Source organism: Xenopus tropicalis, chromosome 4, assembly GCF_000004195.4.
Source record: "Xenopus tropicalis strain Nigerian chromosome 4, UCB_Xtro_10.0, whole genome shotgun sequence".
NCBI classification, from domain to species: domain Eukaryota; kingdom Metazoa; phylum Chordata; class Amphibia; order Anura; family Pipidae; genus Xenopus; species Xenopus tropicalis.
In genome coordinates, this window is record NC_030680.2 from 119,085,520 (window position 1) to 119,207,415 (window position 121,896).

Here is a 121,896-nt window from a genome sequence, read left to right on the forward strand (position 1 = left end):
AATACCATCACAATTAGTGCAATAATAAATACTTTATAGTTGTATTTATTTTCTGTACTGTTTCCTTTTCCCTCTTCCAAGTGACTGGCATTCACAGTAATTTGCTTGGGGGGTTCTGTTACATGCACTCTTTTTTTAGTTGCCGCTGCTAAAATAAACATGTATAAGTGAAAATCCGGTGCACATGTAGTCTAATAGCCTTAATCCAACTAATCCAACACTTGCCCCTTATCCCTATATTTAACCCTCCTCTGTTAGTTGCATTAAATCTAACTCGTATGTTCACTTTCATGCACTCATAATTACGCACATTTATGCACACAGACCCCGTGCAGCAAGCCACATTCATACCCGTTATGATACTCTTAGCAGTATCACCTTCATGTACCAAAAAAAATGAAAGTATACATGCAAAACACATTCATATTTATACACTGCAATATAATCACATTCGTGAATATAAACTACACTTATTGGGTCTCATTTTTGAATGATGGGCATATTTGTTTCTAGGCAGTAACCCATAGCATTTGTTTAGTAAAAAGCAATTGTAATGAGCTGCAGGTAAAGTAATAATATAAAAATGTGAATGATTACCATGGGTTACTGCCCAGGTGCAATTTTGCCAAATGTTGAGCCCCCTAATATGTTAGGATGAACTTTATTAATGACTATGCCCTTGAGTTTCATGCATGGTTTACTGTTCTTACTATGTGTACATTTTATTGGGTCCTATGGTCTTATCCCTGCTTGTCTATATGGTCTGTATATTCATAAAGGCTGAGCTCTGCAAGTCCTAGAGATTATGCTATATTATATTCCGATGTTATCCCTTCCCCCTTATACATCACAAATACATCAGATATACAATATCTGCACCCAAAATCAGATAAGTTGCCATTAACTGCAGTCGTCTACTTACCGAAAGCAGGTTGGATACACTGTACAATGAATCCTACAATAATCATGTACTTGATTAAATATATGTATAATATCTTCATTCTGTTAAGTATCATGTTGGATTTATAATCTTGTTTCTGCATAAAGTGAAATGGATAGAAAAATATTAGAAGAAAATACATATAAAGACATCCATAACCAGATAGAATCTGAGTTATCCTTAACCTCCTCCTAAATAATTGTCTGTTCTGCTTCTTGAGATGTAGGCTTCTTGCTTTTTAGTTTTAATTATATTCAATAATGTCTAACAAAAAACTCTCATTCAGGGCTACATTCTCTAATTTTTCTAAATTATGTGACAATACTTTACCTTAACTGTTATACTTCAAATTATTTTCTATACTACTGGAGTCATTATGTGTTTTTCTGCATTAGTTTGTGTTTGATATCTTTCAGCACCTTGGGCTAACAAGCACAAACTGAGCAGAGAGTGTAGGGTTTAACTATAACTATATGCCTGTGGGACATGTGTGACATCATTACATGATGCCATGGTCACCTACTTTCATCCTGAAAAGAATCTAAACATAAAACTTTGGCATCTACTGTCAAATATAAATTGTAGGCCTAAATATAAAGAATACTAATTGAACAGAAGACTTGGTTAAAAATACCTAAAATTCAACTCATCACCATCTTTCAATCTGCTGTTTATTTAAAGGGGATCTAAACCCAAGTATTAAATTGATGTAAATTCACTCATGGTGCTTCTCTGAGCACTTTTTTAGACTTCGAATACCTGGCTTTTGGCTCAATCAGAAATGCAAAGGGTTAACTGAATCCACAAAGTGCAATAAAATATATAGGGCCTGATTCACTAAAGGGCGATAAAAATTATCGCACGCTTTTTCGCGTTAAAAAACGCAAAATAACTTGCGCGCGATTCACCATAGTATTATCGCGTGCGAAAAATCGCCATTTTCGCATGGGGTATTTCTCACACTAGTTTTACCGTTTTGCGTTAATTTCCGCGCTGAAAAGAATACAATCGCATGATTCACTATAACTTTTGCGCGCTAAATATCGCATTCGGCTATACGAAAATTAACACCTACTACAGGCAGGCGAAAAATTATACAAAAGTACAGTAAATGATTTTTTGCAATAAAATATGGACTTACAGTGTTATTTATTCAAGTCTGTGTTTCCCCCAGAGTGACGCAGCCGCCAGTTTGCAGCGAAATGTTAATTTTTAATACAGTAATTTTCCGCAAGTATTGGCGTGTATGGCTAACATGGCGTGCGTTCATTTGCGCAACTATTTCTATTTGGCTACAAGTGATGAAATGTTTCGCCAGGCATGGATTCGCAGCGAATTTTTGGACGTGCGTTGAATTTTTTCGCGGCGGATTTTTTCATGCGTTTTGCAAAACAATCCGCCAATGGCAAAACGCATGAAAAAATTCGCCACGCAAAAATTCACCGCACATCCAAAAATTGATACAAGTGTCAAAAAATAATAGTCACGGGCAACAATTTTTTTGCCCGCACAACATTTTTGCCGTTTCGTGGATCTTTCGAAAGATTTGCTAATTTTTCACTAAAGAAACCAGAACACATTTGCTCATCACTAGTGGCTACTATTTATAAGCATCTACTATTTATATGTGGCTAATATTTATATACACCATTTATATGCTTCGACAATTTTTATACACTATTTCTATGCTACCATTCATATTCGGCGATTATTCGCGTAATTTAGCTCATGTACAGGCAAATACCGCATTGAAATAGTCTTTCGCGAGTTAAATAACGCTTGCAATATCGCGCGTAAAATAGCGCTAGTATGCGTATAGTGAATCGTGCGAAAAATCACCAAAATTAAGTGGCGGTAAAAATTTTAGCGCACAATAAGAATAGCGCACGTTTTATCGCCCTTTAGTGAATCGGGCCCATAGACAGTTAGGGTGATTGAAATTCTAGGCCTTTAATAAAATCTGCAGAGCTGAAGCCTGCCTAGCAGTATGCAATGGTCTAAAACTACCAATTCCTTAGAACCCCCCGTATTCATGTAACACCAGAAGAGCTGAGAGACTCTCTCTGATTGGTTTACATCAGTTTATTTTCATGAGGTTTAGATCCCTTTTAAGATTTTCTGTTCTGTAGGATACTGACCATGGTAAAAGGCCATTTGAATGTAAGAATAAGGGTGAATAAGAGAGGCCTGAACTGAAATAAGTAAAATATGTAGTTAATGTGTAGCGGAAAATTACTTAGAATTGCATTTTTTTATTATTCAAAAACACTTTTTGATGGAAAATTAAGTTAATATGACATATCATCGGTAAAATAAATGTGTGTATGTATAAATATATATATGGGTGTGCGTATGTATATAAATAAATTATAAAAAGTACAAAGCCATTAATAGTATTACCCAACTTTGTGTTTATAAACCTATATCCATATTAAATATAGACCATAGATAAGAGCAAATAAAAAACAAATCTCTTTGGAATATAGAGAAGACTCTCACCTTTTGTTTGTTGAAAAATAAGTTGAAAAATAAGTTGAAATAAATAGTTTTTCTTCTTAAATGCGTGTTTGTAGCTGAAGAGCGTATAGCACCTTCAACTAAAAAACACGCACTGAGCAGAAAGTTCTGGGTTAGTTTACAACTAGATAGCTGTTATGTCACAATGTGTTACTATAGCAACCTCTCATTGTGATACCGTTGCTGACCTGCTTTGAGACTGAGTGATAGAGACCCTGGCAGTGATGTCATTATGGTAACCTGACACCACTACTGTTAGCAAATACTGGAAAAGAATCTACATCCTGTGTATCAAAGCATCTACATCCTGCTGCACTTCTGGGTTTGGGAGCGGAGGAGCGGCTTGAACTCAGCCCCTAGGCAACGAGCACAGGGGGATAACGAGTGGCCCCTGGGGCACGATAGCCCAGGGGCCCTATAGAACATACCTGCCATCCACGTGGCTTTCCCTGCAGTGCCTCTGCCTTCTCCAGCCTGTGCCTGCTCGTGTCTCTTATGCAGATCCTCAGCTTCTAGACCCCAGCTAAGTGCCAAATACACAAACAATCACACACTTATTACACTAATACACACTTATACTTACACTTACAGCACTTACAGCACTCACACACACACATGCACACAACACATTTTACCTAGTTTACACACTCACTTACACACATGTAATTTTGTTATTTTTTTTATTGCATCGTTTTTATTCTTGCCTGAAAAAAATGTTTTATTGCCATTGCGGATAGTGTATTTGCTAACCGCACTGCGCAATACCTTTTGTGTATTATTTTGGTGTTTCTACTACATTTTCTGTGATTTTGGTGCATTTTTAGGTATTTTATTGCATTTTTAGCCATTTTATTGCATTTTCAGTTATGCATAGTTGTTGTTCGCTTGACTTTGCCAAAATACTCAAACTGTTATTCTGACCACAGATATTATTAGGCAAAAAATAAAAAATAATTTCAATAAAAATGTTTTCATTTTTATCAATTTTATTGCATTTCACATTGTTCTTTGTTACTTGTCTTTGCACATGGACATTTTGTCTGCTGTATTTCAATTTGGCATCCTGTGTACCCCACATAGTTTGGTAAATCTATGCATATTGGGCATCAAACTGTTCAGTAGACCCCTGGTGTTCATACTTAGGGGCCGATTTACTAATCCACGAACGGATCGATATGTGTTTTGTTCGTAATGATTGGTATTTTGCGATTTTTTTGTCGCCGTCGCGACTTTTTCGTAAATTGTCACGACTTTTTCGTAGCGGTTACAACTTGCACAAATTGTCGCGACTTTTTCGTCGCCATCGCGAAAAAATCGGAAACGTTTGCCCGCAGTTAACAAGTGCTCAGTACGATAGTCGCGAAAATTTGCGCAATTTATAACGACTACGAAAAAGGTGCGACAATTCGCGCAATTCATAACGCCTGCGAAAAAGTTGCGACGGCATCAAAAAAATCAGAAAAAGTCGCAAAATGTTCGTTTCCAAACCGGTTTTTTCCCATTCGGGATTCGGATTCGTGGATTAGTAAATCAGCCCCTTAGAGTGTTTTATGTTGGTACGTTACTAAATGTGGGGGTACATGATGGGGCAACATGCAAGCTTTGCGACAATTTTCAGAAATGTCACATAAACCGTTCTGTTTAGCATAGCTTTGTACTTTGGTAGTTTGCAGTAGAAAGATGTATTTACCCATTTTTGTTTTGTCAGAATGTGTACTTTCAGAAAATGTATGGTTTTCTAGGATCTCCGTACTGTTAGGGGGTCGTATGGCACATAATACACATACCGGGTGCAAAAACTGCATGAGCCGAAGCATCTTACGTGAAAATTCATATGCACTATTTTTACTTGGGTGCCCCTGTACCCCACATAGTTGGGTAAATCTATGCACAATGGGCATCACACTGTTCAGTGGACCCTTGGCTTTCATATTTAAGATGTATTTTCTTGGTACCTAATATTATGTGGGAGATATGATGCTTGAAAGTGGAAGATTTGAGGCGATTTTTTAGAATTTTTTTAAATTTTTCATAGAAAATGCTAAATTCAGTAAAGCATTGCCGTTTGGTACTTAGGAGTCGGAAGACATGGTTACCCATTACGGATTTGTCAGAATGTGTAGTTTTCAAAAATATATGGTTTCCTGGGGTAAACCTAATGTTCCAGGATTTTTGGCTTTGAAATCTAAAGTATGCCGTATTCTGCTGTAATGCTTTGAAAATTTAGTAATTTACTGCTGGGAGTTTTTGATCTATAGAAGTCAGAAATCTCAATAAAACTATACATATCAGGTATTGGCACATTGGCACATGAAATAAAATATGTTTCTGGTATAAATCCCTATATCATGAAAAATAGCACTTTTTCTTTTTTTTGGGGATTTTAAGCTCTTGTTCCAGAAGTGGAAATACACAAAAACTCAGGTTTGGAAAGCTCAGGTTCTCCTGAAAAAAACAATATATAGTTTGCCTACCTAAACTTAATTCTTCCCCCAGTAAAAGCCCCTAAATTGAGAGAGCACAAAACATCAGGCACTGAGGGGAACCGAAATGTCAAATTCTGCTGGCACTTAAAGGGTTAAATAGGTTTATCCCCATATGTCATAAAAGCCAGGATCAGTCACCCATAGCAATCAATAGCTTCCAAATAAACAGTAACTAGTGATGAGCGAATCTGTCCTAATTCACTACACCACAAAATTTGCGAAACAACAAAAAAATTCTCGAAACCTGTTTGTCATGTCACTTTTTTGTCACCCGCAGATTTTTTCGCGCAGCCACACCCAGTTTGGCGAGACCGCCTATTTTTACACAACTGTGCCTTTTTTTGCACGTGACAAATTTTTCTGCAGCAAATTTTTACGGTTTCGCAAAACAATTTGCCAATGGCGAAATGCAGAAATTCATTGCGAATCTATGCCTGGTGAAAAAATGTGCTCATCACTACAGGTAACAAGTAGTAATGAGCGAATTTTTTCGCCAGACATGGATTCGCAGCGAATTTCCACATTTCGCCATTGGTAAATTGTTTCGCGAAACTTCCATGAAAATTCACCCGTGGAAAAATGCATTGCACAGAAATGTTTTTTTGTTGTGCGAAAAATTGGGCGCGGTCGCGTAAAAAAGGGTGTGGACGTGTAAAAAAAGGGCACGGTCGCATCAAAAACAAATAGACAAAAAAATCTAGCGACATGCGTTTTGCAAATTTTTCGCTGTTTTGCTAATTTTCTTGCCATTTTGCGAATTTTATGGCGAAGCGAAGCAGGACAGATTCGCTTATCACTAGTAACAAGTGAATGCTACCTGCTGATTTGTTACTATATGTATTAAACACGTTTAACAAACTTTGCTCCTGAAATGACATAACCCCATTAATATTTATATATTAGATGGAACAGGTGTTGGATGTGGGTCCTACAATGGCGGTTAAAGGTTCTGTGGATTAGGGCCTGGTACAGGTCGAGTCTTACCTGACCAGCACATCACTAATGTAGGCATTCACACTCCTGCCCTCTAATTTGCTTGTCATTTAGGGGCATATTTATTTATTATAATGTGTAAACCAACATTAGCGCTGTAGAAATTGCAACCTTGAGGAAATATAAATCATCCTTTTTATGCTTGTAAAGTGTTTTTAGCATGGTTGGGTTTAGACCAACAAAAGTAAAATATGATTTGCTAGGGTGATTTCTACTGAGACCAATATGATGTTTCATTAGAATGTCCGGCGGGCCTGTGGTGCTGCCCTAGAGACATTCTCAGCTGTATAGATTCTGGTTCTGTGCTATTAAATCACTGTGTGCCAAGAGAGATCCTCTTAAACCACAACCAACAGCATAACTTATCTGGGGATACACTGGCCCTTTGCTGGTGCATTTGACTTTGAATCATTTCACTCGGCAAAACAATAAACTCAATTTCTAAGGGTGTCTGTACTGTACAAATCAAATTAATGATTGTGACATGAATACACATTGTTCTGAAAATATCAACTTATTACTACGCTGTGAAATGTAGTGATTTTTAATAAATCAGGCCAGTAGCACCTAAGGACAATGTCACCCATCATAAGTGCCATTTATAATACTCAGAAAAGACAGCCTGGCCCTTACTAAGGACAAAACCCTTCCTATAGGTTAGGACTGAGTGCAACCCCATTTCGTCCCACTATTCAGACTAAAGGAGGGACACCCTTCAAGCTAAGGACCCCCTTGTTTACACCAGACTTAGCAACAGCATCAGCACTTGAAACCCGGCTGATGAATGAGCGTATCGTTCAAACAGTAACTGCACTCACTCAATAGGTCACACATATAAAGCTATGCTCTGTGTACAGAATAAGCCAAGTATGTATTTCACATCTAAGGGCAAATAAATGCCATATAAACCTTACACATCAACAAAGTACACTTCCCCTTTGATAGCAGCACCTGTCATGTGATAAGAGTTGACTTTATACCTAGGAAATGTGACAGTTGGTTCAGCCCGTTGGTTGTCGTTGCTGTGAGAAGTGCACTTCCCCTCTGAGAGATTTTCTTGCCAATTAACCTTTATTTTAGATTAAAAAAAAGGGATATAGCTGGGTGAGACCCCCCCAGACTAGAAGATGTTGCCCCTCTCACTGATTTTAGTGAATCTGGAGAATTTTTCCCTAAAATGGGCTTTGGAGATGCTGGTTGGGAGACACAGGCACAGGATTTGGCACTTATGCAGGGCTGCCAGCGAATATACACTTTTATTCCACTGGGGAGTAACATTTAGGGGGACCCATATGCCACACCATAAAATACTTCATTTTTGTTCAGTATTGACAGCCTCCTTGGAGCTTTACCCCTCTGCCCCTGGATATTTGCCCTGCTCTTATGTACCAACCTTAACATGTAAAGGAATAAATACCAAAACCTTTCCTGTTAAAGAGTAACATTTATTAGTTGTGGGGGGGCAATAGGGTACATGGTAGGTGCAGTGTTGAATAAAACAATGTTTATTTGTTACTCCTAACAATTACCCAATAATAGAGCCCTATGGCCTAGTTGCCCCTTTAGCACCTACCTTATGCTACCAGCCCCTTAACTAATTTGTTTTTAGGGTTTAGGCTGTTTATATAACCTCCTGTCCTGCATTAAAATGTTCTTATGGCTGGTGGAAATTAGCAACACTAAGCAATCTGCACCAGGGCAGTAATCCATGCTAACCAATCAAATATCAGCTTTCATAGTTCTACCTGCAGCTGGCTGAATAAAACTACCGTATATACTCGAGTATAAGCCGAGTTTTTCAGCACTAAAAATGTGCTGAAAAAGTAACCCTCGGCTTATACTCGAGTATATCGATGTGCAGTCTCTCACTCGCTGTGCAGATGGTTTTACCTCCTTGCTCGCACCCCTTGTGGACGGCCGGGCGGCGTGCATTGATGTGCAGTCTCTCACTTGCTCTGAAGATGGTTTTATCTCCTTGCGGGCAACCCCCCCCATGGACGGCCGGGCGGCGTGCATCGATTTAGACTTTCACTTTCTTTGAAGATGATGGCTTTACCTCCTTGCGCGCACCCCCACCGGGCGGCGTGCATCTATGTGCAGACTTGCTCGCTGTGCAGATGGTTTTATCTCCACCACGCGCACAGGTACACATGGACGCACAACGCATGTCCATTCACAGGGGGGGCCGCGCAAGGAGATAACACCGTCCGTCTGGCGGTGAAAGGGTTACCTGACAAAGCGCGGCAGTTTAGAATCCAGACTGTTTCAGGCCAAGATACTGAGTTATAAGACTCCTCTCTGCTTCCCACTGAGCAGGATATAGAGCCGCCGTGACCTTGGCTGGGCAGCCGGTAAGTTGCTTGCTGCTTATTTCCCAGCAGTTGTGCGACTGTGATTTCTGCCTGCTGTCATTTACAGCTATTTTATCTTTATACTCTTGGGGCTGCAAGTAAAGCAAGGGGCTGGGGGGGGCAAGGGACAGCAAGGGGCTGGGGGGGGGGCAGAGAAGGGACAGCGAGGGGCTGGGGGGGGCAGAGAAGGGACAGAGGGGTGGGGGGGCAGAGAAGGGATAGCGAGGTTGCATGCAAGGAGGTAAAACCATGGTGTTAATACAGATGTAATTTGGACCCCTACTTAGTATTACACACCACTATAGAAAATAACAAAAAAAACAGTACTAATGCTATATAGGGTGTGTTAAATGCCTACAGTGTATCTGCACAACGAGCCAGTCAGTAAGTGGTAAAATAACTTGTTATTTAAAAAAATAAAATTGTTCTAAGTCCAGCATCAAGAATTATTTTGCCCTAGTAACAACCCCTCACGTGAACTGTGTCAAGTACTTGATAATTAGTATGGCAGCTTCCTTAGCCTTCCCAAACTTGCTTTTGTCTGCTGCTGTAGCATTTTTGTTTCCCTAAAGTTATCTATTATTTATTTATCTGTTATTTATTTGATTATTGAAACTTAGCAGTAGCGGCTGCATTTTCCCACCCTAGGGTAGGCTTATATTCGAGTCAATACGTTTTTCCAGTTTTCTTAGGTAAAATTAAGTACCTCGGCTTATATTCGGATCGGCTTATACTCGAGTATATACGGTAATCACTGACTGGTCGCTATGGGTTACTGCCCAGGTGTAGTCTTACCAAGGGTTGAGCCCAACTGTGTTTTCCCTTTCTGCCTCTAATGTGGACTTTTACTTACTCTGGACACAGGGCCTGATTCCTTACTACTGGAGGCAGTAAATCTAAATCAGTGGTTCTGAAATGATGGTGCTTAGAAAAAGTAATTGCTGATTGGTTGCTATTTGCAACTGTGTTTTTGCATTTAGGCACCTATGTTAGTAAATAAGCCCTAATTCCAATTTAATCTACTAGAGATAACTCATGGATTCCCAGCTGGAACATCAGTCAGTCTGGAATGGGGGCCCTGATCTAATGTTCACCTTAAAGGGGTCATTTGGACTGAAAAACTCTAAACGTTATCGCTAACAGGGACATTTCATACAAGCACCTCTGTGGTTAAAAAATGTTTCCAGTATAGGAGGAGTTAACCCTAGTGGCTGTGTCTTTGGTAACAGGTAAAGTCATCCATTAATTAAATATAATATGAGCAACATTTTAGTTAGTTTTATTTTTTTATGTCAGTGTGAATTATTTATATTTTTTCTGCATATACATCAAATACCAACTGGTTGCTAGGGCAAGCAGCCACGGCAACTGGAAAAAAAGCCAACTGTTTGTCAAAATTATTATTTTGCTTGTGCTTTTCTAAGCGATCCTGCCCCCCGTCTTTTTGTGGCGCCGCTCCGAACACCCCAATTTTCCCATTGACTTTGACAGGGAAGATTTTCAAACTGCTGCCACACTTACAGCTTTGAAGCTACACCCCCCAAACTTAAATAACATAATAATGAGGTCACCCCATATGAAACAGTGACATTTGTTGGATGACCCCAAAGTGGGAGGGGCCAACAACAGGCAATCAAATTTCACCCATTGACTTTTATGGGGAAATTAAAACTGCTGCCAATCTTACAGCTTTGAGGCTACATTCAGGCTACATGGGGTCAGCCTGAATGAAAATATGATGATTGTTGGATGCCCACTATATAACTGTGGTCCAAGGTTAGAAAAAGTGGGCAGAGCCAACAACAGATCAGATTTCATTCATTGACTTCACGTTTTTCAACCCAACATGAAGTTTGTTCTCAAACTTCCCTTTCAAGTTGATAGAATTGTTCCATGATGATGTTTCTATTCAAACCATCTCCTATTCATACTGCATTCTGAGATTTATGCAAATGCCTAGTTGTAATAGTCAGAAAGCTTAGCAACCAGATGTTAAATGATATTATTATTTTCACAGATGAATTTGCTGCATTCCTGCCATGAATAGTATAATTGAATTCTAAAAAGCAGATAAAAATCATAGAAACAGAATTGTAGTCATTAACTTGCTGTAGACTGAAAACTATTTGCTATGTGCAGTTTCAAATGGCACCAATGTGCCATAGGCAATGAGGGTTTGCTTTCTCATACATTTTATCTTTCTAATGGCACACGTCAGGGTTGCCCTCTTTTTCCACCAATTTTTGATCTGACAATGGAAATTCCATCCCAAACAATTAGAGACATGAACTGTCTGGTTTTCACATTGGACTCAAAGATCACTGTATTGGTTTATATACGGAGTAAAGGTAAACTAAAGTCCAGGACCGGATGGTATCCATCCCAGGGTATATAATGAGCTTAAAAGAACTTGCCAGACTAATATAATTGCCTTTTATGAGGAGGGGAGCAGGAAGCTTGGTGCTGGAATGGCAGTTGATGTCATCTACTTAGATTTGGCCTAGAACATAATATTTGTTCATGGATAGAGAACTGGCTGAAGGATAGATTACAAAGAGTGGTAGTGAATGGAACATTTTCTAATTGGGCCAGTGTTTTTAGTGGAGTACCGCAGGGGTCAGTCCTTTGTCCTTTTTAACTTGTTTATTAATGACCTGGAGGTGGGCATAGGAAATACTGTTTTTATTTTTGCTGATGACACTAAATTGTGCAAAACTATGCGTTCCATGCAGGATGCTGCCACTTTGCAGAGCGATTTGATTACATTGGAAAACTGGGCAGCAAACTGGAAAATTAGGTTCAATGAGGTTGATGAGGTTCAAAGTTATGCACTTTGATAGAAAAAAATATAAATGCAAATTATACATTAAATGGTAGTGTTTTGGGGTATCCTTACTGGAGAAGGATCTGGGTGTTTTTGTAGTTAATAAGTTGTCTAATTCCAGGCACTGTCATTCTGTGGCTACTAAAGCAAATAAAGTGCTGTCTTCTAAAAAAAAAAAAAAAAAAGACTCAAGAGATGAAAATTATTATATTTTTGCCTCCTCATAGGCCTCTGGTAATGCCTCACCTTGAGTATGCAGTGCAGTTTTGGGCTCCAGTCCTTAAGAAGGATATTAATGAGCTGGAGAGAGTGCAGAGACTGCAACTAAACTGGTAAAGGGTTGGGTTTGTTTTCTCTATTAAAAAAAAAATATGAACATGATTACTGTGTACAAGTACATAAAAGTGGATTATAGAGAGACAGTAGGGTGTTCTTTTGTCCCCATAAAAACAATGGAGCTGTGCTGACTAAACCACCTACACTGCTTCAAAAGAAAGATCTGTTTCTCTAATCTTTAGGGGTGGCCTCTGGTGTTCTCTTGATATATATTGTTTGTGTATATGACTATATAAGTATATCAGTATATAAGTATGTGAGTATATAAGTATATGTCCGAATTAGTCTATGTTTGTGGGATGTGGTTCACTTGAAAGGACTTAACATGATGGTCTTTTTTAAACCCAATTAAAATATGTAACACAATCTCCCCCAACATCCCAGAAGATTTACCCACTAAGGTAAGTGAAAAAAAAATTAAATTGCGGCAAGAGGACAGAAGATTAACCCACTAAGGTAAGTGACCGAAAATGTAAATTGCAACAAGAGGACAGAAGATTTACCCACTAAGGTAAGTGACCGAAAATGTAAATTGCGGCAAGAGGACAGAAGATTTACCCACTAAGGTAAGTGAAAAAAATTAACTTGCAGCAAGAGGACAGAAGATTTGCCCACTAAGGTAAGTGAAAAAAATTAACTTGCGGCAAGAGGACAGAAGATTTGCACACTAAGGTAAGTGACCGAAAATGTAAATTGCGGCAAGAGGACAGAAGATTTACCCACTAAGGTAAGTGACTGAAAATGTATATTGTGGCAAGAGGACAGAAGATTTACCCACTAAGGTAAGTGACCGAAAATGTAAAGTGCGGCAAGAAGATTTACCCACTAAGGTAAGTGACCGAAAATGTAAATTGCGGCAAGAGGACAGAAGATTTACCCACTAAGGTAAGTGACCGAAAATGTAAAGTGCGGCAAGAAGATTTACCCACTAAGGTAAGTGACCGAAAATGTAAATTGTGGCAAGAGGACAGAAGATTTACCCACTAAGGTAAGTGACTGAAAATGTAAATTGCGGCAAGAGGACAGAAGATTTACCCACTAAGGTAAGTGACCAAAAATGTAAATTGCGGCAAGAGGACAGAAGATTTACCCAGTAAGGAAGTATCTTTTGAAATCTGAAGCAAGAAAACAAAACACTCAGTATGGCATTAGCTTTAAAGAGGCAGTTGACCTTTAAGTTAACAATTATTTAATCTGGTTTTGGGGGTTACTGACCTCAGCAGACAAAAAGCCTGGAGTCTGTTCCTTGCGTCCCTTGCACATGCTTGGTGTGATTGGAGAGAGCATGGGTTGAAAAGCTGGATTTACAGCAGACCAGAGAGCAAATGTTTCCTTATTAAAGAAAAAGAACAAATGAGCATATGAAAATATATATTCTTGATATAAAATATTAGATTATTTAGTCATATAGGAGTCCCATATAAAAGTGTGAACTGATTTCATACAGTTCACAGAACTCTTTAAGTTGCCTCCTTCTATCCTTATATTTCATAGTAGGGGGTACAGGTATTGTTAGTACTTTGTTTGATTGGGCCATTGAAGCGCTGTAACGGCATGAATAAAGGAATCCACTGATCAAATGCTAAAGCACTGCTAATATAGGGAGTTCTATTATTTTGACACTTTTCAATGTGCCCTCCTGTGAGCAGACGTGTGTGGGGTCTCTGGGCTGTACCATTCCTCAGTTACATCTTGGTCATCCCATTTAACTAGACATGCTGGCCTCAGCATCCTTCATTACAGCTGAGAAATATGTGCTGAATAAGGCCAGCAAGTCAGCCTGGTTCTTCTGATAAGATTTAACTGACATGAAAAGTGATACATATACATTGAATAAAAGTTTTGTAGCAGTAGAGTGCGCCTATGATTTATATTACTTTACAAGTTCTAGGCGCAAAAGATGTAGATAATAACCTAAACCCAACATCCCAAATCCCTTGCTTAGTCCTGTCAAGGTCTCCACACTGTGTTTTTCCAAACAAAATACATTGATCAATAGATCAATGAAAACTGTGTCAATTTTATTATGCACATTTAAAATTCCAGACATCAAACGTTTGCAGCACGACTGTGTCCTACAGCTTTGTGTCTGAGCAAGTGACAAAATGAAACTATGCACACTACACTGGCACTAGTAAATAAGCCTGCACTCTGCAGAACCTTTAGTTGCAACGGGTGATTTAATTAGACTCCATTTAAAGGAGAAGGAAAGGCTAAGTCACTTGGGGGTGCCAAAATGTTAGACACCCCCAAGTGACTTTAATCGCTTACCTTTTACCTGTAGCGAGCGCTTCCTCCTTCCGGCTTCGTTTTGCCGGCAAATTCCCGGGACTGGCGCATGCGCGGTAGAGTGAAAAGCCGACTTGTCTTTTAACGTTCCACTTTTTAACTCTACTGCGCATGCGCACAAGGGAAGCAGGAAGCGCTACAGGTATTTGATTTTTATATTTGATTTTTATATTTCTGAAATCTGAACAGCTAGGTACAGATTAATTAGAGAAATTTTTCTCCATCAACATGTATCAAAAGTTGAAATTAGTTAGTGCCATGAAATATAATAAGTTAGAAAACGAAAAAAAACCTCTTTTTTTGAAAACAAAATCACTTTTATTGTTTCAGGAGGCTTTGAAAAAGCATGGCCCTTTTAGTTTTGCAAACATAAAAATTATTTTAAAAAACACAAGGGAAATGATTTTTAAAAGGTACTACAATAATACAAAGTCCATATTGAGCCATATTACATTTAAAAATGATTACCCTCTCTTCCTTAGTTAAGCTGTTCCATGCCTCCGAGTCAGTGCCATGCCTTTCAGAAACCGTTCACAATGAAGTTCTTTAAAGTTAAATATGAAAATTATATAATAAAAAAAATTTCATAAAATGGTTATTTCGACTTTACATATAAAGCACTTACTAAGCAATAACTTTTTAATTAAGCCTGTGAATCATTTTCAGGCATAAGTATATATAGGTATGGAACCCGTTATCCAGAATGCGCAGGACATGGGGTTTTCCAGATAAGGGGTCTTTCCATAATTTGGATGTACTAACAAGTCTACTAAAAAAAATTATTTAAACAGTAATTAAACATAAAAGGATTGTTTTGGCTTCAATAAGGATAAATACTATCTTAGTTGGGATCAAGTACAATGTACTGTTTTATTATTAGAGAAAAAGGAAACAATTTTTAAAAATATGATTTATTTGATTAAATTGGAATCTATGGGAAATGGCCTTTATGTTATTCTGAACTGTGTGGATAACGGGTTTCTGCATAAGGTGTCCAATATCTGTACTAGTATTATTGCTATAACGACATTTGAAATTTTTAGTGTAACTAACATGACCAGGAACTACGTTTGCCCCCCCTCCAGCTCCCTCCAAGTGGCATCCCCAGTATCCTCCAGCTCCCCCCTTAGCATCATTCAGCTCCACCCTTGCATCATCCAGCTCCCTCTCAGCATCCTCCCCAGTATCCACCAGCTCCACCCTTGCATGATCCAGCTCCCCCCTTGCCCTCTCCAGCTCCCTCTCAGCATCCTCCCCAGTATCCCCCAGCTCCTCCCTTGCCCCCTTCCAGCATCCTCCCCAGTATGCCCCAGCTCCCCCCTTGCATGATCCAGCTCCTTCCCAGCTCCCCCCTTAGAATCATCCAGCTCCTTCCCAGCTCCCCCCTCGCATCATTCAGCCCCCCCCTCGCATCATTCAGCCCCCCCTCGCATCATTCAGCCCCCCCGCATCATTCAGCCCCCCTCGCATCATTCAGCCCCCCCTCGCATCATTCAGCCCCCCCCCCTCGCATCATTCAGCCCCCCCCTCGCATCATTCAGCCCCCCCTCGCATGACCCAGCTCCCTTCCAGCGTCCCTGTCTGTGTGTAGAGGGACAGGGCCGACTTCCGGGTTAGTTGTCCGTGACTTTGTGTCTTTCAGTAGGCATTCGTTGCCGAGCAACCTTGGAAAATCAAAGCCGCCCTCCGATTGGTGCAGGGGGAGGGCGTCTGGAAAGTCCGGAACCAGCCAATCTCTAACTACGAACTTCCCTTAGTCCCTGCCTTAGTTGCTGAGTGTGCATGTGCGGGTTACGTGTAAGACAGTTCAGTGACTCCCCATGTAGGTGACACGCTGAATTTCCTGCTATAAATGGGGGATTTCTGTGTAGAAGCTGGGATTGAGAATAGAAGGTTCAGAAGGTGCAGTGGTGTAACTGTAGAGATGGGAGGCTCAGTGTCTTTCGTTGGCAATGGTTGGGTTCAGGGTAGGGCGGATACTGCATTTGCTAAGGGACCCAGTACCTTATGGGTCTTATAATGGGAAACATGTCTACTTGGCTAACAATCATACAGATCAGGAATATGATTTCTGTTATTGATTAGCAGCAGCCCACTGATATCTGCATGTTGGCAGAGGAGGTGAGAGTTGCAGTTCCAGATTCTTTGACAGAAGTATGTCTGCTTTGCGCACATGATATAGTGAGTTATCAGGGACACTGCTGGTGCTTCTATACTCCAGGGACCCCTAGTAGACTTTAGTGAGTCTCTAATACTTAAATGGCAGAACTGCACAGCACTGCCTTAATGAGCAGACATGCCAACTAACTCTGTGTCATTAAGAGCATAATGTTCCACTGTGGGCATAATGAGAGTTATTTTATAAAAAATAAACAGGAATCTTAAAGGAAAAAAGAATCTGGAATATTGCCACCCTAAAGGCATGGATTTAGCTGCCTCTCTGGTGCTGGGGAACTGGTTAGCCTTCCCATTCTTTCTTTTATTGACCCTGATTTCCAGTTTGTTTCAGGGTTCTGTCTCTGCCATTGGTGGTTCAGCCTTATGCCGAGGGCATTTCATTGTTCACCAGATGGAAAATAAATCAATAGAAAAAGGTTTGGAGCTGTTTGTTGGGGCAAATGTGCCAATAGGGGAGTGCCATTCAGCCAGGCAGTGCCATTCTTATAGAGCAGGTACTACAGCAGGTAATATGGAAGAAGAATGCGGGTTCAGAAGAAGACTGTTTTACTATGAAGGCTTTGTTTGAGAAAACTGGAGATGGCAATTTTGAAGGTTGCCATGCCAGACGGAAATATAAAAAATTTACCTGGGGATCAACAGAAATGATTTTTATATCAGAACATCATACAGCATATGCCTTCCATATTTCTATTGCCTTAATATAGGGCACCCGTATGCAGATATCATCTTAGCTTTCCTCTGAACGATATATAGCATAGATCAGCGCTGAAGGCTACAAGAGAATAAGAATAACAGCCATCTAGTGTAATAAAGTTAATATAAATATACACCCATGTGTAGTGAACAATAAAACCACAAATATAAACGGTTCCACTTCCAGTGTTTTTATCACAGTGTGTGCTTGTGCTGTATAATACTTTATATAAAGATGGCTTTTATTCTTATTCCCTTGTAGCCTTCAGCACTGATCTATGCTATATGTTGATTTGAGGAACTGTGAATTGGATCGGCAAAGGGAATAAGTTTGGCTCACATGCAAAGGCCTAATCAGCCAATGTGCCACCTGCATGGTTGAGGTACTCCCTGGTATTCATCTATTGCACCACATTCATTTATCTGTAGAGTGCCAATATTTTGTGTACTATGTTATACATACAATACAGAGAGAAGAAAGTTCCCAAGGGCCTACCTACTTATACCTACTGACACCAGAACCATTATTGCTGCAGAATTGCGCATCCTCCATCCTTACAAAGTAAATTGTCTACTGATGCATCACAGAAAGGCCTTGGGGCAGTCCTTCAAAAAACAAATGGCTTTTGGTTACCAGTGGCTTATGTTTCCAGAGCACTGACTTCAACAGAACTTTCATATGCACAAATAGAACAGGAAACCCTTGCACTGGTATTTGGCTGTGACAATTTTCATGAATATTTGTATGGTCATGGATTTCAAGCAGAGACTGATTACAAGTAGTGATGAGCAAAATTTTTTTTTACCAGACATGGATTTGCAGTGAAATTCACTATTTTGAAAAAATGTGGTGAGGAAAAAGTTTCAGTCATGTCAAAAAAGTTGCAGTGGCATCAAAAAAGTTACATGCATAAAAAAAGTTGTATGGGACAGATTTGCTCATCACTAATCACAACCCTCTTATTACTGTTGTGCAAAAGGGCATAGGTGAAGCCCCACCTAGAATTCAAAGACTATTACTACAGCTTTAGCGACAACTTTGTTTTGCACTATAAGGTAAGAACTTTGGGGTAGCAGACACACTTTACATGTTTATTTGACTAAAATCACTTCAGAAAATACATTCACTGATTACATTTCTGCACATGTGTATTTAGTTAAGACCACTTCCAGAGTTAAGGTGGCCATACACAAGCAGATTTCATCTGCTGATTCAGGTCCTTTAAACTGATTTGGGAGCTTATCTGCCTGTGTATGGCCACACCCAACAGACCTACCCATCCAGTATTTGGCCTAAAATTGGGCAGGTTTGATTTTTCCGTTGGATCGTGGACAGCACCGGCTCATTGATTAGGACCCTGATCTGAAGGCTTCTGTGCTCTAGGGCCACGCAATCGAATTAGCCAGATATCACCCACCTTTAAGTGGGCATATCGGGAGAAGACCTGCTCGCTTGGCAACCTCACCAAATGAGTGAATCTTCCCAAGTATGGCCACCTTGAGTCATGTTCTGTGGTCTCAAATAGCCAAGACTACACAATAAGATAAAATACTGATAAAAGTCAAACTTGCCATTGTGGACAATAACGCAGGGTCAGGGTGTCTTGTTGCATATTTATAATATCTTCAATAATTCTCTGAATTTGATGGTGTCCTGCTCAGGGGCTTTAGTATTTTCATCCCCTCCTCAATGATCAAACTGATTTTATCAATGCTTCATGAGGGGCATGTAGGAATGAATGAAGATACTGAACACTTTGATACTCAGCTTTTTGCCACCCTGGTCTCAACTCATCTCATGGCATCAGCGCCCCTGCACAGAACTTCCACCTTTGTCAAAGAATAGAATTCAAACTTTCAAATCTTCGGAAGTGTCTGCCAATGCAATTCATACAGGGCAGACTTTATAGAAATCGCAAACATCTTCTACAGATTCCAGAACAAATACAATCTGCCCAGGTCAGTGATATGGTAGCACAACAGGTGCAACACAACAGCCCCGTCATTCTGAGGCAATGCCTGCAACAGGTAGTCTGTCAAACAACAGCCAGGAGCGAGACAGCCGTGAAGTAACGTCTTTGCGAGTTATTCGCAAACCATTTTGTCTCAGTTAGCAATGCTAAAGTCCTACTTTAATAACTTGCATGTTCAAAGTGGTACTCTAAAGAGCCACAATTTCAATGTTACAATGTTGCTTTATTTTGATGTGGTGATTTTTACGTCCAACCACTAGAGGGCTTTATTTGACATTGTTTTCTTTTTTTTTAATTGTTGTTTTGAGGAACTAAAAAGCATCCATTAAGGCACAACTGCTCAGTATTACAAACTCACTGAATAAAGCCTGACGTTTAGATGAGTGTGAGTTTACAGATGTAAATTTATCTAATCTTGGCACAGAGTTTATAAGGGTGTGGGATCTGCACTATATAAACAATAGGATCATCCCGTGGGCAAGGCTCACCATCAGGGATCTGAAACGAGAAGCGCTGCAGGAGAGACGTGAAGAAGAGAAAAAGTTCCATCCTGGCCAACCTCTCCCCTAGGCAAGCTCGGCGACCTGAAATCAGGAAACACTTTTATAATTTTATAACATAGTATGCATGCAGTATCCACAAGCTATGTGCCAGCTTTATCTACAAGTGTCTTGCTGCAGCCTGAATTGGTGGCACGTGGCTACTGTAGGCATGACCTGGGTGGTTTGGGAATCTCTGTTAGGTATGGCAGGTAGTTTCCCTTAGTAAATAAAGGAAGGGGAGAAGCCATGTAAGGCCTCTTTATACTTTGCTCAAGGAAAGGGGTACATGGTACCAGGAGCCTAAGGAAAGTGTGTCTCGGTGAAGGGAAGACCCTGGAGTCGGAAAGATAACTCATTGGAAGTTGGGGTGGAGGACTTAATGGGGACTCAAGTTTCCTTTATATCTAAGGGAGAAATTTAAATACCTAGGAAGTTCTTACCCCTATTGCTATCTCTATTGGCAACAGAGATTTGTTAAAGGAGAAGGAAAGGTAAAAACTAAGTAAGCTTTATCAGAAAGGTCTATGTAAATACAGCCATACGCAGTCACAGAAGAGTCCTCTATCAAAAGAAACACAGGATTTCTTGTCTCCTTTTTTGTAAATATGTTGTTTTGGTATCTGACTTAAGAAAAATCCTTAATTCCTGTGGCCAGAGTTTGCACAGTTCTCTCCTCTCTCCTGCTCCCCCCTCCCATAAGATGCTAAGAGCTCCCTTAGGAATGTGTGATCTGAGCTATAACGGCTAGACTGAAAACAGGAAGCTATTTAAAATAGCAGATGCTGTTTTAAGCAAACAGAGAAAGTTTCTAAAGCTGTTTACACAGGTATGATAAAGCTTTCTGCAGAATAAATATATTGTTCTAGGTGGCACTAATATGACAAAAGTATTGGTAGTAAAATTCCAAAATGACTTCCTTCTCCTTTAAAAGAAAACTTAAACTCCTTTTGCTTTTTTTTAGATAAAGACAAATATGCCTGATACAAGGATTAGGTGCATCTAGGAGCAGTTAGGGTAACACCAGTTCTACTTCTGTGTTCTTCTACCTCATTAACATAGTATTAATTATATACCAATATGGGACCTATTATACTGAAAGCTCTGGACCTGGGGTTTTACAGATAAGAGATATTTACGTAATTTGGATCTCCATTACTTAAGTCTACTAAAAAAATCATTTTAACATTAAATATTTATCATAAATTATATCATAGTTAGGATCAAGTACAGGTACTGTTTTATTATTACAGAGAAAAGGGAATCATTTAACCATTAAATAAACCCAATAGGGCTGTTCTGCCCCCAATAAGGGGTAATTATATCTTAGTTGGGATCAAGTACAGGTACTGTTTTATTATTACAGAGAAAAGGGAATCATTTAACCATTAAATAAACCCAATAGGGCTGTTCTGCCCCCAATAAGGGGTAATTATATCTTAGTTGGGATCAAGTACAGGTACTGTTTTATTATTACAGAGAAAAGGGAATCATTTAACCATTAAATAAACCCAATAGGGCTGTTCTGCCCCCAATAAGGGGTAATTATATCTTAGTTGGGATCAAGTACAGGTACTGTTTTATTATTACAGAGAAAAGGGAATCATTTAACCATTAAATAAACCCAATAGGGCTGTTCTGCCCCCAATAAGGGGTAATTATATCTTAGTTGGGATCAAGTACAGGTACTGTTTTATTATTACAGAGAAAAGGGAATCATTTAACCATTAAATAAACCCAATAGGGCTGTTCTGCCCCCAATAAGGGGTAATTATATCTTAGTTGGGATCAAGTACAAGGTGGTGTTTTATTATTACAGAGAAAAGGGAATCATTTAACCATTAAATAAACCCAATAGGACTGTTCTGCCCCCAATAAGGGGTAATTATATCTTAGTTGGGATCAAGTACAAGGTACTGTTTTATTATTACAGAGAAAAGGGAATCATTTAACCATTAAATAAACCCAATAGGATTGTTCTGCCCCCAATAAGGGGTAATTATATCTTAGTTGGGATCAAGTACAAGGTGGTGTTTTATTATTACAGAGAAAAGGGAAATTATTTTTACAGAATTATTTGCTTATAATGGAGCCTGTGGAAGATGGCCTTCCTGTAATTCCGAATCCCATACCTGCACTGGCTGGCAATACGATTAATAATACACAAAGGAGAAAGTAAGAGACGGGGTATAAGCAACAGCAGCACTCAAGCCCACAATGCCCTGGTTCTATCTGGATGATCCACTACCCATCTCTGCATTAATGTAGTGTTGACTTCTCCTCTTCCAGTGTGACATGGAAGTTCCTTGGATCGGGTAGGCATTATCTTAGAGAAATGCAATGAAAGGAGCACATTTTTTTAAGTCCCTACTGCAAAAAAAAACAAAAAAAAAACATCATGGGGAGATCACGAAATGTGAATGACAACTTAATCCAAAAATAATATCTGGAATTGTGTTCCTAAAGCTGCAAAGAAGAAAGCTGTCTTATATGAGTTATAGTCCAAGGTAATGCCGCTTTTACATCCTTGCCATTATATGTTACATTTCCCATGTTGTTTTCCTTCTTTACCTGTAGAAAATGGTAAAAATGCTTCTTGTTTTACAAACTTGCCATCCGCATCCAGGAAGTGCTCTGGATAGAACTGGAATGGTTTCTCCCAGACCTTTTCATCTTTAAGCACTGAGGACAGGTTGGGGCAGACAGCAACACCCTGTAAAGATCATTCAGTTGCTTTACCAGCAGAAGAATTCTGTCTGATCTGAAGTCAGTGTCACAGTGAACATTGTTATTTCTTCATCATCTCTTCTAGAATCACAACAGTCAGCAGAATATAATATATGTTTCAGTAACAGCATTTACTCAGGGATATGCTCAGCCCGTACATATAGCTATATATAATGCCAATACAAAATGTAGTTTAGTAAACTTTTCCTCCATAGGCATCCTCTCTGTAACTAAATTACTGTAAATGTATCATATAGTGATGAGTGAAACTGGCCCGTTTTCAAACTGGAAAAAATCTGTGAAATGGCAAAATTTTCCAAATGCATTGGAGTCAATTAAGTCAAGCAATATATTATTCAGTGCTGGCAAAAAAAATGTGAATTGTGCAATAAATCTGTACCAGGCGTAAAAGCTCACCGATTGATTCCTATGTTGTATCCTAATATGCTATAACAGTGCTATCCAACTGACCCCCCTCTGTGTGGCCCCCCACCTCTCTGGCTGCTTTGATGGCTTACCTTTGTGTAAGCTTTAAATGGTATCAGTACTGAGATTAACTGGCCCCCTGCATGGTTAACACCTCAGATTTAGGCTGTAAACCCCCTGTATTGTTTAAAAATGTAGTCCCCTGTGTTGTTCACACTTTTTAATCCCTACATTGTTCACCCCCTGCAGTGTTCACACCTCAGGCTCAGGCTGTAATCACCCACAAATAAACCCTGCACACTATAAAAAGAAGATATACTGTGGTGGTACTGAAATTAAAAAAAGTTTTTTAATATAGCTATAGTGCAGACTGTAGGAGCAGTGCCAGCATTGTTTCACTGTATGCTGCCAGTGTGTGCCATACTCTGCCTGCCCTATGCTGCCTGTGTGTGCCATACACACAGGCAGCATAGGACAGGCAGAGTATGGCACACACAGGCAGGGTAGGGAAGGCAGAGTATGGCACACACAGGCAGGGTATGGCACACACAGGCAGGGTATAGCACACACAGGCAGGGTAGGGCAGGCAGAGTATGGCACACACAGGCAGGGTAGGGCAGGTAGAGTATGGCACACACAGGCAGGGTAGGGCAGGCAGAGTATGGCACACACAGGCAGGATAGAGAAGGCAGAGTATGGCAGGTTTTTGCTGTACTACCACCATTAATATGGCTATGGTCATGCGATAACATGGGTGTGGTTTCAAGTTGGTGTGGTATTAAAAAGGGGAGTGGTCAAAAAGCTTCCATTTTCGGCCCTCCGCCACGGAGGCCGGAAAAATTCCGGCCCTCAATACCACAGAAGTTGGACAGCACTGTCCTATAAAATGGTTATATTGCCCACCTTTGGTATGGAAAAGCCTTGGACTTCCGTGTCTCTGTATGTCATATGAGTTACAGACAGAGGGACAAGGTCTGCGCAGCGTTGGATTTCATGGATTACTGCATTCGTGTACGACATTTGCAAAACATCTGCCATTGCAGCCTTCCTGCTTTTTCCAATTACTTGGTCTATTTCCTCTTGAACCTTTCCTGAATTAGTAGAAACACATGGGAAGGAAAAGGACTGACATTTAGGAGATCTCCTGCTAAAGGACTTCATTTACTTTTGTGCACAATAGCAAAACTGCACCATGTACTAATCTGTCAAGATGATCATGGGAGTAGATGCTTATAGACCTCTAAAACTATTGTAATGTATGCTGCAATTGCCAAAGCCTGTGCTTTAGACAGTGATCAGCAAAGAGAAGGCTTATATTAAAAGGGAAGGAAAGGTAAAATCTAAGTAAGCTTTATCAGAAAGGTCTATGTAAATACAGCCATAAGCACTCACAGAAAAGCTGCATTGAGTCCTCTATCAAAAGAAACACAGGATTTCTTGTCTTATTTTTTGTACACATATTCTTTGGGATCAGACTTCCTGCTCTCAGAAAAATCCTATAGGGCATGGGCACAAGTCTGCTCAGCTCTCTTCTCTCTGCCTCTCCCCCTCCCTTCTCATGCTCACCCTCCAATAAGTATTTGCTCGCCCTCCCAACTCTGTGTAATGTGAGCTACCAGCAGCTAGAGCTGCAGCATGGAAGCTACTAAGAGCAAGCTAAAATGGCAGCTACTATCTTAAACAAACAGAAAGCTGTTTACTTCTGCAGAATAAATATAGCATTCTAGGTGGCATAATGTGGCTAATCTATTGGTAGTAAAATGCCAAAATTCCTTTCCTTCTCCTTTTAAGAGTGACATTTAGCCCAGAATTGTGATGAGTGAATCTGTCCTATTTCACTTCACGGAAAATTCACAAAATGGCAAAAATTTGCTAAACACATTGAAGTCAATGGGTCTTTTTTTTTACCATGCGACTTTTTTTTTGATGGTCGTTGGAGTCTATGGGTGTTTTTTTGTGGCAAAACCTGATGAAAAATTTTGCTCATCACTAACCCGGAACACCGCACTGTATCCATAGCCCTAGTAGAGGCAGGACCCAGGGCAAAACAAACTTTTTCCCCAGGACAATCCATGCTATTCTTACTCTGGACATCTGGGTATAGCAACATGTACAGCAGCCCCCATCTCAGGGTGGTACTTGACGTTTCTGATCCAGCTGTAAACAAGTCAAATGCAGTAAACAACAGATTCTTCTCATTAAAATAATTCTCTTTGTCTCCTTTTACCTATAAAATAGAACATAACACACTTTGTCAGTCCTATTCCTAATTTATGACTATTCAGTAAACTGCATTGAGTACTATAAGTTAATTTATTATTTGCAATTAGGGTTGGCACATATACATATAGAACAAACATTTAGGATTATGCTCATAAGTTATTAAATATATATATTATCTCACCGAAAGTATAAATGGGCCTGGGTGCTCATGCCCCAGACCTTCAGCTTGAGGTAGTAGTAAATCCAAAAATTGAAAATGGCAGGCACTCCAGGACTTGAAGAAAAAGGTATCAGGCAGTAGACTCCAAAAATTGAAATAAAATCATAAATTTATTTAATTAACACTAGATGCTACATGGCCTTACGCGTTTCGTACCGTATGGTACTTAATCATAGGCATTTCCTAATTAGGGTTGGCACCTTTGTTGAGTTATAAACCCAGACAAAGGGATGTCGGCGCAGTGCACCACAGATGTAATCACGCAAACTTGCTGATGTTATCACTTGATGATGTTATCACTTGATGATGTTATCTGCCCATGTTATAACGTCGGATCAGATCATACTGCGGGGTAAAATTGGCTATTAGTTGAGGACACAATCAAGACACCAAATCGGCCATTGCCCACCAGACCTGCCGGATTTTCAACAGACAGTTCTTGGGAGGCCTTATACGCAGGCAAATAAGCTGCTAACTCAGTCTTGAAGGGTCCAGTCGTCAGCTTTTATCAGCCCATCTATGTGTCTGTCATCAGCTTAAAAGAACATACTCAGGGGACAGAAAGGCATCATTCTGATGCTGAAAATTTAAGAGGAATACAAATAAATAGACCTTACCTTTTCCATTTCAAGCGTAAAGGCATCTATGAGATCCCTTGTGCATGCAGGATTCCATGTTTTCTGATGATCAGAGATAATTTTCTGTAGATATTCAAGCACATCTACATGAGGCCGATAAATCATCTTTGCCAGACCTGGAAGTTTTGCTAGCCAGGGAATTGCGGTAGCAATCTAAACACACAGCATACAAACCATTTATTTCTCAGCCAATAATGCAGCCATTCTAGCAGTGTATATTGGGGGGGGAAAACTTTCTACAGGGTCAGTATGTCTGACTATCAAGTAAATACCTGAATCTACATTTTACTTTATACAACAGAGGGAGGAAATTATGTTTATTGTACTGGGCCATCAAATTGTTAAAAAGTAACAGGAGATTAGGCATTCTCTTCTGAGACATAATTTACTTATCATCCAGTGATTTTGCTGGGGTGGTTCTATACCAAATTTGGCCAAGCGGACTTTTATTTTTTTCCAGATGATGCCTTAGCCCATAAAGTGTCAATTTTAGAATGTACTATTAAGTTCTATATATACGTTTTTTTAACACTCCCTGTATGTACTATAAAGGCTGAAAAAAACACCTTTTTCATTATTTAATCAATGAATATTGCTTGTGCTAAGCATACTTTTGGTCTAATGTTTTAATTAAGAAATATCTCATTTTTCTTTGTTTTGCTATACCTTGTACTAAACAATGTTTAATGTTTAGACTGAAATTAAGTCTCAGTACTTTCCCTACTGTAAACACCCATATGCAAGCATTCATTTATGAACAAATGGGCAAAATTAGGCTCAAGGCACACAGCCACACCTCTTGCTGCTCCCATTGATTTCAATGAGTAATGTGAACGCAAAGCTCTTTCTGACTGAAAAGCACTCTCAAGTTTGCAAGTTCCCCATAGTCTTATATGTCATGGGCCTCCCACTAGGGTATGGGCCAGAATGGTTATGGTCTTTATATGATGAAAATCTGAACTTGAAATTTACCTGATAATTCTATTAACTATCTATATCTTAGATTGGTAATAAAGGCATAGTCAGTGCTACTCTTTTCTGAAAAGAATCTACTAACTGCTTTATAGGCCTCTTCATTTTTTGCCTTCCACATACAATAAGCAATATACCCGTTGGCCAGTTTCTTAAACTTAAATATATGTAACCTGTTTTTGAGAAAAGAGTATTCTATATCATCTCTCTATAGAACTTTTAGTGGGCTCTTTAAAGCTCCTGCCAGACCCATTTTGGAAAAATATAGAGCCCATAAAAATGCCATGTCTAGCCTATGCCCTAGTGTTAGGCCCATGAAACATGAGGGTATTCTGCCTTCTTCTGTGGTCTGTACCTGTATTATCACTTTCAGTTCACAGTTATGTCAGATTAAATATATCATACAGAAGAATTTGATTATGCTACAGTGTGGGCTGAATATTGCACATTGATTGAAGGTTTATTTCACGGAAATCTAAAACTTTGGGGTACTTGCTATCCCCTTCAAATTATTTAAATGACTCTTATTCTGCTCTAGGGCTCCATAGACTTCATTGTATGACACCATCATTTTGCTATAATCAGGCCCTCAAACAAGTTGGACAACACTGGCCTAGCTAACTGAGGAGTGACGACAAGGTTGAAAATACATGGATAACTTGTTTAGACATGGAGCAAGATTTTGCATTACTTTTTTATGTATCCTCTGTTCAGATCCTCAGTTTTTAAAGATAGAAAGAGTACAGTTAGGACCTAAAGGACATATCTTAACTATTATCGCAAAAATCCCACAGATTTATTTACTTACGCACTAGATTTGCACGAATAAGAACTCAGTGTTCAACGTGTTTTCATTAATGTTAAACTGGTATTTGAGTTTGTAGCTGTTTGGGTTTTTTTTATTCATTAGTTAATCTATTTTGTTCTCCCATATATTGCTTTGCCTTTATATAACTTATGTTTATCATTTTGTTTTATGTTGTGTCATTTTGTTCAGCCTATAATTAAAAGCCCTGAGCCATGTCACACAAGGCCTTTTTTGTGAACATGTTATGTGAATAAAATATTGTTACTTGTTATACCTTGACCACTGCAAAAGGAGGTTTTGCAAAAAAAGTCAATTTTTTTGTCTCAGTAGGGAATATTAACTCAAAATGCTAAATATAGATTTACAGGGTGTACATTTATGCTACTATTAATAAGTAAAATTAAGTTTTGAGCCAGTTAAAGGGAATCAAGTTGCTTTCTCTTATTACCTGGGCCATAGTTCCGAATTCAACTTCAAACATTTCTTGATTCAGATTTAACAATTTTTGGAACTTGTAATCATCGTAGTCAAACCGATCACCAAAAACAATGGAGTTCATTATGTTGGCAACTGCAGTATTCAGTTTATAATGTGGGTCAAATAACTGCCCTGTGAAACACCAACGTAAGATCACAAAAAAGACACAAATAAACTGAACAAAACATAGGTGAAGATCCCAGCACTTGCCAATCATTATTTCTTTGGTATCTCTTACAACATAGTATTAGACCAGCTCTGGATGACAGAAGTGATAAATAATGTAAGCTGTGCTAGAACTATAAACAGTAAGAAAGCAAAAAGTATCGGCACACTCAAAACCAATAAATGAAAATAGAAATGTATTCAATACAAAAAACACATCATAACAAGCATAGCCCAGTGCGTTTCAAACCATACAGGGGAAAAAATGTAAAAAAGGGCAGAAACATTGCCATTGCAACGCTGTATAAAATGTTTTGAAATAGGACTATTATTACTTTTAGACACGATTTGTCCAATGTGTTCACACATTCTGCAAAATCTGATTGAAATCCGATCCCACCAGTACTTTTACTACAATCCTTACCAAATTGGTGTGTGAGGCACATGCTAATGGTTTGGTTAGTAGTAGGGTTAGGGATTATTTGGTTCCAACTGCCTTCACCACCTGCCTAAGGTGCATAAAGCTCAACTCCCTCCAGTTGGTAGACCGATAGTGTTGGGTATTTCATCTCTTAATGAAAGATTGTCTGAGTTTATGGATTTGCTTTTACAACCTTTGATTTTATGTTTATTTTCTTACACACGAGATACAAAACACATCTTGCAGATTGTTAAGAATTTCAGGTGGCCAAACACCTATTCTTGGGGTACAGTGGATGTCACGTCCCTGTATTCGCGCATCCCTCATGATCAAGATTTACGGGCCGTATCTTATCATCTTGATAAATATGGTCTATATGATGAGGTAATGAAGTCTTTTATTTTGGAGTCTGTTATGTATTTACTTTCACTTAATTTTTTTAAAGTTTGATAATACATTCTATCTCTAGAGGTGTGGGACTTCAATGGGTGCGAAATTTGCAGCCACCTATGCCAACCTTTAGGGCGAATACACACGGGTCAATTAGACCATTTACCACGCATAGGGGCTGATTTACTAACCCACGAATCCGACCCGAATTGGAAAAGTTCCGACTTGAAAACGAACATTTTGCGACTTTTTCGTATGTTTTGCGATTTTTTCTGATTCTGTACGAATTTTTCGTTACCAATACGATTTTTGCGTAAAAACGCGAGTTTTTCGTATCCATTACGAAAGTTGCGTAAAAAGTTGCGCATTTTGCGTAGCGTTCAAACTTACGCGAAAAGTTGCGCATTTTTCGTAGCGTTAAAACTTAACGCTACGAAAAATGCGCAACTTTTCGCGTAAGTTTTAACGCTACGCAAAATGCGCAACTTTTTACGCAACTTTCGTAATGGATAGGAAAACTCGCGTTTTTACGCAAAAATCGTATTGGATCCGAAAAATTTGTAAAGAATCCGAAAAAATCGCAAAGTACCGATCATTACGAAAAAAACGCAAACGGACTCCATTCGACCCGTTCGTGGGTAAGTAAATCAGCCCCATAGAGTACAATCGTGTCGCCGCAACAAATCACACACGCAATTTCGTCCCCCAGATTAGTCACCACGACTTTTTGAAAAGTTGCGGTGACTAATCGCCTCCTGTGTCTTTGCTCTTACATGGGTTGGTGGGAGGAGTTTTATTCAGTGATCTGCAATTTTCATTGATTTTGCAAAACGGTTGTAACTTTGTGTCTCGTAAGGCTCCCACTTTAGCTAGTTTTCTTTCTCTGAGTCTTCTAATATCCCGACCGATTGGGACCTCTTGGCTTACAACAAAAAGTACCTACCCGTGTGGTGCACGGAGGTGTTCTCATATCAAAATGAGCTAATTAAATTGGATTTTAACTGACTCCGGTGGATGGTCCTGGTGTATGAGTATAGATGTTTTTTCTCATGTATGGTTGCTTACCCTTTCAAGCTAGGGGGTTCGGGGCTTCTGCACCTGAAACACTTGTTGACAGCAGTGAGTTCCTTGCTTTGCAAGATGTTCTTTTGACTTCAACTGAATTTCGTTTGAATCTTGTGACGGACCCGGGGTTATACACACTCCCGGGTCATTACTTTCCCTCGGTATGCTTACTCTAGGTTGATTTATTGACTTTAGGTTTCAAGCGGTTAATAGTTATCATTTATTGCTTCAATTTATTACTTTGGATTGTTTGTTTCTTTTAGCTTACTGTATTGAGTCACACTAATAGCAGCTGAGGCAATATCAATGCGTATGTCTCCTAGCTGTACTTTTATTTGTTTATAAATGAAACACAGGCACAGACCAGGGTGTTGCTGTCTTTCCTGTCTGTGTTACTGCCATTTGAATGAACCCTGACATATGATGTTTAGAAAGTAGGCACCTGCTTAAAGAGATATTGTTATTAAAGAAACAAGACACCTGTTTAAGCACCTATTCATAAACAGCAGTCATGGAGATAATACTAGTGCTCAGGTTAGGGTAATATTATGCCACAGAGGTATGAATAAGACATGGTTATGCAACAATAAAATATCCAGAAAGCTCTCAGAACACAAACTCAAAAATATATTTTATTTATGTGCTCTCCAGTGGGAAAGTGACTGCCTAGACTGTCCCTTGGACAGACAATTTCCGCAGTTCATCTTTTGATCATATTGGATCACTGATGGCCTGTTCTAATGGAAAAAGTCATCTACCAGTGTTTTGGTGGGTAGAAGAGGTATTAGCAGATCAGTAAATGAGAGGAACTGCAGTTCTTTCTGATCTGCTTTAATTTGGGCCATAGACCTGAACTAACAAAACAGTAATATTTGGCCATCCATATAGGAAAGCTGGAAACACTGATGATATCTTTATAACGTTGGGGTTGTTTTCTCTGGAAAAAAGGAGCTTGCAAGGGGACATGATTACTCTGTACAAGTACATTAGAGGGGATTATAGGCAGATAGGGGGTGTTCTTTTTTCCCCATAAAAATGATCAGCGCACCAGAGGCCCCAGAGACCATTTGAAGCAGTGTAGGTGGTTTTTCACAGTGAGGGCAGTGAGGTTGGGGAATGCCCTTCCTAGTGATGTTGTGATGGCAGATTCTGTTAATGCCTTTAAGAGGGGCCTGGATGAGTTCTTGAACAATCAGAATATCCAAGGCTATTGTGATACTAATATCTACAGTTAACATTAATGTTTGTATATATAGTTTGTGTATGTGAGTGTATAGATAGGTTAGTATGTGCTGGGTTTACTTGGGAGGGTTGAACTTGAAGGACTTTTTTCAACCCTATGTAACTATGTAAATGTTTTATAAATTCTGTAACTATGCCTACAATATTTTTATGAAGCCACATAATGGATTAGTTGCTGTATTAAGATCTTTTATATCCAGGGACTGAGAAAAACGGTGTATATCAGTGCTGTCCAACTTCTGTTGTACTGAGGGCCGGACCTACGTGGTGGAGGGCCGATAATGGAAGCCAGTTTTGACCACTCCCCTTTTTGAAACCGCACCCACTTGAAACCACACCCATGTTATCACATGACCATACCCATATTAATGGTTGTAGTACAGCAAAAACCTGCCATACTCTGCCTGCCCTACCCTGCCTGCGTGTGCCAGACTCTGCCTTCCCTACCCTGCCTGTGTGTGCCATACTCTGCCTTCCCTACCCTGCCTGTGTGCCATACTTGGCCTGTGTGTGCCATACTCTGCCTGCCCTACCCTGCCTGTGTGTACCATACTCTGCCTGCCCTACCCTGCCTGTGTGTGCCATACTCTGCCTGCCCTACCCTGCCTGTGTGTGCCATACTCTGCCTTCCCTACCCTGCGTGCGTGTGCCATACTTTCACTGTGTTTGCCATTCTTGGCTGGTTTGTGCCATACTTGGCCTGTGTGTGCCATACTCTGCCTTCCCTACCCTGCCTGTGTGTGCCATACTCTGCTTGCCCTATGATGCCTGTGTGTATGGCACACACAGGCAGCCTACAGTGACACAATGCTGGCTCTGCTCCTACAGTCTGCACAATAACTATATATTAAAAAACTTTTTAATTGCAGTACCACCTCAGTATATGTTCTTTTTGTAGTGTGCAGGGATTATTTGTGGGTTTCTACTGCTCCTGAAGTGTGAACAGGGGAACAATGTGGGTGATTACAGCCTGAGCCTGAGGTGTGAACACTGCAGGGGGCGAACAATGCAGAGATTAAAAGATGTGAACAACACAGGGAATTACATATTTAAACAATACAGCCTGATTACAGCCTGAATCTGAGGTGAGAACCATGCAGGGGGGGCAGTTAATCACAGTACTGATACCATTTAAAGCTTACACAAGAGTAAGCCATCAAAGCAGCCAGACAGGTGGGGGGGCCACACAGAGGGGGGTCGCGGGCCGCCAGTTGGACAGCACTGGTGTATATTATTAGCAAACACAGCACCCTAGTTGGGAATATCCATTGCTGACCTTGTTCAGACTGGAAGGCATCACACAGGTACCCAGCTTCTTCTCTCACTTTTTCCTCCAAGGATTTTTTTCCCATCCCGAAATCCCTCAGTGTAGACAAAGTAAATCTTCTTAGGTCCTTCCAAGATTGGCTGTAATTTGCCAGCACTACCCCTGGATAAAGGACACATTGGATAAATATCTGCTTTGGTTCCATTTAATATGCAGTTCATAACAAACATTTTAAACATACATTAAGGACCTTTTTAAAGGTGGGCAATTGAAAACCTTTGGCCACATGAGGGAGGAATGCAGCATAACAAATATCTCAATATCTCAATTTCAAGCACACAATTAATGGCCCATGGAAAATATATTAGACAATTGTAGCGCGTAACTTGGATTTATCCCTCCTTGCTTTCCTTGCTTAAAAGCCAAAATCAAAACCAAAGTATAGAATAAAATGTGACCTATATATACCAGATAGAAGCACCCGATGCAGTATCTTTCAGAGTTAAGAACTGATTCTCCCAAACATTTATTTTAACCAAGCTTATAATACATTAAGCCAAATTGCACCTTAATGATTGTTTGCAAAGGGGAAGAAGCACTCCAGTCTGTCGGCAATGCCTTTAAATAATTTATTTGCAGAAATAGACAAACAGCACAAGCTTAGTGCTGGAGTTCAGGACCTGTTGCTCTCTCCTACAGAATGTTACTTGGCTGTTCTAAAACATCATGCTTTTCTAATGGCACCCAGTGTTATTTGTTATTATATTATATTACTAGTGAGGACATTCCACAATAGGCAAAACACCCTAATTTCACTGTGTACCATTACTCTTGCCAAATCATTCCCTTTAATGCAAATCATGCAAGGAACCAACCATGGAAGCAATCATGGAAATCTAGCCAGCAGGAGCTGCATTATAGTTTCTGCATGAGGTTACATCTTCGCTGGAATTAATTCTATTTATAAATGGGGGGGGGTTATATTTACATTATTCTACCTTTGTTATTTCCAGTGAACCCGATGCCTTCATACAGTTCAAATGGGGGCCGATCAGCAAAATCCTCAGACTTCTGGAGCAGAGCTTCCTTAATCGCCTCATACCCATTCAGCACCACCACATTTTGCCAACCCAACTGCAGGCTGAATACATCTCCATATTGTTTCCTTAACTGTAAAGAGAAATTTTGTTGGCAAAAAGAAATTTCAATAAAATAATTATGGTACATTGTTGGGCTACGTAGTTATCAATTAATTCCCTTATCTGTAGAAGAAACACTTGTGTTCTATAAATCACACCCCCTGCATGCAGGACTGCTGAGAAGGCAATATTGATTTCTAAGCACCTAAGCCCTATGACAGCAAGGTTTATAAGCCAAGAGATATCATTAGCTGGAAGGTTTCTATACACATTCCAAGGTGACCATGGTGTTATGGAGAGTAGCTCTTCAACGTCCCTGCTGAGCCACCTGCTACAGGGTTTGCTTAAATTGAGCAACACAATACGGCCTGTCATGTTGGGCTGATGTATTGTAGCAGTGTATCTGTAGCGCATACAAACATACAACGCTAAGTACAGTACACGGGTGTATATTCCTTTGAGGCTGATATTAGTGGGGCTTTTTAACAATCTTTTGTAATTAGAAAAACACAGAAATAAAACACAAAGAATGTTTTTCATTATATATAATAGGAGCCATAAGGGCCAATTCACTAAAGGTCGATAACGCTTGCGTTTTTGCGTTAAAAAGCATGCAATAATTTAGTCCCGATTCATCAAAGTCATTTCGCATGCGTTAAGACGCATATCACATGCACAAAAAAAGCAATATGGCAATGCGTTATTTACCTCACATTGCGTTAATTAGCGAATAGAAATAATACTAACGCGTGATTCACAAACACATATGAAGCGTTAAACGCACTAAATATCGCATTAGTCTGTGTGAATATTAACACCTACTTGGGGTAGGCGGTACTTAAAGAAAATTGTGGTTTGTGAGCTTTTGGCAACACAACATGGAGTTTGCAGTGGGATTTATTCAAGTCTGTGTTGGCCCTAGAGCAGGGGGCTCAAACTCAATTTACCTGGGGGCCGCAGGAGGCAAAGTCAGGATGAGGCTGGGCCGCATAAGGGATTTCACAAAAAATTGGCTTTCAAGGGATAATGCAAGGCACGGCGGGCGGGAGCTGCTGATTGCGGAAATGACGTTATGCCATCATAACAGTTATTATGGGAAGACGTTTGTGCACTGTTAACTGTTATGATGGCATAACGTCATTTCCGCAATCAGCAGCTCCCGCCCGCCGTGCCTTGCATTATCCCTTGAATCGCAATAAAAATCGCGATCCATTCATTGCTTTTGAGAAGGCGTTGGTGCGGGCCACAAAATATTGTACCGAGGGCCGCAAATGGCCTGCGGGCCGCGAGTTTGAGACCCCTGCCCTAGAGTGATGTAGCCTCCAGTGTTCAGGGAAATGGTCATTTTCAGAACAGTAGTTTTCCGAAAGTCATGGTTACGTGCGTAAAATCATGCACTAATATAGCACGCGGCGAAATATATCACCCTATTTAATAAGTGATTTCAATATATATTGGTAGGATAGGTTAATGCAAAGGTAATACAGGTCATGGTGTCTGCCAAAGCAAAAAATCACTCCCTGAGAAAGGAGTTTTTCCAAGACATTGGAGTGTCTTACCTTTTTGCACAATGTATCTGGGTTAGGGTTAGGGTCATTTGCTAATTATCACTGTAAACACTGGCGGTATGTATATGCAATTGTTTGTAATGCAGATGTAATGTTGTATACTTATTTTATATATATTTATAGCATAAAGCATATCAGCATTTTTTTGCTCTTGTACATACCACAGTGCATTCAATTTGCTGAGGTGGGCATTGGGCTATTTTAAAGGTTGCATTATTTTCTGTTTTGGTCATAGTTGACTTAAGGAAAGGGCATGTAATAATATATGTATATGTTTCTAATATAAAATATGAAAAAGTAATATTAGGTATAAGAGTGCCCCCCTAACTTTAGATTTTACCAAATGAGAATAAGGCAACTTTCCAATGTTTTGGGGCCCTATGTTGAACGCTGTGGGGCCCAATACTATCTAGTTATGCCACTGACTTGGATGTTTTGATCACTGCTAAAAGTATATTCTGGGTACAGTGTAAATTAAATAAGTAATGGTGTGTTACATAATTTGTACACAAGCCTTTGGTTCATAATTGGTCCAATTATTTATAGACCTTAGTTTAAAAAGTTTAAAGTAGACTACATCTATTGCAACTGAATGCGGTCTTCTTGCATTTGGTTGAATCCTCTACAAAAGATTCAGCAAAACACGGACCCAAAATTTAACTCTAATTTAAAAATTTAAATCTGAGCAGAATTTAAAAAAAAAAAAAAAAAAAAAAAAACCTGCAAACAAAGCATCACTGCCTTTAGTAGTCACCATCTTTACACACAGTAGACATACTGTACCTAACTGCAGGTAACTACCAGGAAAACATTGCTTGCAATACTATTTCAGCACTTTCACAATTTACATTACAACCCCGTTTCCAAAAAAGTTGGGACACTGTGTAAATAAAAATTGAATGGGATGATTTGCAAATAATTAATACCCTATATTTAATAGCAGAAAGTAGAAAGGCAACATATCAAATGTTGAAACTAAAAAAATATCTACTCATTTTGGAGGTTGTGGCAGTAACACTGTTCAAAAAAGTTGGACAAAGGGGGATGTTTCCCACTGAATTGCATCACCTTTTCTTTTAACAACACTTTGTAACCATTTAGGAACTGAGGAGACCAACTGTAGTCCTTAAAGTGAAATGTTGCCCCATCCTTGCCTGATATATGTATAGAAAAATCATCCCAGGACATAAGCTGGGTGCAGATTTGTAGCCCAATGCAATCAGACAGACCGAATCTAATGGTAACTGGTTTCTAATTGTGGATGCTGTAGTGCCAGTTTTGCTCAGTTGTGCCGTCTGTAGCAATTCCTGCAGAAGAATCAACACAATGGGGCTGATTCATCAAAGTAAGAGTTCGAATCCCGAAATGGGTAAAATTCGGATTAGATACAATAATTTCTGATGATCGCAAATATCACGAAAATGCTTACGAAAAAATTGTATTAGTCACGATAATATCGTATTGGTGATCCGAAAGTCACAAACTTTTCATATCGGAACGATTGTAAATGGCAGGAAAAATTTTCTGACTTTGATCCTTCTGTGCATGTTTTTGGAAGCCTCCCATAGTACTCAATGGCACTCTGCAGCTCCAACCTGGCCCAAGGCAAGTCACAATACCGAAGCTTGAATGAATCCAAAACGTTCGTACTCAACGCGACAAATACGACTTTGTTGCACTAATTGTCGCGCTTTTTGATGCAAAGTATAAAAAAGTCATGAAAAATACACACAGTGTAAAAAACATAAAAAAAAGATGATTTTTTTTGTATTCGGAAGCGATCGCACTTAATACAAACCCCCTGTTTGTATTAATGTATTCTACTGTACACCACTGCGTACATAAGTAGCGCTTTATAAATAAAGATATACATACATACATACATAAATGAGCCCCAATGGGTGCATTTACCTGTCTGAAGCTGAGGCTTGAAAAGTCCATCTGCAGCAGGTTCCCCACAAAGGGCCAGGAGGGGGGGCTGGGAGGGAAGTCTGTGCAGGGTTTCCTGCGCTTCATGAAGTCCAACAGCAGAAGCAGAAGCAGAAGGGTGAAGATGATGCCCAGTGTGAAGACATTACACCCCAAGGCAAATGGGCAGAACTGGGATAGAAGGCTCATGAAGGCTGTTCTGCTTCTTTACAATAAGCACTTTATATTTCTTCCAGTTGCTGTTCCTCTTCCTATGCCTTTCCTTATTGTCCTTAATTATTATTAATTGTTTTTGTGTATTGTCTCTGTTCTAATCCCTTTTTTGTCACTTACGTGCTACTTTGCTGGCTGCTTACTATTGTGAGTTTGCCTTGCTGATTTCCAGTTTATACTTTACTCTGGCAACAACGCCCACATTCCTGGGGAAGCTGATGCCAAACATGAATTGCGCAGCTGCCTTTCCCTTAATGGTAATATTTTGTACATATTTATTAGACTCATTTCTTTCACTGTACAGTTGGGTCCTTAATGATGCAGTTATGCAATTGTGCATTAAAGCAAATATTTCTATATTGATATGCAGGGATATATTGGATCCAGAAGAATGGTCAGCTGGCCCATAAGAAGATTCTAGAACAGACTGTTGTGACACTGCCTAGCAGCTGAGGGCTTTGCTGCCAACCAAGCAGCTCCAACATTCCCACGGAGTCACACATGAATTTCACAGGGTGCAGATAAAGTTGCATTTTCCCTAAATATTAATTGTCAAAATACCAATATATATGTCACAAAAGACTCTGCTCAGTTAGAGATATATTATATAATAATATAATAATATATAGGGATATATTGGAGAGCTTATACAGTATATATATTACAATGCACATATAATATTAACTATGAATTAAACGTTTAAGTGATAATTCAAATAAAATACTATACCATACTAATATGGTAGTAAACTTGGCATTTGCACTGCATTAAATATTCAGCATAACAAAAGTTAATATCCACATAGAGTAAAAACAAAGTGTCTTTTGAAGAAATGTTGCTAAGCAAACAGCACTTAATCCAGCAAAGCAAGGGTTAACCATCCACATGGGAACATTGTAATCTCTTGGGGAGTGTTGAAAGGCAAGAGTTAAAGTTCTACGTTAAATGTCCAGCAAAACGAGCTAAATAGTTAAGTGTTGAATATTTTTTCAGCATAGAAGCAAAAAATCCTCATGATTTAAACACAAGGAGCAGCAGGTTCCTCCATCCAGGGAACAAACCAGCCACATAAGGGTGCAATCCATGTGCAGAGAAACATTAGGTTCTAAGGCAGAAAGCAATGACTTGATCCTATATTGTGTAGCCACAAACAAGGCAGTTGCTATATAATACTGACCCACACACTGGACTCCTATGGCAGGGAAAGTATTAATCTCTGTGACTACACAACTGTACCAGCAATCATTTTCTCCACTCTATTACTTGTGCTTGGGAGACTTCTCCAGCTTATGCTATAAGGTCAGTGTCTCTCTGTGATGTTGTTAGGAGACTGGAATCCCCAGAGCTCAGCCAAACAGTCATGTGAAAGTTGCATCAAGTAGTGTTCCACCTGCATTCAAAGCTTGTCTGCTCCTCAGTGAGCACAGAGTTATTGGAAACAATAGGTTCTGTTTCTCCTTGCATTCCCCTGCGCTTGAACGCATGAAAGATCCTTTACAGGGAAATGAGGCAAGAACATCTGTGTGTAAGAGCCCTAATAGTGTGGCACTATGGCCACTTGCACATAACAGGGGAGCGACTGACAAAGCAAATAGTCAGAAACCATCAGGCCCAGCAGCAGCTGCTCAGGACTTACAGAACAAAATTCAATTGTGAGTTTGCACAAACCCCTGTGATTGGCCAAATAACTTCTTACCTGCCTCTCCTTTATTCCCACTAACAAATATGGCTAGATAATTGAAAAAGACAAATCGCCATACAAACCCATTAAATAGCTTTTTTGCATTAATATTTGCCATATATGCATTAAACTCCATTTCACTATTTTACAATGACATCCTTACGGATTCAGCAAACATTTCTGTTTGGTTATACAGGGCTATTTTGAAACCAGTGGGGTAGCTATCATGGGGGTACAAGTGGTACTGCAGTCAGGGGTTCTGTGGCAGAGAAGGGGTTGGAAAGGTGTAAGGCTTGTGGGGTTGTGGGTGGAGTTTGGGTGGAGTTATGGCTTAAATGGGGTGTAGCCAAGGCAGATCAGGGTCCTGGTTAAGTGTCCAGGACAGAACCCACCACCCAGAAGGCTGAAGTGACTAACTTGGTAGTATGGCAGTAGTAGTCGGGCAGCCCTGCATCCATGTAGCCCTCTCCCAATCTTTACAGGGGTATATACAGAGCTGTATTCCCATTCACCTGTTTCCCTGCATGTGGACTTAAAACTGCAAAGTTACCCATGAGGATAGGAAGACAGAGAAAGATGAAACCTGTGAGCTCTGCACCACTCTGCAGTATTGTGGCAGGGAAACATTTGAATGGAATAGATGTTGTAGGGAGGGAGCTTGGAACCCAGCATTGCAATTTGCACATAGGCGAGTTCCAGTTTGGCATAATATTTTCAAGCCCTGCATTACAGAAGTATTTTGGTTGTGGAAATACCATATTCATTCGTATGCAAGACAAGTAATTTTGGGAAAGAAGCACAGGATCTCGCCTAAAACTTCCACTTTCATGGAATACCCTGAAGCTCATCCACTTGATTTAAAAGTATGCCCATGGCAGTAAATAGGAAATTTAAGAGTGATCCTGGCCTGTTTGCCTGAAGTCCTCTGCTCTGCCCTGCACTATTCTAAATTTGTTCTTATGCTTAAGTGTACTTAGCCCCTAGGATAAAGGGTTTTTCAGCTCTTGGCATAGGAGGTTATAAAATATAAGGTGCACAGTTTCCTTCAGTTCTTATTACCTAGATCAACCAATTATCAAGTAGCACTATCACCTGTTTCAAAACTAACCTTTTAATGGTTGCTATGGGTTAGTGCACCTGAGCAACCATTGTGCTTTTTTATTCCATGTAGAGGAGTGATGGTGTGCATTTTGTCCATGAATATTTCCTTCATGGAGGAAATCACGGAGGCTCTGCATTATTTTATAACTTTCCTCTTGCGCCACGAATATGATCGCATTTGGCTAGTTGGCGTAGGTGAGCGTAAATTGAGCAGAAGGCTTGAAAGGTGATTTAACCTCGATTTGTCTATAAGGCAAACCCAAAGGATCTGGTTGGATTTAAAGAGAAGGCAGCCTGGCCTTATTCATGATGTTGCACAAGAGCTTGCTGGTAAGCAGTGTTCGTACGAAAAGTTGTGACGCCAAAACATAACACTGATTTTGTCACTAAGACTGTTTGTTTGTCCTGTAATGAAAAGATTCTCTGCACTCACTTGATCTCTTTTCCTGGTTGTACAAATGGCGTGTTCACAGCAATAGCAGGGCCACCCCCTAAACCTGACACCCTCGGCATGGGTGCCTCTATAACTTATAAGTATGGCCCATATATATTGAAAATGAAAAACCCAGCCCATCACGGGACACTTGTTGCTTACTCCGGTGGTGGATAACTGTGACCCTGTGTTCTTTCTATCAGCAGGTTATAAAGGGAGGGAATAAGTCTCCACAGTCACAAGTTAGAAAACGAAAGCAAAGATCTGATTGGTTGCTATGGGCAACAATACCGGTGAGGAAGCACACAATTAGTGCAATATGTAGAAGCATTCAGCATTAACTTTTTACAAATTAATTTTCTGTTTTTTGTTATTAAATAGTTTTATTTTGACACCTGTTTGTGTTTCATAAATAAACTGAATACAGGTACATGTACCAAATACACTATATATGTATATACTGTGTTTATAGAGAGAGATGTATATAAGTATGTATTTATATTAGTATTCATGATGCATGTTTCTTTATTCACACAGAGTACAAGAGCTGTGAGTGTTTGTTTAATATAGGTGTATATATACATACATACAGTGCAGCTCAGGTATATCTGACTGGTTGTATACTTCCACCTTGCAAGTGTACCTATGGTAACTGGGCTATAGGGCAACACAGAACTTTTTTATTTCACAAATTCAATATGAGGAAGCAAGAATGGTGCAAAAACCATAACAAAACAGAGCAGCAAAGCTACATTTCAACTAAAAAAAAAATTATTGTCACCAGTCCACCAAATGTTGTAATGTTGGTTGTTCCAGTGATTTGATCCACTATGCAATTTCCAAAATGTTTAAATGGGCAACTTAATCTTGTTTTCTAATTTGAAATATAGAATAAATGGATAAGCATTTGAGGATGCACAGTTACAAGTATAGGGCAGTTACAGCAGCCTTAATGGGATCAGTGGGATGTACTGAGGTTATTTGCAGTGTGAACAAGTTGTACATATTTTGGTTACATTTATATGTGGCTATAAAATTTTTCTCAACAGGGTTTTTTTTATAAAAATGAATTTCAAAAGGCCACTGTATTATGAGCTTTTAAGGTACACTGGGGAGGTCTTTTGGATAAATTTGGAATTGCACATTGATATATGAAGTTTTAATGTGCTATTTATGACTATATTACAGACTACCACTTTTTAAAGCATTTTTATTAAGCCAGTTGTGATTATTATTGAGTTACATGGAAGTTTCACAGTTGTGAATATGGAACATAAGTTAAAGCGGTAAAAAAGGATCAACACGTTTAAATTCACTCAAAGTCACTGATTGGATGAACACATGATTGGGATTGATGTGTATGGATTGTTAATGGCATTTAAAGTCTGTTGAAATGACATTGTACTATTTTTGAGAAAGGTCCTAATAAGGACCGACACGTTGGACTCTTTGTACAATGCGTTTAAAATAAAAGTTACATTTTTTTAAAAGGGCGTGCTGGACTAAAAACTCATTGTAATGTATCTAATTTGACTGTGCTCACCATGTATATATCAGCTATTGCCCTGCAGCAGTGTTCCGGCAACACACAATTCCTTGTTATTTTTTGGTGCTTTTTGTTAGTGTGTGGAAGCTACAGGATCCATGTAATAACTGCTGGATATATATGCATGTATTATGGACATACGTTCAGCACTACTGAGAATCAGTACATATACTGTACAAAAACCCATTTTAAGCTAATGGCACATGGGGTGTTTTATCCAATGGTGTATTTTAGCTGGCGGGAAACATTCCTGCTGGCATCAGTGGGAACTACCTGAATTGTTTTGGGTGTTGTACCCCTAAAACTGTAGGAGGAGCAGCGTAGAAAATGGAGGGCGCTAAGAAACGAAGATTAAACAGAAGAATCAGCTGAAGGGGAAGAACAGTAGGTTGGGTTTTTCAAACCAACATAAGGGTGTCCTGCTCTGTCAGGGGGCCTAAGGGCTGTGACACATGGGGGGAGATTAGTCTCCAAGCGACAAATCTTCTTTGTCGTGGGCTACAAATCTCCCGGCGCGGCGCAGCGATTTGCCAAAGTCACCGAAGTTTCCTCTCAAGGCAACTTCAGCGACTTCCGCAAATTGCTTCGCCGGGTATGCCATCTCACCAGCGATTTACATTCTAGCCAGTGGGATGGCATTTCTGAGAGATTAGTCACCCGCGATAAGGAAGATTTGTCGTGTGTCACGGCCCTAAAGAAGCTCTTGATTCCTCTCTGCCATTGTCTAAATGGAGAGCTGCTTAGATTAAGTACTGGATTCAACATTTTAGTAATTCTGTTTTTATGCCCCCCTAACCCCCATAGCGCCCCCTGCTCGACATCCTCCCCTGAATGCGTGTAAGTGAAATGTGTCAGGAGAGGACACCGGTGGCCGGGGGGCGGTAAAAGAGATCAGGTCTGGGCCCAGTCTGACCCTGCCTGTTTACAGTAGGTGCGTGTGTGTATACTGTAATATATATATATATATTAAAAATGGAGCTTAGGGATATAATGCTAAACATGTCCAATATACAAATATTGTACCCCCTTTTATGAAATATAAGGATATTAATAGTCACTTTGAAGTTTAATGACCTATATAAGGTAATGGAACTTCTAAGTTCTACACAACAGCAGCATTTATGTAACACTATGGGACAGCATTTGCAAGACCACTGTCAGGTCACAACCAAAGGACAGTGACACACAACGTTTCTCAGCCTGGAGAAGTGGAGAAAGGTCAATGCTCTCCCATCTGCTCCTTCTTACACGTGCTCTAAAAGTGATTTCACACTGAGGGGCCTATTTACTAAGGTTTTCTGAGAAAACCTCAGAACAAGGTTAGTTTCAAGCTTTTAGGGCTTAAGAGCTAAACTCCACAGGAGCTTTTGCCTAATGGTGTCACATTGACAAATTGCACCCTACAAGTCGGATGTAGTTGCATGGATCAAAATGGGACTCCTATTATAATCTGATGTGTAAACTACATGAAAGGCCATCTGACAGTCTGACATTGAAATACATTGGCTGTCGGATGCAGATGCAGGAACAAAACACACCATCCAACTTTATCTCATCTGACTTTATATTACAGGCTATGCAGCGCCGGATTTTTTATCCAGGCACCCCCAGGCCGCCCACATTCATGGGGAGAGGTCCCCTTTTCTCCGTATGGGAGCACAATTTCAACATTTTGGTGTGGAGGGGCGGAATGCTGCCCCTAAATTCATGTTGCTCTAGACCTTGGCTTTGTGGCCTGGCCACAAATTCGTACCTGAGGCTACGGAGATCAGATTTTGTAGGATCCTACAAAATCTTGTGCTGCTGCGTGGCGTTGCATGCTGTTGCAGGACAAGAACAGGTAAAATCTGACCTACAAAACCTGATCAAATTCTTCCGTGGAGTTTAGCCCTGGAATGAAAATTGATTGCAATGTGTTTGTGCAAACTGGGCTTAAGGTGTCATTTATGACTGCAAGTGCATTGAGCAAAGTGCAATTTTAATTGCAATCACTATTTTTTCCCCATAATGTAGTGGTTTGTTTCAAAAAATTAACTCAATTACTAGTTGTCAGGTTGATAATTTATGGTGTTCACCATGCGGGTGATGGGTGTGCCCATTTCTTAAGATGCAAGTGTGCTGCACCCATTGATGTGGGGCTCTTAGATAACCCTGGCGCTAACTCAATGTCAATAGTTGCAACTGCACTTGGTTTGGAATAGGCAGCAGGAACGACTGAGCGGTACCGAATGCAACTATAGGGAAGAACTAGGAGTGCATGTTGATACAAGGGCCTTTGATAATTGGGGTTTAACTTGTAACTGACTGTGGGTAAATTTGCAGGACCACTACTGCGCTTGTGCCCTTAAATTACCCCCGATAGTGTTTTTGAAGCTGCTTTTTTGTGACATCATCTCTTATGTCAGGTAAAGGGTGGGGCAGTTTTAGTTTCTAAAGTCCCTTCTTAACATCAGGCCGGGTTGGGCCCGGGTTGAGAAAGGGCAGGTTAGGATGGGTACATTGTGTAAAATTTCCGACATGCACATCACTAATACAGAAGTAGTATTATAGATATCTAATTACCAGCTAGAGAATGCTAGCCAGGTAACTTTTTCTGCTATACTGAGTCTGTCCTCTTACAGGAATAAGCAACAAACACTTGGAATATGATTCAAGCAATGTCAACAAATTAGTGGTGTTTTCCATTAACATGTATAATCATTAATGTGTTGTACAGAAAAAAAGCTATGTATTTCTAACTATGGGTAATGTTTTTATGTGATTATATAAATGAATCAGTTTCAGTAGGGGTTACACTGTTCCCTGTAACACATATTGTTAACAACAAAGAAACAGATGATGCAGTATTATATTAAGTGTTTGTGTTTCTTGTTCCACTGTCTCATGTCCTCACATAGGTCATGGGAATTGCCTTTAATCAGGAATGCTGTGATGTCTGTTCTCATAGGGACCTGTCATTCGGCACTATTTGGCTGGCTAATTGTTGGAAAATAATGTTTTTATCAACCAGTTGGGCTATGCGCATATACTTTAACATCTTTTTGTTACACAATCTTTTCAGTCTCAAAGTGCAATGTAGTTAATCCCTGGTTTAGAGTACAGTTTGTGCATGGGGCACAGTGGGGCTAGGAATGGGAACATTTAATGTTGTTTTGGCTGATCTGAGCCTCAGTACATATATTAAATGAGCCCCATGACTCAAAGCTTTTCTTGTGTACCTCTAGAAAGTGTATATTAAAGGAAAACTAAAGTCTAACTCAAGAAGTAGAGAAAAATGCTGCACATTATATTTTGGGGTTCTGTACCAGCCCAAGGCAACCACAGCCCTTTAGCAGGGAAGATATGTGCCCCCAAGGATGCCCCAGTAGCTCCCCATCTTCTTTTCTGCTGATTCCCTGCATGTACTCTGTGCTGCTGGCACTTACCTGAGCTTAGGGGCCCACTCACACTATACTGGTAGATGTGTGGCGCTGGAAATACCCTACCGCCCAAGAATACTCTTGTTACTCGGCCACCCATCAAACCTTCTCTAGAATAGATTTAGCTTTACTTTCTCCAGAACTTCTCCCTAAAGTTAGGGAGGTGAAATTTCTACCCAGAGCCATCTCAGATCATGCTCCCCTTCTCCTTACTCTAGAGTTATTGCCTGAGTCTGCATGAAGGCAATGGAGACTGAGTTCATTCTGGTTAAAAGTCCCTGATATCACTGCTGACTCAGCAGAAGCTATCAAATTATACTGGCAGAACAACCAGTACACAGCATGTCCATTAATAGTATGGGATGCCTTTAAAGCAGTTATGAGAGGTGCCTTGAAGGCAACTATTGCAAAAACCAGAATGCACTCTAAAGATATTCTCCAGAATTTGGAGACTGCCGTGAGCTCCTGTGAAATAACTTATACCGCTGATCCCACACCAAATAATCACGCCAACTTTGTAGACACACTTAGACGTCTCAATCTACATAGAATAAAACTCAACAAAAAACAACTCCTACGTGCTACTACGACTATGTTCGCCTATGGCGACAAAAATGGGAAACCACTGGCATTCCTAGCCAAACCACTAGAGAGCATCACAGCTATCCCTAAAATACTATCCGCAAATGGGGAAACGCTACTTAACCCCAGAGACATAGCCGCAGAATTTGGCAAATTCTACTCCCTGCTTTACACGTCCACCGCCCACTACTCCAATGCAGATCTGCACAGGTATCTCAACAATATTTCCCTACCCAAACTTTCACGGGAACAGACCAAGTATATGGACTCTCCCATTACCCAATTTGAATTGGCAGAAGCCATTATAGTTACATAGTTACATAGGGTTGAAAAAAGACCAATGTCCATCAAGTTCAACCCATCCAAGTAAACCCAGCACACCTAACCCACACCTACCAATCTATACACTCACATACATAAACTATATATCCTTTCCCTCAGGCAAATCCCCAGGCCCTGATGGTTTTATCATAGAGTGGTACCGAACCCATATACGCGAAATAATTCCAAAATTACATGAAACACTGCTGTATGCCTTTGAGAATTTCTCCCTCCCTGAGACATTCTCGGAAGCGACAATAGTAGTTATTCCTAAACCCGGGAAAGATGAAACCCTGTGCGCGTCATACCAATTTTTCTACTCAACATGGAGATTAAAATTCTTGCAAAAGTCTTAGCAAAGCATTTAGCTAAAGTTGTTTCCACTTTAATTGAACCAGACCAAACTGGATTCATGCCAGCAAAATCGACAAATTTTAATCTTAGGAGATTATTTCTTAATTTACAATTACCACATGAAAACAAGGGCTCTAGAATAATAGTATCTCTCGACACAGCCAAAGCATTTGATTCCATTGAAAGGCCTTATCTTTGGGAGGTAATTACCAGAATGGGCTTTGGCCCCTCCTTTGTTAAATGGCTTAAACTGATGTATAGTACACCCAAAGCAGCTGTTAAGGTAAATGGAATTCTATCCGCCCCATTCCACCTCACTAGAGGCACTCGCCAAGGATGCCCTCTTTCCCCACTACTGTTCGCCCTAGCAATTGAACCCATGGCAAACCAAATTAGACACTCCCAACAAATCAAAGGGCTTATATACAAGAACATTGAGGAGAAAATTTCTCTGTATGCTGATGATACATTATTATACCTTGCAGACCCCTATAACTCATTTATTATTATTATTTTATTATTAACATTTATTTATAAAGCGCCAACATATTCCGCAGCGCTGTACAATAAGTGGGTTTCATACATTAGACATACAGAGTAACATATAAAGCAATCAATAACCGATACAAGAGGTGAAGAAGGCCCTGCCCAAAAGAGCTTACAATCTACAAGGAGAAAGGGTTGAGACACAAGGTGTGGGAATGGGCATGACCAGAGTTGTGAGAGGTGTGACACAGGGTATTGCTAAACTAGATTAGGGTAAGCTTCTCTAAATAAATGTGTTTTTAGAGATCTCTTGAAGGCAGAGAGATTGGGAGAAAGTCTGATAGCATTTGAGACAGTTTTAGGAATAATTAAGTCCTTTGGCACATTTTCCGGCCTACAGATAAATTGGGAAAAATCTATTGTCTTCCCTTTAGACGGCCAGATCCCGGTAATGGCAAACCCAGAATGTACTCTGAAAATAGCCAATACTTTCAAATACTTAGGAATAACAATCCATAAAGAACCAGCACAATTCCTTGCAAATAACTTACACCCGCTCCACAATAAATTTATGGATACCCTTAAATTCTGGACAAAGCTCCCACTTACGCTAATAGGTAGAATAAACATATGTAAAATGATTTTCCTCCCCAAATTTCTGTACCAATTCAGTAACACTCCTTGTCACATTCCAAAAAAAACCCTGTTAGAAATTGATCGCACTCAATACACGTTTATTTGGGGAAACAAATCTCCAACACTTTCTAGAAACACCTAGTGCTCCGCAAGACCAATTAGGGCTAGCATCTCCTAACTATGAACTATACTATTTAGCCTCTCAAAGTATACACATCGCAAACTGGAAAGTGTTTGACCCTGAGAACTCAGCTTCAATCTTAGAAGCCCTCTATTTCACATCGGTAGAAAGTCTACACAATGCTCTATACAGAACAAGGAAAGATATCAGTCCCTTATCACCAGTCATAGACGCCACAAAAAAAGCCTGGGACTCCATGACACAGTTAATCAACAAAGCAGAAGTAATCTCCCCCGACACCCCGTTATGGGGAAATAGTAATCTACCGCACTTTGCATCTTTCCCGGAGGCAGGATTATGGGCCAGATTAGGAATAAAATGTATGGATCACCTCTACTCTAGTGGTGTATTACACACACTACCTCAGTTACAACAAACAGCTTCCCGGCCCGGCCTGTTAGACCTCCGATATGCGCAGATTATACGCCTCTGTGGAATACAGTTCCAACAACCACCACAAACACAGTACTCAGACCTAGAACATCTGATAATGCAACCAAGCAAAATTAAACTGCTCTCAAACGCTTACAAACTCTTAATTGCCAAGCGATATGACCCGCGGCCTAGGGTAAAGCTTAAGTGGGAGACTTCAGGGATACAATTGATGACTGGGAAGAAGTCATAGACAACCTGTACCAGCCCCTGATAAGCACAAGAGACAGACTCATACAGTTTAAAATAATCCATCAGACCTATCTCACCCCACAAAAACTACACAATATGGAGAAAACTGACTCCTCTGTCTGAGATACAAAGCCCACATGGCTAATTTTATGCACCTAATGTGGGACTGCCCTGTAGTAGAAACATTCTGGAGAAAGATCACAGAATTCATGGGAACAGAATTGGAATTACCACAAGTCCTCAACCCGGCCACCTGTATACTGGGCACCTTAGACACCCTGGTACCCAGGAAAAATACAAAACTACTAATGAGACTGTTAAGGTGGCCACACACGTGGCGATCTGACGATATTTCGTGCGAGAAACATCGTCAGATCCGCCACACACCGTCAGGGCTGAAACAGGCAGATAAGAGATAGAAACAATAGGATTTCTACCTCCTTCTGCCGATTCAGCCCTGACGGCAGATTTTGGTCAGGCGCCTTCTATGGCGCCCAATCAAAATTTTTTAACCGGTCCGATCTGCGAGTCGACCAATATCAGCAGCTTCCTGCGATATTGGTCGACTCGCCAACATGCCATACACGCACTGAATATAGTATCGGTGCGTGTATGGCCAGCTTTATTCTTCTATGGTAAAAAAACCATCGCCTTACACTGGATGGGCCCGACACCTCCATCCCTTTGCAAATGGATTATCTTGGTCAACTCGCAACTGGAACTGTACAAATTTCAACCTCGCCAGATTGATAAGCTTAGATTGTAAGCTCTATGGGGCAGGGACCTCCTTCCTACTGTGTCTCATACCACATGGCACTTATATATATATATATTTATTGTATTTATTTATTATATCACTTGTCCTCCCTGTGTGTAATTTTGGATTCTGTAAGATTGTACAGCGCTGCGTACCCTTGTGGCGCTTTATAAATAAAGTTATACATACATACATACATACAGAGGCTGTCCGGCAAGATTTGAATCTATTTGGTGCCCTTGGATAGACTCGCCAGCTACAACAGCACAATGGCTGTTTACTCTCCAATCCCTCTTTTACTTTCCCTTTCTCTTCCTTTTCCTTCTATTCTTTCATTGTTATAAAACTAATAAAAATAATCTTAAAAAATAAAAAAGTTGGCCACACACGTTAAGAGATCACCAAACAAGCAGAGCTTCTGCCAGTATGGACGATATTAGGCTAATTCAATCATTTCACCCCAGGACCAAATGACTGAATTACAGCAGCAGGTATAACAGCCATTAATGAGCTGCAATTATATAAGAAGCTTATCCAAGCTGTGGTAATTTCATTACATGCCTCACAAACACCAGATATTGGGCCCGATTCACTAAAGTCCGAAATAAGGAGTGCTATTTATAGCATGCGTTAAAAATCTTATCACTTCTTATTTTTCGCTCAATTCACTAAAAGGACACTTGTGATAACTAAGAAGCGATGTTCTTGGCGTTATTTATCTTACGATGACATATTTTAATGAAAAATACTATGAGATAAGCGTTATAGGGGCCGATTCACTAAAGGTCAATAACGCTGATCGCATAGTTTTTTTCATTAAAAAGCATGCGATAATTAAGTACCGATTCATCAAAGTCATTTCGCATGTGTTAATCCGCATATCGCATGCACAAAAAAAACGCATTGCGTTAATTAGCGAATAGAAATAGTACTAACGCATGATTCACAAACACATATGAAGCGTTAAACGTGCAAAATATCGTGTTAATCTGTGTGAATATTAACCCTACTTGGGGCAGGCGGTACTTAAAGAAAATTGCGGTTCGTGAGCTATTGGCAACACAACATGGAGTTTGCAGTCGTATTTTTTCAAGTATATGTTGGCCCTAGAGTGATGCATCCTCCAGTTTTCAGGGAAATGGTGGTTTTCAGAAAGTAATGGTTACGTGCGTAATATATTGCGCTCTGCGTAATATCTTGTGCGCTGCGTAATATATTGCTTGAAAATATGGCATCGTAAGATAAATAACGACAAGAACATCGCTTCTTAATTATGACAAGTGTCCTTTTAGTGAATCGAGTGAAAAATAAGAAGTGATAAGATTTTTAACGCATGCTATAAATAGCACTCCTTGGGCCTGATTCACTAAAGGGCGATAAAACGTGCGCTATTTTTATTGTGCGCTAAAATTTTTACCGCGTCTTAATTTTGGTGATTTTTCGCACGATTCACTATAAGCATACTTGCGCTTTTTTACGCGCGATATTGCATGCGTTATTTAACTCGCGAAAAGACTATTTCAATGCGGTATTTGCCGGTACATGCGCTAAATTACGCAAATAATCGGCGCATATGAATGGTAGCATAGAAATAGTGTATAAAAATTGTTGCCGCATATAAATGGTGTATATAAATATTAGCCACATATAAATGGTAGCATATAAATAGTAGATGCTTATAAATAGTAGCCACTAGTGATGAGCAAATGTGTTCTGGTTTCTTTAGTGAAAAATTAGCAAATCTTTCGAAAGATCCACGAAACGGCAAAAATGTTGTGCGGGCAAAAAAATTGTTGCTGTGACTATTATTTTTTGACGCTTGTATAAATTTTTGTATGTGCGGTGAATTTTTGCGTGGCAAATTTTTTCATGCGTTTTGCCATTGGCGGAATGTTTTGAGAAACGCATGAAAAAATCCGCCGCGAAAAAAATTCAACGCACGTCCAAAAATTCGCTGAGAATCCATGCCTGGCGAAACATTTCATCACTTGTAGCCAAATATAAATAGTCGCGCAAATGAACGCACGCCATGTTAGCCATACTCGCCAATACTTGCGGAAAATTACTGTATTAAAAATGAACATTTCTCTGCAAACTGGCGGCTGCGTCACTCTGGGGGAAACACAGACTTGAATAAATAACACTGTAAGTCCATATTTTATTGCAAAAAATCATTTACTGTATTTTTCTATAATTTTTCGCCTGCCTGTAGTAGGTGTTAATTTTCGCATAGCCAAATGCGATATTTAGCGCGCAAAAGTTATAGTGAATCATGCGATCGTATTCTTTTCAGCGCGGAAATTAACGCAAAACGGTAAAACTAGTGCGAGAAATAACCCATGCGAAAATGGCGATTTTTCGCACGCGATAATACTATGGTGAATCGCGCGCAAATTAATTTGCGTTTTTTAACGCGAAAAAGCGTGCGATAATTTTTATCGCCCTTTAGTGAATCAGGCCCCTTATTTCGGACTTTAGTGAATCGGGCCCATTGAGTGGTTTTAACTCAGATTTTTTGTAAATACTGACGAGCGAATCCTGACTTTTGATGCAACTGCAATTTTTTTTATAGCGACTGCGCCTTTTTGTGACACCACCGCATATTTTCCGCGCCGATATTTTGCGCCCGGTTCGCAAAAAAATACCGCTGCTTTAATGCAGGGGCCCATTTAACTCATCACTCACATAACAAGTACCCCTCACACATGCTTCTACATCCACTAGGCCTAGAAGGTCACACTTGTACGGATTCAGCGCAACGTCAACTCACGCTGCTCTTGGCCACGCCCATAGTCTGATTCTCTCCTCATTTTGTTATCATGGATTCGCAATAGGCCACGCCCTCTTGCCTGGCCCACTCATTTGGTACAGTAACGCTGCGGCTTAAGGCACCTAAGTCTTGTCATTTTATCTGCGCTCTTTGTGCTTACGTATAGTAAGTTGCGCTATCTGTCGCTTCTTGCATTTATAGACAATTCACATAAAGCCGCGCGTTAGAGGCCTATGTAACCATGGTGACACGTCACAAGGCGTCCCCGTATGCTTCCGCCCTCCCTGCCCTGCCGTACCATGCCCCGCCCTGTAGAACGGCCCCCTCACTAGTACCACAGGTTGGTAGGCGGTAGTTGGAATTTGGAGTCATTCAGTAAGCGGCTGTCAGGATGATGAGGAAGGTAGTGGTCGTCACAGGCGCTAACAGGTTAGTAATATCTGAAGGGCACATGAAGTGAAGTACTGTGTGTGACTCAAGTGGTAGTTTGCTCATTAAGTGTAGGCGCACCAGCCGGGTGGCAATTCAGTCGCCTAATTGCACTTTAATCATTGGGGGGGTTCCTGGATGCTGCACACAGTTACACATATCTGGGGGTTCCTGGATGCTGCACACAGTTACACATATCTGGGGGTTCCTGGATGCTGCACACAGTTACACATATCTGGGGGTTCCTGGATGCTGCACACAGTTACACATATCTGGGGGTTCCTGGATGCTGCACACAGTTACACATATCTGGGGGTTCCTGGATGCTGCACACAGTTACACATATCTGGGGGCTCCTGGATGCTGCACACAGTTACACATATCTGGGGGTTCCTGGATGCTGCACACAGTTACACATATCTGGGGGTTCCTGGATGCTGCACACAGTTACACATATCTGGGGGTTCCTGGATGCTGCACACAGTTACACATATCTGGGGGTTCCTGGATGCTGCACACAGTTACACATATCTGGGGGTTCCTGGATACTGAACACAATTTACAGCTATTCCCCTCCAGTCCTTAAACTGGTTTTCAGCAACATATCTTTTTCTAGGTGTTGTAGTATGTCCCCTACATGATTTTCTTGTTAGGACCCCTTTGGTGTCTAATTTATGGTTAGCTGCCCATCACTCTTTAGTACGTTTTCAGACATGTTTTACCCAGAAAGATAGAAATGACTTCTATGGTACAAGTAGTCTCTTAGGTCTAAAAATATTTTAGCATCTGCAAGTCACAGCTACTAATCTCATTATCTATACTTATTTTATTTCATGGCCAATGGACATTTTGTTGCAAATGTTTTATTCTTGTTTACATTAAATGTTGGTACCACAATAAGAGTCAAATAAGCTTGTGTTTATTTTTTTGTGCCAAAATTGCATATTATCTCAAAATGTTCTTTATTTCTAAATCATTGATACTTTTCATTGTTTTTTTCCCTAAAGTGGTATTGGCTTGGCACTCTGTGAGCGTCTTCTTTCCTATGATGACCAAATCCGTTTGTGCTTAGGATGCAGGAACCTGCAGAGGGCAGAGGCAGCCCGTACTGCCCTCTTATCTTCTCACCCAACGGCTGATGTCAGTGTCCTGCTCGTAGATGTTGGTAAAGTTACGTCTGTTGTACGAGCCGCGAAAGAGCTAAAGGAAAGGTGATTGCAATCTTTTGGGTGTGCTCTTGATGCTAAATGGGTACTGAACAAAGGGTTTTGAAGAAGAACGTTGTGTCTCTTTTTATGATAAACTGTCTCTGACATTCATATTCTGTAAAAAGGAACAAAATAATTAGTACTACTAGGAATACTAATGTGCAAAGGGCTGTATTGTGTTCCTTTAGTATTTCAAGTAGTAAGGTAGCTCTCACAAAAATTATCTAGGCACACACACCAGACCTATAGTTTATCTCTGTACATATTATAAGAGAAGTCAGGAAGTTGTCCCTGCTTAGTCAGACTTTCTGCAATGACTTCATATCACATATGACCTATTTTGTTCTTTTTTTTTATACAGGATAGGAATAGGATGATAGTGTGTTTGGGGCCAGCCTGTTACTGCTGGGTGATACCGTTGTGCATATGCCCCTCTGCCTAAATAAATTACAGTGCACAAAGCATCCTCTTATATCTGATTAGAGTCTACCTTGTAACATATGGGACTAGATTTTATGTGGTTTCATTGAGTGATTCTGTAGGTGTAGGGTAGATGTTTTCCTATAAAAATCAATACTAAAATCTCTTACATAACTCTTTCTTTTTCCATGAAATGCTTGGCTTATCTCATGTTTTCTATTGGCCTACCACTTAGTACTTTGGATGCATTTATGTAGGCTAGTAAGGACAAATGCAGTACAGAGGGACAAATACATAGCACAACACACTTCCCTAATATCTGTGAAATAATATTTTTGCCTTAGGTATAAGAAAGTGGACTATTTATACTTGAATGCTGGGATAATGCCAAATCCTCAACTTAGCTTCAGGGCCTTCATCAAAGGTTTGTTTTCCAGGTAAGAAATCTGTCTTGTAACGTAATTAAGGGCCAGTGCACCTATTAAGAAACAAAATACATCAGTCACAGGAAAAAATAAACATAGCATTTAGTAGTTCTGGTTTACTGTACATTTGGGCTTCATGTTTGTCTTCTTCTGTAATCTTCTTGACCTATAGTCAGCTGACAAGTAAATACTGAAAACTGTAGATCTGCAACCATAGTTTAGCCAAACATTGATTATGTTAAAGTTTGTCCCATAGTGTAATGCAAGATTTAGCCAGCTAAAATGTTGTCTCTTTGCAGGAACGTCATCAATATGTTTGCAACCGCTGAGGGAATTCTGACCCAGAAGGACAGGATTACAGAAGATGGTTTGCAGGAAGTTTTTGAGACCAATGTTTTTGGCCATTTCATGCTGGTACTAAAACTGTTTTTACATTTTTTTCTCTAAGGGTGGCACACGGGGGGGGCAATTGCGCTGCCAGAAATCAAGATAACATCTGAAAATACCTTTTCCTTGCCCCATTGCAGAGTCCAAAACACTTGAGCTGAGTGGTCATGCAGAACAGCAAGGTGTGTAATTCATGTGGTTTGGAAAAGGTATTTTCAATTGGTTTGTCTCCTGAGTGCCCCATAGGCCACTGCTAGTGATGAGCAAATTTTTTTGCCAAGCATTTCACCATCAGCAGATTTTTTTCGCAAATCAGCTGCAAAATTTAGCTGCGGACGTGTCAAAAATTGTTGTGCTCATAAAAAAATGGCGTTTTTCACTGTTTCACAAATTTTTCTGAGGTTTTGCAATTTTTTTCTGCAAAACGAAACAGGACAGATTAGCTTACTACCCACTGCCCTAATGCCTTTACCGGGTGCCAGCATTATCCTGACATACATTTAAGCACACTTAATTTTTTTTTTTTGCCTGGATTTTAGATATAGTGTTCTTAGAAGAGATCAGTATCTCAGAACCTTTTATCTTAGTGTTCATAACATCTCCATTCTGTTTCAGCATCAGCTGGTAGCTTATGTTTTTGTGTATCATACATGCAAGTATATATGTATGTTGGCCACAAAGTATTATTTTTATATATAAGTGTAATGATGAATAGTTAGGTTAGGTTGGCAATGAACACACAGTTATACATTTCTCACATTATATACTGTAGCGTTTTCTAAGTGTTATATGCTGGTGCTTATTGGGTATATTCAACTCATACAATCAACTCTTCATTCTAATTCTAGATTAGAGAAATTGAACCTCTTCTGTGCCATGCGGACAGCACATCGCAGCTCATATGGACATCATCAAGTAATGCAAGAAAATCTGCATTTAGTCTTTCAGATTACCAGCACAGTCAGGGTCAGGAACCCTACAGCTCCTCAAAATATGCGACAGACTTGCTAAGCGTGGCTCTGAACAAGCAGTACAACAAACAAGTCAGTAGCTTACTGCTTAACAGCAGTGTTTGTGTAACTGTTCTGTATCTTTCTGCACAGGGTATGGTCAGATTTAGTAGGTCCATTCCTGTTAATGCTACACATAGGGGCACATTCATTAAAGTACAAATCCGAATCACGAAATCCGATAATTTCTGATGATTGCAAAAATTACAAAAATTCTTTTTGTTTGAATATGAAGGTTTCATACTTACGATCCGAAAGTTCCGAACTTTTCGTATTGAAACAATCGTTTATGATTGGCGATCCGTAAGTCACGAAATTATCATATCCCAACAATCGTAATAGGCGCAAAACTCTTCCTGACTTTGATCCTTCTGTGCATGATTTTGGAAGCCTCCCATAGGACTCAATGGCACTCTGCAGCTCCAACCTGGCCCAAGGAAAGTCTCCCATAGGGCTCAATGGCACTCTGCAGCTCCAACCTGGCCCAAGGAAGTCTCCCATAGGGCTCAATGGCACTCTGCAGCTCCAACCTGGCCCAAGGAAAGTCTCCCATAGGGCTCAATGGCACTCTGCAGCTCCAACCTGGCCCAAGGAAAGTCACCATACCGAAGCTTGAATGAATTCTTAAACTTTCATACTCATTGCGACAAATACGGTTTTGTTGCGCAAATTGTCGCAAATTACAAAAAAGTCTTGCAAATTAACGAAAATATAGTCGAAAATACGCAAAAGTTGTAAACTTTCGAAAAAATTATTTTTTTTTGTAATCGGACCTGTCATACTTTAATGAATGTCCCATGGTGTTAACTTTTACTGGCCATCATGCCTCTGCTGATGTCAGAATGCTTTCCTCTAGGTACTGTGATATTTAAATGAACAGTGGCCCTGCTTGCAGATCTCTTCAGAATGTCTGTGATGTTCCAGATATTGATACCTTGTTAGTTTTTTACTGTCTTTGTACTAGTAGGATTTTGCCAGTCCTACTAAAAGGGGCAGTTAACTTAAACTTTATTATGTTATAGACTTTAGTATTTTAAGATAGTTTGAAAATGGTCTTCAATTTTTTTTATAGTTTTTGAAATACATTTTTGTTGTGCAGCTCTAAGCCTAGGACTTTTGGCCATAATTACCTTAGCAAAAAAGGCAGCAGTTTGTGTCAGAATGGCATATGAATAGGGGAGGGCCAGAATAAAAAAACATAAGGAGGTAGTATAATATAGTATACCTTAAGTTCAGTTAATAGGGCTTTTGCTGACTATACTTTAAGCTTAACAGGGTAAAGAGGTGATTGAAGTTAATCGATGTTTGGTCTTTGCAAGGTATATAATTATATTACCAATACACAACCACCTATCTTCACCCTTTGTCGTAACTGTTTTGTGAGTAGACTTTCATTATGCATGTGAATTATCTGTGTACTGGTAATCTATTGATATACTTTACTACTACCAAACATGGAGTAGCTGTTTTTTTTTTGTTTTTTTTTATTGTAAATGGTTATATTTACATAGTCATTGTTTTCACTGAATATTTATATTCAAATGAATTGAAAATTTTACAAATGACAGATTAAGAGCAAGCACAAAATAACAATGCATATTTCTTCCAGGGCTTGTACTCCAGTGTGGTATGCCCAGGCCTTGTGATGACAAATCTAACATACGGCATCATGCCTTCTTTCTTTTGGACACTAATCATGCCTATAATGTGGCTGGTAAGTAATTATCTTTATTATAAACTTGAACAACCCATCATCTAAGCTTAGGTGCACAACATAATCATCACAATATTTGATTTTGAAATCAAGTATACAGTCATACTTGCAACAGCTATCAGCAAATATCTCCACAAAAATTAAGAACTATGTGCCCATCTTGCCATGATATCTTATATTAAGTCAGGCAACTGGGCACATAATGGGGAACAGCAGAAGTTACTTGGCTTATTCCTATTTGAGCAACGTAGTTCCATTAAAGAGCAGTGCATCTCTTGCTGTTGATGAGTAGAGATTGCCTCTGAATATTGTGTCCTGACAGTACTAAGTGCAAAAGGCTGCAATGCGACTAATTCTTTAGCTGAGGAATCCTTCTCTATAGGATTCACTAACAAGTGTTTAAATGACTCAGGCTCTTGTGGCTGCAAGCTAGATATGGTCCAAGTAATCAATGTGCTGCATATTTGGAGATATTCATACTCAAATGCTACAAGTCTTCCATTTGGCTCTGCTCTTAACGTTAGTTAATTGTATATACAATATGATAAGTTAGGATGTTCTTTAATCATAGGTTTGCATGTAGAACCAGTTGATTTGCTGCTTAAAATACATTATTTTAAATTACGAATTTGTTTAAACACCCAATTTGTTCCATTTCTTAATTTTGCAGATCCGCGTTTTTACAAATTCATTTACCATCTCACCATTCAATGGAGCAGAGGCATTGGTATGTAGATTAGAATTGTCGATCTCATTTCTTATTCTCTCTCTTATTATTTTCTTTCAACACTTTGTTATATGCTGCAAAGGATTGATGACAATGAGAAGTTCATATACAAAACTTATGTAATGTAACTGTCAGTGTAGGAAGTTGGCAACTTGGGGTGGGGTGCATAGACTCCTGTCTCAGCAGTGGTTTTTGCTTTTATAGTTTCTGTATGTAAATAAATGTAATTTAGGCTAAATATAAAAATATTAGGTTGTAGGTCTGCAAAGCATCAGATGAAATGGTATAGAAAATAACCTCCAGTTTCTATTTATGAACTATGTATTCTAATCAAAAATGTTAATTGCTGCGATTTATAAAAACTAAGTCTGGATAGATTAGATGCCAGTTTACCACTTTTATATTTTACAGATGTGGCTGTTCAATCAAAAGGCAGAATCACTTGACCCCCTGTCAAAATATCACAGCTGCACGTCAGGACTGGGGAATAATTATGTTTGTTTATCAAAGGTTGGTGCTTTAACATTTTTATTACGAAAAGTCACTGTATGTTGCCATATTAGTAAGATAATGTAATAAAATGTAAAGTTTGCAACAGGTGTAATAACCAATTTTAACCAATATTCAGGTAGCAGTTTCTGGCCAAGTCATTGGTTGCTATTGGTTACTATACCCAGACAAACTTTTATTCCATTAACTCAAAGGTTACTTTAGCAGTTACAAATTTTAAAAGGTGTATATCCATTTAGTTTCAGGGTAACTATAGGTCAGTGATCCCCAACCAGTGGTTTGTGAGCAACATGTTGTACTACAGGTGTATTGCCAAACAAAGCCTCATGTAGACTGTCAGTCCATATAGGAGCTACCAAATAGCCAATTACATTTAGACTGTCAGTCCATATAGTGGCTACCAAATAGCCAATTACAGCCCTTATTTGGCACCCCAGAAACATTTTTCATGCTTGTGTTGCTCCCCAACTCTTTTTTACATTTGAGTGTTGCTCACAGGTAAAAAAGGTTGGGGATCCCTGCTATAGGTCCACAGAGAATAAGTGCCTTGTCTACATGAATTTAGACACATGGCTGCTGTTCTACTGCCCATATAAAATTAACTTTGGCTGCGGTTATGTGACTTAGACACAACCAGTTTTGGGCCATACCTTCTGACTGACCCAGGGGCTAACTGGTCAGTGAGGTTAAATAGCTGACATTAAAGGAGTAGGAAAGGTGCAATCACTTGGGGGGTTATAAATGTTAGGCACCAGTGATTGTAATCACCTACCTTATAGCCGGGGCCAGTTTTCATGTTAGCAGAGCGAACAATCCTCTTCCTTTCTTATTTCTTTGAAATCCTGGGGCAGACACATGCTCAGTAAAGTGAAAAAGACTACTTTTTTGCTAAAGTTCTGCTTTTCTCTGCACTGTGGTGCATGCACACTCGTGCATGGAAAGCAGAAGGAAGAGGATTGCTTGTTTAGGTGTAACCCAACCAAGATGTACCCCAAGGTAAGTGATCACAATCACTAGGGGGCCAAATATTTGGATCCCCCAGTGATTGCAATTTTCCTTCTCCTTTAAACTTTACATTAAAGCTTCAGATTAAGCACTGCAATGAATCATTAGGCTATGTCAGGGAAATAATTATCTGTAGCAAGTGTTCAGTATGTACTGCTATATAACAATGCTTTAAAGCAGGGGGCTCAAACTCAATTTACCTGGGGGCCACAGGAGGCAAAGTCAGGATGAGGCTGGGCCGCATAAGGGATTTCACAAAAAATTGGCTTTCAAGGGATAATGCAAGGCACGGCGGGCGGGAGCTGCTGATTGCGGAAATGATGTTATGCCATCATAACAGTTATTATGGGAAGACGTTCTGTGTGCACAATTAGCTCCTTAGCAGCTAATTGTGCACACAGAACGTCTTCCCATAATAACTGTTATGATGGCATAACGTCATTTCCGCAATCAGCAGCTCCCGCCCGCCGTGCCTTGCATTATCCCTTGAATCGCAATACAAATCGCGATCCATTCATTGCTTTTGAGAAGGCGTTGCGGGCCACAAAATATTGTACCGAGGGCCGCAAATGGCCCACGGGCCGCGAGTTTGAGACCCCTGCTTTAAAGAATTAGTGAACCTTTTTTTTTTCTATCAGTAAAATTACTCTTAACGGCCTCCAGAATTACCTACCTTTGTCTCAGAATTCTCTCTGACCTGGTTCCTCAGTTAGAAGTTTTTCTTTGCTTCCTTATGCAGAGTGAAGCCCTGCCCCCACTTCCTGTTCAGTTCTCTCTTCAATTCGACTACCTGTAGTCTACCTGGAGAGCCTTCTGGGCATGCCTGGAGGCAGCAGGAGCCAGTCTGTGCATTAGCAGGGGTTTTTTTTGATGAGAGACCTGAACAGGAAGTGGGGGCAGGGCTTCACTCTGCACAAGGAAGCAAAGAAAAACTTCTAACTGAGGAACCAGGTCAGAGAGAATGCTGGGAAAAAGGTAGGTAATTCTGGAGGCTGCTTAGAGTAATTTTACTGATAGAAAAAAAAAAAAGTTTACTTATTCTTTAACATGCCACGTAACAATGCTGTAACATGCAGTTTCTTTTTTTATATTTTCATTCAGATGGATGTTGACGAGAAAAGTGGTGACTTGTTACTTCAGAAGATGCTGGAATTAGAAAAGGAGATTTGTAAAAAATCTATCCCTGATTATAGGAATTCATAGATTTCTCCAGGCATTGAATCATCCTTTCACAGAGATGTTATGTCCTCCCATTGTTCGGGTGAATTCCAGAAAACTTTCAAAAGCTTTATGTGGGGATATTTGAAGTTATTTATCAACATCAGTTAGTAGATCCCTGGATACATACCTCTTTCTATGGGGTAGAAACTAAAAGATGGTCTCTTTCTCTGTACTGTAATTTGCTAAGAAGGGTTATATCATTGTACAAGTATGGGATCTAATATCTGGAATGCTTGATATCTGGGGCTTGTCAGATAGAAGGCCTTTCTGTAATTTAGAGCACTGTGCCTTAAATTAAAAAATAAATATATATAGGATTGCTTTGGCATTAATATGTATATATTCCAAATTAATTGTTTTTAAGGCCATTCTGTCATGGAAAAGTTTCCCTGGTGCCCTCAGCCATGTGACTTGTGCTCTGATAAACTTCAGTCACTCTTTACTGCTGCACCGCATATTGGAATTATATCACCCCCCCCCCCCCCCAATATTTCCCCCAGCAGCCAACGGACAGAAGAATGGGTAGGTAACAATATAGCAGCTTCTTGACACCTGCATTGCTAAAAATGTTCCTATGCCCCACGTAGTGGTAGATGTGAGAGTAACACTCAGTAATAAAGTCCCCATTACTCCTCCAATTATATAAAGTAGGAGAAACAGTGGCTTATCTGAAAGCTCAGAATCAGGCACAATGCACTGAGATGGCTGCCTACACACCAGAAATTAATAAAATACATTTATTGGTTCAAGAATAACATTTTAAATAGTATAATTAATTATATGCAATGTACACAGAGTAATTTAGTAATAAAAATGCACAATAAAATCGTGACAGAATCTCTCTAAATACTGTCTGATTGTTACAGAATAAAAGCAAGTCTGTAGAAATGAAAGTTTCCCACTGTGGGAAATGCCAGTGCTGTATTCTGGAGCTTTCTGGATAGATCCCATACTTGTAGTTTGTTTTGGTACAACAAAGCTGACCTACATAAATACAAGTCTTTTTCACATGTATTGAACCATATGTTTTTAATCAAAGATTTCTCTCCTACTTTGCTTCCAATGGGCAAGTAGTAATAATTATTGTAGACAAAAATGACATGTTCGTGGGCCATAAGTCTAAGCATCATCTCTGCACTGGTTACCCATTTCCCCTGCAGGGTGTTTTGGAGTCGGTTTTTAATTAATTTATATAATTAAAATGTATAAGAGTATGCAAACTGTGTTTCTGATTCAATATTGGATGTATGTGACTGCAAATTCTAGTTCAGTCTAGTTATCTTTGTGCTTACTTCATAATAATAGTAATCAGTCATATGTTTTTAATATTCCTTTCAATGCTTGACCAACAAAAGCTATTGGTTCCTATAAACTATTGGACCAGAACAAAAATATGACGACATAGCCCCACTTAGTCACATTCCTAGTGCATAGTGAGCAATCATATTTGTCCTACCTCAGGTCCAAGGTACCATTTTACTGTACTGATTTTAACCCCTTTATATACTAAGGTTACATTTATACCAAGGTTACATCTGCACTAAAAATCACTTGAATATTGTTTTCATCCTTTCTCACTGTGAATTACAATTTCTTTTTAATTTCCAGCTTTTTCAGGCTTAATTTTACTATAACACAGTAAAATAATGGGAATTCAGCCTAGAATCCCAGGACTTTAATAGGATAATCTTGGGGCTGGCAGAAAATAATTCCACTTCAGAGTATAGTTACCCTCTATTTTATACCTACACTTACCTCATCTCATAAACACCTGCTATAGGTGATATTCTGTGATTTTTTTAAATAAAAGGACATTTTCAGTACACTGGTGTCATTAGTTTTGCTGTATATATGTACAATATTATAGGTTCAGTGCAATAACACAGAAGCAGAGAGCATAATGATCAAGAGGAAATCGGCCATTTAACACACAACTAAGACTGATGTTGGCGAGGTTGCCAGCAATCTGATTGTTGCCCAGGGGCTAACAATCACATCATGCTGCATTCCTATGGGTTAGGTGAGGATAACAATGCCTTGATACCCCATATACGAGCTAATAGGCTTCCAGATCTGTCTGGAGGGGCTTTCTGGAATCAGCCCTTGTATGAGCAGATTAACACACATCATTATTATAGGATATAAGTATATACAATTATACGTGTTATGAACTGCACTGTAGTGAGTAATGCTAGAAATGAAAAGAATAGACTTTTTAAAATTAAAATAGCTGGAAGAATCATATTTCTTTGTGTGTGTTTCCTTATTAAAGAGCGCCTGAAAAATAGCTTTCCCTTCAAAGAAGGCATAGGCCACAATACTGGGCAGGTGGAAGCCATCTCTGAACTGATGATTTTGTTCCCCCATCCAAAATGCAGGTTGTGTCAGTCCACAGCTGCCTTAGTGCGGTGTAATAAGTGCCCTTTAAGTCCTCTAAGTTTAATTCTTCATTTGACATAAAAAAGACTATAATTATAATATAAATAGAATTTATTACTTAAAGAGACCTTAAGGGCTCTTTCATTAGGCTAAAATAATGAGTGGAAATTAAGAATCCATATCAGCTATGGATAAGAACTGAGATTCAAGAATGGATTAACTGGTTAAGCTATGCCATACATTTGTTGATGATCATGGTAGTAGCTTGTTTTGGGTTGGAAGACAACTGTGAAGTTAATGATTGTGAAGAGTTGTTGCAATGACAATAACTATTGTGAGGATAATTGCCAACCAGCAGATCACAGACATGGCATAGTAGTGGCCAAATACTTTTGTTGGGGGACATGTGCAGGCAAAACATCGGAGGCAGTCCTCGCATGTAGGCAGGAAGGATTTGGTATGTTTATTTGCACTCAGCAGTTGGCTTTGATCCCACGTGCTTGCCATCGGTGGGTTCGGCTCAATTCCTCTTTCTGGGACTGCTGTATTATTGTGTGCAGCTGGGAAAACTTGCACCGTCCGTTGGTTGCATGATGGGCAAAGAGGGATTGCAACATTCTTCTTTTCAGGCTAAGAGAAAAGGATGGTATATATTTAAATATAAGTGATTTAACAGTTATAGAGACTTTAGGGAGTTCAATTGAATATGGGTGCAAAGTGCAATAAAACTGGTGCAAATACTCATGATTTGCCACATCCACCTTCCTCCCCAGCCCTTTATAGGGCATTGTCAGATGCAACTCTTTGTGCTGCTTTTCACCCATGATGGAAGGAAACATATGGGCATCACATCCCATTATCCTTTTGCTCATTATTTAGGAGGTGCGAGGGACAAAAGGCACTCTGGAGCGAAGGGCAGGAGATAATAACTGTGCTTCCATGGGGTGCTCCGCTTTACATATTGTTCAGGATGTTTAGGTGGCCATGCACGGAACTCTAAAAGCTGCCAACTCTCTTCCTCCAGACCGAGTTGGACATTTATTGGCACATGTATGGGGCCGCCAATGGATCTAACAACCGATTTCTGTCTAAAAATCTAAAAGATGTCAATTAGCTACCTTTGGTGAAAGATGTTGGGTATGCCTGTCAGGGGTGCCTATACACGGGCAGATAGGCTGCCAAATCGGGCCTTTTGTTCTTATGTTTCTATTTTTGTATCACATTTTTCCCCAGAGACAATAGCATAAAGGGCCTATAGGGGTCCTCCATAACATATACACATGGTTTGTGTGTAACAGATAATCTTGCCAAAGGTTGGGGGGAGGGGGGGCTATAAAAGATTTTGCAGTTGGACCCAACCTGATTTTCTGACTATCCCACAAAACAATGATAATTAGTGATAATGCTAATATTCATATACACATATATATATACTTCAGGATAAAATGTTGTTGCAGGGCACTTAGTATTGCTGTGGGCTTAGCCTTGTCACTACAGATGACCCAGACAATGTAGCTTATGAAATGCATATTCAGGATCTTTAATGTGGTATTCTTGGGACCAAGGGTTTTCTGTAACGTGCAGCATTATGGCTTTATTACAGACTACTAAAAACACTTTTATAAAATGAAAAGAAGACTATAATTGTTTTGCCACAACAACACCTTGGGCTTATGCTAGTTTAGAAAAGGAAATCATTAGGGCCATTGCATCGTTTGGAGTTTCTGCATAATAGGTTTCTGGATAATAGATTCTGTATTAAGATTAATTCCCATAACAGTATAGAGCATGTATTCAGAACTTTACCTTTGCATGGAATCCTTCTGTTTCCTTTGGTGGATCTGTTCGGCTCCAATGCTCACCTCAAATAGAAATGGTCTGTGTTAAAATTGGTGTTATCCCATACAAATATGTATAATAAGTAAGTTAATGGTTACATAAGTTGGTTTTTCCACAACAGCTTGGTGGCTCATTGGTTAGTACTTGCAGCGTTTGAGTCCTGAGTTCAATCCCAGACAGGGCACTATATGCTGAGTTTGTGGGGCATAAAATTTGGCCCTACTGTATGTGATAGGGACCATAGACTATAAACTCCAATGGGACAGGCACTGATGTGAATTATATCATCTCTGTACAGTGCTAGGGAATACGTTGACACTATACAAATACCAGGAAATAAATAATAATACAACTGTTCTTATCATCAGAAAGCATTTGTTCCTTTATTCATTGGGTAAGATATACTTTTGACGAAGTTTTTTTTGTACCATATAGACATAACTGTAGTACGGTGCTATGTTTCCCCATGAAGTGGAATGATTGTTCAAATTCCCAGAATAGCTAAATTATTTTAAAGTAATTATTTCATAAAAATACATTTCTAGCATTTTAGTGGGCTGGGTTGTAAAATAATCCTGTATACAACCTTACTGTAAGTTATTCTTTGCTGGAAGGTTATTGGTATTAAGTTGAGTAAAAAGTGCCATAATGCATTTCTTTGTCAATAAGTATATTATCATCCATGGCCTCCAATAAAATGTACCTTTTGGTCCAATTGAAACCAGATTTCCCTTTTTACTCAGCAAAGCAACCTTGATAATTTGTGACAGTATAGCCACCAAAAAGGAGTTTTCCCTTTTCTACTATATGTACACCCTCCTTTGCCTGGACCATGGGGAGGCCTGAACATCTAGAAAGTTATATTATGGGCATATATATATATATATATATATATATATATATACACATATATAACTAAAAAATTATGTATTATGGGCAAAAACGTTGCTATTTTTGCACTTTACATTAGTATAACAAACAATAATGAAAATGGAAAAAAAAAATAACATTTATTTGTGAAAAAAGAAATAATCAGCATCCAGTTTAGTGGACAGAGACTTCTATAGCTCCATGCTTTATTAACTAATTTATTAATGAAATATTTACTTTTGTCAGTGTTTGAGCAATCAAAACTAGATGCCTATGGGCTGAACTCAATAGTCCAAAAGGATTTTATGGCCCCCAGATTGCTCCATAGAGATCATTATATGACATAATGGTTTCAACATAATCAAATTTAGAACCCCAGATTATCAAAAGCTCATTAACAAAGAACCAGTGTCAGACTGTGCCATCTAGGGCTCACTAGAGAACCTAGTACTCAAGATGTAAATAGATGGAATGCTACAGTTGAAATAAGAAATGGTTTCAGAGAGATGTCCTTGGCTGGGGCCTAATAGTGAGGATCCCACCCTGCCAACCTCTGGTACTCTGGCAGGTCAAACTGACCCTGCACATAAAAGCTTTTTTTCTTTGAAAAGATTTCAAGCAATGGGGTTTGCCAAATTAAGGTGCTGTGGGTATTTTGGATGTAACCAACCCTGTGTCTCACTTTAAAGGGCATGTTGGAAATATGTATTGCCCAAAGTTGGGCATAACTTGGGGCACTAAGGTAAGTGGATGGACAAACATTACTTCTAAACAGACCCAGTAGAAGTAATCAGTTGTTGCATGTAGAGATATTATTTGAATTAGTTGGGACAGCCCTATACTAGTGTAGTGAGTCAGGTCCAGTCCCATCTACCTTTAGGTTTGTACAGGATGGTCCTACCCACTCAAAGTACTTTATGTTCTCAGACAGATCTGGTTATTATAGATTTGTATAGCCTGAGAAGGATAATTGAATTGGGAGAGCATAATATTTTGTTCAGAAAGGTCAGTTTGATTTAATGCAAGCATCTTATTCAGGATTGTCACTCCACCACTCAAGAAGGTTTATAGGTGGGAGAATAATTTAATTAGTTTGTGGAGTCAAGAAGGAGATACAATAGTGTCACCAACAGAACTCAAATTTAATCAGAGCCATTTTACAGTATCACAATAGAAGGAAATATATAGGACATCCTTTTTCTTAAAGGAACAGTAACACCAAAAAAATCAAAGTGTATAAAAGGAACTACAGTATAATGTACTGTTGCCCTGCACTGGTGCAACTGGTGTATTTGCTTTAGAAACATTACTATAGTTTAGTAAATGAAGCTGCTGTGTAGCTATGGGGGCAGCCATTTAAAAGAGAAAAGGCACAGGTTACATAGCAGATAACAGATAAGTTCTGTACAATACAATGGTGTTTTATCTGTTATCTGCTATGTAACCTGTGCCTTTTCTCCTTTTTCCAGCTTGAATGGCTGCCCCCGTGGCTACACAGCAGCTTATTATATAAACTATAGAAGTGTTTCTGAAGCAAATGTGCAAATTTTACCAGTGCAGGGCAACAGTGCATTGTATTATGATTACTTAAAAACATTTTTATTTTTTGGTGTTACTGTTCCTTTAAGCTTTATCTGAACACCAGATAGGGTACCAAGTTACCCAAGCACTTGATAAAAGAAATAAGAGGCTTTCTAATGATGACCTTCATCCAATGATAAAGGTCAGGTTGTCTACATACAGGTGTATTATATGGTGCACAGCTTCTTCTTCTATATTGAAAATACAGGGGTTGGATCTGATTGGCATTACTACATGTTTGATGGCAAAATGTCACCCGTGCTGGGTACATAACTAATGGGAAAAGCTTTTTTTTTTTCAATAGGGGTGCATTATTCCTTGTATAATAAATTGTACAAGTTGGGGGGGGTTGACTATAAGAGAGGAGAAAAGGCAAACATAATCCTCACAATGAAATCTAAGCACTACACAGTAATACAGTACAATTTGTAAATCTAAACCAAAATTGTCTCTTACCTTTTAGATGGAGTGGAAACAGGTGGTGTGGATAACGTGGAAGACCATTTTGTACAGAAGAAATGCCAACAGTGGAAAATGGGTTTGCTTCTAACAACCTGAATTCCGATCTAAAAGCATTCACACTCCCATTAGGTAAATGATTCTGGAGTCCAGAAAGCTGTATACTTGGTTTGTGCACTTCAGCTGATGTGAGTATAACGCAACTGTTATTTGAACCAGTATTTTGGCCAGCAAGAGAGCTTTCTCTCGCCTTAATCGTTCCATTCCTTTGCTGACATCTTATGGCTGTACCTTGGCAGTAACGCTGTTCCTTTAGGACGCCTTGAAATAAGTTGCCGCTGACCTGTTTTCCTTCCAAAGATGCATTTTGAGCAGACAGGAGATCAGTGGCTGTGTGCGCTGGCAGTGGAGTGATTTTGTTGTTTCGTGGAAACATTACTTACACACAGGTTACATTTTGTGTTCCACATCCGTTTGCCATTTGGAATGGTATCTCCTAGGCAGGAGAGTATTCTCTGTTTGTTGTGCAGTTTCTGCTTCCTGCTGTCTGTGCGTAAGTGTAACTCATTCATGTTTAATTAGCTCTTCTCAGTTAACTCCTTACCCCACATAACATCAGTTTGGCTGCCACACTATATCCCTATGAAGCTGAACAAAATACAAACTGAAATAGTTCCATACTTCCTAGAAGCCAGACAGTATATAAATGATTACTGTTGGCCCAGAGGGCTTTTTGTATTAAAGGGATAAGGTGAAAAGCATCTGGTTTTATGGTTCCTACCCTTTTAAAATAGAGGTATTTTTTCTAATAGTATTATAAAATATAACTGATTTTAATAATCAGACAAAAAAACTCCAGCGGTTCAATCACATCATCGCAGGGCTGGAAGCAGGGCGGGACTGGTTATAGGTGGATTCTGGCAAATGCCAAAGGGGCTGCTGTAAGATGCCATAGACACCCACTATTTATTAGTCATGTGGGGGGCTGTTTGGGTCTCTGTGATCGTGATCCTAAGATGCCAGGGCCCATTTTGAATCCCAGTCCAGATTTGACTAGAAGTAGGGGTAGGCAGAAAAGACATGTTTAGGGCGCAGAGGTGGCAGGGGCACTAGCCAATTTCCTCTTCTGTTTCCACCTAGTTCAGGCCCTGGTTGACCAGGAGAACCAGCAGAAGACTGTGAAAGTTAGTGGCAGTTATTTAGCAGATGTGGTCTTGAGTGAAGGGTGTTTGTGTCTGCAAAATAGCTTGCTCTGACAGGCAGTGGTGAAGCAGTGTGATCAAGGGTCTTTGGCCCAGCAATGAATCATCAAGATCTTCCTCAGGGAATCTTTTACATAAATATCTATATATATGTTGCCTGTAGGTATTATGACTGTACGAGGACTTTAGGACAAGCTGCTCTCAATAATATTATAAATATGAAACAAATTGTCTGAGGGTACATGTATGACACCACTGGTCAGCCTGAAAGTGGCAAGAGTTTAGTCCCTGCATGCCCTTTTGAAATCCACGATTTCAGGTTGACGATGGCATCCCGCACACCCCCTTCAAGATAAATAATCAGTCAGACAGTCAGTGACAAAAGACTGGGATTTAATAGGGGTCCAAGAAAGTCTGTTAAAACAGAGTGATCATCAATTTAAAATGGCCAAATACTCCCATCATATTGTTCTGTGCAGTGCAAGTTTTATCCTTACATATGTTAAAGCTGAGTCGTCTTACATGACGTCTTGTGGAGGATTCAGCATTATAGCTCAATGGGCACTAACTATACTAGTTTGTTATTAAATGTAACTTTTTCCTAGAAAGTCATTGCCTATTTCTTTATTTCAGTATCCTGCCTTTTTTCTATTAGGCTAGTTTTCTTGGCATTTTTTCTATTCCTAAATCATTAAGCTCTGTGTCTCTTGGATGAGCATCTCTACCCCTTCCATATTGGCACCTGATCATTTGTTTACAAGGCAGAAACAGATTATCATATAACACAGCCTACTTGACAACAATTTCTGTGGATGTGTGGCCACCCTTAATTTGCCTTGGATCTGACCCTGATTTGCATCCCACATGCTAGGGAAATCATGTTAATTGGACTACGGAGACCAATCCAACAAGGACCACATCAACGAGCCAATGCACTAAAAATTTTAAACCTGCCGAATTGATATATGTCTAATTTTCAACCAGATATCTTTAGGGAGGACTTGTCGTGGGCCCTGTAAACAGGCCAGGTTTCCTTTATTCATATGGTTTGGCTCAAAATAGTGCCGCTCATTTAAATTCCTCCTAGTTGTTTACAGGGAAGTTAGGTTAAAGATTAAGGATAGAGCCTTTAGAGCACCTTTACTTATGCTGTTGAAATAAATGACTGCTGTTTTACTTGCCACATAGTCTTGCTTTCTCACAAGTTTTACAATGGCACCAGTCTCCTTCAATACTAGTCTTTGCTACGTGCGATCAGCCCAAGCTGTTCCTGCTCCTTTCCTTCATTACGGGGGATTCACACTCACAATGTTGCTTTTCCATGCATCACTCTGACTGACACATGTTTCTCTTTGGCTACTTTATCCAGGTCCTTAGGGTTTTGTTTTATATGCATAAGATGTTCCTGACCTTCACTAATATTATGGTGTGAGTGTGACCCCAGGTGCTACGCCACTTGGTGATTAGCTTTTAGAGGATTTTTATTGTAATGCATATTAGAAAGTTGTATAAGGTGCTGGGACATTGGGCCCGATTCACTAAAGTCCGAAATAAGGAGTGCTATTTATAGCATGCGTTAAAAATCTTATCACTTCTTATTTTTCGCTCGATTCACTAAAAGGACACTTGTCATAATTAAGAAGCGATGTTCTTGGCGTTATTTATCTTGCATCGACATATTTTCAAGCAATATATTACGCAGCGCACAACATATTACGCAGCACGCGATATTTTACGCAGAGCGCAAAATTTTCAGAACGGTAGTCTTCAGAAAGTAATGGTTACGTGGGTAATATATTGCGCTCTGCGTAAAATATTGCACGCTGCGTAATATGTTGTGCGCTGTGTAATATATTGCTTGAAAATATGTCGTCGCAAGATAAATAACGCCAAGAACATCGCTTCTTAATGTCCTTTTAGTGAATCGAGCGAAAAATAAGAAGTGATAAGATTTTTAACGCATGCTATAAATAGCACTCCTTATTTCGGACTTTAGTGAATCGGGCCCATTGTTTGCACAAATAAAACTACTTTTTCTATATTTGTGTTCCACCAAATCTTTCTGTCTTCTTGTTTTTTATTTCCTTTCTCAACATGTAGGACATCATCAGTGTAATATGATCAGCCCTTGAACGTTTGGAATGACAAATAATAGGCTTGCTGTATGTAGGAATTTAAACAGCACTTATCTAGACAATTTCTTAGCAGGCCCTCACAACTCAGGACTCTGTAACTAGACACTTATTTTCTGCTAGAAAAGGAATCAAAAACTGTTTAATTTGAGAAACAGAAGCATTTACTAATGAAGTTTAAAGGTGTTTGTATAAGGCTATCAGATGTCAACTCAAATAACCAACTAGAGTTACTGGTAGAGTAGGCTTTGGTGGCTACTTTTGCTTTACGTTGCTGTGCATGGCGCTGACTATCATGATTACAAGCAGAAGGGCTGACAAATATTCTCCCTCTGTTACAACTGCTTCCAAATTTCAGTATAACTAAACTAAAGCAACAGTTTTACAACAATATCTGTAAATCAGGTGAAGTATACAGTACCTAACCATTCATTCCACATGACAGGCATCAGAAAAAAAATCTAATTTTTATTTTATATACCTATAAAGTTGCAGTGTGCATTTTATTTTCGTCACACACAAAAATAAAATGCAGTCTTCAGAAGTACAGACTAATAAATAAGTCAGAATAACATGAGATATATGAGATATAATTATAAGATTATATAAGTGCTAAACACACTGCCTTATTTGCATTTCCATTCACAGACTGAAATATGCTGCAACAATGCAAATGTAAAACCTACTATCCATGCTTGTACCTCTGTGTATGGTTACAGTATTCACATGCTCTGCTAATAATATTGTGTGTGCTTTATTTTCCCCTTGGGATTCTCATTGACAAGGAACTCATCTTTGGTACAGTAAAAAGGTTTTACACAACAACATGCACAATTTGCTCTAGCCCCATTAGCAACAAAATGTCATTTTCTGGTTGCCAATGGCAGTTAGAATGATAAATGTAATAATCTGCCCTACAGGAGGTTTATAAAACTAGGGACGCTATGTCCATGTTAGTTCATTGCCCTGTAACTTTCCTGGTGACTTCAAAAGTAGCAAACACTGGGGGGGCATAGGGGCAAGAGCATGCCCATTTGTTCCTGCATGGTGCACTTTTTTCTTATTAAAACACACCAGAGGCCACCCCTTTAGGTTAGAGGAATGGAGCTTCCATTTGAAGCAGTGTAGGTGGTTTTTCATGGTGAGGGCAGTGAGGTTGGGGAATGCCCTTCCTAGTGATGTGGTAATGGCAGATTCTGTTAATGCTTTTAAGAGGGGCCTGGATGAGTTCTTTAACAAGCATAGTATCCAAGGCTATTGTGTAACTATAACAATAATTAGGGGAATAGCTTTGTTCTGAACCTTGTTCTTGATCCAGTAAAAAGCCAATAAGGAGCTCCTCAACTGCGGCAACTTCATACTTCATCTTTTACTCTGGTCTGTTCTATGGAAGCCCCTACATGAGCTGTTTGTGGTGTAACAAAGTAAGTGTTTCATACCTGCCTCCATGTGAATTCTGTGACATAATTATACAGTCACAATACAAGTAATATGCAAGTAAAATATGCATATAATATATAAATACAATAGTGATCAGCATCTTTATTTAATCTAAAATATAGGGTTATAATATATATTCACTGTTGTCTTAAGAGTGCTAAATTAGATTACTTATATTTTTGTTTTATTGTCAGAGAGTTTTATTTAATTCTCCAAAAATAACAGTAAATATTTCTACATAAATAAGTGGGGCCCTTAGTGTCCTTGTAATTGCATGCAATTACAGAATTAAAGGAACAGTAACACCAAAAAATAAATGTGTATAAAAGTAACTAAAATATAATGTGCTGCTGCCCTGCACTGGTAAAAGTTGTGTGTTTACTTCAGAAAGTCTACTATAATTTATATAAATAAGCTGCTGTGTAGCCATGGGGGCAGCCATTCAAAGGAGAAAAGGCACAGGCACGTAGCAGATAACAGATAAAACACTATTGTATTCTACAGAACTTATCTGTTATCTGCTATGTAACCTGTGCCTTTTCTCCTTTTTTCCAGCTTGAATGGCTGCCCCCAGGGCTTATTATATAAATTATAGTAGTGTTACTGTAGCAAACACACCAGTTTAACCAGTGCAGGGCAACAGTGCATTATAGTTTTATTACTTTAAAGCTCTTTCATTTTTTGGTGTTACTGTTCCTTTAATGTATGCAGAGGGGGTCCAAATGGACTATGTTACAGACTCCACTCTGGCCTTCCAGCCGTTGCTTCAACCACCTGATCAGTTATATAAATCCATACACTGGATGACCATTGAAAGCTATTGATGTTCCATATCCATATTAATTCACCAATACCCTATTCAGTCCTATGATGATTTGGCATTTCTGCTCAAGGAGACAAACTTAAATCATTTTTTTTATAATATTAGGGAATCATCAACATTTAGAGGGTGCAGCTCCAGCCAATAGAAACATAACATCACTGCTGCGCAAAAACAACACTAAAATGTGATAATAAATTAGCATTTGTTTATCATAAATGGTAAAAAAAAGTTGAACATTTAGGTACCTTTTAGAAATTATACAAATGGAAGATGAACCCCATTTATGTTATAGCAATTTTTAGGAACTTATTGCCTGTCTGCATACTATTCATTCAAATGTTTACAACGTCAATCTATTATTATATTTGAAATTACTACTAAAGGGTCTTGTCAGGTATATGTGTGGTATTGTAATGAATTTTATTTCAACTCATTAAAATTCCACCATTATCCTTCATTAGACCCCATGATTAGGAATTTGTGTACAAAAATTCAAAAGAATGGAGACAGTTAGTAAATCCAAAATTATTACTGCTGACCCTTTTCCCTGAAACATAACACATATCCGATAAATACATGTGGGTCCATGGACAAATAAGAGAGACTCTGGCCATCACACTCTTGATAGGTTCCATGTAGAATAGAAGTCATTCTTTTGACCATTGGAATTGGTAAAACATTATTTTTTCCTAACATAATTGCCAGCATTTCCTTTAGATGAGTTGGCATGAGGGTTTCCACCTTGATCCTTTTGGAATATTTCTTGTACACTCAGCTCTTTCTCAAAGTCAGGCCTGTGTCTGTGCCGAATATATCTGGCTTTTCTAGCTTCTTCCAGGGATTGCATGAGGTCAGGCATTGTATGTACAGTGCGGAGACTTCCATCAGGGGCATAAACCTCCTCATCAAAAACTAGATTTTCTTTTAAGAGAGAACCCCTCCTTTGTCTAAGAGATTGAGCATTGGTATGCCCCGGTCTTTGAGGGGCAACATCTGTAGGAGATTTGCAAACAGTTCCTACTGCATTTTCAGATGAGCCTTGCTCCTCATTGCTGGAGACTGATTTATCCATCATGTTGGGATTGTCAGAGATACTCAGTTTCTCAGCAATAATATTATTAACTGCACTCAGGTTATCCTCAAAAGAGCTTGACTCAGACTCCGGTCTAGAGACAGAGGGAGACCCCATCTTTGCCCCCTTGCTGTTAACACCATCCATGAAGTCATTAATACGCATCTGTAGAGTCATAGATGAGCCAGATGCCATCACTGGTCCTACTGTCATAGCCTCTGCCTTTTTCCCTGTGCTAAAAAAACAGAAAAGGAATTTTTTATACTTCCATTAGGTAATTAGAGTTATAGCACCATAACAAGAACTGCAGTCTATTAACTAGTTGTATTTCACCTTGCTCTAGGTCAGTGCTGTCCAACTTCTGGCCTACATAGTGGAGGGACAATAATTGAAGACAGTTTTGACCACTCCCCTTTTTTAAACCGCACCCACTTCAAACAAGCCATGTTATTAGAAGAGCTTTTAAGACCATACCCACATTAATTCGGATATTCTTTGGGTCTCACCGCCGGCACGGTATCCCACTTGAGCATGCACAGTTGGGGCTAGCCGGAAGTCAGCTTTAACTGCTCATGCTCAAACGGCGTCCATGTCGGTGATGAGACCTGAAGCATAGGTTGGGCTTTTCGATAGGGACAGTTTTTAAAGTTATATACTATGCGACAAGTGAGAGTGGAGGGGGCTCTATGCAGGCCAGATAAGGGGGCTTTTCAGCCTGGGGGGTGTTATTCTCCTTTAAATTCATTATTATAAGTTATTTCTAGCCTGAAGTTGGCCAAAACTGGTCTAAAACTTGGCTTGATTAACCTCTGTTCAGATATAGTTTTACTTATTTTCCCAATCATAGATGGAAGTGAATTACCCCTCCCATATTCATCTGTTCATCTGAACCAGAAGGATCATCTGCAACTTATTATAGTTTATAACTATTCTTTGTAATATGTCTAACTGTGCATTGTGAGCTACTATGTATATTTGTATTTCCCTTTGTATTATGGGTATATAATCTGTAATGCAGAATGCATGGAACACAGGGTTTCACAGACAGGGACACACCATTCCTTAAGTCTATTTAAAATATTGAAACATTAAAAATTGTTTTGCCATAAACATTTAACGCCAACTTACTTTAGATACTGTATCATTATTTCAGAGATATAAAAAGCCAGTCAAAGTTATGATTGTTTTGCTCAAAAAGGACACTATGGGAATTGCTGTATCTGAATAATGGGTTTCTGGATAATAGATCTAAGAGCTGCACTTACATAAAACAACTGCCTAGTGCTTCCAGCACAAGCAGCATAAGCATTGGTAATCTGCCATCCATTATAACTTACCTTCTGCCACCTATTCCAGGGGCAGGATTTTGGCTCCTCCCACCCATGCTGGATGGATGTTGTAATAATCTACCCGTACCATAGTCAGGGACTTTGCCTCTAGGACTGCCAGAAGTCTTCTTGGATGCTGGAAACAAAGGTAAAAGTTATAAAGAAGGTACTTTACTAAATATATAAATATCTGTTGTACAGGCATATAAATACTGCATTGTGACACATTAGAGGGGCAGGTCACCTTAAAATGATCTTTTAAGGTGAAGTAGACAGTTGTATCAGAAGACAATTTTCAACTGGAATTCTATGTTTTTTGTTTATTTTGGTATTTCAGCTGCTATGGATGTATTAGTGTCTATGACCCTAACAACCAGATAGTTGGTTGGAATTGAAAAAATTCAAGACGAAGACAAGAGGGCAACAAAAATTAGAGTTTGACCAAAATCTAGCCTTGTAATCAAGCTGTCGTATTATTGCCAGGGTCTCATGTTAGACAGCCATCCTCCAGTGCCCTGGCCCCTTAACCCCTAACCACAGCCTTGGTTACCCTTCTGCCAACCTTGAGTTCTGCTGATCTGTTAGGCAAGAATTACCTTCTTTGATTTTCATGAGATCCTTTTGGATGCGTTTCTGCTCCTTTATCATATTGTTAACTTGGTAGAGTTGGGCTTCTTCGATTTCGTGAATGCCATTGGTAAGCCTGGCTTCTGCCCGTCTTGCACCCCGTCTCTCCGCCTCCCACTGCTTGTCTGCATTACTAGCAAGACGTTTTGAGCGCTGCATTGCTTCAGGTGCCTATAAGGAAGACAGCGCACAGTGAGGTTATTTATAATATATAGCACACATAATGATAAATACCAATTACCAAGATGAGAATAGAGGACTGTTTTGTTCCACACAGGACTCAAATATAAATTATAGACTGAACACCTTAGTGACTAAGTGAAAGCAAGCTTTGCTTGTACATTTTGGTATAAAGCTGTTTTGTATGCTGCGTATCCCAATTGTGGACTGAATAGGCCATAGTGGGCCATAACTTCCTAACCCCTTACCATTTATACAGCCCCTTCCAGCCAGGTTGAAATCTCATTGCCAAAAAAATATCTCCACCATCTGTATTTTTCCAATTTCCATACTTAGGTTTTTATCAAGATGGTTTATACCTTTTTATCAATATTATTTATTTATTCACCTGTTTGGCTATTGTGGTTAAGAGGGATTGTTGTTTGAATTTATGCACTGGTTACTTTAGTGATATGGCACTTTCCTTTCGTTGAAGTGAATACACTGATGAATTGTGCAATGATTTTTTGATGTAAGCCCTAATCACTTTATTATCTATTGATCATTTGTGTAATTGGCTTTCTGAAGTAAGCACCACTTTACTAGTAGTTGAATTTTTAGCAATTGCATTAATTCAGTGATTAATTGTAGTTATGAATTACATGTAGGACACAGTTTTTAATTCATAGATTTATTTCACCATTACCTGGCATAGACACCGAGATTCAAATAGGTGTTGAACTTATATTGGAAACATTATTGCTGGGTTGAGAGAGTCAGCTGCCTAATAACCAATCACTTAGGCAACCACAAACGTTTATAGACCAATGTTACCAATGTTACTTTTTCTAATTAATAATCTTCGCTAACATTAAAAGGGTTTTCTTTCTTCTTTTTCGAAATAACAATCATGTGACTAGTGATGAGTGAAAAACTTCGCCGGAAAACAAAACAATTTGCCAATGGTAAAATTTGGAATTTCACTTCGAATCCATGCCTGAAGAAAAAAATGTACTCATCATTAAATGTGACCTGTGCTCTGACAAACACATTTGTTGGTTCAAGAATACAGTTTTTAATATTAGAGTGAAGTATTTGCTATGTAACCAGTGTAATTTAGAAATAAACAGTACCCCATAAAAATCATGAGAGTATCCCTTTAACTATCTAACTAGGGCTATTATCACCCCCCAATAGTCCCTTTCATTTAGTTTTTCAATGGATTTATATCACTTTTTAAAAGTAAAACCCAATTAGCATAAAATGTTCAATTTAAATCTGTTGCACAGAGAAAGGCTTATCAGAACAACATTTCCGCCTAATTTTATAAAGGGCCTGTAATACTATTAAAGGTGACATTCTAGTAGATAACACATTCTAACTGCAATGCTCAATGTGATCCCAGCATTACTAAAGATTGAGTACTTTGTAATAATCCATTTGTCTGCAGAGAAACAAAACTGGAATGGACGTTCTGGGCACATCCAGTGTCACCATTTACTCTCAACAGCCACAAGCAAATGGACAGATATCCAGTAAAACATGTGACACAATAGCTATTTCAGCAGATAACATTGAGCAGCATATTTGTTTCCTTTTCACAAAGTGATCAATGACTCAAAAGAAATATAAATACAATGAGTATCAGCAAGGTGGCTGTGTACTGATAATATGACTGCATTATCATGGGCAGGGTCCTCAGTAGATGTCCGAATAATCATTTTATATATTTGAAATGAAACCTCCATATTACTTGCTTCATTGATAAAGCTGAATATTCGCTACAGTGTCTCTAGAGGACCTTAGCAGGGCAAGCAACATGGCAGCTCTTGTTTATGAAGTTATACAAAAATAAATAAGTTTAAGGAAGGAATTACAGATCATAGTATCCACCCTACATGATGCTTGGAGATCTGTAGCTGCTGCATGTAGCTGTCTAGAAATAGCTTTTTATAGTGCGTCCTATGGAGGAAAACAAACAACATGCTCCAGATACAGTAAGATCGTAAAACATTAGCTTTATGGTCATCTAACTTATTATTGCCCATTCATGTTGTTACTCATGGTCAGCATCTCAAAAGACTAATTATGAGATTTAAATATCTGCAGAGCAGGGTCAGGAGGTATGGGCGCCAAAGGCCTGGCATGCTCACTCACTGCTCCATGTGCTGCCTAAAGTATGTGCCTAAAGGTGCCCATACACGGGCCGACTATAGCTGCCGATATCGGTCCCTTGGACCGATTCGGCAGCTAATCGGCCTGTGTATGGGCAGAACAGAGCTGCCTGGCCAACCGATATCTGGCCTGAAATTGGCCAGATCTCAATCGGGCAGGTTAGAAAATCCAGTCGGATCGGGGACCATGAGCTCAAATGTAATCCGATCGTTTGGCCCCAGGGTACCCCTAAACCTGGGGCCAAACGATCGGATTACATTTGAGCTTATGGGGCAGTAGGTTCGGGGACCGCATCAACGAGCCGATGCGGTCCCCAATCCGACCGGATTTTCTAACCTGCCCGATCGAGATCTGGCCAATTTCAGGCCAGATATCGGTCGGCCAGGCAGCTCTGTTCTGCCCATACCCGGGCCGATTATAGTCGGCCCGTGTATGGGCACCCTTAGTCCCTTGCTACCCGATATCGCCCACCCGTAGGTGGGGATATCGGGTGAAGATCCGCTCGCTTGGCGACATCGCCAAGCTAGCGGACCTTATAGTGTATGGGCACCTTAAGGCCCTAGCACTCCCCCCTAAGCAAGTGAGTGAAACCCAGGGGTGAACTTGCTACCAAAGCCAGTAATGCATTCCCAGAAACAGGGACAATTCTTCCGTTAATATAGTATGCACTCCAAAATATCTTTATCCAAATAATTAAAATAGCAACTTCTTAGAACTGTGGGGGTTGAAGGTTACAAATCTAATAGATGCATTAGATCTATGAGGCGTGTGCTAATTCAATAAATAGTGGACAAGTTTAGACATAACAAATAGTAAAGATAATACACCCAGTAATAAGCTATGTTAATAATCAAGGAACCTGAAAAGTAACTATGTGCCATACTGTACTGGTACTGTGTACTCACATGAAAAGCATTCCTTTTAGTGACTAAAGCCAGTCTGTCAGATCAGTTACATGGCACAACAGTTATCTGGCTGCTGTGTGTACAGTCAAGAGTCATTAACATAGAGATATATTTAGCCTTATCCAAGCAATACACCCCCATAAGAGAGAGAGGAGAAATGTGTTTTCACAGACCATGGTGCTAGCTCCTCCTAGGAGGGTATCAATGTTCTAGAAAGGGGAGCCTAGCCTAGTGGTTACATTGGGGGTAGATGCTGATTTACTGCACACAAAACTACAGGAGGGTAGCTATTAAGATAATGTTTTCATGTGTCTGCAACTTTGTAATGAGATAACCCCCCACCCAGATAAGGTCCCCACCATATTTTGGATTGCAAGAAGCTCTTAAACTCAATTAGCCGGAAACCCTCTGTATAACTAAGTCTCTCCCTTTCTCTAGCTTCTAGCTGTGTTTCATGCTTACAGATAAGAAGTGTATTATACAGGGGTTACAGCAGGGATCCCCAACCTTTTATACCCGTGAGCCACATGTTGACAACTAGGCAAAAGTTTTTTCAATGGGCTGGCCGGGTCAATACCAGACAGGTGGCAACGCTAGCTCACCCACTTACTGTATGTCCCTGTACTGGAGACCAGAATACTGCAGGGTCCTAACCCCTCTAACCTCCTCAGTGGAGCAAAGAGCTGCTCAACTACCTTTTCCCTGAACCTGCTTGTCACTTCTAGAGTGAACTAACACATAAACTAACTCAACTTTTCCTAACTAACTCCCAATCCTGTAACCACCTCCCAATGAGGTTCCAGGAAAAACTCAAAGCACGTGTGCTATCACATTTATACAAGAACACACTGCTATCTACTGGGCACTTCTCAGACTACTAGCGAATTTACTCTTAACCTGGGAAAAGGAAGTAGTGTCACACACACAGACTGTAGGACCCTTTAGGTGACTACAAAGAACTGCCTGAACAATGGGCATAACTAAATGAGGTTGCTACACTCACCAACAGATATTAGGCAGGTTTAAAAATTGTCCAATTGATCCTCTTCCAGCAGGTCTGCTTAGGGTTGCCAAATGATCGCATCAGCTTGATTTAGCCCTGCAAATAGGAGGCCAAATCTGTCAAAGATCCTCTCATTTGGATCAAACAAGTTAATGTAACAGGCAAGTCCAATAGGCTGTGCACCCTAGGCAACCCAGCCATGCACCCTAGGCAACCCAGCCGCCTTCCCCCTTCCCGTGGGTGTTCGCGCATGCGCAATCGAGCGCACTTGTGTGCAGACATGGGCGGGTGGGACCCACTTACTGTTGCGCCCTAGGCAGGTGCTTCTTCTGCCTACCCCTAGTACCCCAAATACAAGATGTTATATCATTAAATCCATGAGTAGTTTATGCAAGAGTGAAGTCAAACAGTTAATTTAGGGTTTGTAATATACAAATTAGTGATGTCAAGAAATTGACTATATGTTATTTATAAAACATGGGATTAACTGGTTCCTTTCCATGTGATTTTTAACATTAATATCTGTGAACTGCCTTTACTGTTTGCTTAAAGGTAACCATGCGTCAGCTCCCATTTATTACCATGTATAAGTGTTATCATTCTGATTCCGATTAGGTATAAGCCGGACTGACAAGCCTGTGTCTATGGCTGCAGAGTTTTGCCTACACTGGACAAACGATGTGCATCTCAAGTAACGTCTTTAAATCAGTGTGGGTCCCACAAATGTGTGTGAGTTGACATGTCTGCAGTTAACTATGGGCCAGCACCCAAAAAAACAGACCCCATCCTACTTATGGTGGGTCTTTATGGTGCCCTTTAACCAATTATCCACAAAGTTCCAAATTATGGAAAGGCCATCTCCCATAGACCCCATTTTAATCAAATAATTCACATTTTAAAAATGGTTTCCTTTTTCTCTGTAATAATAAAACAGTACCTTGTACTTGATCCCAACTATATAATTAATCCTTATTGGAGCCAAAACAATCCTATTGGATTTAATTACTGTTTAAATTGTTTTTTTAGTAGACTTAAGGTAGGAGATCCGAATTATGGAAAGACCCCTTATCCGGAATACACCAGGTCCCGAGCATTTTGGATTATGGGTCCCATACCCATACAAGCAATGTTATATTCAACAGCCATGTGTCAGGAGATGTCAGGCCCGCTATCATCACTGTAGCTCTTAGTACATTTAGGATCGGGGGCTGCTGTTTATAAGAGCTGGAGGCTTATTTGAGTTTCCTACCCTGGGGGCATTAATAAAGTGCCTGTAAATCTTCTATAACAACCACAGAACTGTGGCTGAAAAAATACCTGTTGTATTTCCACCTTTTACTCAGCAGGTGGGGCTTTATATTTGTTTCACACAGATGGTTCTATGTAGGTTGATTCAGGGTGGTGTCTTTCTAGGTAACAATGTCAGATACCACAGTTAATAAAAGATGTTAATTAATTGGATAGTTTGCCCTGTTATTATTATTTATATAATGTCTAACCAGCGTAGATGCACATTGTTATAACAGCATATTGTTAAGAGATAAAAGGCCTCAACATGGTGCAAAGTTCAAATAATGAGCACAAACTGACATGGCTTTTGCACTTTAGCACTCTGCTGCACAATTAATACCACAGATAAAGATCTTTCTGCTTCAGAATGCAGTACAAACACCTTCACCTCTGCAATGAATACCATGCATTTGGCTGCTCTGTATTCATGAGGGGTGGGTTGTGGCAGGACATGGCCCCCCTATCCCACCCCCTAACTTGTGCGTTATTCAGGGGTGAACCAGCAGGCACATGGAGCAGTCTATGCAGATGGCTTATGGTGCTGCTTTGTAAATGACAGAGTTCTGCATTGCACTTTTTTAAATCTAACACAGGTGCAAACTGCAGGAATGACCCATCCTCCCCCCCAAATGCCAGTGCTGTATAAATGATCATCAAAAGACACAATGTTTCTTCTTGGGTCCACGTAGTAAATGAGCCCTAACAGGAGGAGTTTACAATCCAATAAATCCCAAACTCTTAGAATTCTACTATCTGCATAATATTACAATTTAATTTTAAGACAGTTTTTAAATTGCGCTAATTTTTTGTAGTATATAAATTATTTGTATTTCTTTGTTGTTGTAGTTACCAGCCTTGGAATTTTAATATCTGGTTGCTAGAATTTAATTACTGTAGCAACCAGGCAGAGGTTAAGAAGTCAGAATAATAAATAGTAGAGAGAATGTATCTATATATGTGTATGTGTATATATATATATATATATACACAAGCAATAAAGGAACAGTCAGTATGTTGCCAATCCAAAAAGAATGGTCAGTTTCAGAGGTAGAATATCAGAACCAATCATTCAAAAACCAAAAAACAATAGGATCAACTGGAAAGTATCAACTAAAAGTTTATTTAGATGTAAATTTTCACTTTTCACCCAGTGTATTATGAAATAAGCGAATCTATATAAAATTACATTTCTCACACATGGCCACCGGGCAGATAGTACCCTGGTTGGACCTTAACCAATGCAATTGGATTGTAATGACATATTTAGCATCACCCAGTAATACAGAATTCAGGTTGGTACTTACCCCGAGGTTGATGTTGATTGAAGAACCTGGGATAAATGGCTCCGGACAGTAATGGGTTAGCTATAGAGGAATTTTAAAAGGCCACTTGATTCTGATTTAACCCTTATATTCAAAAGTAAATGGGCAACTTGATTCACCAGAGCTCGCTGTTTAGGCAGGTAGCCCTGTTGGCATGTATTAGCCAATGCTATGAAGTCCTGCTCAGTTAGTGCTAACATTGGAATAGCTACAGGATGGCTAGGTGCTGGTTCCCAGCAATTCTACACATTCCTGACTGAATGCTTTACTGCCAAGCAGACAGGCTGCACAATGCATGCAATTTGTGCTGCTGGGAGAGGAGGTAATGTCTAAAGGCAGGGGCCGGCCAGGGCACTATAGTTACCACAGGAGAAACAATGAAGTGCAAATATGCAGGTTTATATGCAGGATTCAGATTACATGGTGTCACACAGCATACATTATTATACTGACCAAATGCACAACAACAACCAGCTATTCACATATTAACCTTATCATCTGATCAACAAGACTAGGCAATAACCCTGATGCCAGGAATAGGATTAGGCAAGGTTAACTCCTTCTAAAACCAACTGTCTTTTGTTTGCCATTATTCCTAGTTCTGCTTAAGACCTAAATAGTGATAGGAGCAATGACTGATGGAATGGGGCATTTTGTCTGGCACTATAATCTCTATATCTTTAAAAGATACTTGAACATGTAATGGTAATGGTATTAAACGAGCTTAGCTCTGTGATTGCCAAACCTCTTCACTTGATTTTTCAGGATTCATTGAGGTCTGGCATGTGCAGGGAGACTGGCCAATTGCTAATGTGGTGCCATTATTCAAAAAGGGATCCCGTTCTCAGCCTGAAAACTATAGGTCTGTTATTCTGACATCAGTGGTAGGAAAGCTTTTGAAAGGGGTAATAAGGGATAGGGTACTTGAATACATAGCAAGTCACAATACTATAAATTTGTGCCAGCATGGTTTTATGCGTAACAGATCTTGCCAGACTAATTTTATTGCCTTTTTTGAGAAGGTGAGCAGGAACCTCAATGCTGGAATGGCAGTTGATGCCATCTACTTGGACTTTGATAAAGCATTTGATACAGTACCTCACAGAAGGTTCATGATAAAATTGAGGAGTATTGGCCTGAAACTTAATATTTGTAATTGGTAAGTGAACTGCATGAAGGATAGATTACAAAGAGTGGTGGTAAATTGAACATTTTCTAATTGGACTAGTTTTGTTAGTGGAGTACCGCAGGGGTCAGTCCTTGGTCCTTTGCTTTTTAACTTGTTTATTAATGACCTGGAGGTGGGCATAGACAGTACTGTTTCTATTTTTGCTGACAATACTAAATTGTGCAAAAAAAAGTTCCATGCAGGATGCTGCCGCTTTGCAGAGCGATTTGACAAAATTGGAAAACTGGGCAGCAAAATGGAAAATGAGGTTCAGTGTTGAAAAATGAATGCCCTTCCTGGTGATGTTTTGATGGCAGATTTTGTTAATGCCTATAAGAGGGACCTGGATGAGTATCCAAGGCTATTGTGATACTAAAATCTACAGTTAGTATTGATGTTGGTATATATGGTTTATGTATGTGATAGTATAGAATGGTAAGTATATGTCTGTGTGTGCTGGGTTTACTTGGAAGGGTTGAACTTGATGGACTTTTTTCAACCCTATGTAACTATACATATACTCACCGTGAAAAACCACCTGCACTGCTTCAAGTGGAAACTCCGTTCTTCTAATCTAAAGGGTTGGCCTCTGGTGCGCTGATCGCTTTTATGGGAAAAAAGAACATCCCCTATCTGCCTATAATCCCCTCTAATGTACTTGTACAGAGTAATCATGTCCCCTCGCAAGCGCCTCTTTTCCAGAGAAAACAACCCCAACCTCGACAGTCTAACCTTATAGCTTAAATCTTCCATCCCCTTTACCAGTTTAGTTGCAGCCTCTGCACTCTCTCCAGCTCATTAATATCCTTCTTAAGGACTGGAGCCCAAAACTGCACTGCATACTCAAGGTGAGGCCTTACCAGGGACCTATATTTGCTTTAGTAGCCACCGAATGACACTTCCTGGAATTAGACAACTTGTTATCTACAAAAAACCCTAGATCCTTCTCCATTAAGGATCCCCCCAACAAAGTATCGTTTAGTAGATAGTTTGCATTTATACTATTTCTACCAAAGTGCATAACTTTTTGCTGCCCAGTTTTCCCATTTTGTTTTCCAGTTTTCGCTCTGCAAAGCGGCAGCATCCTGCATGGAACTTATAGTTTTGCACAATTTAGTGTCATCAGCAAAAATAGAAACAGTACTGTCTATGCCCACCTCCAGGTCATTAATAAACAAGTTAAAAGCAAAGGACCAAGGACTGACCCCTGCGGTACTCCACTAACAACACTGGTCCAATTAGAAAATGTTCCATTTACCACCACTCTTTGTAATCTATCCTTCAGCCAGTTCTCTATTCTATTACAAATATTATGTTCTAGGCCAATATTCTTCAATTTGATCAATAACCATCTGTAAAGGAACTGTATCAAACGCTTGAGCAAAGTCCAAGTAGATGACATCAACTGCCATTCCAGCATCGAGGTTCCTACTCACCTCCTCATAAAAGGCGACTAAATTAGTCTGGCAAGATCTGTTATGCATAAAACCATGCTGGCACAAACTAATAGTATTGTGAACTGCAATGTATTCAAGTATCATATCCCTTATTACCCCTTCAAAAAGCTTTCCTACTACTGATGTCAGACTAACAGGCCTATAGTTTTCAGGCTGAGAACGAGATCCCTTTTTAAATAACAGCACCACATTAGCAATTCGCCAGTCTCTCGGCACCATGCCAGACCTCAACGAATCCTGAAAAATTAAGTGAAGAGGTTTGGCAATCACAGCGCTCAACTCATTTAATACCCTGGGATGAATCCCATCCGGACCTTTGTTTACCTTTACATGTTCAAGTCTCTTTTGAATTTCCTCCCGAGTGACCCATGCGTCAGTAGCTAAATTACTAGAACTGGGCATATTAAAAGGGAAGCCTTCATTAGGTGGCTCCTCAGATGTATAGACAGATGAAAAATAAGAGTTAAAAATTTCTGCTTTTTCCCCGTTCTCATCAACCAATTGACCCCCCCGTGTTAATAAGATTTCCACCCCTTCTTGCTTCATTTTTTTTACTATTCACATAATTAAAAAATAATTTGTGATTCCTTTTACTCCTAGCTGCAATATCCCTTTCCATCTCTATTTTAGCTTGCCTGATAGCTTTTTTGCATGCTTTATTTGCTTCCTTGTACCTGATGAAAGTTTCCGCTGTCCCAGCTAACTTGTATGCTTTAAAAGCACGTTTTTTCTTACCAACCTCGACACTAACACTTTTATTCAGCCATAAAGGTTTTGCTTTGCGATGCCTCTCCTTTCTTACAAGGGGAATATACTGTTGTCTATACCTGCAAAGCAATGTTTTAAAGATGTTCCATTTTCCTTCTGTGTCTAACCCCATGAAAAGCCTTTCCCAGTTGACACATTGCAGAGATGCCCTTATACTGGCAAAGTCTGCACGTCTAAAATTGAGTAACATTTACATTTTTTATTATGCATTTTGGGGCTAATTAAAGATGTTTTGCTTCATTATATAAAAATGGAAAGACAAATACTGAGTGCATTGTGCCTAGCAGAATGCATTTATTTACATAGAAAGCCAAGTCAAGATAAAAGCAGAAACAATCTGCAGCCGACACAAAGGTAATTAATGTGTAGCACTCCCACAGCATTTCCTTGCAGGCATTATTTGAAAAAGCATTTGTAATGCCAAGGAACAGAACAGAGGATTCTTAATGTGACTGTTTCCCTAAATCCACTTTGGGCATGTTCAGACAGGCCATTGTCACATACAGGTTGTAGGCAACAGTAGTAATAGTAGCCTTCTATCCCCATGGTAAACCAGTTAAACGATCACTGCAATTCTGGCATGATTGATCACTGTCAATCTGAAATGTAGACATCCTTTGTATTATCATCCACCACCCCTTTCAGCCTAACAAGAGCCTCTATATACATACTACCTGCAGAATTATTTGCAGCAACTTCACCAAACACAAAGTCAGTGCTATGTGGCAAGCAGTTCCCAGAGGTCCCATAGCAAACCTTTATCAGCACCACCTAAAGCTCCCCAGAGATATACAGTGTACTACACATTGTAAATTAGTCAGGGCCCCACTGGGCACCCTATGCACCCCAGCTCCCCAGTTGCCAGGTCTACTGCCCCTACTGTTTACCCCCTATGCCCCTAAGCAAAAGAAAGCCTCATGTGCAATGTCTATTGTAGCAAAATAATAATAAACCAGAGTAAGTAAGGTAACTCACATCACAAAAGAATTCAAAGAAATGCCACACCCCATTTATATAGTAATAACCTGAGCTGAGAAATCTTGTCATATGGCTCAGTACATCTCAAAACAACTCCAGTTTCAGATAAGAGCTGACCTATAAGCATTCCCTATATTGTGCCAAAAGCATGGCTTCGTCCAGCCTAATAAAGCTATTGTGGCAACACAACCCCAACAATAACTTAATGGGAAACTTTCGATTTTTGAAGAATGGGAAAAAATGCAGTTTTTACATTTTTGCAATAAGTTATAATAATAATATATATGAATTACAAATACACCCACAAGGTACAGTAAACATACTTTCCTGAAAGTCCAGTATTTCCTTCATTTTGGAATTTAAGAACTGTTCAGGCCTTGATGGTGATTTGTCTGTATGTATGTATATTTTTATTTATTTAGCCCGACTTGTATTATGTACACAACAATGTATAGCAGAACCGTAAATTAATAGAACAAACTGGGGTCACTAAAATAATAAATACTAATAAATATAAAGTACGGTTTGATTAAAAATTAGGTGCTAAGCGTCAGAGGAAGAAACTCCCTGCCCTATAGAGCTTACAAGTCAGTGTCGGACTGGCCTACCTGGATACCAGGAAGACTCCCGGTGGGCCCAGGTGTCAGTGGGCCCTCCTGCTCCTGACCATTTGGCCTGCTTCATTGTTATTCCCTATTTCTGAATGGGAACAAAGAGGAGAAATAGATGGAAGGATAGATGTTAGCATGTAAATAAAAGAGACTAGAAGATTAAGGATGTTGGGTAAGCAAAGGAGAAAAACAGTTTGGAGAGTGGGCCTAGGGTCTAAGGTTTTCTGGTGGGCCCCTGGGGTCCCAGTCCGACTTTGTTACAAGTGACTGGTTTTCTACTGGCGTTATTAAAAATAGCATGCTGAATTATTTTCATTTTGCCAGGGACTGCTATGGGTTCAGCCATGGTGCCAGCATAAGCTAATCTATACAACAACTTACAAGCAGTTATAATTACTAATATTGTAATAAGTTATAATTAATGCTATAGTTATACATTACTGCATTGATGCATTAATGCTACATATTCTGGTCTAGCATGATGAATACAGAATATTATTATTGGAATATTGTGCATGTTAATAATAGTAAAAGGAATATTTGGTACAGAAGGAGAGTTCATTTGTGTGACCTGTTTGTTAAGACAGACTCAGTACAATGCTACCAGAAATCACAGGTTTTGTAAATAAAGACAATAAAAAATGGCATGTTACCGGTGCCCCACTTCATGTAGGTATTAGACACCTGGACAAAGGGGACATAGTTTACCTCCATTTATATATTGCAGTTGACCATATACTGTAGCCCTTTTGAGAAAGAATATTGTTATTACAGCGGTAATGTTTCTGAATTAATACAGGTATGATAGCAATACTCCATAATGCTTAGGACCTGGAATCAGGCATCTTTCTGCATTTTGGATCTCCATACCTTAAAGGAACAGTAACACCAAAAAATGTATATATTTTAAAGAAATTAAACTATAATGTACTGTTGCCCTGCACTGGTAAAAATTGTGTGTTTGCTTCAGAAACATTACTAGAGTTTATATAAACCCTGGTGTGTAACCATGGGGGCAGCCATTCAAAAAGAAGAAAAGGCACAGGTTGTATAGCTGCTAACAGATAAACCCTGTAGAATACAATGGTGTCTTATCTGTTATTTGCTATGTAACCTGTGCCTTTTCTCCTTTGTTCCAGCTTCAATGGCTGCCCCCATGGCTACACAGCAGCTTATTTATATAAACTATAGTAGTGTTCCTGAAGCAAACACACCAGTTTTACCAGTGCAGGGCAACAGTACGTTATATTTCAATTACTTTAAAACACTTTAATTTTTTGGTGTTACTGTTCCATTAAGTCTGTTTTGCCTCTAATTATGTCTTAGCTGGGATAAAGTACATGGTACTGTCTTATTATTACAGAGAAAAAGAAAATAAAAACATTTGGAATATTTGATTAAAATGGAGCCTATGGAAGATGGCATTTCTGTAATGCAGAGCTTTCTGGATAATAGATTTCCAGCAACAGATCCCATACCTGTACATTACACAACACCATCGTTCTTAGTTATTTGAACCAAGGTTGACATGCTATAGTCATAATGTATTTGTCTAAAAAATATGTTATTTTATATGCTTATGATAGGGTACTTATGATTTCTATGCCCTTGCTAAGGACTTTCATATATTTACAGATATTTACGTATATGCGGATTCACTCATAATTTGTTAATGGGTGGCATATCATTTGCCTGAACCAGCTATCGTATAATAGCTCTGATTATACAGATACCCCCTGATATACTACAGCTGCCATTGCCGGCATTTTGATGCCACATCATTTTCTGCAGCGCTGATGTGCTTCCGCGACTCCACCTTAACCCTTTCCTAAATATATTCCAGCAACGGAGGAGTAGGGCGAGAGTCAGCTAAGCCCATCGGATGAGGAGGTAGTCACCCTGTCCAAGCATTCTTTATACTGTACACAACTTTACACTGAATAATAACAAGGAATAGTCTTTATTATGCCAGGACTGGGTAATTATCTTGTTGATGACATTGAGTTGCCATCTCTGCAAAGGGTTAAGGACAAAGCCTGAAACTTTAGATGCCTATGACTGCCATGAAAGAAATACCTTGCCTGTTCTATTTTAGCGCAGGTCTCCCCACGCTCCAGATACAGTACATGTGTGGGGACACTGTAACCTTGCTGAACCCTCTGCAGCCCGCAACGGCATCATTTGTGCTCCGCTTGGGTCAGCTATATGGATTGCTGCTCTTTTCTGCTCATCTTCACCTAACCCGCCAGGATGCAGAATATTATTTACTGCAGTTCTGTCCCTGACATGGCTGAATGAAGGTTACTGAGGCACTTTGGAAATGGAAACAGAATGGAATACATTCATGATCCAAGCAAAAATTTATGTATCTATTATCAGCCTACATAAAAGACCATAAAAGATGTTGTTCTGCAAATTTTGCCTAAATGTATGTAAAATGTTCAGTCCTCCGGAAATGCAGTCAGGTTTGTGACACAGAATATGTATTTTACCATGTGTGCCTATTGACGAAGTGAACATGTATTAGGTACTTAGACAACAATTTGTTAGGTATAAAAAAGCACATTCATATGTAAATCCAAAACAATAAAGGCACTTCAAATAAGAAGGAAAAGTCATAACAGCAGAATTGATCTGCCTGACATACTGTTCTGTAGGATCTGCACCCAAAAGGGACTGTGTATTGCCATTAGATTCAGTGCATCCATTTCTATAACAGTGCTGTGGGGGCAATGCCTCAGCACAAAGAGAAAGCACAGTCTAATGCACTTGAGAAGAAAGAGCTCAGCAAGTTGTCAGAGCATCTGATACCAGGCACAGTCATTGTGACTTCAAGGCAGGCTGCATGCCAACCTGTCAGGGTCTCGCTCCGTGTGCTGAAGCCACTGACGGACTAGTATGTAACATGCCTTGCAGACATAACACACATTTCATGCTACCAGCAGTGCCTGGACTGTTCTGCTTCAGCAAAAGAAGGGCTGCCTCTGAATAGCTGCTGACGTCACATAGGTGTCAACTGGCAACCACTGTGACTGAACGATGTGTCCCCTTCTGTGTCTGCGCCAGCTATTTAACAGCCTGCTTCACTTTCAAGTGCAAAGTATTTAAGCGGTGGCACTTTCACAGCCAGCCAGAGAAAGACGCCAGTCAGTGAGATCTGCAGAGTGAGGGCAATGGCAGACTTGTAGTGAGGGGATAACATTAATAGACATTGGAGGAGGTATGAACATTGCTTGACATGACAGCAGTCTTCCTATCACTAGTATCTGTCAGATGGGGTTGTTTAAACAGGGCTGGTCCTTGTTCCAGCAGACACTTTTATAGTCAGTTACATATTTGCTTGCTGAAGACCTTTTTTAGGGTCTGCCAAATACATGGATAATAAAAGAAATTCATGTCTTTGGTTTTTTCCCTATGGTCATAATTTTTTATTTCTTATCATGAGTATAGGACTGGTGGAGCAGGTCCTGGGTTGCGCAGAGGTATGTCACTGTGAGCACTTGATAGTGAACTGCACGGACAAGCAGATGGAAGAATTTCCCACAGCTATCCCAATGGACACCAGGCAGCTGGTTCTAACTCGCAATAATCTCACATATCTTCCTTCTGAGGAGCTAAACCTCTTGATTGACCTGGTGTACTTGGACTGCAGCCGCAATATTCTTGGAGACTCTTTGGAGGCTACATTCATTGCTTTGCCCTTGGTTTACTTGGACCTGAGCCACAACAACCTATCCAAAATAACCACAAGTACTTTTTATCTTCTCACTAGCCTTGTAGTTCTAAAGCTTTCAGACAACCCCAACCTGCAAGAAATTGAGAAGGACTCTTTTGCCAACAATACAGGGCTACGGCACTTGGACCTTAGTCGAACAGCCCTGACTTATCTGGATGTGAGTACCGTGAGCTCACTGCCAAGTCTACGAACACTAGGCCTCAGCTTTACCCCTTGGGACTGTTACTGCCCTCTGAAGGAGTTCCTGAAGTGGGTTATGGAGACCGAGGTTTACTTTATAGGTGAGTCTACTATGAGAAGTATCAACTTCTTAGAATTTTCTAATTTTTTATACAGATCTGTGGAAATCGAGCCATATTAACAAAATATATTGTTACTGTTCAATCCAGGTGTCAGTGCTCTTAAAAGGTCATGTATTGGGTTTCACAACAAAACTTATCCAGTGAACACAGCTCTTGTTTGCACAGGTCTAGGCCAGGTACAGTCATCTGTGTTATAGATAGTATTGGCAGGCATGATATAAATGGCAATGGGAAACAGCAAGTAGCCTCAATGATACGCAGTGCTTAATCAGCTCCTTCATTTATTGGTGTTTGGTGCATGTGATTTTGGGAAGTTTACAAGAGCCCCCCAAAAAAACGTGTGGCGTATTTTTTTCATTTCCTTTCATGGTCTGATAAATGGTGCATCTATTGATGTTGGGGAATCCTGGAGCTAACAACCAGTAGCTGCAGGGTCCACACAGCCAGTTAGTGAATCAGATGCATATGCCATTATGAACATGCATTCTGGAAGTGATGCAACCCCCATCTTTTAAACAGATTTCCATCAATAAGCAAGCACAGTTGCACTGGGCACGTTTGTGGTGGACACAGCTCAAAGCACTGATGCAGTAACAATGGAATTATGCAGATAATGCTGAATTATGGGTACAAAATAGCGTGATTTGAATCCAAAAACGCACGCTGCACTTGAGTTAGTATGTGACCTCTTGTATGTTCTCCCTGTCTCTGCGTGGCTTTCCTCCAGTTACCTCAGTTACCACTCACTCTCCAAAAGCATGTGGCTGGTTAATGGACTCCTAATGAAACTGACCCAATTCTGTGGTATGAATGAGACAGGAGTCTTGCTTATGAGTCCCACTGAGCAGGAACTAATGTAGGTGATGAACAATTTCTGTAAAGCTCTGTGCAACATATCGGCGCTACAGAAATAAAGGAGACTGAATGGTAATCAATGGAACCTTCTCTACCATTCCCCAGTCATTGGTCCACATAAATATTCTGATTTGGTTTAAATCTACAATTCATGGGATATAAGGATATAAATTATAAGGTATATTAGAAATCACCTTGAGGTCTGGCCCAGACTGGCAATCTGTGGGTTCTGGCTTTTTGGGCTTCTGTGTATTGGAAATGCCAGGGCCTATTTTGGGTCTCAGTCCAGACCTGCTTAAGGTTTATGGAAACCCCTAGAACTGCTCACTGGCTGCTAGCATGTTAAATTGTATGGTGGGGATTATGTAATGATTGTACCACTACATTAAATAGAACCAGTATAACAGGCCCTTCAGTGCGCTGAGTATATTAAGCTTTCCTAATCTCATATTTTTATGTCTGTAATTCTTAATTCAGACTCTAGAATACTATAAAATGTACAGGTTCCAGTCAGGAGCAGATAATTACGAACAGACTGTCTTTCTTCTGCGCATCTTTCCATGCCTTATAATGGCTGAAGGACATTTATTTATGGGCTTACTTGTAATTCTGTACAGACTGTCGAAAAAAAGCCTGTCTGGAAAGTCAACTAAGATAAATAGGCAACAGCTGGCAAGTTTATAAACCCTTTAGTCATGGCAAGGACTTCAATCCATTTCATGGAAAATGCAGTTGTATTTCTGGAGCTGCAATAAGACATGCCTTTGTTGCCTTTATGTTAGATATTTAGGCTGAAGAATAAATTGTAATGTATGAAAAATAGAAATGATTAAACCCTGGGTCAGTGATTTATTAAGGGTTTTTCCTTGCAGAGCATACTGTATGTTCTAAAGTATATTAATTGTGTCTGGCTCAGGTTGCCAAATAAAGGTTGTTGAGTGATATAGGGGTCAATAACTGCATGATGTTTGCAGAGTGACAAGTGGGTCAATAGACAAAGAGCTCCCCAGACTCTGCGGATAGATGTAGGGGCCAATTGATGTATTACTCTCCAGGCAAGACATATGTACAAATACATTACTGTAGAATGCTGCAGACTAACACTGTAGAGGGATATAGGGGGACATTTACTGTATAATAATACAGAATCACCATATTGTATAATGCTCCAGACTCACACTGCAGAGAGACAACAGGGTTCAACAGATGTATAACCCTCTAGACAAGACATAGGAATATCTTACTCTGCATTCTATAGACTAAAGGTGGCCATACACGCACCGATAATATTGTACGAAACCTCGTTTCGTACGATATTCGGTGCGTGTATGGTATGTCGGCGAGTCGACCGATATCGCAGGAAGCTGCTGATATCGGCCGACTCGCCGATCGGACCAGTTTGAAAATTTTGATCGGGCGCCATAGAAGGCGCCTGACCAAAATCTCCCTTCAGCGCTGAATCGGCAGAAGGAGGTAGAAATCCTATTGTTTCTACCTCATTACCTGCCGATTCAGCCCTGAATGGTGTGTGGTGGATCTGACGATGTTTCGTGCGACCGATGGTCGCACAAAACATCGTCAGATCGCCACGTGTATGGCCAGCTGCCATACACGTAGCAATTCCGATCTTTCGTGCAACCATTGGTCACACAAAAGATCATTCCCACCCTCCACTGACATTCAGGACTGATTAATTAGATATGGAGGTAAAAACAATAGAAATTCTACCTCCACCTGGAGATTCAGCCCTGAACGTAGATTTTGCTTGGGCGCCTTTAACCGCGCCTGATCAAAATCTTTTAACCTGGCCGATCGGCAAGTCGACCGATATACACAGCCTTCTGCGATATTGGTCGCCTCTTCAAGCAGCCATACATGCACCGAATATCATACGAATAAGGTTTCATACAATATTATCGGTGCATGTATGGCCAGCTTAACACTAGATCGAGATATAGGGGTCAGTTGCTCACACCGTAGAAAGACATAACGGCTAATACATGTATAATAATAACAGACGTGTATTGTTGATTTAGATCAAAACAACTGGGTATATTTTTAATAAGTCTTTTATTCAGTCACCCCAATTACAGGAAGATCCAGTGCTGAAATTGGGGAGAGATGGGCAGGGATATTTCTGTGAAAAAAGGGAGGGATGGTGGGATGCAAGAGTTTTAAATCCTGGAATCTTCTGCTCCTCCCCACTTCCCCAAACAAGCACAAGATAAAGGGGAGAAATGATTGCTGGGAGAGAATTAGAAAAGAGATGGAGAAGTGTTATATAGATGAAGAAATTAAAGGCATCAGAGAGAGTTATATAGAACAGGATAGGAGTAACAAAAAGATAAAATGAAGGTAGAGGAAGGTATTAGACTGAGGAATGATGAGAGGTTGTGCTGTGTTATAACACACGATACACAGCCAAGGTGCTGTATTGAAGCTAAAGCTGAATTGCCAGCCAAGAAAATAATATGCACAATTTCCATTTTGGGGTCCCTACAACCCACAAACTGGGCATCAAACTGTTCATTAGAAGGAAATAGCAAAATGGATTTGCTTTAAAGTAGGGATGCACCAAATCCACTTTTTTGGATTCAGCCGAACCCACAAAACCTTCGAAAAAGATTCGGCCCAATAATGAACCAAATCTGAATCCTACTTAGCATATGCTGGGGGTGAAACCAGAGAGTTTGTGGGTGAGGCTCATTATAACAGTGGGTGTATATTTAGCACATCAGGCTACACATAGCGCACATAGCATCCCTCCACTTTTTCCCCCCAATTCAGATGGACAGTCACTGTTCATACCACGCCTAGGGCCACAAGGGAGCCACTAGGGAAGGAAAGTTGTTAGTTAAGGCAGATCAACCCCAATACAAACTTGGAATTTACAAAAAGAATTCAAAATCACAGAATTTTGTGTCTGTCTTTATGCAACTTTGTGTCGGAGTCAGTTATTTAGAAAGACATTTAGCTCTAATACATTGTCTTGGAAAAGGGAGCACACACCCATGAATTTGACCTAACTGCCAATCAAACTATGACTTCATGATGAGCGAAAGATTGCTGAGAAGGGGAATACTGAAGAGTAACCTGATCATTTCAGAAATGATAAAGAAAGGTTTTACTGATAATATCTAGGAAAGGTATAGTGGATCCTAGGGATGGCACTGCACACATTCAGGCATTTATTTTTAAAGGGGTTGTTAACCTTTAAGTTAACTTTTAGTATTCTATGGAATGGCAAATTCTAGGCAACCTTTCAACTGGTCTTCACTTTTTATTTATTTTTTTAGATTTTGAATTATCTACCTTATTCTTTTGCCTCTTTCCAGTTTCAAATGGGGGTCTCTGACCCCGACAGACGATTGCTCTGTGAGGCTGCACTTTAAGGTTAATGCCCCACGGAGGGATTAGTCGGCCACAATAAGGCACTGCTACCACAGGCAACTAATCTCTCCGAAAAGCCTTTCCGCTGGCAACAAAATGAATCGCCGATAGACAGTTTCCTGCAGGAGGAAACTTCACGCGACTTTGGAAAAAGAAAGCAACATGTTTCCCTTTCAACTGGCGATTCACTTTGTTGCCAGTGGAAAGGCAATTTGAAAAGATTAGTCACCCGCGATAGCACAGATTTATCACGGGCAACTAATCTCTCCGTGGGGCATTAGCCTTATTGTTACTGTTACTTTTTATTACTTTCCTTTTTATTTAGGCCCTCTACTATTCATATTCCAGTCTCTAATTAAAAGAGTGCCTGGTTGCTAGGGTAATTTGGATGCCAGCAACAAGATAGCTGTTGAAATTTTAAACTTAACAGCTGCTAAATAAAAATCTAAATAATTCAAAAACCACAGATAAAAATGAAATTGCAAATTGTGTCAGATTGTCACTTTCTACATCATACTAAGAGTTACATTAATGGTGAAAAAGAACTTTAAGTATACACTTGGTACTGTTGTATAATGCTTTCCTTTTGAGAATCTTTAGAATGTTTTCAGTTAAAGCAATGCTGTCATGGGAAAACATTTTTTTTTTCATTAATAGAGCTTCTCCAGCAGAACCCTGCATTGTAATCTGTTTTCTGATTTGTTTACATTTAATTTTAAATTTCACATGGGGCTAACCATATTCTTCATTTCCCAGGGTGCCATAGCCATGTGATTTGTTTTCTGATAAACTTCAGTCACACTTTACTGCTGAGGTGCAAGTTGGAGTGATATCACCCCCCAGCAGAACAGTGGGAAGAGCTATCATGCTGATAGCAGCTCTCAGTAGATATCAGAATAGCACTCAATAGTAAGAAATCCAAGTCTGGCTTGGGACTCCTCCAGTTACATGGGAGTAGGAGAAACAATAGGTTACCTGAAAGCAGTTCTAATGTGTAGTGCTGGCTCCTTCTAAAAGCTCAGACTCAGGCACAATGCACTGAGATGGTGCCTACACACCAATATTACAGCTAAAAAAAACACATTTTTTTGTGTAAGAATAACATTTTAAAAGGCAGCGTGAATTATTTGCTATGTAAACTGTGTAATTTAGAAATAAAATGTTCCCCTTAAAAATCATGACAGAATCACACCAGAAAAATTTGAATACAATGATATTGGTGGCAAGTAACAAACCTGTAACAAATAATGAGCAGTTAGCACTTACTGGTCAACTGCAGTGAGGCTAATACAAAAAACAATTCTGGTTAGTTGCTATGGGTTACTACTCTGTAGTAAAACGTATCCCAGTTTGGTGAATCCCCCACAGAGTTCCAGAGCATGTTATAAATTGATCTATGGCACCACAGGGAGCAGTGACAGAGCATGCAGACGCCATCCTCATATAATAGGGAAGGTCTACTGTTACAGGCGGCGGTGGTTCCCCTGGGGTAACCTGATGACTAGTCATTTACCCAGGGATTCTGCCTGTACACTATACTGGTTTGTAAATACCTGGGGGGAATCACAATGGCAATATAAAGGTTAGTATGCAGAACATTGCACAGTTCCTAGGAGACTAGAGGGTGGTAGTAAGGGTCATCCAGCTGGAAAGGCTGACCCCCTGCTGCCTTGTAAATTAAGAGTGATGGTGGCACAGAAACTAGGAGTGTTGGATTAGCCAAGGAGAAAGGGAAAAAGGTTAATAAAAAAAAGTATATAACAGAAATTCTGTGACGGTATGCCAAGAGAAAAATCTGTTTATACAGCACTGACGTATTCTGTAGTGATGTACCATAGATGGCTATAAAACACATAGATCACATACATATTCTGACCAACACTAAGGTTTATATACTGTAGATAAAAGACTAAAGATTTAAGGGAATTTGTAGAATTTCTAGCATTTTTTATATTTATGACGGTGCACAGAGCCTTATGGGCTTGAGTCCCGGGAGGCAGTAGCTACAGTTGCTGTATCTGCTTAGCAGGGCAGTACACACCTTTGTTAAAATGAGCACAATAAATAGATTTGTGTTAAAAATGTATTCTGCCTATTGTTTAAATTTAACAAAAATCCAAACTTTTCTATTTTTTTTCTCTTTATAAAGCACTAATAGAAAATTGGTTTGGTTTTCCATTGCACTCATTCCCCTTTTGCCCTTGTACATAGAGTAACATGTTCATAGGCAAATTCGTAGCTCTGAATAAAGAAACCCTGCCCTTCCCCAAGATGCAGCCTTAGGGCTCTGGAACGCCATCCCCCTGGCGAAAATGTAAATGACCAGTGGGATGGCATACGCGGTGGTGCGATTTCCCTGAAATCGTGGAAGTTGCCTTGACTGGTATTTCGTTTTATCAGCATCTCCTCTGCTCAGCAGAACAGGAAGTGTCAGGAAGTGCTAAAGTGCAACTGGTTTAATATTTTTATTTAGTGCAAGAAAAACATATTTCTATGAACAGGCAGAAATGATGTTCAACACAAGCCCTATTCATTCATCTCACCGTACGTGTTGTTTGTACTTAGTTCTGGCATGGAGCCTGTGCGTTGTGCAATACAGGAACTGCACCTATTGTTGTCAGGCACAAATAGCTCAGGAGATTATATAGTACGTAAGGAAGAAGATAGCAGGCAAATGATTTCATTGCTAAGCACCCTTTCTGCACATGTTGTTAGGACACAAAACCTGCTAGGGGGCAGCGTTCTCCTAATGTTCTTCCACATACAGTGGCCTCGACAGGGAGGGAATGAGAACAGCAGCATCTTTGGGGTGCGAACACTTTCTATATCACCTGATCGCTAGAACCACCATTTATTAAGTGATGATGCCCTAAAATATTTATAGATGGACCTTTTATCAATAGGGACGTGTTCAGTGTGTTCATTTAATCCTATAGTTTTACTTTTTAAGAACTGCTGTCTGTGCCAATAATCAATTTAGGAGACATGGTGCCCCTGCAACAGTTAAACCTGCACAAAGAAAGGAGCACCTCTGGCACCAGGAACGCAGAGAGTAAGGGGGGAGTCCTACACCCGTCAGTGGTGTGCTGGGCGCCAATTTTCAGTGCGGACTATGGTATAAACTGCCTCTGTATGGGTTCTGACACAGAATCCATACAGGTCTGATATTGTGATTCCATCTTTTGCATATATGTACTCTGGATGGTTCCAGGGTTTCCAACAAATGTTTTGATCAATCCTGATACAGTCCATCCTGAAATGGACCAAAAGTCCAGCATACTCAGCATTACTGTAGAGGGACAAATTAATTTTTTTCTTTTTTTGGAAATAAATGCAAATTTTTTATACTCCCTTTGGCAATACATGTTATCATTTACTAGTAAAATGCAGCAAGGTTAGCAAATCACTTGTGCGTAAAATTGCATTAGACATCAAAAACAGATTTCCAGCTACTGGGACCAAGGTTAAAGGCAAACTAAAGGCTTCTAAAAAGTGAAATAAATATGCACAGAGAGCTGCCCTGAGCATATTCATGATTTAAACAGTTTTTAAGATAAAAAGACTTTAAAAGCCTACTTTTTGGACTCTTCTTACAGCAATCAGAGATAACAAGGAATGCAGAGAGGTTAATAGGTATCATAGATATACTCATAAATATCCTGCATAGTCACCTTTGTACATTACTGAAAGTTTTGTGTTCCTATCAGTTTACTAACAGGTTCCCGGTAGCAGCACTAAGGGGTCAGCAGCAGCTGTCGGGGCACTACCTGGGGCTCTGGGATACTGCTCTGTGTTTTTCCTGTGCTGCTTACTCCCTAAGCAGCAGGGAAAAGACTGGTGTTATCTTTTGACAAACAGTAGGATGCCACAGGGTGACACAGAAAATAAACAACAAACAACTGAATTTGAAATGTTTTCTAAATTATTGTAAAGAAATTGAAACGTATATGTTAATTAAATAATTTGAATACAGAATTACTTGTGCACACTGTTGGACTTTGTCAGCACATTCTCTATTTGCAGATAAAAAAGCAAGGAGTGTATAAAAGATAGAAGAAGAGAGATCTAGGGACAGAGAAGAGCAGAAAAACCGACAGAGAACTTTGCACCTTGTGTAAACCAAAAGACTATAACTGGCTTAAGCTTTTGTGATAACAGCCTAATGTTATCGGGGATGTGAACCATGAAATATACTATCCCCTTACTTTTTTCCTGTAACTGACAGATAATGTGATTCATTGCTAAAGAAAACTCCTACTCCAGGCCTAGTAAGCCAAAGCAAGCAAGTAGTGATGTGCACCAAGCAGGGCAGCTAGTGAATGAGAAATTACAAACAGTGGGAAAAGAGAAAGACTTAAAGGAGAAATAAGGTACACAAATACTTAAATGTCCATAGAGTGGCCTTCCTATGGTCTCCTAAACTGCTGTATCTTTATTCCAAATCATTAAGGAGTACCTAGTCTAGAGAGGATTTGTCTATTCCTTTTCCATTGTAGCCACCATCTTGGCTTGAGTTGTTATTTCTTCACTTTGTATATAAAGTGGATTTAGAAAGAGCAAGTTGGTTGACAAAACCCACCTTAAGAATGGGAATGGGATTCAAAATAGGCCCTGGCATTTCCAGTGCACAGAGGGCCAAACAACCCCCCACCAGCCCGTCTTACAGCAGCTCCTCTGGCATTTGCCAGAATCTTCAGATTGCCAGTCCAGGCCTGCCTAATTTTATAGAGATGCAACAGAAAAGCAAAGACTCTGTACCCACTTATTATACGGTTTAGTCCTGATGTGTGGCATAGTCAACTGTTAGGTTACAGTAGGGAAAGGATTACTTTACTTCCTACTGATATTGATATATGGCAGCAACATTTTTGGATTTCTTTCCTTCATAGCAAGTGCTTACACACTCCAATAGTGATGGAAGAAGCAGAGCTACACACATCTAGGTGATTGTAGTTCTAATGTTTTTTTAGGCTGAAACTTAAGTTAAAAGCCAAGGCAGAGGGCATTGGCAGTTCCAGGTTCTTCTCCACTAAAAAAATACAGGTGAAAAATACACCCTGTGCCATAGCCCTGAAAAAGTAAATAGCCATGTTTATTTACCCGGCAAGACTTTCATTGCGGTATTGCCGTAAACACTAATTTCCCTTGTTCTTGTGTTGGAAAGGTGTCACTTCCTCCATTAGCATCTGATTTCCTTGCCGCAAGTCAGTTGTAGATTTCAATGCAACTCACTAAGGAAATAATGGAATATTCTCCAGATCTGAGCTGTCAGGTTCAAGTGCTTGCCTGCACCAGTTTATGCACTTGCTTCTTCTGATGAATTATGTGCTTTTTGGGTGAGTAGGAGCTTATTCAAGTTTCAAAGAAGTGTGTAGGGGTTATGTACCTCAAATAGACACTCAGATTTGCATCCAATCTAGCGAGTAAAGATACTGTAATATAAAAGGGTATCTTTCCCTTATACTATGAAAGACCAGGGACCTTTTCACTGGTAAACATTCCATTTGGTAGTACAGTCTCTGTTACACCACTAATACATTCACTTCTTATCAGCGGTTTTGCTTTACATGATAAAGGCTGTGTGCTGTGTGCTACTCGCTGAAATGGAAAGAACACATTCTTAGAATGGGTGGGATGGTATCAACTCTCACTGGCAGCTTCTCTTACCATCTTTGCTGGGCTAGATCATAGGATAAGCCATGCTTTGTCTTTAACTAAATGTCTTATGTTAGCACAGAAAGAACAGTCTGTGGCTCTGAATGCATTCAAAGTGACAACAATAAAGCAAAAACCTGTCCATGTATATGACAGTTAAGCAAAAACCTGTCCATGTATATGACAGTAAGGCTGATGTCCCATGCCGAGATTAGACGCCAGTGATAGATCTCTGCTACCACGGGCAACTAATCTCTTCTTAATTCCTTTCCACCTGCAACAAAGGGAATCGCCAGTCGAAAGGCCAACGCATCGCATTTTCCAAATGTAAAGTTTCTTGCTGCAGGCCAAATACTGGAGCACTGTTAAGGGTATAAACCATGGCGATTGCATCTGCATTTATCACACTGCAGTGCAGTAAGTAAATCATCCCTTACATATAAATGTCAAGAAACCAGGTGCCTGGTGTATTATACCACTAACATAGAAACTGGGAAATGCAATGCTAATTTTTGCATTTTAAAACATGCCCATTTTAGGTTTTAAAAAAAAAAGAAACGAGTCTGGAATAAACTATTATTTCAGGAAGTCTTCTCATTGAAAGAATCATGGGTAAGTATAGCTAAAAAAATTGAATTTCGCAATGTATTATCCTTAATTACATAAATATTAAGTTGCAAACGTTAATTGCACATAGCACTTTTAAGAAAGTGACATACTATTTTTTTAGTAAAAGTTTTATTCAATACAGTGCACATAGTTCAGACAGACAAAGAGACACTAAAAGGAATTTTGAATTTTAGGCTTTCATGTGTTGGGGCTGAAATCTGTCTGTCACAAAGGGTTTAAAGGGTTAAAGCAATGCCAGATGGCAGAGTCAGGCCGCTTCAAGCTACTTCATCCCCAGCTGAAATACACCAGGAGATTACGCTAGGAGTGCCATGAACCTATCACAAAAGTTGGCACAGTTGGAAAAACAGATGGTTGCCAACCTTTTCCTGATGAGCCCTGAGCCAATATACCCTTTGCCATTTATTAATATGACCCTGGCTGAAAGCAGGATACAGAAGAGACAAAGAGGTGAAGCTGTATGTGGCTAGAATACAACCTAATAAAGCACACAATCAAATTCATCTAAAATTCGTCTAAACTGTTCAGCTTAATTCTGGTTAAACTGCATGGACTGTATGTCTATCACATTTCAGTGGATGAGGTTTTTACAACACTTTCAGCCCACATAGGTAACAGAGCATTGCTTGCAGCTTAATGGCTTTCAATTCACAGCTAGAAATTCCCTTTGTGGTGTGCTAATAGCTAGAAGGTTTCCTGGTCACCTTTCCCCTTCCTTCTGTCCCTGTTTGAAGCTGACAAATTAGAAGGGTTTCTCAGGAACACAATGCAAGACAAAGAGTTCGTCTTTCATAGTCGTGTGTAATTGCATCTTCTCGCTTGGAAACAGGTACACATTGAATGCTAGCACTTATCTGCTGGGGTAACAGGTTCATCCGTAACACTTACTGTATATCCAGTGACTAGGTCAGTGTTATAGGAACCAGATCTGGTGCTCTCCCGGTCATGCCAATAAGGGCTCATTGCTTAAAAATAACATCTTCCGTCGATCCTATCTCTGTGTATCACCTACATTATAAACTTTTCACCCCAGCAAGTTGCCCATAGTGAAAGATTACCTCCTCGTCAAGAGTGAATGTATGCATCAAGCTATAGCTCCTGCAAAGTTATACACTCATCTCATGTTTGTTCTTCAAGAAAGTAGCCTTTAGCCAACAGGTCTGATGGAAAATCTCAAAGTGTGATGGAAACTATAGGAATGGTATACGGAATTACTAAAGAATTAAACCAAATTTACACTTATCTGCACATATTAACAAATATAACTTAGTTGTTCTAAGCTTCAAACACTTGAGGTAGCTATAAACAGGCTTATAAATGTTTATAAATGGCTTAGAAAATACAGTTTGACAGAGACTGCATTGGTGCATTCATGCAAACCTCTCAAGATGGGTCTATTTAGACATATTGCACTTTAATTTCTAGTCTCCCCTAAATGTCAGTGATCTGAAATCCCTTTGTTTTCTTCTATCACATACCTGCAACCCAATGACTTGACAAAAAAACTGCAATCTTTTTACCTTTCCCTGCCTTCCCAGGATTTAAGACCACTGTTTACACCTATTTTTGCAGAATCCTATGAATAGGCAGTGGCAGAATAACATATATTCCTATATGCAACTAGAAGAGTGTACTCATAACACATTGCACAGTGATTTCAGATTTGAGTTAAATCTACTTTAGTTTTAATTTTCAATTATTAAAAATAAAAACATCCTTTCTAGTCCAGTGTAAAGTTTGGTAAATGCAACTTCCATATTCAGTAATTGATCTTGTGTCCTATGGTAGTCCCAATAAAGTTTTAGAATTGTACTTTTTCTGTGCCACTAACTTACATTGCTTGCAGCTCACTATTTACAAGGAATCACAGTTCCTTCAAGGATGATAACAATTACAACAGGAAAACCAGATCCTACTGGGGGGTTTGGGAGTGTAGGGGACCCTGAGGTCTTAAGAGCTGCACAATTGTAATATATACAGGTATGGCACCTGTTATGCAGAATGCATGGTACTTGGGTTTTCCGGATAAGGGATTTTTCTGTAATTTGAATCTCCACACTTTAAGTCTACTAAAAAATAATTTAAACATTAAAAAACCCAATAGGTTTGTTTTGCCTCTAATAAGGATTAATTATTAAACACAATATATTGTTTTATTATTAAAGACAAAAAGGAAATGTGTTTGGAAAAAAATTGTATTATTTCATTAGAATGGAGTCTATGGCAGATGATTTTTCTGTAATTCAGAGGTTTCTGGATAATGGATCCCATTGTAGTATACAATGCCAGTCATTATGGATAAATGGTGTCAGGGGGTTTTGCCCTGCCCTGAAGGCCAACACCACTGCTGAAGCAGCTTTAGCTGAAAAGGTGTCCAAGGCTGACACAGGTAAGTAGCTGGGATGGGGGTAGCTTACAATAGTCCAAGGATGACTAGACACAATAGAAAAAACATCTCACTTGGCTTCTCAAATAACACCCCTGTTCCAGGTGTAGTATAGCCAGACTGAAGGAGTAGAAAACACTGCAGAAGCAGCTGCTGGTTTGTGAGCAAGGTGCTAGTTACCCACATCTTATTAGTGACAAGTGATACTGAAACTATTCTGTACAAACCTGATACTTGTTTATGTCACTGTAACAGAAATGTGCATGGAAATGTGCAAACTTGCATCACTCTGTTGCACTCTGTCTGGCTCAGGATTAGGGTTGGCACCTCATCCCTTTAATACCAGCTACATATTGAATCCACATCCTGCATGGCTAATTAGCAAGTAATTTAGATGCATTCTTCAGACTCAAAATGATTTATGTGCAGCCATGCAGCAGGCATCTAAATGAATTGCCATGCAGGATGCGCATTCAATATGTGGCCATTGGCCAGTATTAAAGGGGCGAGGTGTAAATCCTACTCCAGTTACTGGTATAAAACAAATGCAGTACATTAGTTTTATAATGATAAAGACATGGTTGGGCTGGGCAGGCGGGACAGTGCCCCAGTGACTCAGACCCAGTCACCCCCAGGAAGTATTGTTGCCTCCCCCAATCACAGAGAAGGAAGTATAAGGCACTTGTAGGTAAGGGGTAGGGATTCAGCAGGTTCTCGGACCATTTCAACTGGGGCAGGTTGGCATGGAGGGAGTGTGGTGGCAGCCATAGTGGGCCCCGTTCACTCCAGTCCAACACTGGATAAAGATTACAGCCTGAGACGATGGGTTCATAAAGGGGTTTTTATAATAAAGTATATAGTAGTATGAATGTTGACATACATCAGCAGATCCACTTGTTTTGTGAGATTGGCAATCACATCTTTGGACAATTTGGCCACTCAAACTTAGCTTTAGATCAGGGCGACCCGACTGGAGGCCGTAGGCCAGATGTGACCCTCCAAAGGATTTTTATGGCCTCCAGTTTTCCTAAAGACTTCACAGACTTCACTGTATGACATAATCATTTTCATTTTACCCAGCCCTCCGACATGCTGCATGAGAAGTAATGGCCTGCTACATGTATGTTGGACAGCACTGCTTTACATTTTCAAACCTTTTGAAATTACACCAAAGTTTTTTCAAAAGTCCCATATTCCCCAGACATGGATAGATGGTCATACAAATGAGTGAGAAATGGGCAAGATGTTTGATGGCATTGGTTCTTGTGTGACCACCAACAAAACTCATATACCACTCTCATTTCCCAGCATGCCCCAAATCAATTTGTGTTCTTGTTTCATAACTGGGCAACAAGCAGTAGAAGAATGCATCTGCATATGAACTTTACAAGATAAAGACTAAAAAGTGGCACTCACCGTGATATATGTATCCCACCCCTTGAATAGGAAACCTAAGGTACAGACCACCTTTTCCCCTCAACCTCCTTCTTTTTTTATTACTTCTTTGTATAACATCATCTTTTTATAATAAGTCAGCACCCAAGGGGCTTATAATACCACAACACAGAAAACGTTTGGCGGCACTGTTTTATATGGTCACAGGGTTTGTGCCTAAAGCCAGGCATGAAAAGCATGCATTCCCATAGTTAGCTTTCACAAGGGTTAGCCTGTCTGTGGCTGCCCATCTGTTGCTGAACCACATATACCAGCATCCATGCTTCTGAAGGTCATTCTATATATAAAGCAAGCCCCCACTGTTTTAGGATTTATGGTAATGTGAAAATAATTACTGTACATCATTTTCCAATTAAAGGGGAACTCTGGCTTCTGTACTAATATACCTATCACTGTAATCTGTTGCTTCAAAAAGTATGAATAAATACCATTTTCATATGCTGAAATCCAGCTGCAAAACAGTTCTCTTTCTGCATCATTTGGAATTCTGCCAGGGGAGGAGGGACTAAAACACTGATGTTACAAATTATAACAACTTCTCCACAGTTTACAGACAGCATGCAGGAACTACATAACCCACAATGCATTACACTGCAATGTTCCTTTCCTTATTGACATCACATGTGCAAGGAATTGTGGGATTTGGATGCTGCAGGCTGAGGACAGTCAACTACTGTTATACTCTCTTTTAGTCTCAAAGCAGTCAGCCAGATCAGCAGGAAAACAGATGGCCAGGCTTAGGTATGTTTTCTTTTCACAAAGCTTATGTTATGTTTGAGTGGAGTTCCCCTTTAATATAAACTATATACCATAGGAGCCCAAAATGGTATAAACAATAAGCAGTGTGACCAAAGGAACACAGTACTCATGGTCAGTCAGTATCACTAGCCTCAATGTTTTCACTTGATAACCTGTCTGGAAACGAAGAGGTTATCTGACAAGGCTTATAAGTCAGCTGATCGGCCTCCAGGTGATAGTGATATAGGATAACTCTGTCTCGTAAGAGCATCTGTGTGGTGCCTTGCCATTTGTGCCTGCCGCCTTCGCTCAAGGAGACCTCCGTTCCAGCACTATGGGGTAAGCCGATAATATTTTTCTTGTTCTGTCTCACTTGCCACTGGCCCGTATGAGAGACAAATACATTCTATGCCCCTTTCCCACTGTGTATTTAAGTTCGCTAAGCAAAAGAAACAAACATTATATGCTTTCTATTAGAGACACGACAGTTCCACTTCACTCTTCTACAGTCATCCCCAGAAAAACAAGGGAATCTGGGGGGAAAACTCAAGGCCCACAATTTGAGATGGAATGGGGGCTTTTAATAGCAGGTAATGAAGAGAAGGTGAAAAACAGACAAAGTAACATATACACTGCAATGTAGTATTTGTTCTATAATATATTAAAGGTAATATATAAAACTAAGCTTAACTAAAGTAGGGTAGAAATACTGTACATGATGTTTTAGGGGTCCCGTACCAGCCCAAGGCAACCACAGCCCTTTTACAGGGAAGATCTGTGCCCCCAAAGATGCCCCAGTAGCTCCCCATCTTCTTTTCTGCTGTTTCCCTGCACATGCTCTGTGCTGCTGTCACTTACCTGAGCTTAGGGACTGACACACAATATACTGTATATATAGAATATAAATGTCACAATATACTGTATATATAGAATATAAATGTCACAATATACTGTATATATAGAATATAAATGTCACAATATACTGTATATATAGAATATAAATATCACACTATACTGTATATATAGAATATAAATGTCACACTATACTGTATATATAGAATATAAATGGCACAATATACTGTATATATAGAATATAAATGGCACAATATACTGTATATATAGAATATAAATGGCACAATAAACTGTATATATAGAATATAAATGTCACAATATACTGTGTATATAGAATATAAATGTCACAATATACTGTATATATAGAACAGAAATGTCACAATATACTGTATATACAGTATAGAATATAAATGTCACAATATACTGTATATATAGAATATGTCACATTATAAAGCTGATTAGTAAATAGTACAGTTTATTACTCTGTAGCAGCTCTGAAACAGTATGGTATATTGGAGGTATGAACTAGCGATTTCACAGTATGGTATATTGGAGGTATGAACTAGCGGTTTCACAGTATGGTATATTGGAGGGATGAGCTAGCGATTTCACAGTATGGTATATTGGAGGTATGAACTAGCGGTTTCACAGTATGGTATATTGGAGGGATGAGCTAGTGATTTCACAGTATGGTATATTGGAGGTATGAGCTAGTGATTTCACAGTATGGTATATTGGATGAGTATGAAACACTGACTTCACACTGTTATGCAAAATGTAGCCTACTAGTGGCTCACAGCATGTCCACTTGTTTTCTGTTCTGATAAACAAGCTCAGACATGAGGATATCCTCCAGTGGGGCTCCTCTTGTATTTATAATATTATCACAAAAATCCAGGGGGGGGACGTGGTTTAATGGTCTAGAGCAGAGATCCCCAACCTTTTTTACTTGTGAGCCACACTCAATGTAAAAAGTGTTGGTGAGCCACACAAGCATCCAAAATGTTCTTTGGGGATGCCGAATAAGGGCTGGGATTGGTTATTTGGTAGACTCCATATGGACTTCTAGCCTGCAGGAGGCTCTGCTTGGAGTAAAATCATGTCTCTGTGCTTCCAAAACTTGCCTTCAAGTCAAAAATTCAAAAATGGGCAAATACATTGAGGCCACTGGGAGCAACAACAAAGGGGGTGGTGAGCATAATTTAGTGAGCCACTGGTTGGGGGTCAATAGTCTATAGGAAGTAGCTTAATGTAACTGTGGTATGTCCAGCCAAACCATGCCATATATAAGGAGCTCTTATATTGGGAGCAACTCACAACGTTATCTTTCCTCTACAGCAGTGGTTCCAGGGTCGGACTGGGCCTCCAGGACATCGGGAAAAATCCCGGTGGGCCCCAGCGGCCCAGACCCGACCGCTCCTCCCGACGTGTTAAATTACACGCACTCGGGGGAGGATGTCAGGTGGGGGCGCTGCGAGGGGGGTTAGGGGGGCCCCTGCAGGGGGGGAGCGGAGAGAGACTTAGGGGACACGGCCGGCAGGGGCACCTGCAGGGCCCCCGGGGCAGGAGCCCCAGTCTGACCCTGAGTGGTTCTCAACCTTCCCAACCATAAAATTATTCCTAAGACCATCGGAAATATGTGTTTAGGCGACCCCCTACAGGTTGAGAACCGCTGATCTACAGAGAGGTTGCAGTGACACGGTGGCTGCATAGGAAAGGCTACAATTGAAGGCTGAAACAGTAATACCGTCCAAGAACTGAAAATAAATATCTATTGAGCTTTTAAAATTTCGATTAGGAAAACCAAAAAGGTATTTGAAAGGATTACACTAAGAGAAAAAGAATTTGCTTTGGAATCTAATTGCCTTCTTCATGTTGGTATTGGCTTCTGAGCCAAATCTGGCAGATATTCAGGGAAGGCTACCAAGAGAAGTACTTTATCTATGAGTAGAATAAATTGGCAAACCTATGGGATTCATTATCCAGAAACTCGTTATCCAGAAAGCTCCAAATTACAGGAGGACCATCTCCCATAGACTCCATTTTAATGAAATAATTCAGATTTTTTAAAATGATTTCCTTTTTCTCTGTAAAAATAAAACAGTGCTTTGTACTTGATGGTAACTATACTGCATGAATATGGATTCATGCAGTATAGTTACCATCAAGTACAAGGTACTGTTTTATTGGATTTATAAGGGAGTTTATTTAAAGGGATTCTGTCACTTTTTTTTTCAACAACAAAAAAATTTGGTAACAATGCTGCTTTAGCAAATTTCACTGAAATCATTTTTTTAAAAGAATAAACAGTTTTTTTTATATATTTAATTTTGAAATTTGACATGGGGGTAGACATGTTGTTAGTTTCCCAGGTGCCCTCACCCATGTGCTCTGTATTTAGTCTCACTTTACACTGCAGGTTGGAGTGGTCACCCCACTCCCTTTCCCCACAACAGCCAATTAGCAGACAATAGGAAGGTAGCAAGATAGTGGCTCCCTGGCACCTGTATTGCTAAAAATTCCCTCATGCCCCACCTAGTGGTAGAATATCACTCAATAGTAAAAATGCAAGTCTGGCTCAGCCAAGTCATGACTCCTCCAGTTACACTGAGAAGGAGAAACAATAGGTTATCTGACAGCAGTTCTATTGTGTAGCGCTGGCTTCTTTTAAAAGCATAGGGTCAGGCACAATGCACTGAGATGGCGCCTACACACCAATATTTGAACTAAAAAAATTAATTTCTTGGTTCAAGAATAGAATTTTAAATGGTACAGTGAAATAATTGCTATGTCAAGAGTGTAATTTACAAATAAAAAGTAAAATAAAAGGTTTTAGTAGATTTATGGAATGGTGATTGGGAAAACCCTAGGTCCAGGGCATTATGGATAAAGGTATCCAGGATATTCCTCTTACACACACTGCATGTTTCACAGTCATACTAAACTAGTATTAGAGGCCCCCTCTGCACATAATCTCGGGTGATAACAGGAGCAAAATCACAGGTAGTCTGCATCCCATCCCCCCTACAAAATTGTGGGTTACTATGGAGGAAGCAAACCCCCCACCAGGCTCCCTGCTTCCTCAGCAGTTACACCACTGTATAAGAGAAAGCCCAACTGCATTTCATTTGTACCACAGACATGAACAGCAGAAGCTGCACTATGAATAATAATAAAACCCATTATTTAGGATTATGTAAGAGTTCTGGTTTCTGTAGTTCACAATTTGTGGACAGAACTGAGTGACAACCCTCATGTTAACAGCACCATAAAGATATATTGTGTTACACAACTACAGCAAAAGACAATGCAGATTAAATGGCACTAAGGCATAAATACTTTACGGTTCTACATACATTCGATCTGGACCATAGCTTTGCTACAATGAGCTTGTGGACACTTGCTCTTCATTGTACATATGAGAGTAGGTCTTCTAAATGTTTTATTGTGGAAAACAGTTGTTACTTTACTATTTAGCAAAGCCTAGCCAGTCATTTGTGTTATTTATTTTTCATAGCTGTAGAAGCTAGGATGTCCTCCTTCAAGTCAAGGAATTAGCAGCAATGAATTTCCTGTGATGATAAGAGAAGCTCAGTGGGTCGAACATAGTTTGGGGGGCATTCTTGGCTGTATCTAAGTTTGTGTTAACAGGGGGTGTTATCTCCTGCCTCAGCGCTGTAATAGGCAGAGAGGGACCCTTTGTGCTTGAATGATTATAGGGGTCAATGACTGACTGTGGTGCAGGGTGAAAAGTGTCAAATACAGTGGCAAGCAACCATATTTTTTACTCGTTGCACCCTCACCTAATGCAACACCTCTGGCAGTTCCTTGCACTCTGGAATGGGGTTGCATTTCCCCATGAACACAGCACTGCATGCTTTCGGTAAGGTTGTATTTATGAGTAGAAGGAAGGGGAGACATATAGGCCTTAAGCATATAAAGTTGGCTTTACACTTTAAAATCCACATTTTGGCGATACTCCCACATAACATGGGCTATACTGGACTAAACCATCAAATTACAAGGAGAATATGGGCCATCTGACTGAGGACCACATCAATGAGCCGATGAGCTCCTTGATCTGACAGGAAAATCAAACCTGCTCCACATATGCCCAATTTATGCCCAGATATCAGTTTGGTAGGTCCTTTAAAAGGCCCCATTCATGGGCAAATAGGCTTCAGAATCAGTCTGAAGAGCCTGAATTGGCAGCTTAATTCTGCCCATGTATGACCACCTTTAGGAAGGGCTAGCAGACCCTGTAATTACCACCCTACCTATAGTGAGGAAGCAGCAAGACCCCAAGACTAATTCTTTAAATTCTTTAAACTTGTGTCCAGGTCATAGTAAATGACCTCTAATATGTGCAGTGATATACAGCAATCAAGGTTATATTAATATGTGACTCCTTACCAAGTTATAGATTCGGAATGGTTTTATTGAGGAGGCCCCTTTTGCCATTTAGACACTACAAAGGTAGTCCTATAGCTAAAGGAAAACAAGGATCTATATTATAATGTAGCAGCTCTGTGACTTAGGAGCCTGACAGTTGGGATATCACTAATAACATATTCTCCTCTTTGAGCTAGTAGCCTGCCAGTTGGGATATCACTAATAATATATTCTCCTCTTTGAGCTAGTAGCCTGCCAGTTGGGATATCATACATAACATATTCTCCTCTATGAGCTAGTAGCCTGCCAGTTGGGATATCATACATAACATATTCTCCTCTATGAGTTAGTAGCCTGCCAGTTGGGATATCATACATAACATATTCTCCTCTATGAGTTAGTAGCCTGCCAGTTGGGATATCATACATAACATATTCTCCTCTATGAGCTAGTAGCCTGCCAGTTGGGATATCATACATAACATATTCTCCTCTATGAGTTAGTAGCCTGCCAGTTGGGATATCATACATAACATATTCTCCTCTATGAGCTAGTAGCCTGCCAGTTGGGATATCATACATAACATATTCTCCTCTATGAGCTAGTAGCCTGCCAGTTGGGATATCATACATAACATATTCTCCTCTATGAGTTAGTAGCCTGCCAGTTGGGATATCATACATAACATATTCTCCTCTATGAGTTAGTAGCCTGCCAGTTGATATATCATACATAACATATTCTCCTCTATGAGTTAGTAGCCTGCCAGTTGGGATATCATACATAACATATTCTCCTCTATGAGCTAGTAGCCTGCCAGTTGGGATATCATACATAACATATTCTCCTCTATGAGTTAGTAGCCTGCCAGTTGGGATATCATACATAACATATTCTCCTCTATGAGCTAGTAGCCTGCCAGTTGGGATATCATACATAACATATTCTCCTCTATGAGCTAGTAGCCTGCCAGTTGGGATATCATACATAACATATTCTCCTCTATGAGTTAGTAGCCTGCCAGTTGATATATCATACATAACATATTCTCCTCTATGAGTTAGTAGCCTGCCAGTTGGGATATCATACATAACATATTCTCCTCTATGAGTTAGTAAACGGTCAGTTGGGATATCATGGATGGCATATTCTATTCTATGAGTTTGTAGCCTGCCAGTTGGGAGATATTCTCCTCTATGAGACTCTAGTTGCAGTTCTTTAGCCAAATAGTCAGCTTGTTTGTTACATATCATTGGTTCCCATAATAAAGTAAAACACATGAACCTAATGCCTCTCTGTGTGGGCTCAGTGTGAGGCTTGTAAGGCCAACTGGAGCAGAACAGAGCAATGTTTTTGCAACCTATTCTTTTTAACTCATTAGTAACAGGTGAGAAACTGTTGTTATTTTTTCTGTTACGCTATTCAAACTTATTATCTCCTGTTTCATTTACTGAAATATTTTCAGTTAAAAAGGAAAGGAAAGCTTTCTCCTTTGCTACAGCCTTTTATTGCAAAAACTCTTTCCACTCCCTGAATGAAGTACAAAGGGCATTTAAGAGGGAATTGGCTTGCCCCTTCCATGTGCATCATTCATAATGTAGAGGGAAGAAGCGGCTGGGGAAATAAATCATTTGGGGGGCCTTTGTTTAATGCCTGCTTAGGGTAGGGGTTAAGTACAGGACTTCCTTTACTTGCACCCTAAGCCTTGTGCCATTAAGCAATAAAGGTGCATAGTGCAGTTGCTCTGCACCAGACATAAGTGCTGTGTGTATTACACACTAATAGGCACAATTTGCACTCATTAGCAAGCTTTGTGTTTGCACATGCATTAGTAAATGAGCCCTAAGGTGTTTAAAACTGCTGAGCAGAGGGGGAGCAGATGATCACAAAAGTAAATAGCAGCAAAACAAAAGTGCTATGGATGCAAATCATTGTTAGAATTTAATCTTATGATAAAGCATTAAATGCCATGGTGTACATTTCTCACAGCTATTCAGATTCTATATATTTATATATATAGTATATCACTTTTACTGTGCATATACTATGATTTCATTTTTTTTTTGTGACACCCATAAACAAGCAAAGCTGACTGATAAGCTGTTTTGTTACCTCTAAAATCCTATTACACAAACGCCAGCCACAAGATGGCCCCATATTTTTATCATATTATCATTATTATCATTTTCATTTTCTACTGACCAGTTACGGATTCAGTGTCAGACATGTAGGGAACAGGGTCCATGGGCTGGATTAGTATTTGATGCCTTTCCCCTTTTCTAAAACCCAGATATGTGGCTTACCAGGACCACCAACCCACAAAGCCCCAGTGCAGCAGCGGTGTTTGGACACAAGTTACTTCAATAAATAGTATCAATATGTGCAACATTGCATCCATTTTAGCCCAGCCTTTTACATTTGCCTGTTAAACTAAGCAAACATGCCTGTTAAGCTAAGCAAAATATACAGTGTTGAACACTCCTAACAAGTTTCTTTTCTTTATATCTGGCAGATGCAGAAAATATGACGTGTAGCACTCCCATCCATATACATGGCCTACTTCTGAAAGACACAGAACCCCACATCAACCTAATGTGCATTCCCAACCTTTATGAGCGAGACTACCTCTTCCTCGGACTGGTGGGATTTGTCATCTTTGGTTCTGGCACTATTGTAGCGTGGCTCACTGGTGTTTGTGTTGTCATTTATGACCGTTTGTGTGGCTCCACTGATGATGAAGATGAAGATGACGAAGAACCTCCTCCACCCCCAAAACCAAAGAAAAAAGATGAATCGGATGTTTAGAAAAATGCACACGTGCAGATGCCAACAGGGTTCAGCCACACTATTTACTAGCTGCATAGCTAGTGGATAAGAGAATCAGGAGATGATAAATGGACCTGCTTTGCAATGATTAGCTGTAGTAGCTAGAGCTGGAAAGCAAACAACTCCAGGACCATATGATTAAACGTCATACAGATCACCTAGCCAGGCTGCCTATAAAATGATTATAATGTAGTGAAAAGATATAATCTATATGAGAGTCCATAGTATGCACTGGGTAGACATATATTTCACATAACTGATTATTACAGACAAATGGCGGGGGCGGGGCCTTGTGGCTAGTACTGTTTGTGGCCTTCCAGCAACAGGTTCCTGGGTTTTTCTGCATGGAGTTTGAATGTTCTCCCTGTGTGAATTTTCTCACACAATATAAATATAATACAGCCAAGTTAACTGGCTCCTGATGAAGTAAGTGTGTTTATGCTTGTGTATTACCTTAGATTGTAAGCTCCTCTGGGGAAGGGACTGGTGTGAATGAGGAAAAATCTCTGTGAAGCCCCAAGAGTTAATTCAATTTCAGTGTAGCTTCATTCTAATACCGTACCTGCTATCACAATGCTTTCTGTCCATTAAAAGACCTGATTCCATCCATATGTCATTGACATGTTTCACAGACTTATGTGTGTAATTTAAAGTAGAAGATAAGGTAAAATTTTTAAATTACACTGTTTACATTGCAGATAATTCACTCTACCATTTAAAATGTATTTCTTGAACCAACAAATGTATTTTTTGTTGTTGCTGTTGTAGTAATACTGGTGTGTAGGCAGCCATCTCAGCGCCTTGTGCTTGATCCTGAGCTTTCAGAAGGAGGCAGCACTACACAATAGAACTGCTTTCAGATAAGCTATTGTTTCTCCTACTCAATGTACTATCAATATGATCCAAGTCGCATAATACAGGATTTTCCAAGCTTGGGTGTTATTCTCATGTATACCACTAGGTGGGGACAACGCAAACAATTTCTGAAAAACTACAATGCTGAAAACTTCTCCAACTTCGGTTTTTGGAAGGGTAAGGAGGTCTGGGGTGTCAGAAATCATTGCCTTTTATTGTATTTAATGTATTTGGGGCTAAAGTTCCCACTGCTTCTCACCATATTTAAAGGTATTTGTAGCTAAAGTTCACACTGCTTCTCACTGTATTTAATATATTTGTGGTGCCACTACCCCATGTCTCTCATTAACATAAGTCAATATAACATTATTTACAAGAGCATACTGTGTATATATCTGTACTGTATCTTTTACTGTACATGCTAATTAAGGCCTAATAGCCCATGGAGGCACTATCAGTTCAGGCTTCTGAATCCTTCAATAGAGGTACAAGCTGCTAGGGGGGGGGGGGGGGGTGAAGGGAGGGTGCTGATAACACTCCAACTTGCAGTGCAGCAAAAAAAAGAGATTGTGGTTTATCAGAGCACAAGTCACATGACTAAAGGAACCTGGGAAAGTAAGGCAATGGCTAGCCCCATGTCAAATTTAAAAATTAAATATATAAAAAATCTTACTGTTTAAATACGGACTTTGGTGCAGAATTCTGCTATTAGCAAATGTGTTTTAAAAAAGACCTGTTTTACCGCAACAGTATTCCTTTAAATCACTGGGGGTGCCAAATGTTAGGGATCGCCTAATGATTATACTTATTTTACCTAATACCCCGATCATCTTTCTTCTTCAATGGCACCGCCTATGCATGCACAATTGAGTGAGAAAGCCAACTTTTTGCTTTAAGTTCGGCTTTTCACTCTACTGCGCGCGAGCACCCGATGCAAAGAAAAAACGGAAAAAGATTGCTCCGTAGTGCTCACTCAGAAGAACTCTGGGTCGATGCAGTTTTCTGCTAACAGGAGCACCAGCCCAGGGTATCAGGTAAGTGATTATAATCATTGGAGGGCCTAACATTTGGCACCCCAGTCATTTAACCTTTCCCTCTTCTTTAAATATGAGTTTTAACATGTATTATTAAGATATGTGTGTGCCTAGGGTCTGCTAGGAGATATATGTATGTATCCCAATGGTATTACGTGTGGGGGTGTATATAAATGGGTGACCTGCTGTGTATGCCAATATGGTTTATATATAATGCGCACCTGGACAACTGTTAAGTTCAGAACACTGCATTAAAAGTGTTAAAACACGCTGCCATGAAGTCTGCACTTGTTAATGAATTGTAAGCTACTCTGGTACCACAAAGCTGAAACCAGGAATCTGTACACTGCCATGGCTCCCTTATTTGCCTATGCACCATAAACTGGTCAGCACGGTGTATTGGCAGATTCAATGTTCTAACCAGGCTGATTCCAGAACCGACCAATGTCCTCATTTGGGCTTGGCAGGGATAATACAAAGGTTCATACAATATTATTGGTATGTGTATGACCAACTTAAGGGGCAACTAGAACAAAATCTAATATGGCCCTAAAAATCCAACCCAATTAACAGAGAGTTTTGAAGTTCCCCTCCAGAGAACTGTGGTGAGCTTTATATTCACTTTTTGGTAAATATGCCCCTAATCTGAAAAACACTTCTTTAGGCCTTTAGCAGCTTTTGTGGGTGTAAAAAAATCCATTGGCCTAAACTAACTATAAAGTAATATTTGTTCTGTACTCCATGTTCACACATGTTGAATTTATTAACCATTTTAGTAAAAATGCACATGGAGCAATTTGTTGCTTCTGTGTTTTTTTACCAAAGATTGGCATCAGCCACGAGCATTTTGAGCATCGGAGTGCATTGGTAGGAATACAGAAAGCATTTCCAGTGCTGTTTAAGCACTTTTGGCGTTTGTCGCCACTAATGTGTTTCACACAATTGCCCCATGCCAGCATAGAAAAAAGCTTATTCTGACTTGTATTGAGAGCCTCAGTCTCTCTCCCCTGTTTATGAGTTCAACGAGATCTAATCCAGAATATAAAATTAATGTAAACCTATTCCTCTAAGCACCTTTGCTATTAGAAGTTTAAGGTGCAGATTTATCAAAATGTGAGTTTGGAGCTTAATACATAAATTTAATCAAAGTACATTTATCAAAGTACGACAGGTCCGAAAAAAAATTGTATTTTTTGTAAACTTTACAAATTTTGCATATTTTCTGTGATATTTTCATAAATTTGTGCGACTTTTTCATACTTTGTGACAATTTGTGCGACAAATTCTTATTTGTCACAACAAGTACGAAATTCCAATTCATTCAAGCTTCGGTATTGTGACTTTCCTTGGGCCGGGTTGGAGCTGCAGAGTGCCATTGAGCCCTATGGGAGACTTTCCTTGGGCCAGGTTGGAGCTGCAGAGTGCCATTGAGCCCTATGGGAGACTTTCCTTGGGCCAGGTTGGAGCTGCAGAGTGCCATTGAGCCCTATGGGAGACTTTCCTTGGGCCAGGTTGGAGCTGCAGAGTGCCATTGAGCCCTATGGGAGACTTTCCTTGGGCCGGGTTGGAGCTGCAGAGTGCCATTGAGCCCTATGGGAGACTTTCCTTGGGCCAGGTTGGAGTTGCAGAGTGCCATTGAGCCCTATGGGAGACTTTCCTTGGGCCAGGTTGGAGCTGCAGAGTGCCATTGAGCCCTATGGGAGACTTTCCTTGGGCCGGGTTGGAGCTGCAGAGTGCCATTGAGCCCTATGGGAGACTTTCCTTGGGCCGGGTTGGAGCTGCAGAGTGCCATTGAGCCCTATGGGAGACTTTCCTTGGGCCAGGTTGGAGCTGCAGAGTGCCATTGAGCCCTATGGGAGACTTTCCTTGGGCCAGGTTGGAGCTGCAGAGTGCCATTGAGCCCTATGGGAGACTTTCCTTGGGCCAGGTTGGAGCTGCAGAGTGCCATTGAGCCCTATGGGAGACTTTCCTTGGGCCAGGTTGGAGCTGCAGAGTGCCATTGAGCCCTATGGGAGACTTTCCTTGGGCCAGGTTGGAGCTGCAGAGTGCCATTGAGCCCTATGGGAGACTTTCCTTGGGCCAGGTTGGAGCTGCAGAGTGCCATTGAGCCCTATGGGAGACTTTCCTTGGGCCGGGTTGGAGCTGCAGAGTGCCATTGAGCCCTATGGGAAGCTTCCAAAAACATGCACAGAAGGATCAAAGTCAGAAAGATTTCCCCACTGTTTACAATCCTTCGGATACGAAAATTTTGTGACTATCAGATCGCCATTCGCAAACGATAATTTAAATTTTGGAACTTTCAGATCGTAAGTACGAAATCTTCGTATTCAAACGAACAGAATTTTCGTGCAACCATCAGAAATTATCATTCATTATTATTCATGATTCGGATTCGTACTTTATCGAATCTGGCCCAAAAACTCACCCATGTTCCATTCATTTCTATGGGATTTTTACAAGCATACTTATCAAATGGTGAGTTCTAATTTTCACCCATTGATATATACACTTCTAAAAATCCCATAAGAATTAATAGAAAGTGGGTGAGTTGTTATGTATTAAGCTCTAAACTCACATTTTGATAAATCTGCCCCTAACGCTGATACTGATAATACCAGGCTTTTAGCTCAGCAGCTGTCTTTTAGGGGTGTGTGACAGTGACCCTAGGGTAAGATGACTACACAACAGATCACAGTCATTTAGGGTAGCTTATACAGCTGCTCTGAAAGAAATCTGCAGAGCTAAAAGCCTAAACTGTAGAATTAAATTCCTTTTAGAAACTAAACTTCAAACCTGTTTGTTTTTTTTAATTAAAACATACCTGTTTAAACCCATTTAAAAATCTAACCAGCTGTCAATCATATTTGCCTGCTCACTTCTATGCCCGAGGCATGAAATTACTTTCACTTTTATTACTGCACTAACTTTAAGTAACTGCCCTCCTCACCATCCGTAAGATTTCTAGAATATTTACTAAAGATAATGTATTATTTCCTTTCTCTGGCAATGTGCTTAAAACAGAAAGAGCTGGTGTAGAAACTCCATGTGTTATCATAAATATTATTGCTTTTAGAGTAAACAGAACCGAGACATGTATGTGCAGTAACATTCCATCAACTCTAATACTTTCTATCCTTAATATAAACACAGAAGTTGGAGTGGCTTTGCCACAGCGGAAAGTGAATTTTACAAGGGGAATGTTAGTGACTCATGCAATGTTATGTTACATGAGAAACATTTTCC

General features: G+C 39.8%; 6 protein-coding genes across 11 annotated transcripts in view; 2 read left to right on the plus strand and 4 right to left on the minus strand.

The window, feature by feature from the left end:
* The window catches only part of LOC100497735, a 24,361-nt gene extending 8,505 nt beyond the window's left edge, over positions 1-15,856 (minus strand). Inside the window, exons 1-5 of the mRNA XM_031901067.1 lie at positions 15,205-15,856; positions 13,663-13,779; positions 3,886-3,980; positions 923-1,037; positions 1-148 (exon numbers count right to left, since the gene is read on the minus strand). The exon at positions 1-148 is cut by the window's left edge and continues 27 nt beyond it. Coding sequence (XP_031756927.1) covers positions 1-148; positions 923-1,016 — 242 coding nt within the window. The 5' untranslated portion in view covers positions 1,017-1,037; positions 3,886-3,980; positions 13,663-13,779; positions 15,205-15,856. The remainder of the gene's footprint in view (positions 149-922; positions 1,038-3,885; positions 3,981-13,662; positions 13,780-15,204) is intronic.
* A 2,832-nt stretch (positions 15,857-18,688) lies between these two features.
* On the minus strand, positions 18,689-38,212 carry LOC116410450 (cytochrome P450 2D20-like). The gene is made up of 9 exons (XM_031901068.1): positions 37,782-38,212; positions 34,162-34,333; positions 33,173-33,325; positions 28,585-28,745; positions 26,336-26,509; positions 25,361-25,502; positions 24,179-24,366; positions 22,694-22,835; positions 18,689-20,167 (listed from the first exon to the last, which is right to left on the minus strand). Exons 1-9 carry the CDS (start codon positions 37,986-37,988, stop codon positions 19,989-19,991), a joined length of 1,518 nt encoding a protein of 505 aa, XP_031756928.1. The 5' UTR covers positions 37,989-38,212; the 3' UTR covers positions 18,689-19,988.
* Positions 38,213-53,067: 14,855 nt separating this feature from the next.
* On the plus strand, positions 53,068-64,203 carry hsd17b7 (hydroxysteroid (17-beta) dehydrogenase 7). Of its 3 annotated transcripts, none has more exons than XR_001170412.3 (9): positions 53,114-53,332; positions 54,340-54,543; positions 55,305-55,397; positions 55,685-55,799; positions 56,713-56,815; positions 58,392-58,496; positions 59,167-59,223; positions 59,635-59,733; positions 61,840-64,203. XR_001170412.3 is itself a non-coding variant. In NM_001016209.1 (9 exon segments), coding segments are annotated over 9 exon segments (1,005 nt in total). In that variant the 5' UTR covers positions 53,296-53,297; the 3' UTR covers positions 61,942-63,176.
* On the minus strand, positions 63,502-69,608 carry LOC101734676. The gene is made up of 3 exons (XM_004914284.4): positions 69,085-69,608; positions 66,145-66,200; positions 63,502-64,968 (listed from the first exon to the last, which is right to left on the minus strand). Exons 1-3 carry the CDS (start codon positions 69,521-69,523, stop codon positions 64,633-64,635), a joined length of 831 nt encoding a protein of 276 aa, XP_004914341.2. The 5' UTR covers positions 69,524-69,608; the 3' UTR covers positions 63,502-64,632.
* A 5,155-nt stretch (positions 69,609-74,763) lies between these two features.
* Positions 74,764-84,892, minus strand: LOC100497256 (coiled-coil domain-containing protein 190). 3 transcript variants are annotated; one of them, XM_004913769.4, is made up of 5 exons: positions 84,548-84,892; positions 81,954-82,049; positions 77,681-77,882; positions 77,094-77,220; positions 74,764-75,991 (listed from the first exon to the last, which is right to left on the minus strand). In XM_004913769.4, exons 3-5 carry the CDS (start codon positions 77,868-77,870, stop codon positions 75,364-75,366), a joined length of 945 nt encoding a protein of 314 aa, XP_004913826.2. In that variant the 5' UTR covers positions 77,871-77,882; positions 81,954-82,049; positions 84,548-84,892; the 3' UTR covers positions 74,764-75,363. The 3 variants fall into 3 exon arrangements, with proteins under 3 accessions (XP_004913826.2, XP_002933820.2, XP_004913827.2); XM_002933774.5 differs by lacking the exon at positions 81,954-82,049 and having other exon boundaries at positions 84,548-84,891; XM_004913770.4 differs by lacking the exons at positions 81,954-82,049; positions 84,548-84,892 and adding an exon at positions 78,577-78,819.
* A 7,513-nt stretch (positions 84,893-92,405) lies between these two features.
* On the plus strand, positions 92,406-117,375 carry lrrc52 (leucine rich repeat containing 52). Of its 2 annotated transcripts, none has more exons than XM_002933773.5 (2): positions 92,406-93,564; positions 116,451-117,375. In XM_002933773.5, the coding sequence occupies exons 1-2, from the start codon at positions 92,922-92,924 to the stop codon at positions 116,741-116,743; spliced, it is 936 nt and encodes a 311-aa protein (XP_002933819.2). In that variant the 5' UTR covers positions 92,406-92,921; the 3' UTR covers positions 116,744-117,375. The 2 variants fall into 2 exon arrangements, 1 of the variants encoding a protein (XP_002933819.2); XR_001170415.3 differs by lacking the exon at positions 92,406-93,564 and adding an exon at positions 108,844-109,033.
* The last annotated feature ends 4,521 nt before the right edge of the window (positions 117,376-121,896 follow it).

Excerpts from the sequence above, each read along its gene's own strand:
- LOC101734676 (XM_004914284.4), bottom strand. The coding sequence starts at position 69,523 with ATGTTTCCACGAAACAACAAAATCACTCCACTGCCAGCGCACACAGCC. Across the intron at positions 66,201-69,084 it reads GTTTCCACTCCATCTAAAAG|GTGAGCATTGGAGCCGAACA; the intron begins GTAAGAGACAAT and ends TTTCTATTTGAG. Across the intron at positions 64,969-66,144 it reads CAGAAGGATTCCATGCAAAG|CCTGAAAAGAAGAATGTTGC; the intron begins GTAAAGTTCTGA and ends CTTTTCTCTTAG.
- lrrc52 (XM_002933773.5), top strand. The coding sequence starts at position 92,922 with ATGGATAATAAAAGAAATTCATGTCTTTGGTTTTTTCCCTATGGTCAT. Across the intron at positions 93,565-116,450 it reads GACCGAGGTTTACTTTATAG|ATGCAGAAAATATGACGTGT; the intron begins GTGAGTCTACTA and ends TATATCTGGCAG.
- hsd17b7 (XM_031900074.1), top strand. The coding sequence starts at position 53,295 with ATGATGAGGAAGGTAGTGGTCGTCACAGGCGCTAACAG. Across the intron at positions 54,544-55,304 it reads GCGAAAGAGCTAAAGGAAAG|GTATAAGAAAGTGGACTATT; the intron begins GTGATTGCAATC and ends TTTTTGCCTTAG. Across the intron at positions 55,398-55,684 it reads ATCAAAGGTTTGTTTTCCAG|GAACGTCATCAATATGTTTG; the intron begins GTAAGAAATCTG and ends GTCTCTTTGCAG.
- LOC100497256 (XM_004913769.4), bottom strand. The coding sequence starts at position 77,870 with ATGCAGCGCTCAAAACGTCTTGCTAGTAATGCAGACAAGCAGTGGGAG. Across the intron at positions 77,221-77,680 it reads TCTCATGAAAATCAAAGAAG|CATCCAAGAAGACTTCTGGC; the intron begins GTAATTCTTGCC and ends CTTTGTTTCCAG. Across the intron at positions 75,992-77,093 it reads CCTGGAATAGGTGGCAGAAG|CACAGGGAAAAAGGCAGAGG; the intron begins GTAAGTTATAAT and ends CTGTTTTTTTAG.
- LOC116410450 (XM_031901068.1), bottom strand. The coding sequence starts at position 37,988 with ATGAGCCTTCTATCCCAGTTCTGCCCATTTGCCTTGGGGTGTAATGTC. Across the intron at positions 25,503-26,335 it reads TTACGCTTGAAATGGAAAAG|GTAAAAGGAGACAAAGAGAA; the intron begins GTAAGGTCTATT and ends TCTATTTTATAG. Across the intron at positions 20,168-22,693 it reads ATTTTTACCATTTTCTACAG|GTCGCCGAGCTTGCCTAGGG; the intron begins GTAAAGAAGGAA and ends TCCTGATTTCAG.